General features: G+C 43.2%; 2 protein-coding genes and 1 long non-coding RNA gene across 8 annotated transcripts in view; all 3 read right to left on the reverse strand.

The window, feature by feature from the left end:
* Positions 1-1,029: 1,029 nt before the first annotated feature.
* LOC139547256 (uncharacterized) lies at positions 1,030-5,508 on the reverse strand. Of its 2 annotated transcripts, XR_011669425.1 has the most exons (5): positions 5,185-5,508; positions 4,207-4,374; positions 3,936-4,103; positions 3,689-3,795; positions 1,030-3,526 (listed from the first exon to the last, which is right to left on the reverse strand). It is a non-coding gene; the product is annotated as an uncharacterized lncRNA (long non-coding RNA). The 2 variants fall into 2 exon arrangements; XR_011669375.1 differs by having other exon boundaries at positions 3,689-4,103.
* A 10,189-nt stretch (positions 5,509-15,697) lies between these two features.
* Positions 15,698-85,393, reverse strand: LOC139546861 (transient receptor potential cation channel subfamily M member 4-like). Its single transcript, XM_071355793.1, has 27 exons — positions 85,063-85,393; positions 75,906-75,967; positions 75,503-75,680; positions 66,805-66,988; positions 55,538-55,707; positions 54,796-54,973; positions 53,848-53,912; positions 53,388-53,627; positions 52,652-52,754; positions 47,447-47,565; positions 46,844-47,143; positions 39,430-39,531; positions 38,396-38,524; positions 36,403-36,532; positions 35,930-36,075; positions 35,479-35,591; positions 31,826-31,936; positions 31,462-31,738; positions 24,322-24,437; positions 22,504-22,636; positions 21,370-21,544; positions 20,720-20,888; positions 19,722-19,903; positions 18,821-18,953; positions 18,503-18,575; positions 18,145-18,238; positions 15,698-16,354 (listed from the first exon to the last, which is right to left on the reverse strand). The coding sequence occupies exons 1-27, from the start codon at positions 85,132-85,134 to the stop codon at positions 16,326-16,328; spliced, it is 3,783 nt and encodes a 1,260-aa protein (XP_071211894.1). The 5' UTR covers positions 85,135-85,393; the 3' UTR covers positions 15,698-16,325.
* A 7,876-nt stretch (positions 85,394-93,269) lies between these two features.
* The window catches only part of trpm4a (transient receptor potential cation channel, subfamily M, member 4a), a 70,317-nt gene continuing 19,407 nt past the window's right edge, over positions 93,270-144,179 (reverse strand). For 2 of the 5 annotated variants that reach the window (XM_071356693.1, XM_071356540.1), the window contains exons 2-27: positions 141,126-141,187; positions 140,792-140,969; positions 137,554-137,734; positions 130,976-131,145; positions 130,210-130,387; positions 120,656-120,720; positions 120,204-120,443; positions 119,203-119,311; positions 118,896-119,014; positions 118,236-118,544; positions 116,560-116,661; positions 115,819-115,947; positions 115,047-115,176; positions 114,657-114,802; positions 112,541-112,653; positions 112,061-112,168; positions 111,653-111,926; positions 111,368-111,483; positions 110,248-110,380; positions 109,568-109,742; positions 107,718-107,886; positions 105,438-105,619; positions 105,098-105,230; positions 102,516-102,588; positions 101,945-102,038; positions 93,270-93,658 (exon numbers count right to left, since the gene is read on the reverse strand). In XM_071356693.1, coding sequence (XP_071212794.1) covers positions 93,630-93,658; positions 101,945-102,038; positions 102,516-102,588; positions 105,098-105,230; positions 105,438-105,619; positions 107,718-107,886; positions 109,568-109,742; positions 110,248-110,380; positions 111,368-111,483; positions 111,653-111,926; positions 112,061-112,168; positions 112,541-112,653; positions 114,657-114,802; positions 115,047-115,176; positions 115,819-115,947; positions 116,560-116,661; positions 118,236-118,544; positions 118,896-119,014; positions 119,203-119,311; positions 120,204-120,443; positions 120,656-120,720; positions 130,210-130,387; positions 130,976-131,145; positions 137,554-137,734; positions 140,792-140,969; positions 141,126-141,187 — 3,717 coding nt within the window. In that variant the 3' untranslated portion in view covers positions 93,270-93,629. Of the gene's footprint in view, positions 93,659-101,944; positions 102,039-102,515; positions 102,589-105,097; positions 105,231-105,437; positions 105,620-107,717; positions 107,887-109,567; positions 109,743-110,247; positions 110,381-111,367; positions 111,484-111,652; positions 111,927-112,060; positions 112,169-112,540; positions 112,654-114,656; positions 114,803-115,046; positions 115,177-115,818; positions 115,948-116,559; positions 116,662-118,235; positions 118,545-118,895; positions 119,015-119,202; positions 119,312-120,203; positions 120,444-120,655; positions 120,721-130,209; positions 130,434-130,975; positions 131,146-135,163; positions 135,663-137,553; positions 137,735-140,791; positions 140,970-141,125; positions 141,188-144,179 lie in introns of those variants that run through there. The other 3 variants (XM_071356617.1, XM_071356774.1, XM_071356854.1) reach the window with 3 other exon arrangements.

Below are 144,179 nucleotides of genomic sequence, written 5' to 3' on the forward strand. Positions count from 1 at the left end.
AGCAGTGTAAATGCAAGGAAGAAACCAGGGGAAATAGTGTCTCCCTCTGCGTCAGAATGGGATTCGATAAACTATTAGCGCCCATTGCTATATCAACGGTGTGGTGACCTAATGATTCGACAATGTCACGGTTTAAACAAGTTTTGTTTAGCTAATCAAATGAAAACAACTACTTTTGGGTACCTTGTTAACATTACAACATGATATCCATGTCTTAAACGTTGCTACGCTTCAGAAATGGCAAAGTAAACGTATAATCTGTTTGACACATTAAAGTTACTTACCTTACAGATCACAAAGTTAATTTCCACTCCATTCATATGCGAATCCATTTGATTCATACACTGGCTTGTCTGGCTGTTGTCTTTTTAATTTAACCTGCCCTTCCCTTATCTACAGTGAAATAATATCCTTTCAGTAGTCCTCTATTATGATTTATTTTTTATTTATTCTATCTTGCATAGCTCATTAGTACATCCTTGTGGTTGAATACACGGTTCATTCTGCAAATATGGGAACTTTTGGATGTTAAATGTTTTGGAAAATGAAACCTCTGGAAACTGCTTTTTATCTATCAAAATATTTTCTTCACTCTGTCTGGAAACAATATCTAATAGAGGCTGAGACCATATTATTTAGAATATAACGATTTTTATCAGTCCCCCAAATACCCGAGGGGAAATGTCATTTCCACCACGTCATAAAATTTGCTATTTTTGTTGATAATGAAATTACAGAAATTGTGCAAATAGTATTTTATATAACATTTCACATTCACTGTATTTTTTAAATGTTATTTATTTACTATTTGGACATGTTCTTAATTATATGTATTCATCATTGTCATGTCTAAATGTCCAAATACAGTGGGGAGAACAAGTATTTGATTCACTGCCGATTTTGCAGGTTTTCCTACTTACAAAGCATGTAGAGGTCTGTAATTTTTATCATAGGTACACTTCAACTGTGAGAGACGGAATCTAAAACAAAAATCAAGAAAATCTCATTGTATGATTTTTAAGTAATTAATTTGCATTTTATTGCATGACATACTGTATGCCTTGATGATATTCAGAAAAATGTATTTACAACATCAAAATCTTAATATTTTACATTCCATTAGAAATGATCTTAAGAGCAAGCATATAGGGTTCACATATGGGGAAAATCATCAATATCAATTGTAATTTAATGCACCTTTGCCTCAAAAATATGTACCGTGATGGTAATGACTTAGTGTTGTGGTAATGACAGAGTGTGGTGGAAATTACATTTCATATAAAACAACTGATGAAAAATACCATTAAACATTTTAATGTCACAGTTGTACATATTAAATTTGATTGAAGATATGGAACAGACCATTGGTTCCAATTCATCCCAAAGGTGTTCGATGGGGTTGAGATCAGGGCTCTGTGCAGTCCAGTCAAGTTCTTCCACACCGATTTCAACAAACCATTTCTGTATGGACCTTGCTTTGTGCATGGGGGCATTGTCATGCTGAAACAGGAAAGGGCCTTCCCCAAAACTGTTGTCACAAAGTTGGAAGCTAGAATGTCATTGTATGCTGTAGCGTTAAGATTTCCCTTCACTGGAACTAAGGGGCCTAGCCCAAACCATGAAAAACAGCCCCAGATCATTATTCCTCCTCCACCAAACTTGACAGTTTGCACTCTGCATTGGGGCAGGTAGCATTCTCCTGGCATCCTCCAAACCCAAATTTGTCCGTCGGACTGCTAGATGATGAAGCGTGATTCATCACTCCAAAGAACACATTTCCACTGCTCCAGAGTCCAATGGCGGCTAGCTTTAACACCACTCCAGCTTGGTATTGTGCATTGTGATCTTATGCTTGTGTGCGGCTGCTCGGCCATGGAAACCCATTTCATGAGGCTCCCGACAAACAGTTATTTTGCTCACGTTGCTTCCAGAGGCAGTTTGGAACTCGGTAGTGAGTGTTACAACGTAGGACAGATGATTTTTACGCGCTACACATCTGCGGGACAAGTACAAGATGGCAAGAACAACTGCCCGAGTTACACCAGGAACACACAATCCCTCCATCAGTGCTCAACCTGTCCGCAATAGGCTGAAAGAGGCTGGACTGAGGGCTTGTAGGCCTGTTGTAAGGCAGGTCCTCACCAGACATCACCGGCAACAACGTCGCCTATGGGAACAAACCCACCGTCGCTGGACCAGACAGGACTGGAAAAAAGCGCTCTTCACGAGTCGCGGTTTTGTCTCATCAGGGGTGATTGTCGGATTTGTGTTTATCGTGAATGAGCTTTACACCGAGGCCTGTACTCTGGAGCGGGATTGGTTTGAGGTGGAGGGTTCGTCATGGTCTGGGGCGGTGTGTCACAGCATCATCGAACTGAGCTTGTTGTCATTGCAGGCAATCTCAACACTGTGCGTTACAGGGAAGACATCCTCCTCCTTCATGTGGTACCCTTCCTGCAGTCTCATCCTGACATGACCCTCCAGCATGACAATGCCACCAGCCATACTGCTCGTTCTGTGCGTGATTTCTTGCAAGACAGGAATGTCAGTGTTCTGCCATGGCCAGCGAAGAGCCCAGATCTCAATCCCATTGAGCACGTCTGGGACCTGTTGGATCGGAGGGTGAGGGCTAGGGCCATTCCCCCCAGAAATGTCCGGGAACTTGCAGATGCCTTGGTGGAAGAGTAGGGTAACATCTCACAGCAAGAACTGGCAAATCTGGTGGAGTCCATGAGGAGGAGGTGCACTGTAGTACTTCATGCAGCTGATGGCCACACCAGACACTGACTGTTACTTTTGATTTTGACCCCCCCCCCCTTTGTTCAGGGAAACATTTTTTCATTTCTGTTAGTCACATGTCTGTGGAACTTGTTCAGTTTATGTCTCAGTTGTTGAATCTTGTTATGTTCATACAAATATAAGTTTGCTGAAAACAAATGCAGTTGATGTTTCTTTTTTTTCTGAGTTAGTGTATCTATTGTAGGTCCTAAAATACAACAATGAATAATGTGGAACAAATAAATACCATCAAATGATACCTTACAACTTACAATAATGAACACCTTGTGACACAGCTATGAAAACCAACCTGGCAATATTTAAATACATAAACTTTGATCGTTTTTAGTACAGTTGTGTCATTCATTGTTTTTGTACACTCACATGGCAATCATAGACTAAAATACTGAATTCTGGTGTGTGGAATATAGAGGAGGTGCTTGCTGTGCGGGTGGGAGGTTCTGCCTGTCACTTGTTCTCAACAGGCAGCCAGTCTTGGAAGGGGGACTTGAAGAGGGAGTCTGCAAAGAGCAGGCACTGCTGCTCTCTTTGTTCTGAGTGTTTCTAGTGCTAGTGTTTTTAGTTCATCTATGTATCTCACATATGTGCCCAGTATGATAGAGCAAGAAAACTTTCTTAGCAGATAATGACAACAACAGTAACTGTAGATGATGTAACGAAAAATTGTAGAATGGTTGGCAATGGAGGACATCAGGTGGATCCACGTCTGGGTGTTGGGCCCTAGGTCCTGGAGAACAGGAGCAGGAGTTAAAGGGAACAGGGTAGGAGATAGAGATGTAAGTAAGCAAACACACAGGTTACACTTTACTGTGAGAAAATTTGATGGATTAGTGCAGTGTTATAAATGGGAGATATGTACTTTTCAACAATTTTGGAATGTATAGCCTACCTCAAGCTGGTCCCCCTCCGACTCAGAGCACAGAGAATCCGACTGATTCAAACTCACTGGTTCTGGTGGATGCCAAACCTCCTGAGAGTCTCGGACTGTCGATGGTCCTAAAGTCATTTGGAGAGGTAAATTGAAGAGGTACATTTTTATATGCTCAGCATTGGGCTTCACTGAAGTCAGTGCTTTAGGTGGTCGACCATCCAACTGTAGAAGATTGTTGGCTTCCACCAAGATTTTTTATATTCACTTTATCAGTTGGTGACCCCAGCTAGGAGCGAAAGAGCTGCGAGGTTTCCCAGGTCTCGCCTTCCTTTTGTCCATTTGCCCATATGTCGAAGCACTTTTTCCCCTTCTTGATTCTGCTCCAGTAGCTCTCCTTCTGTTTCTCCTGCTCCTTGTCCATGTTCAGTCTAACCTTGATTGATAACAGGAATAAATGCTATTATATTTCATATTACATTTCTTACATATCTCTTGGAGGGCAAGAAAATAAATTAACAGTGGACAATCATTTTTACCTGGTCAAAAACCTCCACATCCTGTGCCTGAAGGTGGTCCTTGAAGGCGTTCTGATCTGGTTCGACAACTTCCACCTCTGACAATTTATTTTCCTCTGACACTGCCTAGTATATAGGTCCTGGATGGCAGGAAGCTTGGCCCCAGTGATGTACTGGGTCGTTCTCGATCTAAACCATAGAGATAGATAGAGGACTCTAGTGCCCAACATCCCATTTTAGCATGGCCAGCGCCATTAAGGACTTTCACCACTGTTCAGTAGTCAATTGGGTGGGACTTCCTATTGGTTAAGGAAGGATCACATGATTCCATGCAGGTCATCAGAACTGATCAGTCAATTAATTATACTCTTGAGCATAACTTCCATAACTGCAGGTGGCAGTAACTCGCAAACATTGGCTTTATACCTGTTCAAACAACACACTCTAGGTGGCTGTAGGCACCCTTAGAGACGTCCTTCTCCCTTATTCTTTCTGATCGGGTGGGGCCTACTTATTGCCCCCACCCCGTGGAGGGAGTGGCCCAGAGACGATAACCAGTGAGATGTTGGGGCAGGGCAGGTGGGGCGAGCCGTGCGGGGAGGGGATACTAAGTAGACCAAAGTCAGCAGTTCACTCTCGCGTGTGATCATGCCAGAGATTATGGAGGAACTGTGAGCTCTCGCGGGATAGCATTCTCAGGTGAGAGCGGGAACACCTACTTACACAGACAGGAACCTTGAAAAATTCAATGGTGTATGGCTTGAGTCGTTCATCTAAATTTATCCACCATCTTTGGCACCCTTTCAGTTTGTCTGCCAACTCATAGAAGTAGTATAATAAAATTGACTACTTCAAAATGAAGATGGCCTCAATGGCACGGTACATGCTCTCACAGTCGTCATAAGGAGACAGAATCAACGACACAATGTTTATCTAAGTCTATTACTTAGACACACTGCAGTGCACAGGGTTTTCTCTTTCTTTTTGGAAAGCACTCACCATTTTTTCAACAATGATTATCTTGGGTCCCAGCTGTTTGTGGATGGCGAAGATGTGGATGAGACGGAGGGTAAACACCATGTAGTCCACAGCCAATACAGCACGGCCAAACTCATAGGACCACAGGACCATTCTAGAACACACAAGAAACGCCTTGGTTACAGTCACAGGGACACACACACACACAATCCATTTATTTATTTATTAGGATACCCATTAGCAGCTGGAACTCGTCCTGGGGTCCACATACAAAACATAACATAATACAGAACATTAATAGACAAGAACAGCTCAAGGACAGAACTACATACATTTAAAATAGTAATAGAAATAAGAACACCTTGTTTACATCGACACAGAGACACACATAAACACGTGTACATATACATCTAAATACACACAAATGCAGCACATGCCCAGCGCAAAGAGTGAGATGGCCGTGATTTCACATGTACTCGATGTAAAGCTTCATTCTCTGATATAAAGTGGGGCTGCCCCTGAAGAACGTCTGATAAAGAGAGAGAAAGAGAGCGAAAGAGAGAGAGAGGGAGGAAGTGTGTGTGTGTGTGTGTGTGTGTGTGTGTGTGTGTGTGTGTGTGTGTGTGTGTGTGTGTGTGTGTGTGTGTGTGTGTGTGTGTGTGTGTGTGTGTGTGTGTGTGTGTGTGTGTGTGTGTGTGTGTGTGTGTGTGTGTGTGAGAGAGAGAGAGAGAGAGAGAGAGAGAGAGAGAGAGAAGATGATCATTAATATATATCTACAGTCACCTCCAAAATTATTGGTACCCTTGATAAAGAAGAGTAAAAAAGACTGTATAAAATAAATAAGACAAATACTGAGCTATGTTGTATGCTAACAAAATAGGAATATTATATTGTATTATACTAATACAATTGCTTAGAGAAAGAGATTTGTTTAACAAGTAATACAACAAAATCTCAAAAAGATGATTGGCACGTGTCCCTGTTTTCAATACTTTGTGCACCCTCCCTTGCGAGGATAACGGCTGTAGTGGCTAAATTGTCCAATATAATTGTCCTTTTACCATTTAAAAAAAATCCTAATCCTTTAGCCACAATGGAGAGTGCAACATTTTTTTTGTCTTGAAGCATACAAATCTAATGTCCAGAGTTCGATTCAAGTTGAAAAATCTCTTTTTTTTTTATTTGTGGGAGTAGCTGGGAACTCATTTTTAGATGAATTCCTGGTGATTTTACAGTTGTTGTTTTTTTTTATCCAGAAGTCCCCACCACACACACTTTGGAGGGAACACATATTGCTGCCAATCTTTTAACTGTGTTCCCCTTCAGCCTGTAGAGGGGAGTACACACACTTCACAGAAGATTAGTGGCAATCACAAATATACAGGGCCTTCAGAAAGTATGACAAATTTAAAAAAATTTTTTTGAAATTTTAGCACATTTGTTGAGAATGAAGTACAGAAATATTTCATTTACATAAGTATTCACACCCCTAAATCAATACTTTGTATTAGCACCTTTGTTGGTGATTACAGCTTTGAGTCATCTTGAGTATATCTGTATCAGGTCTGCACACCTGGATTTTGGGATTTTCTCCATTTTTCCTTGCATATTTTCTCAAGCTCTGTTAAGTTAGATGGGAGGTGGTGCTGAACAGCATTCTTCAAGTCTTTCCACAGATTTTTAGTGGGATTCAAGTAGGAGCTTTGGCTTGGCCACTCAAGGAAATTCTTGTTTTGAAGCCATTCCAGCATTTCCTTGCCTGTACAGTGCATTCGGAAAGTATTCAGACCCCTTGACTTATCCACATTTTGTTACGTTACAGCCTTATTCTAAAGCTGATTAAATAAAAAATGTCCTCATCAAGCTACACAAAATACCCAATAATGACAAAGTGAAAATGGGTTTTTGGAAATGTTTGCAAATGTATTAAAAACAAAAAACAGAAATATCTTATTTACATAGTAAGTATTCACACCCTTTGCTATGAGACTCGAAATTGAGTTCAGGTGCAACCTGTTTCCAGTGATCATCCTAGAGATGTTTCTACAACTTGATTGGAGTCCACCTGTGGTAAATTCAATTGATTGGACATAATTAGGAAAGGCACACACCTGTCTATGTAAGGTCTCACAGTTGACAATGCATTTCAGAGAAAAAAACCAAGCCATGAGGTTGAAGGAATTGTGCGTAGAGATGCGAGACAGGATTGTGTCGAGGCACAGATCTGCAGCATTGAAAGTCTCCAAGAACCCAGTGGCCTCCATCATTCTTAAAGGGAAGAAGTTTGGAATCACCAAGACTCTTATTAGAGTTGGTCACCCGGCAAAACTGAGCAATCGAGGGAGAAGGGCCTTGGTCAGGAAGGTGACCAAGAACTCGATGGTCACTCTGACAAAGCTCCTTTATGGTAGAGTGGCCAGACGGAGGCCACTCATCAGTAAAAAGACAGCCCGCTTGGAGCTTGCCAAAAGGCACCTAAACAACTCTCAGACCATGAGATACAAGATTCTCTAGTTTGGTGAAACCAAGATTGAACTCTTTGGCCTGAATGCCAAGCGTCAAGTCTGGAGGAAACCTGGCACCATCCCTATGGTGAAGCATGGTGGTGGCAGCATTATGCTGCGGGATGCTTTTAGCAGCAGGAACTGGGAGACTAGTCAGGAATTAGGTAAAGATGAACAGAGCAAAGTATACGGAGATCCTTGATGAAAACCTGCTCCAGAGCACTCAGGAGTGAAGGTTTACCTTCCAACAGGACAATGACCCTACGAACACAGTCAAGATAATGCAAGAGTGGCTTTGGGACAAGTCTCTAAATGTTCTTGAGTGGACCAGCTAGAGCCCGGACTTGAACCCGATTGAACATCTCTGGAGAGGACTGAAAATAGCTTTGCAGCAATGCTCCCCATCCAACCTGACAGAGCTTGAGAGGATCTGCAGAGAAGAATAGAAGAAATGCCCTACATACAGGTGTGCCAAGCTTGTAACGTCATACCCAAGAAGACTCAAGGCTGTAATTGCTGTCAAAAGGTGCTTCCACAAAGTACTGAGTAAAGGGTCTGAATACTTATGCAAATGTGATATATATATTTTCCTTTTTTAATAAATTTGCTAACATTTCTAAAAAACGTTTTTTGCTTTGTCATTATACGGTATTGTGTGTAGATTAATTGTTACAGCCTTATTCTAAGACATTTTTGAATAAAGCTGTAACGTAACAAAATGTGGAAAAAGTCAAGGGGTTTGAATACTTTCTGAAAGCACTGTAGTTTCTGCTCTGACATGCACTGTCAGCTGTGGGACCTTATATAGACAGGTGTGTTTCTTTCTAAATCATATCCAAACTATTGAATTGGCCACAGGTGGACTCCAATGAATTTGTAGTGACATCTCAAAGATGATCAAAGGATATTGGATGTACCGGAGATCAATTTGGACTGTCATAGAAAGGGGCGTGAAATCTTATGTAAATGAGGTGTTTCTGTAATATATTTGAACACATTTGCTAAAATTTCTAAAAACATATTTGCACTGTCATTATGGGATATTGTGTGTTGATGGGTGAGAACAAATATATGTAATCCATGTTGAATTCAGGCTATAACACAACAAAATGTGGAATAACTCAATTGGTTAGGATGTTGGCAATGGAAAGTGTCATTACAACGGCAAAGGGAAGCACAGAAAGTGTCTGTATGTCCAGATATGTTTTTGCTGTATATTAAAATCTCTTATATGTAAAGACCCTGTTTAGGGGACCTGCGTGGTTCTGGTACTGGTTCCGGACAACATATTTGCTTATAAATCGATCTGTGGTCACCGCAAGCCATTGCACATATTTTTTGCACCTGTTTGACATAGGATCTGAAATTTGAAACAACTTGAAACTGAGATGTCCCTCCTACCATTAATCTAAAAATAATTAATAGATTTTAAACAAAACAAAACGTTATGTTTGTCATAGGAGGACAATATATAATATGGGATGAAAGGTGAGTACCTAACGAGTTCAGGAAGGCAAGCTAGAGCTCTGTGTGATGTTCACAGAGGTGGGGGCAGAGGTTTTGATCAAGAGAAATCTTTAGAAAATATGTACATTTTCTCCAACACTAAACATACAAACATGTATTTTACAGTTATAAGGAAGGTGAAATATTTTAGTTAGTCATTTTATAATTTGATTATACTTTATTTAGAAAACATATTAGTAATCTCAAGCCTTATTCATACAGTTTTGTTGAATAGGAAATACGTTATATAAGATTTCATATTTTCATCATATTTGCACTGTGTACTTGAGCTTTGTCCTCAAAGTGACTACACCTCAGTAATTTATAACTATTTTTACCAGAAAGGTGAGATTTTAACCTTTCTTGGTATATGCAGCATTACCCGTTATTGTTTATGGTCCTCTTCATGATAAATAATTACTGTAGTGGATTACGTAAATTACATTTTAGATGACATGTAGTTACATTTAAGATAATCTATTAGCATTTCTAAGTATGTGAAGAGGCACAGTCAAGTCTCAGTTCCTGGTAAAGTAAGGCTAGTTGCTGTGGAATTAGGGCAGGGAGAGATGTGGAGTTCAACGTTGAAGTGAGGACAACAGCTGAAGAAAGAAGAAACCCCTGGTAGGGAGGCTAGAGGGGCACATCCCAACACTACTCCAACTGTAGTCTCATTTCTCACACACACACACACACACACACACACACACACACACACACACACACACACACACACACACACACACACACACACACACACACACACACACACACACACACACACACACACACACACACACACACACACACACACACACACATCCCTGCCTATGAAGGTTCTGAACTCAGGTGTGTCAAATAGTCTCCAACAAGTGCCTTCAGAAAGTATTCATACCTCTTGACTTATTCCACATTTTGTTGTGTTATAGCCTGAATTCAACATGGATTACATATATTTGTTCTCATCCATCAACACACAATACACCATAATGACAGTGCAAATATGTTCTTAGAAATTTTAGCAAATGTGTTCAAAATTTATTACAGAAACACCTAATTTACATAAGAATTCACGCCCCTTTCTAACTTTCTGTCCAAAAATGATGCAGAAAAATGATTCCATGCTTTTGTCACTTCTAGGTTAGACTACTGCAATGCTCTACTTTCCGGCTACCCGGATAAAGCACTAAATAAACTTCAGTTAGTGCTAAACACGGCTGCTAGAATCTTGACTCGAACCTAAAAAATTTGATCATATTACTCCAGTGCTAGCCTCTCTACACTGGCTTCCTGTTAAGGCAAGGGCTGCTTTCAAGGTTTTACTGCTAACCTACAAAGCATTACATCGGCTTGCTCCTATCTATCTTTCCGATTTGGTCTTGCCGTACATACCTACACATATGCTATGGTCACAAGACGCAGGCCTCCTTTATGTCCCTAGAATTTCTAAGCAAACAGCTGGAGGCAGGGCTTTCTCCTATAGAGCTCCATTTTTATGGAATGGTCTGCCTATCCATGTGAGAGACGCAGACTCGATCTCAACCTTTAAGTCTTTATTGAAGACTCGTCTCTTCAGTAGGTCCTATGATTGAGTGTAGTCTGGCCTAGGAGTGTGAAGGTGAACGGAAAGGCACTGGAGCAACGAACCGCACTTGCTGTCTCTGCCTGGCCGGTTCCCCTCTCTCCACTGGGATTCTCTGCCTCTAACCATATTACAGGGGCTGAATCACTGGCTTACTGGTGCTCTTCCATGCCGTCCCTAGGAGGGGTGCGTCACTTGAGTGGGTTGAGTCACTGACGTGATCTTCCTGTCCGGGTTGGCGCCCCCCCTTGGGTTGTGCCGTGGGGGAGATCTTTGTGGGCTATACTCGGCCTTGTCTCAGGATGGTAAGTTGGTGGTTGAAGATATCCCTCTAGTGGTGTGGGGGCTGTGCTTTGACAAAGTGGGTGGGGTTATATCCTGCCTGTTTGGCCCTGTCCGGGGGTATCGTCGGATGGGGCCACAGTGTCTCCTGACCCCTCTTGTCTCAGCCTCCAGTATTTATGCTGCAGTAGTTTATGTGTCAGGGGGCTAGGGTCAGTCTGTTATATCTGGAGTATTTCTCCTGTCTTATCCGGTGTCCTGTGTGAATTTAAGTATGCTCTCTCTAATTCTCTCTCTTTCTCTCTTTTTCTCTCTTTCTGTCTTTCTCTCTTTCTTTCTTACTTTTCTTTCTTTCTCTCTCTCGGAGGACCTGAGCCCTAGGACCATGCCTCAGGAAAACCTGGCATGATGACTCCTTGCTGTCCCCAGTCCACCTGGCCGTGCTGCTGCTCCAGTTTCAACTGTTCTGCCTGCGGCTATGGTACCCTGACCTGTTCACCGGACGTGCTACCTTGTCCCATACCTGCTGTTTTCAACTCTCTAGAGACAGCAGGAGCGGTAGAGATACTCTGAATGACCGGCTATGAAAAGACAACTGACATTTACTTCTGAGGTGCTGACCTGTTGCACCCTCGACAACCACTGTGATTATTGTTATTTGACCATGCTGGTCATCTATGAACATTTGAACATCTTGGCCATGTTCTGTTATAATCTCCACCTGGCACAGCCAGAAGAGGACTGGCCACCCCTCATAGCCTGGTTCCTCTCTAGGTTTCTTCCTAGGTTCTGGCCTTTCTATGGAGTTTTTCCTAGCGACTGTGCTTCCACAGCTGCATTGCTTGCTGTTTGGGGTTTTAGGCTGGGTTTCTGTACAGCACTTTGTGACATCAGCTGATGTAAGAAGGGTTTTATGAATCATTTTGATTGAAATTGAATTGAATATACGGATATCCAAGGGACAACAGTGCCACCAGGTAGCAGAGAAGAATATGCAGGGAGACTCGGAGTAAACATCAGATTTACTGCACCGGGAGGTAAGACACTCTGGGTTGGGACGGGTAATCGAGGGGGAAAAATATAGCATGAACTTAACTTGATAGACTATAAGCCTACCCATAATGGACGCTAAGTAGCCCTATATGGGGAGAGACTTGAGAAATGGGATGGAGCACACAGAGTACACTGTTAGGCATGTTGTTGTTTTTTCTTCACAATAAAATTAAGCAGAAATGTGAACGACTGTCTCGATTCAGTGTTACGTAGCAAAATTTGAATTTTTATTTTATTTTTTACATTGGATAAAAGTAGAGACTCAGACCTACAAAATCGTATATCATACACTGCAGGAAAGTAATTCTGCTTTGAAAGTTGATAAACTTGTAACCCCACTTTTGAGAAAATGGCCCTTGAAAGTTTTGGTACACCTACTGGAGAGCTCTTCTTTGTCTACACCTATTCAGCATCTTTCACCCCCTCTTAAGCCTTAGCCCCACCCATCTCTTTAAGGATTTCAAGACTAAAAGTGGTGAAAGAAGTAGCCTACAATAAGGATAAACTCCAGGTAAAAATACACTTGGCCTATATCCTGATATGACTTTGGTGCAGGTCATGTTGTTCTTCACATTACCGTCTCACTATATCAAATGATATAGTCATGTCAGAATGACCATTGAGTTCTTGGTCACCTCCCTGACCACGGCCCTTCTCCCCCGTGTGGTTCCAGTCTTGGTGGTTCCACAGTTCCATTTAAGAATGACGGAGGCCACTGTGTTCTTGGTGACCTTCAATGCTGCAGAAATGTTTTGGTACCCTTCCCCTCGACACAATCCTGTCAACCTTATCATGAATCCCACGTTAGATTCTCAACGCAACATAAAACACAAGGCAGAGAAGGCCGCAGCGACACTAAGAATGGCAGACTCAGAGGTGGGTCTGATAGACGTATGGAGAACTGTATATCCCAACGAAAAGGACTATACATACTATTTGACAGCACATAACAAATACTCAAGATTATACTATGTCTTCATGTTTAAAACGAATGTAGGCATTAACTGACACATCAGAGTAATTGAAAAATCGGATCATGCTATGCTAAATATGAAAATAAATATCGGACTAGAGCAAGGCTCCACAGTTTGGAGATTAAATAATTCACTTTTACATGACATTGAATTTAAGAATGGAATAAGGGCAACACTGAAACAATATTTGGAGATGAATGATGATGGAGAGTTCTCCCCAACAATGATATGGGAAGGGACCAAAGCAATGCTTCGAGATGAGCTAATTTCATATGCTTCTTAAATAAAACATTTAAAAACTTTTTATAAAGTACCTTGGATAGGCTTCAAAGTAAACATAAAACGAATGGCAACCAACTGATTCTACACAACAACAAAAACGCCTAGAACAAATATAGAATATAATTGTGAAAGAACGCTTACTTCACTGAGAATGTATGTACATTTGAAATGTGCCCATAATATGATAAAAATATATATTTTTTAGAACTTTCTGTCAGAACTGAAAATTCACCAGATTTCAACGTATTGAAAATTAGTCTTATCAACTTTCCTTCAGGAACGAAAATGGTTCCGACAGTGGAAATATATATAAAATAAAGGAAAATCAAAATTTTTACTGCACTGGGGCTTTAAAATATATAGAAGGCATTACATTTTGTTAGTACAGATTTTTTAAAAGCCATTCAACATGCATACATACATCTTGGAGAAAACTCCTCAGTAGTAGCAACTCCTTATCTTATCTACAGTTGAAGTCGGAAGTTTACATACACCTTAGCCAAATACATTTAAACTCAGTTTTTCACAATTCCTAACATTTAATCCTAGTAAAAATTCCCTGTCTTAGGCCAGTTAGGATCACCACTTTATTTTAAGAATGTGAAATGTCAGAATAATAGTAGAGAGAAATATTTATTTCAGCTTTAATTTCTTTCATCACATTCCCAGTGGGTCAGAAGTTTACATACACTCAATTAGTATTTGGTAGCATTGCCTTTAAATTGTTTAACTTGGGTCAAACGTTTCGGTTAGTCTTCCACAAGCTTCCCACAATAAGTTGGGTGAATTTTGGCCCTTGCTCGCAAACGCTTTTTCAGTTCTGCCCACACATTTTCTATAGGATTGAGGTCAGGGCTTTGTGATGGCCACTCCAATACCTTTACTTTGTTGTCCTTAAGCCATTTTGCCACAACTTTGGAAGTATGCTTGGGGTCATTGACCATTTGGAAGACCAATTTGCGGCCAAGCTTTAACTTCCTGACTGATGTCTTTAGATGTTGCATACCAGTTTCGGGGTTTGCTCTCTTTCACCCCCTGCTCGCACCCATCGTCTCTCGTATTCCTCTTGTGGCATTATATACGCGACAGAAAACAGTTATCTTGTACACTAAGGACCCGGGGAAGAGAATAATGTGCCTATTTGAAAGCTAGAAAAAAACGAGTAGCTCGCAAAAAGGTTGGAGACCCCTAGTGTACGCTACATAGAAATAATGAAACTTAAATAGAAAATAATAACAAATTAATGAGGAATTATCAGCCTAATCAAGGTGGAAATTACAACACACATTCCAGTGTTCGAACTTGTGACAACAAGGCTGCATGCAATTATTACTAATGTGACTCCAAAGTCAATGTCCGCGATTGGTATAATGCCGGGAGCCATTTTCTGAAATGACAGCTCCAACGCAGTTACACCTCCGACATCGCCAAAATAAAAACAATGAAACCGCTATGCAGTTGCCGGTTATTGCGGGTTGAGGCAGAACCGATTGAAAGCCCTTAAACTTTTACTGCAGCGGCTAAATCAGGGTCACACAGAGTGATTATGGTAGTCTTAAACAGATCTACTTTGAAACAAAAGTATACACCTCACACACATGGTTATGGGCTTAAAAAAATAAGACACCTGTACCATGTCACATATACAGTTGAAATGTATAGAATGTTGAGTTTGCATTCCAATATTGCACTTTATATACATCACAGAAGACTGAAATATAACAAAACTTTAACACCAGATTTTTGTTGTATGTTTTAATCTTTATTAATTATGAAATTATGAAAAATATTAATACCATGCGCACAAAGAGAGCGCTTTTGGTCATTGACTGCAAACCAAAAAGTAACATTTTTGTGATTGCGTCAGGTTGAATGCACCTTTTAAAAATTACATTAAGAACAGATTGTCCTGTTGTCCTGTGATTCTATAACCCACAGGAACAAGATTTCTGAGAACATAGGAACAACAAAGTATAACATAAAAGAGTCACAATGGTCCACATACTAAATGACAGTAGTTCAAATGATCAACGCTTAAAAAACGACATTGAAAGGATGGATGAAAGAGCATCGAGTCCGTGTTTGGCATTGCTTGACATTCCTTGGCCCTGAGCAGTGGTGGAAAAAGTACCCAATTGTCATACTTGAGTAAAAGTAAAGATACCTTAACACAAAATGATTCAAGTAAAAGTGAAAGTCCCCCAGTAAAATACTACTTGAGTAAAAGTCTAAAAGTATTTGGTTTGAAATATACTTAAGTATCAAAAGTAAATGTAATTGCTAAAATATACTTAAGTATCAAAAGTAAAAGTATAAATCATTTCAAATTCCTTATATTAAGCACCCCAGACGGCATCATTTTCCTGTTTATTTAAATTTTACAGATAGCCAGGGGCACGCTCCAACACTCAAGACATTATTTACAAACAAAGCATGTGTTTAGTGAGTCCGACAGAATAGAGGCAGTAGGGATGACCAGGGATGTTCTCTTGATAAGTGTGTGAATTTGACCATTTTCCTGTCCTGCTAAGCATTCAAACTGTAACGAGTACTTTTGGGTGTCAGGGAAATGTATTGAGTAAAAAGTATAGCATTTTCTTTAGGAATGCAGTGAAGTAAAAGTAAAAGAAGCCAAAAATATAAATAGTAAAGTACAGTACAGATACCCCAAAAAACTACTTTAGTAGTACTTTCAAGTATTTTTTACTTAAGTACTTCACACTACTGGCCCTGGGTGACAGTGATTGTAGGTGTGTGTGTGTGTGTGTGTGTGTGTGTGTGTGTGTGTGTGTGTGTGTGTGTGTGTGTGTGTGTGTGTGTGTGTGTGTGTGTGTGGTGTGTGGTGTGTGGTGTGTGTGTGTGTGTGTGAAGCAATACCCCCAATCCACAAGAGGAAAATTTGTCATCATCGACTTCGAGGGACAGCTAAGAGGTCGTTTGTGCGCGTCCAGATTTCACTATTCTCCATCAGACAGTTTGTCAGCTAGTTGGAGAGAGAGAGGTCAGATCTGAAAGTAAAATCGTAACAGAAAATGGAATTATTATTACATATAATTATTACATATTATTACATATGTAAGTCAGAGGTTACATACACTTAGGTTGGAGTCAATAAAACTAGTTTTTCAACCACTCTACAAATGTCTTGTTAACAAACTATAGTTTTGGCAAGTAGGTTAGGACATCTACTTTGTGCATGACACAAGTAACTTTTCCAACAATTGTTTACAGACAGATTATTTCACATATAATTCACTGTATCACAATTCCAGTGGGTCAGAAGTTTACATACACTAAGTTGACTGTGCCTTTAAACAGCTTGGAAAATTCCAGAAAATGATGTAATGGCCTTAGAAGCTTCTGATAGGCTAATTGACATCATTTGAGTCAATTGGAGGTGTACCTGTGGATGTATTTAAAGGCCTACCTTCAAACTCAATCCCTCTTTGCTTGACATCATGGGAAAATCAAAAGAAATCAGCCAAGACCTCAGAAAAAAATTGTAGACCTCCACAAGTTTGGTTCATCCTTGGGAGCAATTTCCAAACGCCTGAAGGTACCACGTTCATCTGTACAAACAATAGTACGCAAGTATAAACACCATGGAACCACGCAGCCGTCTTACCGCTCAGGAAGGAGACGCATTCTGTCTCCTAGAGATGAACGTACTTTGGTGCGAAAAATGCAAATCAATCCCAGAACAACAGCAAAGGACCTTGTGAAGATGCTGGAGGAAACAGGTACAAAAGTATCTATATCCACAGTAAAACGAGTCTATATCGACATAACCTGAAGGGAACGCTCAGCAAGGAAGAAGCCACTACTCCAAAACCGCCATAAAAAAGCCAGACAACGGTTTGCAACTGCACATGGGGACAAAGATCGTACTTTTTGGAGAAATGTCCTCTGTCTGATGAAACAAAAATAGAACTGTTTGGCCATAATGACCATCGTTATGTTAAGAGGAAAAAGGGGGAGGTTTGCAAGCCGAAGAACACCATCCCAACTGTGATGCACGGGGGTGGCAGCATCATGTTGTGGGGGTGCTTTGCTGCAGGAGGGACGGATGCACTTCACAAAATAGATGGCATCGTGAGGTAGGAAAATGATGTGGATATATTGAAGCAACATCTCAAGACATCAGTCAGGAAGTTAAAGATTGGTCGCAAATGGGTCTTCCAAATGGACAATGACTCCAAGCATACTTCCAAAGTTGTGGCAAAATGACCTAAGGACAACAAAGTCAAGTACAAACCATCACAAAGCTCTGACCTCAATCCCATAGAGAATTTGTGGACAGAACTGAAAAAGCGTGTGCAAGCAAGGCCTACAAACCTGACTCAGTTACACCAGCTCTGTCAGTAGGAATGGGCAAAAATTCACCCAACTTATTGTGGGAGGCTTGTGGAAGGCTACCCGAAACGTTTGATCCAAGTTAAACAATTTAAAGGCAATGCGACCAAATATGAGTGTATGTAAACTTCTGACCCACTGGGAATGTGATGAATGAATGACATTTCACATTCTTCAAATAAAGTGGTGATCCTAACTGGTCTAAGACAGGGAATCTTTACTAGGATTAAATGTCAGGAATTGTGAAAAATTGAGTTTAAATGTATTTGGCTAAGGTGTATGCAAACTTGCGACTTCAACTGTAAGTCCAAGTAATAAAATGTACTGGGGATCAATACATTATAATAATTTACATGTTATATTCTGTGACTGTAGGAGGCAACCTTCCATATAAATAGATCATACATGTAACCTATATCATAAGGTATACTGTATGCAACCTTACCTCTGAGAGCGGGCGGAGGACGTGTGGTCTTTACCAAGTTACTCTGAGAGAGAGCCTCCGTCATCCAGGAGAGGGCACTAGAACAGTACTCCAACTGGGAATGTGAGAGGGACGGAGGGAGAACGAGAGAGAAAGAGAACCATGACGGATGTGGTCTGTTCAGTGCTGAGCAGGCAGATGCAACAGCTGCAGTCCAAATGCAGACACACGCATTCTTACGATTACACACTAACGGACACACGTGCGTGCACAGACACACACACACACCCACTAAACCATCCCGCCCATTAAGGAGCACTGAAACTTCTGGCACGTGTGTCTGGTTGCCACTGGGCAGATAAAGCAGGGTGACACTAACCTCAGTCTCCAACGTTCTCAGCCTGCGGTCGTGGTCCCGAATCTCTGCCATCTGCTTTAATACACTGTCCACCCTTCAAACATGACCACAACACAGAACCACAACAAAGGTTAGGGGTCAATTCACTTCTCAGTCCATTCAGGAAGTGAATTTGAAGTTCGATTCATGAATTTAAAATGTTATTGATCCGATTCCTAACACAGGAGTACCCATCAGCTACAGCATATCAACCATTTGATTCGTAGGCCAGATAGAAGCCGAGCTGTTAACTGAAGCTGTTAAATGAATCTGGCATTTGGTCCATGTGACATGTCTCACTTGACGGAGGTACGTTTGAGTCTCTCTGAGTCTTTCTCTCTCTCTCGTTTGTTCTGGGCAAACAGTATATTCTCCTTCTGGATGGCCTCCCACGTGTTCAGTCTACTGGCCTCCCTACCGTGGATCTCCAGAACTGAAGGAGGGATAGAGGAGGAGGGGAAGAACAAAGAAATTGGGAAGAAGAGAAAATGAGAAAAATACTCTTGAAGGAAAATGGAAGTGGACTTCTAAAATAGTTGAAGTTCAATACTTGAAGTGAATTATCTGGACAAGGGTCTTCCCACAGGGCCGGCGTTATGATCATTTATTTGACCGAGATGTGCGCAGACAGAAAGATGCATCAATCTCAGATAAAGCATCTGAGAGAGTGAAACAGCGCCCCCCGTCTCAGTAAGTGTAGCCCATGTATCTGATGCTGTCTGGACAAAAATAGTATGACATGTCATACTCATACTCTTTTTTGTCGAGACAGCATCAGATGTATGAGCTGTATAGTAAGACAGAGGGGCGCTCACTCTGATGCATTCTCCGGGGAGATAGTTCCAGCCAGTTGCGAATTGAAGGAAAGTTGGTGGGTGCACAGTGTACTGTTCAGATGCTGGAATAATTTTTGGGACTAATGTGCGAAGATAACCTACTTTTTGAAGTGATCTGTTTGACAACCAAATGAAAACATAACTGGTTGTGTTGATGGCACATTAAAAGGTAATACATTTTTACAGTTAAATGACATGTCTTTTTTTTATACATAGGAGGTCCCATGAAAAAACGTGCCACACTGTAGAAATCAAATGCCTTTCCAATTGATTTGTTCTGGCACCGGCACTGTTTTCCTCCCTTTCCCTCCCTCCTCACGCTCTCCCTCTCATTCCCTCTCCCTCCGTCTCCCTTCCTCTCTCACCAAAGTGTTTGATCTTCGTGGAGGGGATCTTGCGGATGTGTCTCTTGATGATGAGGTGGATGTGGGAGATGAGGATGAAGGGTGGTGCCAGGCAGGGTCTGGAGTGGTACTCCACGATCAGATTATAACGCTGAAACTTCCAGTAGTTGTCGCTGTGTTCCTGCACTTTGGAGAACGTGTGACTGGAGGAAAGGCAGAGAGAGGAAGACACAGTGAAAAGGCTGAATATCAGGAAATAATAAAGATTGGTTTTATTATATTTTTTAGTTCATGACATTTTGAGCCCCAATGACACACAGATAAAGCTGAGCCAGAAAAACATTCCATTAGGACAACACTCAAATAAAATAAGTTGATTAAATTAAATTAAATCCAACAACACTATTCCAAGACACTCTGAGGAACTAGATAAAATATGAGGAATTCAACCCACGGATTGGAGGGGCCTATTGAATGAGTGACGATCTGTCGAGGGGAACACAAGGACAGTGAAACAGGGATATGGAGGGGGGTGCTAGATGGGAAAGAAGGACAGAGAGCTTATTCTCATTGAAGAGAGTTGAAGTAGAGATATCGGGACGAAATGTCGCTGGGCCAATTGTACAATGCCCTATGGGACTCCCAATCACGGCTGGTTGTGATACAGCCTGGATTCAAACCAGGGTGTCTGTAGTGACGCCTCTAGCACTGAGATGCAGTGCCTTAGACCAATGCGCCACTCGGGAGCCCTCTAATAAAAATCAGAGAACGATTCAAACTGTTTTGGCTATACAACATTCTGCAGATCTCCAAGGGAAGCGTGGCAACAAACGTGATTTGGAGGTAGGGCTACGTTTGATTAATATTACAGTAATGTCTCGAGAATGAATACATCTCTAAGTTATCTCTCGATAATCTCATCAACACTCGTCAATGTGAAGAGCTAGAGAGAGTGAAAGGTAGACGGAGAGTGGAAGAGGGAGAGAAAGTAAAAGAGGGACAGACAGAGGGTCCATTACCTGAACATGGCGATGAGCAAGTTGACCAGGAGGATGTTGGTGACCAGCAGGAAGATGACCAATAAGATGATCACCAGCCAATTGTGTTCGGTACTCATGCAGGGCTCTGCCCCCGCCTCAACCAGGGTGACGTTATTGGTGCACTCTATCCCCTCGTCCAGTTTATCAGCTACCGACAGAGAGGCAGGGAGACGAGGGCAGGAGGCAGTGAGAGGGGGAGAGTTTGAAAGGATGGGAAGAAACAGAAGGAGGGGTGTGAAAATACATATTTAAAATGGTAGGGCAAAGAGGGTAGATTGGGTAGGGGTTGAAAAGAGTTTGAAAGGATGGGAAGAAGCAGAAGGAGGGGTGTGAAAATAAATATTTAAAATGGTAGGGCAAAGAGGGTAGATTGGGTAGGGGTTGAAGTAAGGGATTGATAGGGGATGCAGAGAGAGAGAGGAGTGAAAGAACAGAGAAAGAGAGAGAAAAAGAGAGAGAGAAACCAGTAATATATATATATATATATTTGTTTTTATTTAGCAGACTCTATTCCAGAGCGATTAAAAGTTAGTGCATTCATTTTGAAATATCTAGGTGAGATTATACTATGTTAAATACACATTATATTATACTATGCTAACCACATTCATACACAAACATCAACGCACCATCCATTTCGTGTATGGGGATCTGTCCAAATATGTGGAGGTATGGCCTGTAGAACACTCTGCGAAATATCCAACCGGGACGGGGGTCGTAGGAGTAGAGCAGCGCCTGATTGGCTACGCCGTAGGCCAGGAGCCACACCGCCAGGAAGAACAGGAAGAAGAAGATGTCTTTCATCTGCCAATCAGGAGGGGAACAGATATTCATCGGGGAAAATGGCATCACCTGTTTTTTCTAGTGTGCAGTTTTGATACTAGTTGTTACTGCCAAAACCAGCACCTGGATCTAGACCATAGAGATAGATAGAGGACTCTAGTGCCCAAAAGCCCATTTTAGCATGGCCAGCGCCATTATGAACTTCCACAATTTTTAAGTAGTCAACTGGGTGGGACATCCTATGGGTTAAGGAAGGATCACATGATTCAATGCGGGTCATCAGGAGGGATCAGCCAATTATAATTGTGAGCAAACATTCCATAACTGCAGGTGGCAATACATCGCAAACATTGGCTTCATACCTGTTCTAACAATACACTCTAGGTGGCATTATGCACCTTCAGAGACAGTAGATGAAGCGAGACATCCCACTCCCTTATTTTTTCTGATCGAGGCGGGGCTGCTTTGGTCTACTTATTGCCCACGCCCTGCGGGGGGGTGCCCCAGAGACAGTAGAGAAAAGAGACATCTCACTGCCCAGAAATGTGCCAGTGATATGTTGGGGCAGGGCGGGTGGGGCGAGCCGAGCGGGGAGGGGACAATATGTAGACCAAATCCAGCTGTTTCCTCTCTTATGTGAGCATCCCAGCGATTATAGAGGAAACGTGCGCTCATGTAGGAAAGCATTCTCACACGAGAGAGGGAACGCCCACTTACACAGACAGGAACCTTGAAAAAAAAAATGAAATGGTGAAGTCGTGGAGTCATTCATCTTAATTTATCCACCATCTTTGGCACCCTTTCAGTTTGTCTGCCAACTCAATAAAATGGACTACTTTAAAATGGAGATGGCCACAATGGCGCTGTCCATGCTCCCATGTCCTCATAATGAGACAGATACAATGACGCAATGTCTAAGTCCACTATTTAGACACACTGCAGTGCAGAGGGTTTTCTCTTTCTTTTTGGAAAGCACTCACCATTTTTTCAACAATGATTATCTTGGGTCCCAGCTGTTTGTGGATGGCGAAGATGTGGATGAGACGGAGGGTAAACACCATGTAGTCCACAGCCAACACAGCACGGCCAAACTCATAGGACCACGGGAACATTCTAGAACACACAACAAACTTATTGGTTACAGTCACAGACACACACACACACACACACACAATCGAAGGCATCCTGTCGGGCTGTATCACCGCCTGGTACGGCAACTGCTCCGCCCACAACCGTAAGGCTCTCCAGAGGGTAGTGAGGTCTGCACAACGCATCCCCGGGGGCAAACTACCTGCCCTCCAGGACACCTACACCACCCGATGTCACAGGAAGGCCATAAAGATCATCAAGGACAACAACCACCCAAGCCACTGCCTGTTCAATCCGCTATCATCCAGAAGGCGAGAACAGTACAGGTGCATCAAAGCAGGGACCGAGAGACTGAAAAACAGCTTCTATCTCAAGGCCATCAGACTGTTAAACAGCCACCACTAACATTTAGTGGCCGCTGCCAACATACTGACTCAACTCCAGCCACTTTAATAATGGGAATTGATGGAAATTATGTAAAAATGTACCACTAGCCACTTTAAACAATGCCACTTAATATAATGTTTACATACCCTACATTACTCATCTCATATGTATATGTATATACTGTACTCTATATCATCTACTGCATCTTGCCATGATGTAATACATGTATCACTAGCCACTTTAAACTATGCCACTTTATGTTTACATACCCTACACTACTCATCTCATATGTATATACTGTACTCTATACCATCTACTGCATCTTGCCTATGCCGTTCTGTACCATCACTCATTCATATATCTTTATGTACATATTCTTTATCCCTTTACACTTGTGTGTATAAGGTAGTAGTTGTGGAATTGTTAGGTTAGATTACTTGTTGGTTATTACTGCATTGTCGGAACTAGAAGCACAAGCATTTCGCTACACTCGCATTAACATCTGCTAACCATGTGTATGTGACAAATAAAATTTGATTTGATTTGATTTGACAATCCATATATTTATCCATTGATTTATTAGGATACCCATTAGCTGTTGCTGATGCAGCTGCTACTCTTCCTGGGGTCCATATACAAAACATAAAATATGACAAATTACATTACATTAATAGACAAGAACAGCTCAAGGACAGAACTACATACATTTAAAATAATAATATAACATTCGATTACATCGAAACACAGAAACATAAACACATTACACTGAGAACACCTTCCTAATATTGAGTTGCACCTCTCCCCCCCTTTGCCCCCAGAACAGCCTCAATTCGTAGGGGCATGGACTCTACAAGGTGTCGAAAGCATGCCACAGGGATGCTGACACATATTGACTCCAATGCTTCCCACAGTTGTGTCAAGTTGGCTGGATGTCCTTTGGGTGGTGAATCGTGTGTGTTCTGCTCTCTCTCCACAGCAACGTGCCCTTAATACACCACCCAGTAGCGTTGCAGTTCTTGACACAAACAAGTGTGCCTGGCACATAATACCATACCCCGTTCAAAGGCACTTACATTTTGTGTCTTGCCCATTCACCATCTGAATGACACGCAATCATGTCTCAATTGTCTCAAGACTTAAAAACACTTCTTTAACCTGTCCTCTTCCCCTTCATCTATACTGATTGAAGTGGATTTAACAAGTGACATCAATAAGGGACCATAGCGTTCACCTGGATTCATTCACCTGATCAGACTGTCATGGAAAGAGCTTAATGTTTTGTATACTCAGTATCTTCTTGTATCTACTGCAAATACACACACCTGCAGCACATTCCCAGTGCGAAGAGTGAGATGGCTGTGATGTCACACTTATTCCACATGTCCTCGATGTAGAGCTTCATTCTCTGATATAAAGTGGTGCTGCCCCTGAAGAATGTCTGATGAAGAGAGAGAGCGAAAGAGAGAGAGAGGGAGGAAGTGTGTGTGTGAGAGAGAGTAGATGGTCATTAATATATATCTACAGTCACCTACAAAATGATTGGTTCCCTTGATAAAGATGAGCAAAAAAGACTGTATAAAACAAATAATACAAACACTGAGCTATATTGTAATAATAATGTTATTGTATTATAGTAATCCCTGATCAAAAGGTATTATTAGTATAATAGGATTCTGATTGGGGTGACAAAATCCTATAGGATCCAATCGGATTACTTTTCTATTTCCAATAGGAAAAAAAGTAGTCCAATAGGATTCTGATAGAGGTGATACAAAATCATATTGGATTGCGAAAATCATATAGGGTCCAATAATATTACTTTTTATTTCCAATATGAAAAAATGTGTCCAATAGGAGTCTCATAATTTTAATATCACTGGTTAGCAAAATCCTATAGGACTGTGAGAATCTTATAGGATCCAAAATGATTACTTTTTATTTCCAATAGGAAAAAAGTAGTCCAATAGAATCCTATAGGATTCTCACAATCCTATAGGATTTTGTGTCACCTCTATCAGAATCCTATTGGAATCCTACTGGACACTCTTTAGAGGACAACCTGCTGAAGACAACCAGCTTCATGTCGGAGTGATGCAAACGTTTGGGATGTATGCACTGTTTACACAAACACTGTTCAAAGGCCACACTGAATCTGAGAATAATTTTAATATCACTGGTTAGAAGAGAATTTGCTGAAGACAGTGATCTAAATTCTAGAACATCACATGGAAGTTTTGGGAAGCTGCCGAAACAGGGAACAGGGAAGGAACAGGGAACAGGGAAGGAAACAAATCAGTCAAATCAGTTTGTTATTTATTTTCAACATCTCACGACCAGGGACAGGATATCAACAGTGACAACGGTTGGCTGTTATTTGAGCGATAGTTTGTCTCTCAAATCCATGTATACAGTAGGTGTAAGGACAGAAATTTTTCCCTGCCATTTCAGTTTGAAAATTATAGTAGAATTCTAAGTCCTAAGACCACCAGCACCTTTGACACAATCCACAGTACAAAACCAATTGTCACGCCCTGACCTTAGAGAGCTTTTTATGTCTCTATTTTGGTTTGGTCAGGGTGTGATTTGGGTGGGCATTCTATGTTCATTTTTTTTTGTTGCATTTCTTTGTTTTTGGCTGGGTATGGTTCTCAATCAGGGACAGCTGTCTATCGTTGTCTCTGATTGGGAACCATACTTAGGTAGCATTTTCCCACCTGTGTTTTGTGGGTAGTTATTTTCTGTTTAGTGTTTTCTGCACCTGACAGGACTGTTTCGGTTTCGTTTCTCACTTTGTTGTTTTGTTCTAGTGTTCAGTATTAATAAATATCATGAACACTTACCACGCTGCGCTTTGGTCCAATCCTTCCTCATGCAACGATGACCGTGACACCAATGATATTGATCTGTTTTTAAGCAATCGATATTGTCATTGTCATTGGTTGTAACCTCACGTTTTGACCACATTGAATTGAGGGTACTTGCACATCCTTTTTACCTCAGATTAGTGATGTTATCATAAATGTTTATACTACTGCATTAACACATACTGTCCACGTACAGGAAATTAGCGAAATTTAAAATAATGGAATATGTAAAAATAAATCAATATTTTCATTTAGGCTGATAGAATTACACATATCACTAGTTTAACCATTTACTGAGTAAAACAATGATCTTTTGCACAATTTGACCGGGCACTCTAGAAAGATCTACCATAGCAACTGTGCAGCAGCCCGTTTCTTTGACCTGCATACTTATTATAACCTGTCAAGCCATAGTACTGATATAATTCTATTCATTGTTATTTCAGACCACATTGTATGGACAACACAATTGGATAAACACAGCTTTATTGGACATCTCAGAGCTAAATATGGGACAGAAACCTGAACACATACGTTAAACTGCAATCAAGGTTGAACTGAGAAACAGCCTCCCTCCGATGTCTCCAGAGCACAATCTTCATATCTTTGTCTACACCAGTGATAATTCCCTGAGGTTCTCAACCTCTTCAACACACCATCACAATATGGGAGTGATTCAAGGCTGCATGTTCATTTGGAGTATGACTAATGGAAAGTTTCAAAATCTGATAGGATTTTCTATTGTATTTTTTGGTGGAATCCTACAGGATTTTTTGACTAGGGATACAATTGCTCTGAGGGAGAGATTTTGTTTAACAAGTAATAAAACAAAACCTCAAAACGATAGGTGTGAAATGATTGGCACGGGTCCCTGTTTTCAATACTTTGTGAACCCTACCCTAGCGAGGATAACGGCTGTAGTGACTAAATTGTCCAATAGAACAGTACCAATACAATTTTCATCCAAATCCTTTAGCCACAATGGAGAGTGGTAAAATATTAGTCTTGACACATACAAATCCAATGTCCAGAGTTCGATTTAAGTAGAAAAATAATATCTATGTATTTGTTATTAATTTGTTGGAATACTTCAACAAATTTTTGGGTGAATTTCTGGTTATTTTACAGTCTTTTTGGACCCTGTCCTGTTGCCAACACCTGCTGTAGGCCTTTGAACTGTATTCCCCTTCAGCCAGTAGGGGGGGTACACACACTTCACAGAAGATTAGTGGCAATCACTCACATACAGTGCCTTCAGAACAAATTCATACCCCTTGACGTATTCCACATTTTGTTGTTACAGCCTGAATTTAAAATTGATTAAATATATTATTATTCCTCACACATCTACACACAATACCCCAGAATGACAAAGTCAAAACATGTTTTTAGAATCTTTTGCAAATTTATTGAAAATAAAATACAGAAATATAATAGAAATTCCCTGTCTTAGGTCAGTTAGGATCACAACTTTATTTTAAGAATGTAAAAATAATAGTAGAGAGAATTATTTATTTCAGCTTTTACTTCTTTCATCACATTCCCAGTGGGTCAGAAGTTTACATACACTCAATTAGTATTTGGTAGCATTGCCTTTAAATTGTTTAACTTGGGTCAAACGTTTCGGGTAGCCTTCCACAAGCTTCCCACAATAAGTTGGGTGGATTTTGGTTCATTCTTCCTGACAGAGCTGGTGTAACTGAGTCAGGTTTGTAGGCCTCCTTGCTCGCACACGCTTTTTCAGTTCTGCCCACAAATGTTCTATAGGGTTGAGTTCAGGGCTTTGTGATGGCCACTCCAATACCTTGACTTTGTTGTCCTTAAGCCATTTTGCCACAACTTTGGAAGTTGTAGGCTGGCTTTTTTATGGCAGTTTTGGAGCAGTGGCTTCTTCTTTGCTGAGCGGCCTTTCAGGTTATGTCGATATAGGACTCGTTTTACTGTGGATATAGATACTTTTGTACCTGTTTTCTCCAGCATCTTCACAAGGTCCTTTGCTGTTGTTCTGAGATTGATTTGCACTTTTCGCACCAAAGTTCGTTCATCTCTAGGAGACAGAACGCGTCTCCTTCCTGAGCGGTATGACGGCTGCATGGTCCCATGGTGTCTATACTTGCGTGCTATTGTTTGTACAGATGAACGTGGTACCTTCAGGCATTTGGAAATTGCTCCCAAGGATGAAACAGACTTGTGGAGGTCTACAATTCTTTTCTGAGGTCTTGGCTGATTTCTTTTGATTTTCCCATGATGTCAAGCAAAGAGGCACTGAGTTTGAAGGTAGGCCTTGAAATACATCCACAGGTACACTTCCAATTGACTCAAATGATGTCAATTAACCTATCAGAAGCTTCTAAAGCCATGACATCATTTTCTGGAATTTTCCAAGCTGTTTAAAGGCGCAGTCAACTTAGTGTATGTAAACTTCTGACCCACTGGAATTGTGATACAGTGAATTATTAGTGAAAAATTACTTGTGTCATGCACAAAGTAGATGTCCTAACCGACTTGCCAAAACTATAGTTTGTTAACAAGACATTTGTGGAGTGGTTGAAAAACGAGTTTTAATGACTCCAACCTAAGTGTATGTAAACTTCCGAGTTCAACTGTAAGTATTTACACCCAGGTCAATACTTTGTAGAAGCTCCTTTGGCGGCGGATTCAAGTCTGGGCTCTGGCTGGGCCACTCACGGACTTTCACATTCTTGTTCTGAAGTCATCCCAGCGTTGCTTTGGCTGTGTGCTTAGTGTCATTGTCCTGTTGGAACGTAAATCTTCGCCCCCCCAGTCTAAGTTTGTTTGCCCTCTGAAGCAGGTTATCATAAAGGATTTGCCTGTATTTGGCTCGAGCATTAGAAGTCTCCCTACCGCTGAAAAGTATCCCATTGCATTATGTTGCCACCACGGTAGGGATGGTGTTAGACGGGTGATAAGCAGTGTGTGGTTTTCTCCAGACAGCACTTTGCATTCAGGCCAAAGAGTGTTTCAATATATATTTTAATTGTAACCTTTATTTAACTAGGCAAGTCAGTTAAGAACAAATTACTATTTACAATGACGGCCTACACCGGCCGTAAACATATTGAAATGGTACTCCTGCGTCCCGCTTGGTTATTTTGTGTTGTAAAAGTTAATCAACAAACACAACAATGGAGAATCCTCCTGGTTTATCGACCCCCCCCCCCCCTCGGCATCGTACAGAACTAATTCCCGGTTGCGCCTCACAAATGCGCCAATTAAGATTTGAATGTTGATTATAATGTATGCATAGGCTGTAGTTGTTTTAACAGAATAGCCTGAAATGGTTTTTTTCAGCTCAGGTTTACTCAAGAGGCATACAACACATCGTAGGCATAGCCTATAGTCCTAGTGTTTTCATTTTTTAATGTATTTATTTGGGTTCATAGTGTGGACCGAACCGAGGTCCCCGTACCGAACTGTTCAGTATGAATATGTGTAGGCCTACCGTCACAACCCTAAATTCTACAAATTTTGCCATGGGGCAGATTGAAAAATGTGCCGTTTTACAGCTAATTTCATGCAATTCTACACATTTAGCCATATGGTGGAGTTATCTGATGATCGGGGGGCCCCCGGTCGGTAATTTGACCATTGTTACTACAAGTTTAGATAGCTGGCCAAGGAGATTAATTTACCTTCTAAAAAATGTTTGTTGACATGGGCTAATTGAGTGACTATCAGTGACTGACCGAAGAGAAAAACTGCTGATGCACAATCAAATTTCGTACTCTACTACTCTAACCCTCAACAGTAAGTTGAGACCCTAACTTATTTTTGCGGGGGAAATTGATCCGTGGGCCTACAAAAGGGCTGCCATTTGCCCATCCCTGCTCTAGATGGTATTTTAACTTGAGCAGCAGCCTTTGTTACTACTGCTGCTCTTTCAGCTTGAATTCAGGCTGAGGATGTGGAGGATAAACCTGACCGTGAACTCCTGTTAGACTTGTGGCTGGACGTTTGGGCCACACTGTCAGTAAGTTTAACGTCATCCTTCTCATCAGTGCATTCATCAGGTTTCTCTGGGTCTGGGGATGCATCTGAAATCCATTTGTTTGATACCGTTCCATTAATTCCATTCCAGCTATTACAATGAGCCCATCCTACTATAGCTCCTCCCACCAGCCTCTACTGCTGCAGTGGTAGAATTCACTTCAGCCATATTTCATAGGCCATCACAATAATATCTACGTTTCCCAATCCTCCCCATTTCAACATGCATCAATAAGCGTTCTGGAGCACAGAGCTATGCTCCTTTAACAGTCTCGTTATATATATCCAGGCTATACCACAACCGGCCGTGATTGGGAGTCCCATAGAGCGGCATACAATTGGCCCAGCGTCGTCTGGGTTTGGCCGGGGTAGGCCGTCATTGTAAATAAGGATTTGTTGTTAACTGACTTGCCTAGTTAAATAAAGGTGTGTAATTGACCTTTTTTAACCTTTTTTTGTATTATTATTATTATTTCTCGCTAATATATGAAAGATATGTCCTTTTGCATTCATACAAGGTGTCCGGTAAATTGCCACAGTAGATTTGCCGTGGTAAGCAAGGATATACCTTGTTTCAGTTGTACGGAATGATAGTCAAATAGATAAATTACCTTTAGTCAGGTAAAATTGCAGGATCAAAATTGTTCGATGATAATACCCAACCGGGGGGGGAAATTGTCTTAAAATGTTGGTTCCAACGAGGACTAAAAGATAAGCCGACATCCGCGTTAGGGAGCAGGCATATCGGTGGCCAATGCTGGTTGCAATTGAGATCAGCGTTGAGGTGATTTTAGCCTATATGGATGGTTTAACAAGAAATCAGCTGTAGATAATCTGATGGCTTTCGGTGGTTACAATTTTTCGGTTGAATGCACTCAGTGACTACGTATCCCCTTTCTCTTCTCCATGTGTTTACACTTGTTGGTTGCTCTTAATAAAGCCTTTTTTCTATGGCAACCTTCACGAGATGCGACCAAGTTCTGTAATTCTCCAACTGTGGCCCTTGGACTTTTCTTTACCTGCTGAACATCTTCCTCACTGTGCGTGAGGAAAAGATACACTTGGGTCCTCTACCAGGCAAGTTAACCACTGTTCCAGTGGTTTTAAACTTCTTAATTGTTGCCCTAATAGTCGTAAGTAGTATATTTTGTTTTTCAGTAGTTTCTTGTACCCATTGCCTAATTTAAGAAAGTCAACAACCGTGTCTCTTTTCATTTGTGAGTTCTCTGCCTAATTGCTTCTGTAAGTCGCTCTGGATAAGAGTGTCTGCTAAATGACTAAAATATAATGTAAATGTAAACACATTTTGTATAATTTTAATAATTTTGACTCCTATCCGTTTTAGATTATAAAACAAAATAAAATGTTCTGATAAATGTTATTAGTATAAAATAATAGATTTTTCAAATGTTTTGACCTTCCAATATATCTGGGTTTTCTACTATTTTTTTTGCTCATCTTTATCACTGGTGCCAATACATTTAGAGGTGAATGTATAGGTTTTTGCCTGTACATTTTCTGTACTTGTCTGTGTGTATTTGTGTGTGTGTTCACGTGTTTGTGTTTTTGTTTACATGTGATGCGTCCTACCTGTCGAATCTCCTCACAGACCATGGTGAAGACCCAGAAGTAGAGAACAAACTCTAAGGTGGACGGGCCGTGAGGCGGCGGGGGCTTGAAGTCCAACAATAGGATATAAGCAAACAGGATGAGGAACAGGAAGTACATCAACACGTTGCCTAGGAACGAGGTGACGGGCGCAAACCAGAACTCCCTCCAGCGCAGCAATATGAAGGGCCTCTTGGGATTGGAGGGGGCACTTTTCAGATTGGACCTTAGAGCAGCATATTCCTCGACATCCTCTTCCCTGAGAGGATAAGAACGGGAAAAATTACTTAGTGTGTGTGCATGGATGAGTGTGTGCGTGCGTGCGTGTGTGTGTGCGTGTGTTTACGTTTGCATGATGTCGGAGAGGGAGAGCATAGTGGCATTTGCTCCGTCCAGACTCTCTGTGTCTCGACCATGAGGTGCCTCCTCCTCCGACTTCACCTCTTCCTCATGTTCCCTGAGAGAGAGAGAGAGAGAGAGAGAGAGAGAGAGAGAGAGAGAGAGAGAGAGAGAGAGAGAGAGAGAGAGAGAGAGAGAGAGAGAGAGAGAGAGAGAGAGAGAGAGAGAGAGAGAGAGAGAGAGAGAGAGAGAGAGAGAGAGAGAGAGAGAGAGAGAAATAAATAAATTATAGACTGACAAGACAGTTTCACCACCAGCTTCCAATTTCTCAAATTCACCCCATATGAGGAAAATAAGGAACGCTCCACGTATAAAAAATGTGAATGATAGAGAGAAGATAGCCTGTAGTGAAAGGGAAGCAAAGATGAAAATAAGTCCGCATTGCAAATTGCAGATTTGAACGATATTGTAAGATAGGTGGTGAAGGAAAAGTTTATTTATTTTCACAGGAGAGGCATTTAAACGTATTATTTGTTTGGTTGTTGATCAAAATGCCTTCTGGAACAAGTGAACTTTCAAGTGCCTTAATAACAAACTTGTATGCCATCTGTAAATACGAATACAATTGTTAAATTATGAGCCTAATTGGTTTAGCCACAGAAAAAGTCAGGAACCTTCCCGCTAGCCATGATTGGCTGAGATAATGGATGGGCTGGACATGCCGAGAGATGAGTTCAGATTGCTCTGACATGTAGTATGCATCAGACTATAACATGAGCTGCTCATTATGTGTAGATAATCCTAGCTACCACTGATTTTTTAAAGATATAACGTTAGCCATAGAGAACTGCAAAAGTGTTGCTCGTGCTCTCAACAACATTGCTGCCCTGAATTTAGTAGACAAAGATCAGTAGGAAAAAGTTGTGATGGACCACTTTCTGCACATGGTCAGAGTAAACAGGAGTGACTTAACACAACATGGCCCAAACAAGCTCTACAAACAAAACGGAAATTACACAAGACTTCTTACTGAAAAGGGGTTCCAGTCTGCAGTGAAGCGTTCATCCATGTACAGTACATGGGTAGGAGTCTAGATACACTTTCAGATGTTATACGTTTATAATTTTATCAAAGTTGTTTTCATTGCAAGTTAAAGCATACTGGTAGATAGCTAGCAAATGTTAGCTTGCTGTCTCGCTAGCTAATGTTATGTGCATGATCTGTGTAGTAATATTATTAGTATCTCAGAAATCCATTTGCATTGCTAGTTATAGCCTAATGTTAGCTAGCTAACATGAAACCTAGTTGGTTAGCTTTAGCTGCCTGCAGATTCATACTACAGCATTTCATGCATGGTGGCTAGCTATGATAATCTGTTTGTAATGCTAGTAGTATGGGTTGGGATTGTGGTTTAGCTAGCTACAAATCTAAACAAAAGACTCTACTCCGCCAGATGATTACGTGACCCATCAAGTTAGCCAGGTGTGTCTGGGGGTGACTACGGCCATCTATTGTATTTCATGAACATGTGTACATTTCTAGACAATAACATATGTACACGTCTAGATCTAGACAAAAGTGACCACTCCACTTAGCTAGATGTGGCTGAGGGGTGGTTATAATTTAGACAAGTGTGTCTGGGTAAGCATCATCTAATAATACTTTTTTTTTAATTATCTGGACACTTTCTATTTTTGATATTACTACTATGCAAATATGCAAGTAACCATTTCACTTGACCATTTACACCTTCTGTATCCTGTGCATGTGACAAAAAAACATAGATTTTTATTTTATATAGTGTGTGTTTACCAGAGATGGTAATATGAAGAACAAAATGACCTGCACCAAAGTCAGATTAGGATATAGGCCAAGGACTAGATAAAGTGTATTTTTACCTGGAGTTTTTCCTTATTGTAGTCTACTACTTTCATCACTTTTAGTCTTGAAATCTTTGGTTGTTTACTACACTACCTTATTCACTCTGTTTATCACATGGCCTCACATGTGAATCCTTAATGAGATGGGCGGGGCTAAGGCTTAAGAAGGTGTGAAAGATGCTGAATAAGTTTAGACAAAGAGCTCTCCAGTAGGTGTACCAAACATTCAAGGGCCATTTTCTCAAAAGTGAGGTTACAAGTTTATCATCTTTCAAAGCAGAATTACTTTCCTGTTGTTCCTCAACTGCAGTGTATGATATACCATATTTTTTTTTGCCCTGAGTCTATACTTTTGTCCAATGTAAAAAAAAAAAACACAATTTCTAATTTTGCAACATAAGACCGAATCGAGGTTCTCGGGTCAAATACACTACATGACCAAAAATATGTGGACACCTGCTCGTCGAACATCTCATTCCAAAATTAAGGGCATTAACATGGAGTTGGTCTCCCAAACTGTTGTCACAAAGTTGGAAGCACAGAATAGTCTAGAATGTCATTGTATGTTAAGATTTTCCTTCACTGGCACTAAGTGGCCTAGCTCAAACAGCTTCAGCACTCGGCGGTCCCGAGTGAGCTTGTGTGGCCTACCACTTCGCGGCTGAGCCATTGTTGCTCCTAGGCGTTTGCACTTCACAATAACAACTCTTACAGTTGACCGGGGCAGCTCTAGCAGGGCATAAATCTGACGAACTGACTTGTTGGAAAGGTGGCATCCTATGACGGTGCCACGTTGAAAGTCACTGAGCTCTTCAGTAAGGCCATTCTACTGCTAATGTTTGTCTAGGGAGATTGCATGGCTGTGCTCAATTTTATAAACCTGTCAGGAACGGGTGTGGCTGAACTAGCCGAATCCACTAATTTGAAGGGGTGTCCACATCATTTTGTATATATTGTGTATGAACACATAAATACTGGACATTTTGAACTGTTATTATGGTGACATTTGACAATTACAATCATGGTCTTGAACTCACATTTTTCCAATCTCGGCCTTGACTATAGCGCTTTTGCAGATATAACTGTGGTATACTATAGTATTTTTTTATATATTAAATTGTTTTATTAACCATTATTTAACTAGGCAAGTCAGTTCTTATTTACAATGACGGCCTAGGAACAGTGGGTTAACTGCCTTATTCTGGGGCAGAACGACAGATTTTTACCTTGTCAGCTTGGGGATTCGATCTAGCAACCTTTCGGTTACTGGCCCAACGCTGTAACCACTAGGCTACCTGCCACCCCATTTGCAGTTTACTATAGTATAAATACTGTAGTAAAATGTTTTTGTATATACTATAGTAATTACTGTAGTGTTTTTGCAGACTGTATTATACTGTAGTGTTTTTATTTTATTATCTTTGTTTTTGCAGACTGTGCTTTTGTTGTTTGAGGACAGTACTGTAGTATTTACTATAGTAGTCTACAAAACTATATAGTAAACATGATCAAGGGATACTATTTAACTTATTTAACTTTCATTTAACTTTCCGTTTTGTACTCCAGCTGAAAATACTATATTTTTGGTTAATTCAAATATATTCCACAGCAGTTTAGATGGTACAATGATTCTCTACACTATACATTGCTTGTTTTGTCACATAAACTGAAATTAGGCTAAGTATTAGAATTCCTGCAACCAGAAAATGGTGGCGTGACTTCTGCATATTGCACCTTTAATGGATTGGAAATTGTCAGACAGCCACAGGTAGCCACTAACCTGAAAGTGATGAGGTTGGTGTAGATGAGGGGGGGTAAGAAGAAGGAGAGGACCAGTTTCCAGACCTTCGTGCTCCTCTTCATGTCTCCCCACCAGATCTGAGACAGCAGAGACTGCCAGAAGAAGAGGTAGTAGCAGAGTTGGTAGAGAAACTTCAATTAACCCCCTCCATGTTCTAACACACACACTTTGGAAATCTAAGGGGCTGGTTAGTTTTATAAAATTAATGTGAACACAGATCACACACACAGATTATTACATGTTATATCTTTAACTCTTCATCTTGTTGGAAAAGGACCCATAAGTAAGCATTTCACTGTTAGTCTACACCGGCTGTTTACGAAGCATGTGATACATTTGATTTGATTAAAGATTGACACACGTATGCACGCACACACACAAAGCACGCACACAGACACCTTGAACTCTAACCCCTGAGTTTAGTGCAGACCTGCACGCCATCGTGGCTGAAGAAGTGGCGGGCGTCGGCTGAGGTGGCCATCTGTAGACAGGTAGCTTTGCCCCACACCGGAGACTGCCTTATAAGGAGGGTGAAAGAGCGGCTCTCACTGCTCTGGTAGCACTCACTGAACACGTCTAGAGAGATGATTAAATGGTTAACACTCACTCACTGAAGACTTCTAAAGAGAGAAGAAACGGGTCACAGGTTTTCACATTAGGAGTTCAGATTGGTTTGCTTCAGTCCTCATCTTGAAGACATTGAGTGCGAAAGCAGACTTTCAGAACAGGTGGTCCCTTGCGGTCTGATGCGGACTCGCTACTATTACTATTACTACTACTACTTATGGGGTAACCTTCACTCAACAAAATAGAAGCTGCTCACATGTATGCATAACAGAGTTGAGAACTACTACATTGACATCCTCACAGTACAAACACACAGCCAGGATAAGGCTAACCCACCAAGGGCCAAGTTCTCAAACTTCTGGGCCAGCTCCTTCATAGAGAGCTTGGTCTCCGTCTCACTCTCCAGCTTAGACAGCTCCCTCAGAATCTTACATCCTGCCAAAGCACTGTGGACAGACTCCCCTGCCTGGAAGAGAGAGGGAGAGGGGGGAGAGAGAGGCAGAGAGATTGAAGAGAGAACGAGGGGGAGAGGGAAGTGGATATAAAAAGGGGAGAGATCAATGCTACAATTAGTCTGTGCATTCGTAAATTAATGAATTTTTCTACAGATTAGTTTAACTTCAAGTATTTACATTGACATTTTAGTCATTTAGCAGACACTGATCCAGAGCGACTTACAGTTAGTGCGTTCATCTTAACATAGATAGATGGGACAAAGTGTATTTAAGATACACTTTGAAGAGGTCGGGTTTCAGATGTTTTCGGAAAGATGGATAGGGTTCCACAATTGGGGTGCCAAGACAGAGAAGAGCTTGGAATGGGCTGAGCGGGAGCTGCCCTCCCATAGGGATGAGAGGGCCAAGTTACCAGAGGTGGCAGAACGGAGTGCTCGGTTTGGTGTTGGGTTTGAGCATAGCCTGAAGGTAGGGAAGGGCAGTTCCTCTTGCTGCTCCATAGGCAAGTACCATGGTATTGTAGTGGATGCGGGCTTCAACTGGAAGCCAGTGAAGTGTGCGGAGGAGTAGAGTGAAATGGGAGAACTTGGGAAGGTTCAACACCAGGCGGGCTGGTGTTCACGCAAGTTCCTCTACGTACACATCACTGAATATCTGAAATGGTCCACTCACACAGACAGTGTGGTGAAGAAGGCGTAACAGCGCCTCTTCAACCTCAGGAGGCTGAAGAAATTTGACTTAGCCCCTAAGACCCTCACAAACTTTTACAGATGCACAATTGAGAGCATCCTGTCGAGCTGCATCACCGCCTGGTACGGCAACTGTACCGCCCGCAACCTCAGGGCTCTCCAGAGGGTGGTGCGTTCTGCCCAATGCATCACAGGGAGCATACTGCCTAACCTCCAAGACACCTACAACACCCGATGTCACAGGAAGGCCAAAAAGATCATCAAGGACATCAACCACACGAGCCACGGCCTGTTCACCCCGCTACCATACAGAAGGCGAGGTCAGTACAGGTGCATCAAAGCTGGGGCCAAGAGACTGAAAAGCAGCTTCTATCTCAAGGCCATCAGACTGCTAAATAGCCATCACTAGCCGTTTATCACCCGATTACTCAATCCTGCATACTCAACTCTGCACCTTAGAAGCTGCTGCCCCATGTACATAGACATGGAATCACTGGTCACTTTAATAATGGAACACTAGTCACTTTAATAATGTTTACACACTGCTTTACTCATTTCATATGTATATACTGTATTCTATTCTACTGTATTTTAGTCATTGCCACTCCAACATTGCTCGTCCTAATATTTATATATTTCTTAATTCCATTCTTTTAGTTTTAGATTTGTGTGTGTTGTTGTGAATTGTTAGATACTACCGCACTGTTGGAGCTAGGAGCTCAATCATTTCACTACAGCCGCAATAACATCTGCTAAATATGTGTATGTGACCAATACCATTAGATTTGATTTGAACAATCATCTTCAGGTTTTTTATTTTATTTTTTTATTTCACCTTTATTTAACCAGATAGGCAAGTTGAGAACAAGTTCTCATTTACAATTGCGACCTGGATTAATAGCAGTCAGCAGTTCACACACCAAGTAGGCTACTGGGAAGAAAGGCAGCAATTAAAGTAGATGGCCCTAGCTTGCAAAAAGACAGTGCTAGGCAACAGATAAAGACGAACATGATACGTATCACTCCTGGAGATATTCTATAGCCAGGAGTCCTCTGGCTATAGAAAGAAGAACCCATTAGAGAGTCATTGTTACCATTGTCATTACAGCTGCCTGTTCCCATACATCCGTAACTGACTCACCTGGTCAGATAAAGGTTAAATAAAATAATGAATAAATAAATTACCATCTCCCAGAAGTAGACGGCCATCTCGCTGCGGTTCTGCAGCACAGCCCAGATGAACAGAGAGGCCCACGGATAGAGACAGCTCTGCTCCCTGTACGAACAATCCCCCTGCAACAACTTATTCACTTGCTGGGAGTGGCGAGAGATATAAAGAGTGAGAGATCGAGAGAGATGAATACAGCTTGGTTAGCACAGCACAGCAGTCACAGTTACATTCTATGGCAAGTTAAGCAGTGGTATAACTTTAGCAGTGTTGATACTGTAATTCAACTATATTGGTGGAGTGGAGTCTACTCTATAACATGAATAAGTAGGCCTAGTACACATCAATGGACCTTGTCATTGAGAACAGATGCATTTGTAATCCTGGTCAAAAGTAGTGCACTACACACTTAGAATAGTTATTTGCGGAGGGATTGGGTTCTACAAGTCCTCAACTAGCAGCTTCATTAAATAGTACCCGCAAAACACCAGTCTCAATGTCAACAGTGAAGAGGCGACTCTGGGATGCTGGCCCATCTTAATCTTTTCTTCTAATTGGCCTTTTTCTTGGCTTTCTCTTTGTAACTCTGCCTAGAAGGCCAGCATCCTGGAGTCGCCTCTTCGCTGTTGACGTTGAGACTGGTGTTTTGCGGGTACTATTTAATGAAGATGCCAGTTGAGGACTTGTGAGGCGACTCCAGGATATAGGTTCTAAGAATAACCCTTCATAGAGAGCTCTACCTTTGCTCCAAAAAGTGTTACCTTATGGAGACAAGCCGAAGAACCCTATATGGATCTATTTAGCACCTTTTTATCTAAGTGTATAGGGCAGGGGTTTTCAACTCTTACCCTACGAGGTCCGGAGCCTGCTGGTTTTCTGTTCTACCAATAGAAAATTGTTCTACCTGATAATTTGTTGCACCCACCTGGTGTCCCAGGTCTAAATCAGTCCCTGATTAGAGGGGAACAATTTTTTAAAAGCAGTGGATCTAGCTTCGAGGTCCACTACTTGGATAGAGTGCCATTTGGAATGCAGCTATGGCAGACACTACCTTCAGTGCTCTCCTGGTGCTGGAGCTCTGGTCCAAACCGAGAAGACTGTAGTAGAAGGGCTCACACACATCTCCCAGGATGTCCCATAGAAGCCGTGACACCTGGAGGGAGAGGCGAGAGGAAGTCACATAGAACTGAGTTGACTAAATAGTTAAAGCATTAAAGCAGATTATCAAACAAAACACCTAAATTCGATCAACTGCGTTTTAACTCCACACACAGTGAATGACGCCATTCCTTCCCTTTGACCCCTCCTATTTGATCAATTCACTGTAACGGGTGTTCTCCTCCTCTTCATCCGAAGAGGAGGAGCAAGGATTCGACCAAAATGCAGCGTTGGAATAGGACATAATGAATTTATTTAACAAGACAAAAAACGAACTAACTTGAATAACTAACAAAATAACAAAACGGAGTAGACAGACCTGGACATGCGAACTACATAAAACGAAGAACTCACGAACAGGAAAAATGACTACACAAAAGAACGAACTGACAAACAAACCGAAACAGTCCCGTGTGGCGCGACAAACACAGACACAGGAGACAACCACCCACGACAAACAATGTGAAACCACCTACCTTAATATGGTTCTCAATCAGAGGAGATGAAAACCACCTGCCTCTAATTGAGAACCATATCAGGTCACCCATTACCAACATAGAAACACATAACATAGACTACCCACCCAAACTCACGCCCTGACCGTCAAACACATACAAAATAACAGAAAACCGGTCAGGAACGTGACATAACCCCCCCCTCAAGGTGCGTACTCCGAACGCACCACCAAAAGTCTAGGGGAGGGTCTGGGTGGGCGTCTGACCACGGTGGTGGCTCAGGCTCTGGGCGAGGTCCCCACCCCACCATAGTCAATCCCAGCTTACGTCTCCCCCTTCGAATGACCACCCTCATATTACACCCACTTAATTTAAATGGTAACCTTAAGATAAGGGGCAGCACCGGGACAAGGGGCAGCACCGGGATAAGGTAGTTCAGGACAGAGAGATAGCTCAGGTCAGAGAGGTAGGTCAGGATAGAGAGGTAGCTCAGGATAGAGGGGCAACTCCGGACTGAAGGGCAGCTCCGGACAGAGAGACAGCTCTGGACTGAGGGGGAGTTCTGGATAAATGGCAGCTCTGGGCTGAGGGGCAGCTCATGGCTGGCTGACGGCTCTGGACGCTCATGGCTAGCTGACGGCTCTGGACGCTCATGGCTGGCTGACGGCTCTGGACGCTCATTGCTGGCTGACGGCTCTGGACGCTCATGGCTGGCTGACGGCTCTGGACGCTCATGGCTCGCTGACGGCTCTGGACGCTCATGGCTCGCTGACGGCTCTGGACGCTCATGGCTCGCTGACGGCTCTGGACGCTCATGGCTCGCTGGCGGCTCTGGCAGATCCTGTCTGGTTGGCGGCTCTGGCAGATCCTGTCTGGTTGGCGGCTCTGGCAGATCCTGTCTGGTTGGCGGCTCTGGCAGATCCTGTCTGGTTGGCGGCTCTGGCAGATCCTGTCTGGTTGGCGGCTCTGGCAGATCCTGTCTGGTTGGCGGCTCTGGCAGATCCTGTCTGGTTGGCGGCTCTGGCAGATCCTGTCTGGTTGGCGGCTCTGGCAGATCCTGACTGACGAATGGCTCTAGCGGCTCCTGACTGACTAACGACTCTGACGGCTCGGGACAGACGGGCGGCTCTAATGGCTCGGGACAGACGGATGGCTCAGACGGCACTGGGCAGACGGATGGCTCAGACGGCGCTGGGGAGACGGATGGCTCAGATGGCGCTGGGGAGACGGATGGCTCAGATGGCGCTGGGGAGACGGATGGCTCAGATGGCGCTGGGGAGACGGATGGCTCAGATGGCGCTGGGGAGACGGATGGCTCAGATGGCGCTGGGGAGACTGATGGCTCAGATGGCACTGGGCAGACTGATGGCTCTGGCCGGATGAGGCGCACTGTAGGCCTGGTGCGTGGTGCCGGAACTGGAGGCACCGGGCTAAGGACACGCACCTTCAGGCTAGTGCGGGGAACAGGGACAGGGCACACTGGACTCTCAAAACGCACTATGGACCTGGTGCGTGGTACCGGCACTGGTGGCACCGGGCTGAGGGCACGCACATCAGGACGAGTACGGCGAGAAGGAACAGTGTGTACAGGGCTCTGGAGACGCACAGGTGGCTTAGTGCGTGGTGCCGGAACTGGAGGCACTGGGCTGGAGACACGCACCATAGGGAGAGTGCGTGGAGGAGGAACAGGGCTCTGGAAACGCACTGGAAGCCTGGTGCGTGGAGTAGGCACTGGTGGTACTGGGCTGGGGCGGGGAGGTGGCGCCGGAAATACCGGACCGTGCAGGCGTACTGGCTCCCTTGAGCATTGAGCCTGCCCAACCTTACCTGGTTGAATGCTCCCCGTCGCCCGACCAGTGCGGGGAGGTGGAATAACCCGCACCGGGCTATGTAGGCGAACCGCGGACACCATGCGTAAGGCTGGTGCCATGTATGCCGGCCCGAGGAGACGCACTGGAGACCAGACGCGTTGAGCCGGCTTCATGACACCTGGCTCAATGCCCAATCTAGCCCTACCAGTGCGGGGAGGTGGAATAACCCGCACCGGGCTATGAACACGTACAGGAGACACCGTGCGCTCTACTGCGTAACACGGTGTCTGCCTGTACTCCCGCTCTCCACGGTTAACCTGGGAAGTGGGCGCAGGTCTCCTACCTGCCCTTGGCCCACTACCTCTTAGCCCCCCCCCAAGACATTTTGGGGGTTTCTTCGCGGGCTTCCAGCCACGTCTCCTTGCTGCCTCCTCATACCACCGCTCCTGGGCTCTCGCTGCTTCCATCTCCTCACGAGCGCGGCGATATTCCCCAATATGAGCCCAGTGTCCTTTTCCCTCCAATACTTCCTCCCAAGTCCACGAGTCCTGATTACTTGGCCGCTGCTCGAACTCACACTGCTTGGTCCTGGTTCGGTGGGTGGTTCTGTAACGGGTGTTCTCCTCCTCTTCATCGGAGAGGAAGAGCAAGGATTCGACCAAAATGCAGCGTTGGAATAGGACATAATGAATTTATTTAACAAGACAAAAAACGAACTAACTTGAATAACTAACAAAATAACAAAACGGAGTAGACAGACCTGGACATGCGAACTACATAAAACGAAGAACTCACGAACAGGAAAAATGACTACACAAAAGAACGAACTGACAAACAAACCGAAACAGTCCCGTGTGGCGCGACAAACACAGACACAGGAGACAACCACCCACGACAAACAATGTGAAACCACCTACCTTAATATGGTTCTCAATCAGAGGAGATGAAAACCACCTGCCTCTAATTGAGAACCATATCAGGTCACCCATTACCAACATAGAAACACATAACATAGACTACCCACCCAAACTCACGCCCTGACCGTCAAACACATACAAAATAACAGAAAACCGGTCAGGAACGTGACATTCACCATGTAATTTCTCAATAAATACCTAGTAATTACTGTAACATAAAATAAAGTGCAACCCCTCCTAGGGCTGTGGCGGTCATGAAATTTCGTCAGCCGGTGATTGTCAAGCAAATAACTGTCGGTCTCACGGTAATTGACCGTTAATTAAATAACACATTTAGCATCTCCAGGCTTCCACACATAGCCTACAAGCCACTGATGCAGACCTTTGGAACATCTACATTTTAAAAAGTTTAATAAATCCATGTAATATAGCCTACACTTCCACAATAAATCCATTATTTATTTTAGACAGGTCTAAAGAAACATAAAATTAAGAAAATGTAGTCGATTTCAGAAGAACAGAATTGCTTACTCTGAATTGTCCTGAGGTTAGGTCCTGATCTGGCTATGCCATATGGCTGTGGGCTACACTAGTTCATTTAGCAGACAAGATTTGGTTAGAATTCCGTGGCATTATTTTATAGCATGAAGAATACAATTGAACAAAGCTGAATAAAATAGAAAGGATATTTTCTCCAAACGATTTGAGGGAGTACCCACACATGCGGCTATTCTGTGTTGAGCGGTTAACAAAGAAATAGGTACTCCTGTATGCTTAATTTAGAGTTATTAATGTAACTTTAGTTGGGCTATATGTTTACATTTTTAATACATTGTAAGGCTGCATGATATGACTCTAATGATGATTTGAAAAAAGTAGCTTGAAAGGCATGAGCTCTGCTTTGTTTATTGCGCAAGCTGTACACACGTCATTAGTCTCTCATTCACAATTTGACAAGCACTTGATAATGCCTCGAATTTCCTGGCGGCATCCCCTTTGTGTGGTCGTAATGCACCCTAAAATAATCCATTACTTTTGCGGCCTGTGGCCTTTTCGTCAGCCAACAAGATGAGTAAGCCTAACAAACAGCAAAAGCACTAGCCTAAGTCAATCTACTATCCCCCATAGTACAAAAGTTGACCTATTCTGTGCGAGAAATAAATATTCCAAACATAGTCTGGGACAGTTGTGGGATGCGATAGAACCAAATGAATACAACCACTAGAATCAAAAAAAGAAATTTATGCAATGAGGCTGACGCAACAGATCAGAACATTTAGCTTAAAATGTGATACAACATTAGGCTATTTCTTCACATTATAAGCGCAGCAATGTGCACACTGCAGTAGGCTATAAGCGTGAATGTTCCATTAGTGGAAACAACCATTATCAAAAGTGACTGCAAATGTGATTATGCATGTAACGCTTTAATTATAAAGGTGCATTGTTATGGTGAAAATTATCTTCCCCAAACTTGAAACTCACGCGCTGCTTATGTATGCCAGTTAGGCTCTACACTACTCGTAAAGCAAATTAATGTGCTTAATTTTAAGAAGTTATTTGGCCACATATAGGCCTATGGGCTAGGCTACATGAGATGTGCGACTATGATTTGAAAAAGTCGCAAAAAAAGGCATTGTTTCTTGCCTTAAGCTGGGCATCATTCACAAGTGATAATATATCATTCACAAGTGATAGGCTAATATTGCCACCCATCAGACTATTCTATTTAACTTCTTGCAACTATAGGGGGTGCTGTTCCGCATTAGCATTTTTTGGTCTCCAAATTAAACTGCCTCGTGCTCAATTCTTGATCGTACAATATGCATATTATTGTTATTATTGGATAGAAAACACTTTCTAGTTTCTATAGCCGTTGGAATTTTGTCTCTGAGTGGTACAGAACTACTTCTACAGCACTTTTCCTGACAGGGAGTCAGATTTCAGAAATTTTGACCCCTGATCTGGGGTCGGTTTTAAGGTGCCTGTAAATGCTATGGAGAAACCGACACTGCCTACGTCTTCCTCTGGGTGTCAGTACGTCATCACGCTTTGAATGGAGTCGATTGCACAATCAGAGCCACTATAAAACAAGAAAACGTGGAAGTACCGTCCTTTCCCTTCGCGCGTCTTACGCAAGATGGACATCGGACTTGCCTCTTTCCAAATGGTTGTTTAGCCAGTGATATTTCTCCGGTCATGTTTTTAGTCGTTATAGTTGTTAAAAACATCATAATGTAGTTCATTTGAACCGTTTTATAGCAATTTATATCCGTTTAGTGCGATTTTGAGGAATTTCTTTGTCGTGCACTTTGAAGCTTTGGTCACGTTTCGGGGTCTCGGTCGATGTTAGTGGACATTTCGAAGGACAGAGGACATCTATCGACCAAAAGAAGATTAGACCCAAGAAAGGATACATTGCCCAAGAATCTGATGGAAAATCACCTCATAGTAAGAAATATTTAATATGATAAATCGTTGTTCTGTCGAAATATTTTAAACGCATAATCCGCCATTTTGTTTGTTATCGCTTCACTTGGCGAACCCTGTATTGCACAGTAAGGATAATTTTAGAAATGTAAATCAGCGGTTGCATTAAGAACTAATTTGTCTTTCGATTCCTGTCAACCCTGTATTTTTTAGTCAAGTATATGATTAGCTTTCGATTAAACTAGATCACTCTGAAAGATGACGTCCGACATTTTGAGGCTTGATTTGCTAGTATTTTCATTGTATAACCACGGTTTTGTATGGCTAAATATGCACATTTTCGAACAAACTCTATATGTATGTTGTAAAATGATGTTACAGGAGTGTCATCGGAAGAATTCTGAGAAGGTTAGTGAAAAAATTAATATATTTTGGCGATGATTACGTTATAGCTCTCTTTGGCTTGAATCGATGCTCTGGTAACGTTTGCACATGTGGTATGCTAACTTATCGATTTATTGTGTTTTCGCTGTAAAACGCTTAGAAAATCTGAAATATTGTCTGAAATCACAAGATCTGGGTCTTTCCATTGCTATGCTTTGTCTATTCTTATGAAATGTTTTATGATGAGTAAATTGGTCATACACGTTGCTCTCTATAGTAATTCTAGTCGAGTTGTGATGGTCGGTGCAATTGTAAACTGTGATTTCTACCTGAAATATGCACTTTTTTCTAACAAAACCTATCCTATACCATAAATATGTTATCAGACTGTCATCTGATGAGGTTTTTTATTGGTTATTGGCTATCAATATCTTAGTTTAGCCGAATTGGTGATAGCTACTGGTGGAGAGAAAAAATGGTGGACAAAGAAATTGTGTATTTTGCTAACGTGTTTAGCTAATAGATTTACATATTGTGTCTTCCCTGTAAAACATTTTAAAAATCTGAAACGGTGGCTTTATTCACAAGATCTGTATCTTTCATCTGGTGTCTTGGACTTGTGATTTAATGATATTTAGATGCTACTATCTACTTGTGAAGCTATGCTAGCTATGCTAATCAGTGTGTGGGGGGGGTGGGGGGTGATCCCGGACCCGGGGTAGAGGCTCGTGAAAGGTTAATCTCGTCTTTACATATACTAAATAATATATGTGTGAAATTTGTTTTGATTGAGAATGGACCATTATCATGCACCTGTCTCGAAACACGGGTAGGGAAAAAATACATTTCATCTATTCACTTAAATAGCGAATGGAGGACGCTTTTCCCGTGGTTATTTTCATACCAGCCAGGTAGGCTATACTCCTGTTGTAAAGACAAGCAATGTGCTTAATATTAGGAAAGTTAAGAAATAAATATAGTCGGTCTAGCCTAGCCTATAGAAAGCTGATGGGATCCTCCTCTTTTTAATAGAGGCCCACTCTGTTTTCTTTCATAATTGCATAGCCTATATAAATGTTGCGCAACATGAAGTGTTTAATTACATTTTTGATTACATTTGCATTGATGTCAGAGTGATTAGAGGGACAATAGAGTTAGCAAGTTTGGTAGGCTACTAATGACCATCAGCAGCATCAGAGCTTGGAGAAACCTAATTACTGTGACTAAACGGTCACGTGGAAGCCTTCATGACTTGTGACCGCCGGTGTGGCGGTAATATAGTCACCGCAACAGCCTTAACCCCTCCTCACCTCATACAAGCTGAGATCTTTGACAGAGGAGGGTCCTGATAGGGGGCTCATGGGGTTCTGGGGGCTCTTGAGGGCTAAGGCCTCTTTCGGAGAGCATACGGCCAGGCCCTTTCTCTCTGTGAGAAGCCGCTGGAGCAGAGTGAAGGCCAGAGAACTGTCGGACAGCGAGCGGTACAGGACCTCCAGATGCCTGTAGGTTAGGTAGTCCAGGATGTTGAGGCCGTTCTCGTTGAAGAGACGTATGAACTGGGGCTTGTCGTTGATCAGCGCATCCGTCATGGAGTCCTCTAGGTCCTCGTACTGCGGGAGGATAGAAGGGTGTTTTTTATAAACATGTATATCTGTCGATCTGTCTGTCAAAGTTGAAACAATACTATTGAGAAAATTAAGGAACGCTTCACGAATTGAATCGATTTCCAACTTCCCTTCTCCACCAGCCTATTTTCTCTATATTGCTAAATTTCCAATTTGTGAAGCGGATTGCCTGTCTGTCTGTCTGTTCTGCCTGCCTGTTTTGAATATAATAAATTCCTTGTCAACCTAATAACATAAAATCAAATAAATGGTGTTAAACAGGGGCATTAGAAGTGAGGAGCAGTTCACCTTCCATTGGATGTCCCCATTGAAGAGTTCACTCTTAGCGATGTCCACCCTGTTCCAGGCTACTGCTAGCTTCAGCTCCTCTGTGTACTCACTGGCATCGCTTGACACACGTCTACTGGCTGACAGAACAATACATAGAACGAATGATTAATGTGAGAGAAATTACAAGATTATGTTATAAATACTGTTATTGCATCAAATGGTTGTTTTATGCAACAGAATAGGGGGTTCTTAGAACACTCTCATCTGTGTGTGTTCTACTGAGAATGGGCCTCTGGGGGCCTAATGTTGACAGTAGATGTACGATGCCTTAGGCCACATTCCATTCATGGGAGGGAGTTTGCTCTGGTTCGACTGGAAGGTACCAGGGAGAAATGGCTTGGGGCCAGACCCTGGTTTCTACACAATGAGAAAAGTCTTTACAGCAGATACTGTCTGAAGTGAATTATTATATAAAAAAGGTTTTGTATTCTTTATCGTGGGGCTCTCAACGTCGACTAGCCATCATTATCGTAGAGCACTCAATCGATTCACTTTATATGTGTGTGTTGTATTGACCTGCTCCCTTATTAATAAGTGAATAAAGATTTAGTTTAAGGATAACTCTGACTTGTGTGATAAGTTTGTCTCTCCTCATTTGATAGTAAAGAAATTAACCACCACATTTGGCGACGGGGATGGGGATGTGAATCTTCACTTGGTGACCGCTCCTGACGACCTGGGTAAATCGTGCACGAGGGATCCCTCAAACACTTCGGGAATGGAGCAGATGGACCCACCTATAATCTGAGAGGCAGCCAAACCCGGACGACGCCGGGCCAATTGTGTGCCGCCCTGTGGGACTCCCAATCCCGGCCGGATGTGATTCAGCCTGGATTTGAACCAGGGACTGTAGTAATGCCTCTTGCTCTGAGATGCAGTGCCTTAGACCGCTGTGCCACTCTGGAGCCCAAATTGAAATTTGTTGCATGAGATAACATAATTCTCTTTCAGGTAAAGGCGCAAGATCTGTTTCCGAATCAATGAATGCCGATTTAACTCGTTAACTGCTAATCTATTCCTTTTGCGCATGTGAGAATCTCTGCGGAGAAATGCTTGGACCTTTAATTAAGGCTCTTTTCTGGGAATTGTGCCGTTATTATGTGCCTGATGTTACGACTACAGACCATTGTAATTGGATTTTTGCGGGATTTCTTCGTCATTTCAATAGCATTGGGTCTATGGTATTGACTAAAATCTGGGTTTCTGATTGTAACTCAACTATTGGTATGTTTTGCCTAGACAGATACTGCCACCAGTGTTTGTTTTAAGTTGTTAAATTGAACATTTTAACAGCATACTTAGTTCATATTGGAAGGCTAATTTATTCAACATAAATTTTGAGGTAATACGTTTTTGTGGCCTAAATGGTTATTAGTGGTTTTTGGACAGACTACTAATGCCATGTTTTAGTCCGCTGGTGAAAGCGAGTCGTGCTCGCTGGGCTATATCGGGCTGTAAGGGATGCAGTGAGACATTTGCAGTAGAGGTCTGAATAGTTGAATCGGGAAACATTCTTTGATAATTTCTGATTACTGTTGCTCGGTTTTATAGTTTAGGTAACACCAGTGTCACGTTCGTCGAAATAACATTTGGACCAAGGGGCAGCGTGATATGGGTTCCACATCTTTTTATTCGTGAAACGCACAAAACATTTTAAAAAACAGCAAACGATACGTGAAGCTATGGAGTGCTCACAGGAAACTACACATAAACAAGATCCCACAAAACACAGTGGGGAAATGGCTGCCTTAATATGATCCCCAATCAGAGACAACGATAAACAGCTGCCTCTGATTGGGAACCATACCAGGCCAACATAGAAAAAAACTACCTAGATTACACACCCTAGTCACACCCCGACCTAACCAACATAGAGAATAAAAAGGTTCTCTATGGTCAGGGCGTGACAACCAGTGAATATGACCAGGAAGTTAATGTATTTTAACATTAAATTATGTTTCCATTACGGGGAACAGTGTCCGGTCATTAAAGTGGATTGAGTTTGAGTTTGAGTTATTTTTACAGGGACAGGGCACATTAATCAAAGTTTCAGTAAAAGTTCCGGTTTTAGCCAGCTGGCAAATTTTCAACCGCAGTCCCTGGGCAGGTTATTAAATAAATTACAATAACAATACAGACAATCAATGAGCACTGAGCACAATGTGAGGGCATTTTCTGTTAAACCTTACTAATGCTTGTGTACTAAAATATCCTTCTTTAAGCCTAGGCATTGGGCTAAAGAAACTAACCAATATAAGAAAGAAAAGTGTGTGCCAATTAATAAGAGGCCTGTTCTAACTGTTCTGTGTGTGTAGCATGACCCCGTGATGTCTGGGCACTCAGCCAAGAGCTGACAGAAACTAACTGATTTCTCTTAGCTTAACAGGAGACAGAGAACAGTGTTACAGTTGAAGTCGGAAGTTTACATACACCTTAGCCAAAAAACATTTCAATTCTGTTTTTCCACAATTCCTGACTTTTAATCCGAGTAAAGATTCCTTGTCTAAGGTCAGTTAGGATCACCACTTTATTTTAAGAATGTGAAAAGTCAGAATAACAGTAGAGAGAATTATTTATTTCAGCTTTTATTTATTTCATCACATTCCCAGTGGGTCAGAAGTTTACACACACTCAATTAGTATTTGGTAGCATTGCCTTTAAATTGTTTAACGTGGGTCAAACGTTTTGGGTAGCCTTCCACAAGCTTCCCACAATAAGTTGGGTGAATTTTGGCCCTTTCCTTCTGACAGAGCTGGTGTAACTGAGTCAGGTTTGTAGGCCTCCTTGCTCACACACGCTTTTTCAGTTCCGCCCACACATTTTCTATAGGCTTGAGGTCAGGGCTTTGTGATGGCCACTCCAATACCTTGACTTTGTTGTCCTTAAGCCATTTTGCCACAACTTTGGAAGTATGCTTGGGGTCATTGTCCATTTGGAAGACCCATTTGCGAGCAATCTTTAACTTCCTGACTGATGTCTTGAGATGTTGCTTCAATATATCCACAAAATTTTCCTACCTCATGATGCCATCTATTTTGTGAAGTGCATCAGTCCTTCCAGCAGCAAAGCACCCCCACAACATGATGCTGCCACCCCCGTGCTTCACGGTTGGGATGATGTTCTTCGGCTTGCAAGCCTCCCCCTTTTTCCTCCAAACACAACGATGGTCATTATGGCCAAACAGTTATGTATTTGTTTCATCAGACCAGAAGGACATTTCTCCAAAAATAACGATCTTTGTCCCCATGTGCAGTTGCAAACCGTAGTTTGGCTTTTTTATGGCGGTTTTGGAGCAGTGACTTCTTCCTTGTGTAACGGATGTGAAATGGCTAGCTAGTTAGCGGTGGTGCGCGCTAGCAGCCTTTCAGTCGGTTACGTCACTTGCTCTGAAACCTAGAAGTAGTGGTTCCCCTTGCTCTGCAAGGGCCGTGGCTTTTGTGGAGCGATGGGTAACGATACTTCGTGGGTGACTGTTGTTGATGTGTGCAGAGGGTCCCTGGTTCGCGCCCGTGTCGGGGCGAGGGGACGGTCTAAAGTTAAACTGTTACACTTGCTGAGCGGCCTTTCAGGTTATGTCAATATAGGACTCGTTTTACTGTGGATATAGATACTTTTGTACCTGTTTTCTCCAGCATCTTCACAAGGTCCTTTGCTGTTGTTCTGGGATTGATTTGCACTTCTCGCACCAAAGTACGTTCACCTCTAGGAGACAGAACGCGTCTCCTTCCTGAACAGTATGAAGGCTGTGTTGTCCCATGGTGTCTATACTTGCGTGCTATTGTTTGTACAGATGAACGTGGTACCTTCAGCCGTTTGGAAATTGGTCCAAGGATACCAGGCTTGTGGAGGTCTACAATTTTTTTCTGAAGTCTTGGCTGATTTCTTTTGATTTTCCCATGATGTCAAGCAAAGAGGGATTGAGTTTGAAGGTAGGCCTTGAAATACATCCGCAGGTACACCTCCAATTGACTCAAATGATGTCAATTAGCCTATCAGAAGCTTCTAATGCCATGACATAGTTTAAAGGCACAGTCAACTTAGTGTATGTAAACCTCTGACCCACTGGAATTGTGATACAGTGAATTCTAAGTAAAATAATCTGTCTGTAAACAATTGTTGGAAAAATGACTTGTGTCATGCACAAAGTATGTGTCCTAACCGACTTGCCAAAACTATAGTTTGTTAACAAGAAATTTGTGGAGTGGTTGAAAAATAAGTTTTAATGACTCCAACCTAAGTGTATGTAAACTTCCGACTTCAACTGTATATTCTGCACACCAGTGATAGAGCTCTTGTTCTGTTTGGAGCCTGTTTGTGGGCGAAAGGTTCATGTTTTGTGTGTGTGTGTGTGTGTGTGTGTGTGTGTGTGTGTGTGTGTGTGTGTGTGTGTGTGTGTGTGTGTGTGTGTGTGTGTGTGTGTGTGTGTGTGTGTGTGTGTGTGTGTGTGTGTGTGTGTGTGTGTGTGTGTGTGTAGGGGTAGGACATACATAATTTGGGCTGACAGTCAAAGGTGCTTGCTTGCCGAACTTGGGGGAACCGTTGAGCTACTGTTAGAGGAAGTATGTCTGTAGTGACTTCCTGTCACTTTGGCACCTATTCTCCTGACTCAGTTGCGACGAACTGAGACAACCTTTTCATTATAGTCTGTACCCCGTAACCCAGTTTCGTCTCTCCTTCTGTACACACATACACATACATAAGGTCACGTGTTTTACAGATGCTTGCATGAGATAGCTTGAATACAGTCTGATGTGAATTATTAGTATTTTTCATACAAATCTTAACCTTGTGACCCATTCCATACATCTGTTGTTTGTCATGAACATTCAGGAGGATGTACTTACTTTGCTATAAAAAGGTGTTGTATTCTTTGTCTCTGGGCTCTCAACGAAATATCTGAGGGTGATTCATCAACCACCCATCATTATCGCAGAGCACTCAATCGATTCACTTTATATGTGTGTGTTGTATTGACCTGCTCCCTTATTAATAAGTGAATATAGATTTAGTTTAAGTATAACTCTGACTTGCGTGATAAGTATCTCTCCCCATTTGATAGTAAAGAAATTAACCACCACATTAGTTTGACCAGGATCATGTTCAACAAATCTCTCAACAGATAGCAAATGCACACACTCCATACACACACACACGCACCCCTACCTCTGACGAGAGCCTTCAGTAGCACTGTGTCAAAATCATCAGGACTCTCCTGCTCCCCGTGGAACACTGTGATCAGATCTCTGTTTTTATAGATACTCAGAGCCTTGGGGGGAGGGAGAGAAAAAGAAAGAGCTGAGCAGTATGACAGTCACTTAATCACTTATTTACTCAAACTCGCTTTCTCTTTCACACACCAACACCCATAGACAGGCATGTGGATGCTTGTACATGTATACACACTTTTATAAACTGGGTGGTTTGAGCCCAGAATGCTGATTGGCTGAAAGCCGTGCTATATCAGACCGTATACCATGGGTATGACAAAACATTTATTTGTACTCCTCTAATAATGTTAGTAACCAGTTTATAATAGCAATAAGGCACCTCGGGGGTTTGTGATATATGGCCAATATACCACAGCTAGGGGCTGTGTCCTAGAACTCCGTGTTGGGTCGTGCTTAAAGAACAGCCCTTAGCCGTGGTATTTTGGTCATATACCACACACCCCCAGGCCTTTTTGCTTAAATACAGACACACACACATACACACACAAACACACACATTACTATGCATACTATCTCTTCTATTACTTGTTTTTGTTTTACTTCTTATTATTGATTATTATACTGCAATGTTGTGGGAGCCAGCGAACAAGCATTTCACTGTACCTTTTATACCTGCTGTAAACTGTGCACGTGACAAATAAAATAACACACACACACACACACTCACTCACCCTGTCCACCAGCTTCTCCACGTCTGCCTTGGCAGGGAAGTGTCTCCGGACCCTCTCACGGGCTCTGTCGCGCAGCTCCGCACTGGGCTTCTCGCTCCCCTCACCCTCTGGCTGGGGAGAGGGGGGGCTCATGGGCCCGGCTGACAGTACATCCAGCAGCTCACAGATGAGATCCGCCGCTGGACCAGAACCATTCAACACCAGCCAGGGAGTAGCCTTCTTCAGAGAGAGATCCACCCTCTGAGGGAGAGAGGGCGGGAGGGCGAAAAGCAGAAAAGAGAGTGAGAGAAAGTGAAAGAAGGAGAGATAAGAGGGAAAAGGAAATTCAAAAGGGACGGAGAGAGAGAAAGAGGGGATAACGGGAATGTTCTGGTCATGCACAGTAATGTACTATAGGCCTAGTGATGTCATGAAAAGTAAAGTACGTCATAGTGATGATAGTGATGTTGCCATAGCTTACCTCCAGCATGGCAGCGTCCCCTGAGATGAGCATACACAATACAGGGACATCTATACTGCCACTACCTGGAAAACAACAGGTACAGGGAAGGGGTGTAGGACAAATGGGAGAAGTCCATAAAATCAAGGTTTTAGTCATGAGTCATTGATCAGATGTCATGATTTACTACATGATTTACTACTCATAAGAATATTTATAAGAATATTTATTTTTCAACAAGCATCATGGGTTTGGAACAGTGAATTAAGTGTATTTCCTAAAAATAAAAAAAGGGACGCTACACAAAAGAGAGGAGGAGATTGCCTTGTATAGTCATGATGTCAACAGAAACAAAATAAACTCCTATGGGTTGTTCGCCAGATGAGTTCAACTTTGGATGAACTTGTTAGTCTTTCTTCCTGAAATATATAAATCACCCACCGAATACAAGCAATACAAAAGAGTTACACGAGCATCACAGAGTATTAAAGGCTATATCATATCGCAAAGGACGTTGGTACATGTGAAAACTCATACTCGAACGTTATGAGAATGAAATCAAGTTTTGCAAATATTTCTGCAATAGGATATGGGCGTTATCGCATCTAGCTATCAACATGGCTGTGGTTCTACTGATTGAATTACATCTAGTCGCATTTTCCAACTGCAAGCAAGGCGTCATCGTTCAGTGGTCCTCTGTAATGCTTATTACGGCTTAGCCTCAAGCTTTAGCTTAACACTTGCATGCTGAAATGTAGGTACTGGAAACATGATTGCTGATAAGAAAAGTAATATTGTTGATCTGAACATACAGTAGTACACATTAAATGGGTGGCTTAAACATACTGCACGCCACCTGTACACCTGGGGGCTAGTCTTACAAGTGTGGGTGTGTGTATCTATGCGCATGTGTGCGTGTATCTATGCGCATGTGTGCGTGCATGCGCGTATGTAACTACTGAGTCTCACCCCAGATGCCGGTGCGCTGGTGGGAGATGTAGTCCTCCATCTTGGCCCGGAAGGCCGTTTCCCCTCCCCGCCGGCTTACACTCCCATCATCCACCAACAGGAAGGCCTGGTAGTTACTATCCAGGCAGCACGAGTCATGGGACGTGTTCTGGACATAATACCGTGCTGGAAAACTACCCTGAGAGAGGAAGAGGAGGAGGGTAGAGAGTGAGAGAGAGAAAGAGAGAGAGAGCAGAGGTAGAGAAGGGGATCAGAGGAGGAGAGAAGGATAAAGGCAGAGGGGGAGTGAGTTTGGGGAAGTAAAAGGAGGGTAGAGAGAGAGAGAGAGAGAGAGAGAGAGAGAGAGAGAGAGAGAGAGAGAGAGAGAGAGAGAGAGAGAGAGAGAGAGAGAGAGAGAGAGAGAGAGAGAGAGAGCATTGTGATTACCTTCCCGTGTGTAATACAATTTCCTTGTTATTGTTATTTATTTGATTTCCTGTGGCTTTGCTTTGCTGAGTGAGAAAGGGTGAGAAGTAGAGGGGAGCTACTGTATGAGTGTATGTGTCTGTGCATGTTTAATTCTATATACATTGAACAGTGTGTGTGTGTGTATGTGTATGTGTGCCTGTGTGGTCACGCCATGTGTGTGTGTATGTGTATGTGTGCCTGTGTGCCTGTGTGGTCACGCCATGTGTGTGTGCATTTGTGTGTGTGTGCATGTGTGTGCATGTGTGTCTGCGTGTACACATATGTGTGCGTGTACCTCAGAGTTGATGAGCTGCTGTCTGTTGTGCACGAGGCCCCAGGGGGCCACGCCCACAGCGATGACTTTCTTCTGGGACAGGGAGGAGGCCGCCGCCGCATGATCCCTCACTGCTTCCCCAACACAACGTCCCACCCCCTCCCTCAGCCCCCCCGTCACTATCCACGCCCCTGGGAGAGAGGAGCGAGAAATGTTTATGACACAATAATAATATGCGAGCAGACGCCTTTATTTAAAGCGACTTGCAGTACAGTGAGTGCATACATTTTCTTTTTTTGTGTATTTTTTTTTATGTGTATGTGACACCTGTGGGAATTGAACCCAAAACCTTGGAATAGCAAGCACACTTTCTTACCAACAGCGTAACACATGATCATAGACAATGGACAGTAAACAATAGACAGATAAGGAGCTTGTCGGTTATGAGTCAAGGGAACTGTGCAAATACGTACTCTACACATCCTTCCTTTCCTAATATATAAATATAATATGCCATTTACATTTACATTTACATTTAAGTCATTTAGCAGACGCTCTTATCCAGAGCGACTTACAAATTGGTGCATTCACCTTATGATATCCAGTGGAACAACCACTTTACAATAGTGCATCTAACTCTTTTAAGGGGGGGGGGGTTAGAAGGATTACTTTATCCTATCCTAGGTATTCCTTAAAGAGGTGGGGTTTCAGGTGTCTCCGGAAGGTGGTGATTGACTCCGCTGACCTGGCGTCGTGAGGGAGTTTGTTCCACCATTTAGCAGACACTTTCATCCAAAGCAACTTACAGTCATGCATGCATACATTTTATGTATAGGCGTGGTCCCAGGAATCAAACCCACTATCTTGGCATTGCAAGCGCTATGCTCTACCAACTGAGCTGCAGAGGACCACAGGTGCTACAGATGACTTTCCTCCCTCTTTCCTTCAAAAGTCATTTTGTCCATTTAATGGCAGTGAAAGATGCCACCATGTATTGGAATCAGGCCCAGAAATGTTTTCTTTCAAATACTCAATTTGATTGCTCACTTACGCACTTCTATTCCTTCTCTGGATCAGCTCTCATCTGACCTACTGGTTTGCCTCATACGACTGCTGTGTCTACAAACGTTATAATGCTTTATGGCTGAACTTGCTTATTTCCCTGCCTTGCTTTAACGAACAACTGTCTGGCCTAGATGGTCTTGTGTTTTGTGAACTTCGAACCAGTACAGCCAGAGGAGGACAAGGAGGAGACTCAGAGACAGAGATGGAAGACGAAGCAAGACACCCCACTAGCTGGATTAATCTTTTTTATATGGTTCAATGAAAATGAATTAACTAAGTAGACCAGACTCAGCTGCTATTACACTGGTGTCTATGGGAGACACCCAGTTAAGCAGACCAGATAAAAAAAAAAAAATCCAATGGTAAACGGCTTATCCACCATTTATCCACCGTCTGTCTGAGCTTCAAAATGGTATATACACTGTAGATGTAGGAAACATGGGACAGTTATTCTGCTTTGAAAGTTGATGAACTTGTTAACCCACTAGGAGACAAGTAGAAGAAAAAGCCTCTGAAAGCCTCTTTGTTTACGCCTATTCAGCATTGTTCACTTTAGCTCACCCCACCCACGCAACTTAGCCCCACCCAGAGTCACCATGTGAGTCATCGTGGCATTTTTTTATTTCACCTTTATTTAACCAGGTAGGCCAGTTGAGAACAAGTTCTCATTTACAACTGCGACCTGGCCAAGATAAACCAAAGCAGTGCGACAAAAAACAACACAGAGTTACACATGGGATAAACAAAAGTACAGCCAATAACAATAGAAAAATCTATATACAGTGTGTGCAAATGGAGTAAGGAGGTAAGCCAATAAATAGGCCATAGTAGCGAAGTAATTATAATTTAGCAAATTAACACTGGAGTGATAGATGTGCAGATGATGATGTGCAAGTAGAAACACTGGTGTGCAAAAGAGCAAAAAAAGTAAAAAAAGAAATAAATAAAAAATGGGGATGAGGTAGGTAGTTGGATGAGCTGTTTACAGCTGCAGCGATCGGTGAGCTGCTCAGATAGCTAACGCTTAAAGTTAGTGAGGGCATATAAGTCTCCAACTTCAGCGATTTTTGCAATTCGTTCCAGTCATTGGCAGCAGAGAACTGGAAGGAAAGGCGGCCAAATGAGGTGTTGGCTTTGGGGATGACCAGTGAGATATACCTGCTGGAGCGCGTGCTATGGGTGGGTGTTGTTATGGTGACCAGTGAGCTGAGATAAGGCGGAGCTTTACCTAGCAAAGACTTATAGATGACCTGGAGCCAGTGTGTCTGGCAACGAATATGTAGCGAGGGCCAGCCGATGAGAGCATACAGGTCGCAGTGGTGGGTGGTATATGGGGCTTTGGTGACAAAGCGGATGGCACTATGATAGACTGCATCCAGTTTGCTGAGTAGAGTGTTGGAGGCTATTTTGTAAATGACATCGCCGAAGTCGAGGATCGGTAGGATAGTCAGTTTTACGAGGATATGTTCGGCAGCGTGAGTGAAGGAGGCTTTTTTTGGGGATTTGAGATGCTTAATACAAGTCTGGAATGAGAGTTTACAGTCTAGCCAGACTGTCATGTTTTGTCTTTGATCTTCATGTCTTGTCCCTGTGCTTCCCTCTGCTGGTCTTATTAGGTTCTTTCCCTCTTTCTCTCTCTCTCTCTCCTCCTCCCTCTCTCCCTCTCCCGCTCTCTCTCTCTATCGTTCCGTTCCTGCTCCCAGCTGTTTCTCATTCTCCTAACGACCTCATTTACTCTTTCACACCTGTCCCCTATTTTGCCCTCTGATTAGAGTCCCTATTTCTCCCTCTGTTTTCCGCTTCTGCCTGGTCGGATTCTTGTTTGATGTTTGCTGTTCCTGTGTCCTTGTTCCGCCCTGTCGTGTTTTTGCCTTCTTCAGATGCTGCGTGTGAGCAGGTGTCTATGTCAGCTACGGCCTGTGCCTTCCTGAAGCGACCTGCAGTCTGTGGTCGCGTCTCCTGTCGTTCCTCTCTACTGACGAGAGGATTTCAGTTTCCTGTTTTGGATTTACCTTTGATATATCCAGGAGAATCATTGTTTGTTTGATACTGGAATAAAGACTCTGTTACTATTACGTCGCTGTTGGGTCCTCATTCATCAGCATAACAGAAGAATCCGACCAAGATGGACCCAGCGACTATGGATTCTCTCAACACTGCCGTCGAGTTCCAGGGAGCAATGCTCGGCAGACACGAGCAGGAATTGTTTGCTGCTCGTCATGCCGTTGAGACCCTGGCCGCTCAGGTCTCCGATCTCTCTGGACAGTTTCAGAGTCTTCATCTCGTGCCACCAGCTACTTCCTGGTCTTCCGAGTCTCCGGAACCTAGGGTTAATAACCCACCATGTTACTCTGGGCAGCCCACTGAGTGTCGCTCCTTTCTCACCCAGTGTGATATTGTGTTCTCTCTCCAGCCCAACACGTACTCAAGAGAGAGAGCTCGGATCGCTTACGTCATATCACTCCTTACTGGTCGGGCTCGGGAGTGGGGCACAGCTATCTGGGAGGCAAGGGCTGAGTGTTCTAACGATTATCAGAACTTTAAAGAGGAGATGATACGGGTTTTTGATCGTTCAGTTTTTGGGAAGGAGGCTTCCAGGGCCCTGGCTTCCCTATGTCAAGGTGATCGATCCATAACGGATTACTCTATAGAGTTTCGCACTCTTGCTGCCTCCAGTGACTGGAACGAGCCGGCGTTGCTCGCTCGTTTTCTGGAGGGACTTCACGCTGAGGTTAAGGATGAGATTCTCTCCCGGGAGGTTCCTTCCAGCGTGGACTCTTTGATTGCACTCGCCATCCGCATAGAACGACGGGTAGATCTTCGTCACCGAGCTCGTGGAAGAGAGCTCGCGTTAACGGTGTTTCCCCTCTCCGCATCTCAACCATCTCCTCCCACCGGCTCAGAGACTGAGCCCATGCAGCTGGGAGGTATTCGCATCTCGACTAAGGAGAGGGAACGGAGAATCACCAACCGCCTTTGCCTCTATTGCGGTTCTGCTGGACATTTTGTCATGTCATGTCCAGTAAAAGCCAGAGCTCATCAGTAAGCGGAGGGCTACTGGTGAGCGCTACTACTCAGGTCTCTCCATCAAGATCCTGTACTACCTTGTCGGTCCATCTACGCTGGACCGGTTCAGCTGCTTCCTGCAGTGCCTTGATAGACTCTGGGGCTGAGGGTTGTTTTATGGACGAAGCATGGGCTCGGAAACATGACATTCCTCTCAGACAGTTAGGGAAGCCCACGCCCATGTTCGCCTTAGATGGTAGTCTTCTCCCCAGTATCAGATGTGAGACACTACCTTTAACCCTCACAGTATCTGGTAACCACAGTGAGACCATTTCCTTTTTGATTTTTCGTTCACCTTTTACACCTGTTGTTTTGGGTCATCCCTGGCTAGTATGTCATAATCCTTCTATTAATTGGTCTAGTAATTCTATCCTATCCTGGAACGTTTCTTGTCATGTGAAGTGTTTAATGTCTGCTATCCCTCCTGTGTCTTCTGTCCCCTCTACTCAGGAGGAACCTGGTGATTTGACAGGAGTGCCGGAGGAATATCATGATCTGCGCACGGTCTTCAGTCGGTCCAGAGCCAGCTCCCTTCCTCCTCACCGGTCGTATGATTGTTGTATTGATCTCCTTCCGGGGACCACTCCCCCTCGGGGTAGACTATACTCTCTGTCGGCTCCCGAACGTAAGGCTCTCGAGGATTATCTGTCTGTTTCTCTCGACGCCGGTACCGTGGTGCCTTCTTCCTCTCCCGCCGGAGCGGGATTTTTCTTTGTTAAGAAGAAGGACGGTACTCTGCGCCCCTGCGTGGATTATCGAGGGCTGAATGACATAACGGTTAAGAATCGTTATCCGCTTCCCCTTATGTCGTCAGCCTTCGAGATTTTGCAGGGAGCCAGGTTCTTTACTAAGTTGGACCTTCGTAACGCTTACCATCTCGTACGCATCAGAGAGGGGGACGAGTGGAAAACGGCGTTTAACACTCCGTTAGGGCATTTTGAATACCGGGTTCTGCCGTTCGGTCTCGCTAATGCTCCAGCTGTCTTTCAGGCATTAGTTAATGATGTACTGAGAGACATGCTGAACATTTTTGTTTTCGTTTACCTTGACGATATCCTGATTTTTTCACCGTCACTCGAGATTCATGTTCAGCACGTTCGACGTGTACTCCAGCGCCTTTTAGAGAATTGTCTCTACGTGAAGGCTGAGAAGTGCGCCTTTCATGTCTCCTCTGTCACATTTCTCGGTTCTGTTATTTCCGCTGAAGGCATTCAGATGGATCCCGCTAAGGTCCAGGCTGTCAGCGATTGGCCCGTTCCTAAGTCACGTGTCGAGTTGCAGCGCTTTCTCGGTTTCGCTAATTTCTATCGGCGTTTCATTCGTAATTTCGGTCAAGTGGCTGCCCCTCTCACAGCTCTGACTTCTGTCAAGACTTGCTTTAAGTGGTCCGGTTCCGCCCAGGGAGCTTTTGATCTCCTCAAGAAGCGTTTTACATCCGCCCCTATCCTTGTTACTCCTGACGTCACTAAACAATTCATTGTCGAGGTTGACGCTTCAGAGGTGGGCGTGGGAGCCATTCTGTCTCAGCGCTTCCAGTCTGACGATAAGGTCCATCCTTGCGCTTACTTTTCTCATCGCCTGTCGCCATCGGAACACAACTATGATGTGGGTAACCGCGAACTGCTCGCCATCCGCTTAGCCATAGGCGAATGGCGACAGTGGTTGGAGGGGGCGACCGTTCCTTTTGTCGTTTGGACTGACCATAAGAACCTTGAGTACATCCGTTCTGCCAAACGACTTAATGCACGTCAGGCTCGTTGGGCGTTGTTTTTCGCTCGTTTCGAGTTCGTGATTTCCTATCGTCCGGGAAATAAGAACACCAAGCCTGATGCCTTATCCCGTCTCTTTAGTTCTTCTGTGGCTTCTACCGACCCCGAGGGGATTCTCCCTGAAGGGCGTGTTGTCGGGTTGACTGTCTGGGGAATTGAGAGACAGGTAAAGCAAGCACTCACTCACACTGCGTCGCCGCGCGCTTGTCCTAGTAACCTTCTGTTCGTTCCTGTCTCTACTCGTCTGGCTGTTCTTCAGTGGGCTCACTCTGCCAAGTTAGCTGGCCATCCCGGCGTTCGGGGTACGCTTGCTTCTATTCGCCAGCGGTTTTGGTGGCCTACTCAGGAGCGGGACACGCGCCGTTTCGTGGCTGCTTGTTCGGACTGCGCGCAGACTAAGTCAGGTAACTCTCCTCCTGCCGGTCGTCTCAGACCGCTTCCCATTCCTTCTCGACCATGGTCTCACATCGCCTTAGACTTTATTACCGGTCTGCCTTCGTCTGCGGGGAAGACTGTGATTCTTACGGTTATCGATAGGTTCTCTAAGGCGGCACATTTCATTCCCCTCGCTAAGCTTCCTTCCGCTAAGGAGACGGCACAAATCATCATTGAGAATGTGTTCAGAATTCATGGCCTCCCGTTAGACGCCGTTTCAGACAGAGGTCCGCAATTCACGTCACAGTTTTGGAGGGAGTTCTGTCGTTTGATTGGTGCTTCCGTCAGTCTCTCTTCCGGGTTTCATCCCCAGTCTAACGGTCAAGCAGAAAGGGCCAATCAGTCGATTGGTCGCATATTACGCAGCCTTTCGTTTCGAAACCCTGCGTCTTGGGCAGAACAGCTCCCCTGGGCTGAGTACGCTCACAACTCGCTTCCTTCGTCTGCTACCGGGCTATCTCCGTTTCAGAGTAGTCTTGGGTACCAGCCTCCTCTGTTCTCGTCCCAGCTCGCCGAGTCCAGCGTTCCCTCCGCTCAGGCTTTTGTCCAACGTTGTGAGCGCACCTGGAGGAGGGTCAGGTCTGCACTTTGCCGTTACAGGGCGCAGACTGTGAGAGCCGCCAATAAACGTAGGATTAGGAGTCCTAGGTATTGTCGCGGTCAGAGAGTGTGGCTTTCCACTCGTAACCTTCCCCTTACGACAGCTTCTCGCAAGTTGACTCCGCGGTTCATTGGTCCGTTCCGTGTCTCTCAGGTCGTCAATCCTGTCGCTGTGCGACTGCTTCTTCCGCGACATCTTCGTCGCGTCCACCCTGTCTTCCATGTCTCTTGTGTCAAGCCTTTTCTTCGCGCCCCCGTTCGTCTTCCCTCCCCCCCCCCCGTCCTTGTCGAGGGCGCTCCTATTTACAAGGTACGAAAGATCATGGACATGCGTTCTCGGGGACGTGGTCACCAGTACTTAGTGGATTGGGAGGGTTACGGTCCTGAGGAGAGGAGTTGGGTTCCATCTCGGGACGTGCTGGACCGTTCGTTGATTGATGATTTCCTTCGTTGCCGCCAGGGTTCCTCCTCGAGTGCGCCAGGAGGCGCTCGGTGAGTGGGGGGGTACTGTCATGTTTTGTCTTTGATCTTCATGTCTTGTCCCTGTGCTTCCCTCTGCTGGTCTTATTAGGTTCTTTCCCTCTTTCTCTCTCTCTCTCTCCTCCTCCCTCTCTCCCTCTCCCGCTCTCTCTCTCTATCGTTCCGTTCCTGCTCCCAGCTGTTTCTCATTCTCCTAACGACCTCATTTACTCTTTCACACCTGTCCCCTATTTTGCCCTCTGATTAGAGTCCCTATTTCTCCCTCTGTTTTCCGCTTCTGCCTGGTCGGATTCTTGTTTGATGTTTGCTGTTCCTGTGTCCTTGTTCCGCCCTGTCGTGTTTTTGCCTTCTTCAGATGCTGCGTGTGAGCAGGTGTCTATGTCAGCTACGGCCTGTGCCTTCCTGAAGCGACCTGCAGTCTGTGGTCGCGTCTCCTGTCGTTCCTCTCTACTGACGAGAGGATTTCAGTTTCCTGTTTTGGATTTACCTTTGATATATCCAGGAGAATCATTGTTTGTTTGATACTGGAATAAAGACTCTGTTACTATTACGTCGCTGTTGGGTCCTCATTCATCAGCATAACACAGACACCTAAGTATTTGTAGTTGTTCACATATTCTAAGTCAGAACTGTCCAGAGTAGTGATGCTAGTCGGGCGGGTGCGGGCAGCGATCGGTTGAAGAGCATGCATTTAGTTTTACTAGCATTTAAGAGCAGTTGGAGGCCACGGAAGGAGAGTTGTATGGCATTGAAGCTCGTTTGGAGGTTTGTTAACACAGTGTCCAAAGAAAGGCCAGATGTATACAGAATGGGGTCGTCTGCGTAGAGGTGGATCAAGGAATCCCCCGCAGCAAGAGCGACATCATTAATATATACAGAGAAAAGGGTCGGCCCGAGAATTGAACCTTGTGGTGCCCCCATAGAGACTGCCAGAGGTCCAGACAACAGGCCCTCCGATTTGACACACTGAACTCTATCTGAGACTTAGTTGGTGAACCAGGCAAGGCAGTCATTTGAGAAACCAAGGCTGTTGAGTCTGCCGATAAGAATACGATGATTGACAGAGTCGAAAGCCTTGGCCAGGTCGATGAAGACGGCTGCACAGTACTGTATTTTATCGATGGCGGTTATGATATCGTTTAATATCTTGAGTGTGGCTGAGGTGCACCCATGACCAGCTCGGAAACCGGATTGCACAGCGGAGAAGGTACGGTGGGATTCGAAATGGTCAGTAATATGTTTGTTAATTTGGCTTTCAAAGACGTTGGAAAGGCAGGGCAGGATGGATATAGGTCTGTAACAGTTTGGGTCCAGGTGGAAAGCATGGCCAGCCATAGAGTAATGCTTATTGAAATTCTCAATTTTCGTGGATTTATCGGTGGTGACAGTGTTTCCTAGCCTCAGTGCAGTGGGCAGCTGGGAGGAGGTGCTCTTATTCTCCATGGACTTTACAGTGTCCCAGAACTTTTTGGAGTTAGAGCTGCAGGGTGCAAATTTCTGTTTGAAAAAGCTAGCCTTTGCTTTCCTAATTGACTGTGTGTATTGGTTCCTGACTTCCCTGAAAAGTTGCATATTGCGGCGACTATTCGATGCTAGTGCAGTACGCCACAGGCGTCCTCCAGAAACTAACCTCTCCAGTTCCTACTCCAGTTTAATTGGTGGGTCTTTACTCTTTTGTTCTCTATTGCTCCTCTATTGTTTTTTAAGCAAGGGGGCAGGCCGATGACATCAGAGGGCACCATCAGACCAACTCCTTGAATGGCCTACTCCATGAAGTTTGCACATGTGTCTAAAATACATTATTTTGCTCAAAACATTCTTTTGATCCAGCTTCAAAGAGCAGGAAAAATACAACATTTTTGGTTATGGAAAATATATTTCACAGCGGTTAAGATGGTACAATGAATCTCTACACAATGACTTGTTTTGTCACAAAAACTGAAATTAGGCTAACTATTAGAATTTTAGCAACCAGGAAATGGCGGAGCGATTTATTAAATACATTACTGTATTTATACTGTACGTGGGATATTGTTTTTCAACATGAAAAGTTAAACTTTCTACCACTGAGCTTTGTCGATAGCGCCAGATAAATTCAGGGCAGCAATATTTTTGAGAGCTGTAGCAACACTTTTGCAGTTGTCCAAACAATCGGCAGTAACAAAGATTATCTACATACAGGTATGTTCTGTTTGCTTCAACGTTTTCTACGTTGCATGATGGTTTGTAATGAACGACACGTTTCCTTTGAGGTACGTTTGCTCCCGTTTGTTAGGTGTGGCCTGGCCAATATGAGTTTGAGCATCTGAAACTTGTGCAACACACCATATGGAAGCTGCCCTCTGGGCCACTATAATCGCAAAATTTTTCAACTGGTCTTTCAGTACAGTACCGTTTCCGTTGTATTCAACTTTGCACACCATTCTGTCGTACTGAACGCAACCCTGGAAGCCTCCAATCTGTTATAGACAGAAGCCTGTGACATGAAAGACCAATCAGGACTCATCTCTCGGCATGTCCAGCCACTCCATTAGCTCAGCCAATCAGGGCAAGCCAGGAAGGATCCTGTCTTTCTCCCTGGCTGCATTCAGTACGAAATAAACGGTGAGCAACATTCAGTTAAACGGCCAGTTGAACGGCCAGTAGAAAAACGGGGAGGAGTTGGGTTGTGGGTTGAAAAGTGAGGGGATTCTATCAATGACCCAGGCATGCACTGGGTGAAGCGAGTTAACGTTGATTGCATTCAATTTTGAATCGGGCCGCCTCCTGGGCATGAGCAAACGGCCCCGTTTTGACCGACGACGAAGTCGGCTGAAAACAAAAGTGACATAGGTTAAGCACATAAGTAAGATTCTTTGTTTCCACATGCAAAAGTGATTACTTTTGATAAAAAAGGCTTTTTCTGCCTTCCAGATGAAAACTAGTTTGACGATTGGAACATAAATGTATTTTATGGAAAAGAGAGTTTCTGAATGATGCATCATGCTGACTTGTTGACAACATGACCGGGCGGCGCAGATTACTGTTTTTTTTTAGATGGGCGCTCTTCCCTCACCGCTTTTGTTACAGAATGGCTCAATTACGCTTTACAAATTATGAATATGCTTGAGAATACGTCGCTCATTGCTTCAAGCCACAACCGTCAAATAAGAGCAAACGTACCTCAAAGTCTGTTAAAAAACATTGAAGAACATTTTGGAGAAATCTGTCATGTAGTACAAACGGTCACACATTGTAGTAAACATTTAAACGATACTGAATGCACCCCCTATATAGCTTAGTGCTTTCTCCTTAGCTAAACTAGGCTTGTAATTTTTTTACATATCATTACAGTGCCAGTCAAAAGTTAGGACACACCTACTCATTCCAGGGTTTTTCTTTCTTTATTTATTTATCTACTATTTTCTACATTGTAGAATAATTGTGAAGATATCAAAAAAATAACACAAATGGAATCACATTGTCACGAAAAAAGTGGTTACCTAATAAAAATAACAGCCCTACTGTGAAGTAGGAACTAGCACCAGCTTCCTTAATCCCATCACAAATGGTTACTAAACAACTCAAGACATCAAAAGGGGTTCTTAGATACTTATGACAATGTGTATAATGCATTATAACCATATCATGAATCATTATTCCTGTATGTTAAAGAGACTGGACCCATTCATCTCAATATGAATTATTGATATTTTAAACAAATAGGTTAAACAGTGGGCGTTGTCCTCACCTGTGCTCTGTGCCATCCTGACCAGCCTCTGACCCAGGACACCAGGGTGTGTGTGTGTGTGTGTGTGTGTGTGTGTGTGTGTGTGTGTGTGTGTGTGTGTGTGTGTGTGTGTGTGTGTGTGTGTGTGTGTGTGTGTGTCTCACCTGTGCTCTGTGCCGCCCTGACCAGCCCCTGTCTCAGCACCTCCCTGACCCAGGGCTTGACCTTCTCGCGACCACCCCCCCCCCCCACCACAGAAACCACCAGGTTGGGGGAGGGCACCCCCCAATGGGCCGTCATCAGGCCGTACATGATATGAGGTGGGGTGTCGCATGACAAACGCAGGAACTGACCAATAGGAAGAGAAGAGGGGAAGAAATGGACAATTAGTATCGCCACACAATAAAGTTATGATGATCAAGCGGCTGTGGTGGTTTGTGAATACCTATGCTACATAAAGTGCTCCTAGCTAGTTGCTTGTTTTGCCTATGGTGTAGCTATTCAGAGGCGAAGAGATATCGGTCCAGGTGAGAACATTCCGTCTGACTGAGCCAATGTTGTGAGGCCTGGCAGCACTGCTAGAACACGGACTTCTCTGCTATGGTTCCGTAAAATAACAGACAGACGTTCTGCTGTGACAGCCTCATACAGTATCTCACCACTGTTAAATCATGTGACACATGGGAAAAAAGTGTTTTCTTAACGTTTAAACTACTTTTTTTTCTTGTTAAAGCGGTAAGAAAGATTAATAAAATTCCACGTGAATTCACAATGCAGAATATCAATTCCGAGCCTAACCCGGTATCTGACATCAGGACTGATTTTTCTCCACAACCTGATCCACCCACATTTTTCGGAGAGCTGATTCGTGACAATTTATTTAATTTCATGTGAAGCTGTCTTATGTCCATTGTTGGGGGCCTGCACTGCTGCCAGCAACGGTTTGGGTCTCATGGAGCGTCTCTTTCAGATGGTTAAGAATTGCACCTTTACTACCGTTACTGTATCTCAATTCCACCTCGCAAAGTTTGCATTTCACCACCTTCTGAAATAACTTCTCAAAGTATTGCCATACAGGACTTCGTGCTGTCGCTTGCAGTTTCCTTTCCTTCCTTTCATTTTCCAATTGTTAACAACAATGACGTGTGGAGTGCTTTATATCCATGGCAAATCATTTGAAAGATGCATATCGCTTTGTTACTGTTCAAAATATGAATACATGTCAACCTATTTTGTGGTTCTAGTCCTAACATGTAATTGATGGTTATATTAGAGCAATGTATATTATGTAATTGTGCACTTGATTAAAAACCCAAGACTTCTCAAAGACCAGGCAAGAAAGCTAGATCTAAATGTTTTGTAATGCCAGTACTAAATTGCTCCCTCCGCTACTCCTAAATCGCTCCCTCCCCCTTGGCCCCAATCCTTCGATGTTTGCAGATCTGTAGGGTCTGGGCAGGTAGGTTATAAGCAGTGCAATGATGGATCTCACACCTTACAGATGGTTAGGGCCAAGGGAAGAGGTAGGGAGCGGTTTAAGACCGGATGTAAATGTTGAGGAGACTTTCCCAATCACACCGAGTTTCCCTAACGCCTCGATCTGCACTCAAACCTGTTTCATTATGTAATCCAACATGTTTATGGGATACGTGTGCAAAAAAACATTCACCATTTTCCTACTATTTATGTTAAGTCTACACATACAATTTGATGCATACGTTGGATTTTATCACGGAATCTTCTGGAACTGTCATTACGCACACCTGGTCCCTATTCCCAGTGATTAGTAATTGTATAAGTGTGCCCTTTGTTCACCATAGTCCTGTCGATAATTGTTCCAATGTCCGTTGGTTGTGTGAGTACCGTTGTGCTGTGTGTTTTGGCTTTCATGCCATTGTGGATTGCGCAGATGATTACGGATCTCGTCCCGTGTGATAATCATTGTGCCATTGCGAATTTATTCGAGGTACTCCTGGCTCTTTTGTTTGGGTCTCAACCTTGTGTTTTGTATACATTTTACATTACATTTAAGTCATTTAGCAGACGCTCTTATCCAGAGCGACTTACAAATTGGTGCATTCACCTTATGATATCCAGTGGAACAACCTCTTTACAATAGTGCATCTAACTCTTTTAAGGGGGGGGGGGGGGTTAGAAGGATTACTTTATCCTATCCTAGGTATTCCTTAAAGAGGTGGGGTTTCAGGTGTCTCCGGAAGGTGGTGATTGACTCCGCTGACCTGGCGTCGTGAGGGAGTTTGTTCCACCATTGGGGTGCCAGAGCAGCGAACAGTTTTGAGTGGGCTGAGCGGGAACTGTACTTCCTCAGAGGTAGGGAGGCGAGCAGGCCAGAGGTGGATGAACGCAGTGCCCTTGTTTGGGTGTAGGGCCTGATCAGAGCCTGAAGGTACGGAGGTGCCGTTCCCCTCACAGCTCCGTAGGCAAGCACCATGGTCTTGTAGCGGATGCGAGCTTCAACTGGAAGCCAGTGGAGAGAGCGGAGGAGCGGGGTGATTATACGTGTTTGTTTGGTCTCCGTCCCCATGCCTTTACATGGCACGCTGTAATTTGGGTAAATAAAAAACGCTATTACGCATTCCTGCGCCTGTCTCCCGATCATTATACCAACGTGACAGATGTATACAATGTATGCACCATGCAGAACGCAATGCAACTGCCTCTGCAACGCAATGCTGCAAGGCAAACGCAGCGTTCCGTTCTAAATGAATGTTCTTCTGGTGTACCAAAACGCAATGACGCTGTCGGTCTGATCGAGGCGTAATGGTTATCTCTCTGTCCTCTCCCTCTAGATGAAAAGACACTTAACTCTGCATGTCTAGCAGATTGGATGTTAACCTAACACCTCAAGCAAGATAATCTGCTCTTCCTCCCTGGAAAGGCTTGCCTGCTCCAAGACCTCGACCGTGGTTAACAACTATATTGTGTCCCCCTACCAGACTGTGTAAAACTCCTTCCCACTCTCCACTAGCTCCCATCAGCAGTATGCATCAAATTCAAGTCCCTGTTGCTTGCCGATAGGGTAGCAATGGGAATCGACCCTCTCCAATCTTTATCAGCACTGCCAAACTTATATTCCTTCATATTGCCATTATACACTGTGCGAACAAAACATTAACAACACCCCCCCCCCCCTTTTCCTAGCCTGATGGGTAGGAGCGTTGGGCCAGTAACCGAATCCCCGAGCTGACAAGGTAAAAAACCTGTCGTTCTGCCCCTGAGCAAGGCATTTAACCCAATGTTCCCCGGGTGCCGATGACGTGAATTTCGATTAAGGCAGCCCTAGCTGTTGCATATCTTTGTCCTATCACACCTGATTCAACTAATCAATTGCTTGAAGAGGGATGTCCAGGGGGATATACATGTTTTGTCTAGAACAGATATAATTATCTGCCAAGTAGAATAAGGAAATTGTAATAACTCTATTCATTACATTTGCACTTGCAATGTTCTGTACATTTCACCTGAGATGTCACTGACTATACCTCAGTCGTACTTCTGTTGGAATTGAACAGAAATGACTGGGGGGTCCCAAAGAACGTATTAAATTAAATACTGTTTCACAAGCCCTTTTGAGATCATAGCGCATGACAAGTTAAGCAATCCTCCAGGACTGTTTCCAGGTATGGGCGTTTAGATTCGTGTTTAGTGGACATATTCTCCACAAAGTGGAGTGGTCGTTCGCAATGATGTGATGTGCCATTTCTGTTCAAGGTGGAAGCAGATTTTGATTGGGGTTGGCTTTAATGAAGCGTTTAACCTTTTTCTTCGCAACCTTTGTATCAGAGTCTATAGACAAAGCCCATGGGCTTGTTTCTTGATCAAGTGGGCCCTGGATAGGGTCTCGAGTGAGAGCGGGAGAAATTTGAATTTTAACGTCCTTGCTATGGGTGTTAATTCCTGTGGACCTGATGTCCGGTAATTACCTGTCTAGTCCTTGTGACTTATCTTTTACCTTTTTCTCAAAATGTTCACGCTTTAGTTCCTCACGTAGTGGAACTTCTGGAGAACATTGGTCTACATTTTGATCATCCTTCAACCCTTTGTTACCCTTGTGCTCTGACACTTTGTGTGGGTTGGGTGCAGGAATGTAGCGAACAGGTCGATTGTAGCGGTAGTCATTTTGATGGCGACATACTTTACAGTTATTTAGACCGCGGAGGTCATTGGAATCGTGGTTTTGTGGTAGAAACCGTTGTTGTGCGTCATCTCTCAACGCTCCAATACCTGATAATGCACCCTCTAACTGGAGTGAGTGCTCCTGGTCAAACTTCAAAACCGAGTGGTCGGGGCTCTTAGCGTTGTGAACTTTGAATGCCTCAAAAGCTGTGCTTGCAAGCTCTATGAGCTGTAAGATACGCAAGCCAACGTGGGCTGCAGGGCTCAAGTAGGTAATTGAGGTGGGACACATGTTCGACAGAAATATTTGTTTGAATGGTAACAGCTCTTCCATTCCTGTTTCAGTGAGTAGGCCAAAGTAAGCTGAACGAAGTCTATGCTTGTGGGTGTTCGTTCCAAGCTTGTTTGACGGTGTTAGCCAGTGAGCTATCGTGTTTGCGAGTCGCAGAACCACTGAATTCTCATTTCAAAGCTGTGGCAAGTTTAGCATAGTCATTTAGCACATGTTGCTGTTGTAGACAAATTAACCTCTTCACATGTCTATTCGACATTTGCTTCAACAGGTAAACCCTGTCAGAACCCGTAGCGTTCGGGTAGCCATCCAATGCGTCCTCTATGTCAGCTAGGAACGTCTCAGTATCGCTTGGCTCACCTGGAACGGGGTCAAAGGTGGGGAAATTCTTGACGAGTTTGTCAAGATATTCCGTGCCAAGCGGGCGGAGAGGGTTGGTTTCATCCTGTGGGGAAATTGGGGCCGAAAGGCAAAGAGGAGAAGCCAAGCTTTGGCTTTGTTGTCCAAGAGGCACCATATTACTCAGTGTTGAATGGCCAAGAGGAGAAGACTGAGGGACAGTCTGAAACCTATCGTCTTTACTCCTTTGAGTACAGGGCTCTGGTTGCTTGGATGGGTATTTACAGTGTAGCGCGTGATCGTTCTGGAATTCCACCAGATTGTACCTTAGGGTGCTATTCTGCTGCATTGCAGAGTCCACTTGAGCACTTAGAGTACTGATTTTGGACACGTGAGTGTCGCATTTGCTCCTTTTGGTCTCAAACTTATCTGTCATGGTTTGCAGATAGAGGTCTTGAGTACGGAGCGAGAGATTCAGTGATGAGATTTCCTCAGCTTGCTAAGAAATCAATATTTCCATCTTCATCACCTGAGTTCTCTCATCATTCATTTGGTCGGCAACTTAAATGAGTTCTGCTGATTTGTCATCCAACTTAGTTATTGTGTTCATTAACTGATCGACTTTGGTCTGCAGCATTTGGCGTAGAACCGTGTTACTTTGAGTAGCGTTCAACAAAACTACATGCATGTTATCAAGTTGAGCGCGCCTGTTTGAAGATAACTCGTCAGACTTATCTAGTTTGCCCTGGACATCATGGTATTTCGTTTTGGCTAAATCGAGTTGTTCCTATAGCATATGATTTTGAATCCTGTGGAAGACAATTTTGTTAAAGAGTTTATGCTTGTTCATCGTCATAGGTTTTTGCAATTGCATTTAATTGTTCAGTTTTCAAACGCAGTTCCATTGCTAGCAGAATTTTTCCCTTTTCTGCATTTGTCATTGGTTTCCCAGTTCTCTCCACCTGCACCTTTATGTCTACCGTTACCTGCTCGTGATTCAGCTGTGCAATGCGGTATTGGACCGATGCCAATCTAGACTGGAGAGAACCTTTACGAGGCCTGCATCCGATGTTTGATTTTGGAGAGCTTGTTCGTAATTTCTGCTGTTTTTCCATTAGGGTTGGTATCGCTGCTGAGGTCAGAGATCAATCCATTTATGGTTTGAGGTTCACTAAGACGGACGCGGGACTTCCGTCAGTACTGGGGTTTACTAAATGTGCTTTGCAAAAGCAGATTTTACTGATTGATCTATTTTAATGATAAATCAAACCTGTATAGGCTATTTGGGAATTAAACTTTAAATTATCCTGAACCTTGTTGATCTAGGTTAATGTGAAACGTTTAAATTGTCACATTGTAGAAAACCAATCAATTTGGATATTATTTAAAGGATCCACTTGAAAGGTAAATCTGGCAATATCACTTGTTAGTTAAATTGAATGAGACATCGATATCCAGTTAATTGCGAATGGCTGGATATCATAACGTGATCCACGTTAGGGTCCATTCTTTTTCAAGAGATGTACTGCCAATTCTTCACCACCAGTGATCGCAGAAAGCTGAAATCAAACGGACGTACAAAGGGCGGGACTTCCGTCGCGCAAGGCAGAAGTATTTCAACGGGACACAGGAAAAATAAAATACTGTTTCCCTTTGTTAGCTTAGCATCTCGGGCAAGCTAATCCTACTTTGTAAAATAAATCTCACTTCCAAGCACAAAATAGGGTCCCCTTCACCATGGAAAGGGAGGTTTACAAATGACGTCTCACATTAACCCATTCGGCATACTATGCTTGCATTATGTTGACCGGAGCGACACGGTACATAAATACAGATACGCCTGTGGCCTAACCACACTGGCTTAGCGCGGTAGGCGGACGGCTCAGTCACCGAAGAGATCTATCTTATTTATAACCTTACTGGCTCTATGCCCTTGCTCTAGAAATTAGACAGAAATTGTACCGTTTGGCCTAACGGACTAAATCTGGAATTTACAACTCATTACCCTAACTATCGACACACGACCGGAGGCACTCTCCTTAGCTTGTTCAAATGGAAATACACACAACCAATATCATTCTCTATTTGCATGCAACAGTCTGTTTGCACAATTGATATATATAATTCAACAGCAAAGTCCAATTCTATCTTAGATTCCTCGCACGGGGCGTCATAATATGTCGTGTCTTTGGCATTAAAGTGAAGACTGCTATTTTATCAAATCAATTCTCTGTAATTATTATTACGTGATTAAACTAATCATGTAAATGTAATTAACTAGGAAGTCGGGGCACAAAGGAAAATCTTCAGAATACAAAGTTATAATTTTCCTAATATAACTCTTCAGATATTTTAATCAGTCTTCTAATTAATGAATTATTCTTCACCTCACGTTAGTCTCATTCCAAACGTCGCAAATTGTTGGTTATCTGCACGAACCCAGCCTTTACTATGAATCATCCATACATCAATTGTCTTAATCATTTATTTACTAACTAACTAAATAATCACAAAAATGCATAAACAAACAACACAGTAGATATGGTTACAAGAAAATGATAGGGGAGGTTCCCTAGTGGGCTAAGTCGATATGATGGCTTGGTGGATAAAGGGAAGTGGGTGTGGACTGAGAAGGGCGGGAAAGACAAAAAGAGTCACTACACAGTTGATAATTATATTAATTGAAATGCTAATCCTTTGCACATGAACGCTCACTCATTCGGGAATAATTTCAGTCAATATATATTTACGACCCAGTGTGTCGTCGTGATCTCTGTTGGAATTGTCAATCCTTCTGTTGGAAAGTTCATCCGAACGTCTCTCTCTGCTTCACTGAAGTCTTTCGTGGTTAGGATGGATACTTCAGAGTACCATTCAGAAATGTTCTCATAGAATAGAACGGCGGTTGTCGGTCTTCGCATCCCAGGTTGACATAATTTCTAGCTGCAAACTAGTAATTAGTATCTAAGATTTGCTCTTATTCTGTCGGGATCGATAGTCTCAGAGTTGAACCATTTCCATCCGTGTAGCCAATGCTCCACGTGGTATGGTTAGGAATTCAACAACCATTACAACCTTAGCTTATACTGAGGTTTTGTGGTCTAAACTCAACCTGTGCCCACTCGCTGTCCATCAAGGTACATGTGGTCTGAAGAGGATTTCTTCATGAGGGGATTTTATTTGTAACAGTAGAAAAGGACTGTTCCATGACGCCAGATCATGTCTGTGCTCACGGGGGCGGGCCAATGACTTAGTTAAACTCTACAATTCTTTCACATTAAAGGTTTAACATCATATTACATCATTTCATAAATAGTAACATTTTTACTCATTCATTTTATACAAGAATTAGATGCAAACCCCATAATTGAGAAATGTACATATTCAGAGATATAGTCATGTGTGTTTCCTGTCCTCTATGAGGTCACCAAATGAAACACACTCGTCATACCCGTCCCTTAAGTGTCCATGGACCATTCCTAGCTCCTCACAAGTGGGCATTTTGTATCAAATCCCTATTTTGGGGATTTAGGAGTTTGCCATGTGAAATCCTTTGTTCTCTCTATGTGTCTCTTTCTACATGGCCAGGGCGAGATAGTCTCCTCCAGGAATTTACGACCTGAGATAACAGATCCTGGGTGTAGGAGAGAGAGAGAGAGAGAGGGGGAAGCGACTAGCTATACCCAAAAAGGGCCACGTCATGACAATAATATATTTTTTAGGTGATCATTGCTTATTTATTCACGTTTACAGTGTCAACTTCAATCAGGCACTGACGTTATCCACCTGAGAAACACTGATAACCCGGAAACAGAAATGAAGCAGTAACACAAGCAATTGACCACTGAGAATTCTCAAGCTGTGAGCTTTTCAAACTTTGATGTCACAATCACTACCAATCATAATCTTAAAAATGCTCACAATAATAATCGATTGTGAGTTATTTTACTCTGTGAGCTTTTTTACAAGACACCGGGCACTAAGCCAGCTACCTAATTAATGCCAAAATACTGACAGAGATGTGTGTGCGTGTGTGTATGCACATGTGTTGATATGTGCATGCGCATACATGTGTGTGAGTGTGTGTTACCCACATGGCTGTGTCTCCTGCCGGCCCCTGCGAACTCCAACTCTCCGAAGGCGTCGGTGGGGTACTCTGAGGAGTGCTGAGAGCTGTCCCACTGGCTGACGATGGCCGCCCCGAAAAAGTCTCCTGTAGCGATGGAGCCGTGTGTCTCCCGCACACCACCACACTGACACAATACCCCATTGCTGACAGGGAGAAAGACATACACATGAATACACACAGACACACACACACACACAACCAGCCATTAACAGTCAACAGATAACACATAGACACACACACACTGACATCATTTGTTTTGCATGGACTAGATACATTTTGCATCGGGTAACTGTGTTGTAACTACAGTATATTGTAACTGTATTGTGTCAGACAGATGGACCACTCAGTGACCCAGAGAGAGGCTGTACCTTGATAAGTCCTCTACGAACGTGGTGCAAACTCTCATTTTGATGATCTTGGGGATCCAGCTCTGTAAGGGAAAGAGATTGTCACTATAAGATACTCTTACTGAACTCTCTAACGTTATTTAACAGGCTACAGCCTACAGATGTTGAATTGTACGTGAAACAGGGTGATTTGGTAGCAATTAGTAAATAGCCAAGTCAACATACACGTTGTGACTCTCAGAAAAAAAGGGTATTCTTGTTTTTCAATGATCTCTAACAAAATACTCTGTAATGTTAAAGTGTAAGAAAAATTCTTACATTTGTAAAAACAAATAGGAAAAATAAAACAAATATATCTTAGATAAGTATTCAACCCCCTGAGCGTTCCACACCTGGATTGTGCAACATTTGCCCATTCTTCTTTTCAAAATTCTTCAAGCTCTGTGAAATTGGTTGTTGCCATAGATTTTCAAGCAGATTTAAGTCAAAACTGTAACTCGGCCACTCAGGAACATTCACCATCTTCTTGGTAAGCAGCTCCAGTGTAGATTTGGCCTTGTATTTTAGGTTATTGTCCTGCTAAATTCAAAAGGAACTCGCACATCTGAGCTATCTTTTTTGCAGGTGCATGGTAACAGTTGAGTAAAATTTGAAAAAAGAAGGAACCCTGCTCTTTAATAAGCTTTACGTATCGGCCTTCGTCAGAGCTTTGAGGCCGATACATAAAGCTTATTAAAGAGCAGGGATACTATCAAGAGCAGTGTGCGGGTTCCTTCTTTTTTTCTAATTTCCCCTTTTTTCTCAGGTTATTGTCCTCCTGCAAGGTTAATTCATCTCCCAGTGTCAGGTGGAAAGCAGACTGAACCAGGTCTTCCTCTAGGATTTTGCCTGTGCTTAGCTCCATTCCATTTATTTCTTATCCTGAAAAACTCCCCTGTCCTTAACGATTACAAGCATACCCATAAAACATGATGCAGCCACCACTATGCTCGAAAATATTGAGAGTGGTACTCAGTAATGCGTTGTATTGGATTTCCCCAAAACATAACACTTTGTATTGAGGACAAAAAGTTAATTACTTTGCCACATTTTTTGCTGTATTTCTTTAGTGCCTGGTTGCAAACAGGATGTTTTAGAATATTTGTATTATGTACAGGCTTCCTTATTTTCACTCTGTCAATTAGGTTAGTATGGTGGAGTAACTACAATATTGTTGATCCTTCCTCGGTTTTCTCCTATCACAGCTAGGGCTGTTACAGTGACCGTATTACCACCACACCGGCGGTCACGAGTCATGAAGGCAGTCAAATACCATGTGACCGTTTAGTCACCGTAATTAATTAGGCTTCTCCAAGCTCTGATTCTGCTGATGGTCATTAGTAGCCTACCAAACTTGAAAATCAAACACTTCATGAGAGCCCATGAGCTCATGTTGCACAACATTTCTATAGGCGATGCAACTGTGTGAGAAAAAAGTGTGATGGCCTCTATTAAAAAGAGGAGAATCCCATCAGCTCTTTATACACTATACCTACATCATATATTACTCAACTTTCTTAATATTAAGCACATTGCTTCTCTTTACTATTAAGCACATTGCTTATCTTTACAACAGGAGTATAGCCTACCTGGCTGGCACGAAATTAACCACGGGAAAGCGTCCTCCATTCGCTATTTACAGTCCATTCGGAAAGTATTCAGACCCCTTGCCTTTTTCCACAATTGTTTTTCCCCCCTCATCAATCTACACATAATACACCATTATGACAAAGCAACAAAAAAAATACATTTTCGCAAATGTATTAACAATAAAAAACTGATATCACATTTACATAAGTATTCAGACCATTTACTCAGTACCTTTGGCAGCAATTAAAGCCTTGAGTATGCTTGGGTATGACGCTACAAGCTTGGCACACCTGTATTTGGGGAGCTTCTCCCATTCTTCTCTGCAGGTCCTCTCAAGCTCTGTCAGGTTGGATGGGGAGCGTTGCTGCAAAGGTATTTTCAGGTCTCTCCAGAGATGTTCGATCGGGTTCGAGTCTGGGATCTGGCTGGACCACGCAAGGACATTCAGAGACTTGTCCTGAAGCCACTTATGCGTTGCCTTGGCTGTGTGCTTAGGGGTCGTTGTCCTGTTGGAAGGTGAACCTTCACCCCAGTCTGAGGTCCTGAGTGCTCTGGAGCAGGGTTATATCAAGGATCTCTCTGTACTTAGCACCGTTCATCTTTACCTCGATCCTGACTAGTTTCCCAGTCCCTGCCGCTGAAAAACATCTCCACCGCATGATGCTGCAGGTTTCTTCCAGACGTGACGCTTGGCATTGTTGTGGAAAATTATATAATTAGTCATGCTATCCAGTGTTTAACTGCTTAAAGAATAGTCTCTTGTTATATGCTAGTGCTTTTTCTAATCTGATATAAACTTGTCTTTGTGTGACTTAGTCAGAAGACTGGGCGTATAGCTAAGATCCGTTTAGGTGCAACAGTAGCATGTGAGACATCCCATGAGTTTACTATCTGCAGGAAGTCAGCTGTAAAAAAACTTGTTTTTGTACTTTTTCTATAAAAGCTAAGAGCCAACTATGTTCGTTGGGCCTTAACTATGCACTGTTGCAGTGCATGGTTAACTGCTCCATTTTTGCTAATCTACAGTCTCTCTCTTCTTTAGAATTTCCCCCAAAATTTCAGGCCAAAGAGTTCAATCTTGGCTTCATCAGACCAGAGAATCTTGTTTCTCATGGTCTGAGAGTCCTTTTGGCAAACTCCAAACGGGCCTTTTACTGAGGAATGTCTTCCGTCTGGCCATTCTACCATAAAGGCTTGATTGGTGGAGTGCTGCAGAGATGGTTGTCCTTCTGGAAGGTTCTCCCATCTCAACAGAGGAACTCTGAAGCTCTGTTAGAGTGACCATCGGGTTCTTGGTCACCACCCTGACCAAGGCCCTTCTCCTCTGATTGCTCAGTTTGGCCGGGCGGCCAGCTCTAGGAAGAGTCTTGGTGGTTACAAACTTCTTCCATTTAAGAATTAATGGGGCCCCAGATAGCATATGATAGAAAAATTGCAGGAAATTTGCTGTAAAACTGGACCATTTTTTCTCAGCCTTATGACAAAATGTGAACAAAAGCATGAGATGGCCCACTGGACACACACTGGTTGAATCACCATTGTTTCAACATTGAACCAACTTGGAATAGACGTTGAATTGAAGTCTGTGCCCAATGGAGTCCTATAAAACAGCAAAAGCGTAGAATTGCAGGAAATTTGCATTTTCTCTTCCACAACAGATGTAGGATTTTTTTCAAATGTAATCCCCTTTTAGATGACATTTTAAGACAGCAAAATGTGTGAGGACCACCAAAATCAAAGTGAGAACTACCACAGTCAAGGACCTCCAATATGCAGACAACTGGGCAATTATCGCTCGCTCCAAAGCAGACCCCCTAAACTGCCCTCAAAAGCATCTCCGAAGCATACAAGAGTCTGGGACTGAGCCTGAACTTACAGAAAACAAAAAGGTGCTCCACCAACCTGCCCAAGGACAACCACCAAATCTGATAGTAACTCACGTTGGAAGTGAACCACTTGACAACGTGGAACACTTTGCTTACCTTGGCAGTCACCTCTCACAACGAGTCACCATTGAGGAAGTAATACAGATCAGGAAATGCTGCGCCAGCACAGCCTTTGGAAAACGGACAAATCACGCGTCCAAAAACCACAACCTCAGAACCAACACGAAACTCATAGTGTACATGGCTGTCATAATCCCAACCCTCTCTATGGCTGTGAGACGTGGGTGACATACAAAAGGCACATTCAAAAACTGGAGCGTCGGCAGCAACTGTTCTTGAGGAAAATACTGAACATCAGGAGGGAGGATCGACGGACCTGCGTCCTGACCTAGGCCAACATCTCAAGCATAGAATCCCAAATCAACTCCGATGGACAGGACACTGCCCAAACAACTGCTGTACTGGCATCTGGCAGGGGTGAACGCAAGGGGACAAAATAAATAAGGTACAGACATCCATTAAAACCAACCTCAAAAAATAAACACAACAAACTTTGAACTCTACACTTAACAGAGCCACATGACAACAATTTACACACCAAGCTACATTAGACTATGAGGACATCCGCACAACTCTGGCCAATGAAAAACGACACTTCCCTCTAACCTCACTTGCAGCGTCTGTAGACGGGTCTGTGGCTCCAGGATTGTCCTGCTCAGCCACAGCAGGACCCACAACAAGCAAACCACCTAAAAAAAAACTGTGAAAAAAATTTATCCTCCACCTCGAGGGATTGCTAATGACTGAATAAAACACATTTGATAACAAACAACAGCCACACATGAATCATTATGTCACCAGAATAAGATCGTCAATATTTATTGGAATGGAGCATCAAACTCATCACCGTGTACTTTTGCCAAGTTCATAACTTATTTCGTCTGTAGCCTAATAAAAAAAATAAAAAGTGCAACTTATAATTAAATTATAAAAAATAATTAGCTCCTATAAAGCAAATGGCAGGTAATTATATAGATTGTGGGCCTGTCTCACACTTAAATCTTCCCTTTGTGCTAGATTGGGTTTAAACGCCTTCCATTTAATTTTTTCTGTATTTATTTATCCGGATTTAATTGGATAATTTTTTACTGCCCTAGGGTTATAATTATTGCTCGGATAACCTTATTTACTATTATGTATTGATATCTTTTTCACTCTATGCGGTGCGCACTGTACATGCTTTCCCAAGTCATAGTGGGAGGACCACACAACATATCATCGCGTGACTCCAAGTTAACTTCAATATGATGCTTATTAAATCAATATTGGCGCATAAAAGGCGTTTTCTACCGCCATTTCGCACATAATACATTTTACCCATACAAAAAGATCCCACCATGTCAAACAAACAAATTGTCTGTTGACATTTATGAAATTGTCCCTACATTTCCTGTTTCCATCAACCCGGTCATTACTTTTTTTAATGCGTCAGGTACAGCAATTCACCCGGATGAAATGGTTGAATGGAAACCTGGTTAGTGTCTCTTTATTTGCTCTCTTGAAGATGTCCAGCCTTCAATTGCTTGTCTCTCCTTTGTTTATTTTTTTGGGGATCAATGACTTTCATGCATAGTACCATATATACCAGCATGTGGGCTATCATGTCTTATCTTCACAAGTTTAGTTTGTGAGAGGCTGCATACAGACAGAATGTATGGGTCAACTGTTACTCATAACCTACATTTATGGTCTGTAAGTGAATGAATGGACATTTTATTTTGATTCACAGACATTTCAATGATTCACAGCGATAATTCTTCCGATTTTCTGTGCAGTGCGCACCGCATAAAGAGTGAAAAAGATATCAATACATAATAGTAAATAAGGTTATCCGAGCAATAATTATAGCCCTACGGCAGTAAAAAATTATCCAATTAAATCCGGATAAATAAATACAGAAAAAATGAAATGGAAGGCGTTTAAACCCAATCTATCACAACGGGAAGATTTAAGTGTGAGACAGGCCCACAATCTATATAAATACCTGCCATTTGCTTTATATGAGCTAATTATTTTTATAATTTAATTATAGGTTGCACTTTTTATTTATTTTATTACAGGCTTTATCTAAAAATTTCCACAAACGGAAATAGACAGAATAACTTTTCAGTTTCTACTCATCACTCACCACACAATGCCAGAGTATATCTGGTGGGCTTTCAGGAATAAGGACATGGGTATATCGTGGTAGAAAGGGCAATAGATGCTCAAATCTATTTCATTCTCTATTTCTTTGAGGTCACAAAAGTTACATAGTCTTTCCTCTTCCATTTCACAATTACACCGACCTGTTTCAATATGCAGGAGCAATATCCCTGATCTTACCTGTTTCAATACGCAGGAGCAATATCCCTGATCTTACCTGTTTCAATACGCAGGAGCAATATCCCTGATCTTACCTGTGCACATAGCAATCTCTTGCTTTTAGGTGGTTGTACATAATATCGCTCACACACAAATGCAACCTGAATGAAACAAAAGGTTCTCAATTTGGGTTTATGATTAATCCACCCATTTCTTTCCGTATTGCATCATTAGTTGTTTTTTTAAACAGCATCTGTGTCTCTCTTAATTTGGTTTTCATACAACTGTTCACAGTCCAACTGTTGGAAAAGGTCAGACATTTCAGGTGCCCATGCTCCCCCTATGTAGATCCCAGCTGGCTATTCTGGCAATTGGCATATCCAACAGTCTATTCCAAAGTCTCACCATACACACCTTCCATCTCACCTCACAGGGTTCCCAGCCCATGTCCCCAGTTATTGCAAGTATAGGTGCAAACTTGTGTATACTTACACTGAACAAAAATGTGCAACGTGCAACAATTTCAAAGATTTGACCGAGATACAGTTCATATAAGGAAATCAGTCAATTGAAATGAATTCATTAGGCCCTAATCTATGGATTTCACATGACTGGGAATGCAGATATGCATCTGTATTCCCAGTAGGGGCGTGGATCAGAAAACCAGTCAGTATCTGTTTTGATCACCATTTGCTTCATGCAACGCAACACTTCTCCTTCACGTCAGGCTGCTGATTGTGGCCTGTGGAATGTTGTCCCACTCCTCTTCAATGGCTGTGCGAAGTTGTTGGATATTGGTGGAAACTGGAACAGGCTGTTGTACACGTCGATCCAGAGCATCCCAAACATGTTCAATGGGTGACATGTCTGGTGAGTGTGCAAGCCACGGAAGAACTGGGACATTTTCAGCTTCCAGGAATTGTGTACAAATCCTTGTGACATGGGGCCTGCATTATCATACTGAAACATGAGGTGATGGCAGCAGATGAATGGCATGACAATGGGCCTCAGGATCTCAATGCATTCAAATTGCCATTGATAAAATACAATTGTGTTTGTTGTCCGTAGCTTATGCCTGCCCATACCATAACCCCCCCATGGGGCACTTTGTTCACAATGTTGACATAAGCAAACCGCTCGCCTACACTGCCATCTGCCCAGTACAGTTGAAACCGGTATTCATCCGTGAAGAGCACACTTCTCCAGCATGCCAGTGGCCCTCGAAGGTGGGCATTTGCCTGTCAGTTACCACGCCAAACTGCAGTCAAGTCAAGACTTTGGTGAGGACAACGAACAAGCAGATGAGCTTCCCTGAGTCCGTTTCTGAAATTCTTCAGTTGTGCAAACCCACAGTTTCATCAGCTGTCTGAGTGGCTGGTCTCAGATGATCCTGCAGGTGAAGAAGCCGGATGTGGAGGTTCTGGGCTCGTGTGGTTAGACATGGTCTGCGGTTGTGAGGCCGGTTGAACATACTGCCAAATTGGCTTATGGTAGAGAAATTTACATTCAATTATCTGGCAACAGCTCTGGTGGACATTCCTGCAGTCAGCATTCCAATTGCACGCTCAAAACTTGAGACATCGATGACATTGTGCTGTTTGACAAAACAGTGGCATTTTATTGTCCTCAAAGTGGCATTTTATTGTCCCCAACACAAGGTGCAACTGTGTAATGATCATGCTGTTTAATCAGCTTCTTGATATGTCACACCTGTCAGGTGGATGGATTATCTTGGCAAAAGAGAAATGCTCACTAACAGGGATGTAAACATTTGTGCACAACATGTGAGAGAAATAAGGTTTTTGTGCATATGGAAAATGACGGTGATCTTTTATTTAAGCTCATGAAACATGTGACCAACACTTTACATGTTGCATTTATATTTTTGTTCAGTGTAAAAGATAACATACGGCTCTGTTATTGACATGTTCATTTTTGAGATACCTCTTAGCACCCCAAACTCCTGCTGAATAGTCATTGTCAATAAGTAATTGTCACAAAGGTTGAAAATGAAGTTATTCTTGTATCCACGTCACCACAGGAATTCTGTGCCATTTATGATCAATTTACAGTTGTGCAGATTTTTTTTATTTATTTGCCAAACACAATGGCCTTACGCTATAGCCCTGAGTCGGTAGATTTTTGGCAATGAATGTAAAGCTACTGGCATAGACGAATGTAGGCTATATCAAGATTAGGTTACAACAGGTTTGGTGGAACTGTACAATCAAGATTAAGTTACAAAAAGTTTAGTGGTGCTTGTAAGCACTTCTAGACTACTGAATTTCAGTCATTGGTTGAAGCGATTGAGGGAATTATATTTAAATGACAACCACAAGTCTGAACTCCCATTGAGGTGACGTGGTCACAGACTATTTACTGCAATTTACCTCTGGTTGAAGAGTTAAGGCACACTACCCTACCAAGCAAAAGACCAGTAACTGCTCATAGAGTGAAACTGAGAAAAAGTACTTCAACGTTTTTTTATTGTAGGCATATCATTGGAGATGTGGTTATCTGTTGTCTTACTATGAGATTAGACATGACCTTTGACCCTAGACTGCAGTTACTGCCTTCTTGCTTGGTACACCCACTGGAATACGTTTCCATGACGATTTTATTTGTTTACACAAACTTGTTTTCATATATTTATTTGCATGTGGCTGTCAGTGTCATGTAGTTCGATACTTGTATCAGCAAAGAACAATAAATAATACCAAGGTAAACAGTAGACACTGCAGCCCAACGCTCAGTGAAACCAAGGTAGAAGGCAGTTACTGGCATTTTTGGGTTCACTGTAACCTTTTGCAGTTACTGCAAACATGACTCCCATTTTCTCCATAACACAACACAATGGAGGCAGGTTATGTGTCCACATTATAAAGCATGTATTTGATGTATACAAATTTAAATAACTAATGTTTGACTAAATGTGCATCTACTGCTGTTTTGCTTGCTAGGGCAGTATAGGATGTTTTGCGTGTCTGTTTTGACAATTGACGGGCGTCAATTTTTTACATATATCTGCGTAATCCCACTTGGGTCAAACTCCCGGAGTACTGCAATTTGACCCCTAAATTACATCCGAGTAAAATGTATATTTTGGAATAAACGTTTTATTTATTATATGATAAATCTGTTAACGCTATACTTGTTGCATTCAGCGAAACATTTAACAAATAAACAGAATCACATGGTGCATAACATATTGTAGCGTAATTTACGCACGATTTTGCCATGCGTATACCCAAAGTTTATTTAATGTTCGAAATTGCTCAGTTTATAATAGTAAACCAAACCTGATCTTTCTCAGATTTTTCTGTTCCCGTTCTCCTTCCGCCTCCTTCATGCCGTTTATCCGTATCCTTCATTATGCACTCTATACCCCTCCCTCTCGCCGCTTCTCTGGCAAGGGAATAAAACAAATGTTCGAATAGGTCCGAAACCCAAAAACAAATAGTTTGAAGTTGACCGCTGGAAGTGCACTGGTTCTGTATGGGGTGGACACAGCGATGTAAAACTATTCGGAATGGTCAACTCGAGCTGCGCTCCGCCCACAACCAGTCTCACCGAGCAACCTCAAGATGTTTACAGAGCGCGATGTACAGTTGCTCTGTGTAGTATAGTATAGCCGAGCCCACGACAGGTATGTTGCAGGCACGGTGTAGAAATGGGAGGATTCCAAAGGGATGTTTGGGAAGGGAGGGCAGGAAAGAATGTCCGGTGCATCTCGAGTGCATTCAATTACATCGCAGTATCAGTGTTTCCCCATCTTTGGACCAACAATCGTGAACGAATGAAACCTTTGCACTAGCATGTTTAACATTGTTTGTGGTGTTACTGTTCAATCAGGGCGCAAATTCTCATTCAAACGCAAACGCGCATCATCAAAGAGAGTGGGACCCGCTCTGACTCTGATAGTCAAAACAGAAAAACGGAAGGGTGGTGGCGAAAAAGTTAGAGAAACCAAAAAAGAGCTCTTGAGGCCGTCAATGCTAAATGTGGGAAATTAATAATTTTTTGCTAAAGGTTCTGGTTCTGCTGGTCCGAGTGTGTCTGTGAGAAATTACAGATAATTTGCTCTGGAAAAAAAACAGAAAAACACAGTCACGCACACAAACACAGATCATGTACTGCCAGTTAGGCCTAATATTTTTGCTGTATATTGTATGACATATATTTCATACCTACTATAGTAGGCTAATTATGGAAGGTGCATTCGGAGGAACATTTGGACACTAGGCTACTTGCAATATAGCCTAACGACTCGTTCGATTGGCTTTTATAACACATAGGTAAGGCAATGGCCATCTTCTACACATTTATACTGTGCTTTTAACAAAAGCACCGACAGTCCACGATCAATTCGTGGACTGTCGGTGTGTTTTAATTGTTTGATCAGTTTATTCGCTTCTGAATCTGTCTCTTGAGCCCAGCGAGTGAGTTTATGAGCTGGAGTAGCAAGTGACTCTGGTGTCGGATTACATTACATAGTCACAGCACTGAAGGCTGGAATGTCCCACCTAACTTCCGCTTATTTCATTTGTTGAAAGGCCTGTCACGACTTGGCAGAAATATACACATAAACGCAAGGCACTGTCAAACGAAGCACACAACGCTGGAAATCTATCCGCATCCACATGAACTAGTCCCGACATCGTTCTTTGACAAACACTGAAGGTTGTATATTAGATGAAAGAAAAGAAAAGAGAGGGGGAGAGAGATACAGCCAAAACATTAAGGAACTGGAAGTCTAGCAGCCAAAACATTAAGGAACTGGAAGTCTGGCAGCCAAAACATTAAGGAACTTGAAGTCTGGCAGCCCAAACATTAAGGAGCTGGAATTCTGGAAGCCCAAATATTAAGGAACTCTCGTTTTTCGGTAAATGGTTTATTACGGACCCTTAAAGTGTTACTCAAAGTGTTAAAGTAGTTGGGAATGAATAAACACATATTAGACAAATGAGAAAAATCACTGAATAAATGCCATTGGCTCATATAATACATTATAACAGCCTAACTAGATATTTCAAATTGGTGTATTTCATGTGTTCCCCCCTGCCCACTTTAGATAAGTGTTTAAATATTAGGTACATGTAATTCAATAGAAGAAATCAGGAGAACACTTTATTTTAAAGGTCTGAAATAAACCATTTATAAATTGTGTGGTCACCATTTATTAATCATTGAGCCCACATCAATTAACCATTTACTAATCATTAGTAAAGTCTTTTTGCAGCTATTTATACTTCATAAATACTAAATAAATGTTTTGAGTGACCAGTGTAATTTCTCACAAAAAGATGGGCCTGGCATTGGTAGACTTTCCTGCTCTACCTGGTAAAAGAACAAGCGCACAACATAGGATGTTTAAGGAAATATACAGTGCATTCGGGATGTATTCAGACCCCTTGACTTTTTCCAAGTGTTGTTACCTTACAGCCTTATTCTAAAATGGATTAAATATGTTTTCTCCTCATTCATCTACACACAAAACCCTATAATGACAAAGCAAAAATAGGTTTTTAGAAATGTTTGCAAATGTATAAAAAAAAATGTTTTTAAATATCACATTTACGTAAGTATTCAGACCCTTTACTCTGTACTTTGTTGAAGCACCTTACAGCCTTGAGTCTTCTTGGGTATGACGCTACAAGCTTTGCACACCTGTATCATCCGGTGTCCTGTGTGAATTTAAGTATTCTCTCTAATTCTCTCTTTCTTTCTCGCTCTCGGAGGACCTGAGCCCTAGGACCATGCCTCACACTACCTGGCATGATGACTCCTTGTTGTCCCCAGTCCACCTGGCCGTGCTGCTGCTCCAGTTTCAACTGTTCTGCCTGCGGCTATGGAACCCTGACCTGTTCACTGTGATTATTATTATTTGACCATGCTGGTCATTTATGAACATTTGAACATCTTGGCCATGTTCTGTTATAATCTCCACCCGGCACAGCCAGAAGAGGACTGGCCACCCCTCATAGCCTGGTTCCTCTCTGGGTTTCTTCCTAGGTTTTGGCCTTTCTAGGGAGTTTTTCCTAGCCACCGTGCTTCTACACCTGCATTGCTTGCTGTTTGGGGTTTTAGGCTGGGTTTCTGTACTGCACTTTGAGATATCAGCTGATGTACGAAGAGCTATATAAATACATTTGATTTGATTTGATATTTGGGGAGTTTCTCCCATTCTTCTCTGCAGATCCTCTCATGCTCTCTCAGGTTGGATGGGGAGCGTCGCTGCACAGGTCTCTCCAGAGATGTTCGTTCGGGTTTAAGTCTGGGCTCTGGCTTGGCCACTCAAGGACATTCAGAGACTTGTCCCAAAGCCACTCCTGCGTTGTCTTAGCTGTGTGCTTAGGGTTGTTGTCCTGTTGGAAGGTGAAGCTTCGCCCCAGTCTGAGGTCCTGAGCGCTCTGGAGCAGTTTTTCATCAAGGATCTCTCTGTAGTTTTCTCCGTTCATCTTTCCCTCGATTCTCACTAGTCTCCAAGTCCCTCCAACTGAAAAGCATCCCCACAGCATGATGCTGCCACCACCATGCTTCACCGTAGGGATGGTGCCAGGTTTCCTCCAGACGTGACACTTAGCATTCAGGCCAAAGAGTTCAATCTTGGTTTCATCAGACCAGAGAATCTTGTTTCTCATTGTCTGACAGTCCTTTAGCTGCCTTTTGGCAAACTCCAAGCGGGCTGTCGTACCTTTTACTGAGGATTGGCTTCCGTCTGGCCACTCTACCATAAAGGAATGATTGGTGGAGTGCTATAGAGATGGTTGTCCTTCTGGAAGGTTTTCCTATGTCTACAAAATAACTCTGGAGCTCTGTCAGAGTGACCATCGGGTTCTTGGTCACCTCCCTAACCAAGGCCCTTTCCCCCAATTGCTCAGTTTGGCAGGCTGGCCAGCTCTAGGAAGAGTCTTGGTGGTTCCAAACTTCTTCCATTTAAGAATGATGGATGCCACTGTGTTCTTGGGGACCTTTAATGCTGCAGAATTTTTTTGGTACCCTTCCCCAAATCTGTGCCTGACCACAATCCTGTTTTGGAGCGGACAATTCCTTCAACCTCATGGCTTGGTTTTTGCTCTGACATGCACTGTCAACTGTGGGACCTTATATAGACAGGTGTGTGCCTTTCCAAATAATGTTCTAACAATTGAATTTACCACAGGTGGACTTCAATCAAGTTGTAGAAACATCTCAAGGATGATCAATGGAAACAGGATCCACCTGAGCTCAATTTCGAGTCTCATAGCAAAGGGTCTGAATACTTATGTAAATAAGGTATTCGTTTTTTTTTTTTATACATTTGCAAAAAGTATGGAGTATTGCATGTAGATTGATGAGGAAAACAATTATTTGAATACATTTCAAATCAAAAATTCTAATCAAATTTTATTTGTCACATACACATGGTTAGCAGATGTTAATGCGAGCGTATCGAAATGCTTGTGCTTCTAGTTCTGACCATGCAGTAATATCTAACAAGTAATCTGACAATTTCACAACAACTACATTATACACACAAGTGTAAAGGAATGAATAAGAATATGTACATAAAAATATATGGATGAGCGATGACTGAACGGCATAGGCAAGATGCAGTAGATGGTATAGAGTACAGTATATACATATGAGATGAGTAATGTAGGGTATGTAAACATTATATAAAGTGGCATTGTTTAAAGTGGCTAGTGATACATTTCTTACATCCAATTTTTAATTATTAAAGTGGCTAGAGATGAGTCAGTATGTTGGCAGCAGCCACTCAATGTTAGTGATGGCTGTTTAACAGTCTGATGGCCTTGAGATAGAAGCTGTTTTTCAGTCTCATTTTAGAACAAGGCTGTAACGTAACAAAATGTGGAAAAAGTAAAGGGGTATGAATACTTTCCGAATGCACTGTATATACATGTGTGAATAACTAGTTTACAAACATTTACAAATGTGGGAGTAATGATTAATAAATGGTGAGCAAACAGTTTGTAAATGCCTTATAAATGCTTTATAAATGGTTTAGTAAGGACTAGGGCTGTTACAGTGACCTTATTACCTTCACACCGGCGTTAATGAGTCATGATCACAGTCAAATTCCACATGACCGTTTAGTCATGGTAACTAGGCTTCTCCTGCTAAAAGTGATGCTGCTAATAGTCATTAGTAGCCTACCAAACTTTAACTGCCTGTTATTCAGCACTCTGTTGTCCCTCTAATCACTCTGACGTCAATGCAAAATAATCGAATATCTAATCAAACACTTGAGAGCCCATGAGCTTAAGTTGCGCAACATTTCTATAGGCTATGCAATTGTGAGAGAAAATAGTGATGGCCTCTATTAAAAAGTGGAGGTTCCATAAGCTTTCTATAGACTAGGCCTACTATATATTTATTTATTTATGAACTTTCCGAATATTAAGAACAATGTTTCACTTTACAACAGGAGTAAAGCCTACCTGGCTGGCATGAAAATGAAAATGAACCATGGGAAAAGCCATTTGCTATTTAAGTGCATAGATTACATCCATTTTCCCCCCCTGCTCCTGTTTCGCAGATGCATGATAATGGTCTATTCTGAATCAAAACAAAGTTCACACATACATTAGTATATGTAAAGGCAAGATTAAATCAATAATAGTCTGATGGGTGACAATATTAGCTTATCACTTATATTATATTATCATTTGTGATTGATGCCCAGCTTGTGTGAAATAAGGCAAGAAACAGTGCATGCCTTTTATTTGCGACTTTTTCAAAATATAGTCGCACACCTCATGTAGCCTAGCCTAGCGTGGTATAGCGCACATGTTTTGATAAGGTTTGTATCACAACTAAAGTGGCCAAATAACTTCTTAAAATGAAGCACATACATCTGCTTTACAACCGGTGTAGAGCCTAACTGGCATGCGTGAGTTTGAAGTTTAGGGAAGATCATTTTCACCATAAAAATGCACCTTTATAATAAAGCAATACATGCATAAATCGCATTGGCGGTCACTTTTGGGAATGGTGTTTTCCCCCTAATTGATTGTATTTTGGAACATTCGTGCTTTTAGCCTACTGCCATGTGGGCTTTGCTGCACTTATAATGTGAATAAAATTGCTTGATAGTTTATCAACATTTTAAGCTAAACGTTCTGATCTGTTGCATCAGCCTCATTGCTTTTAAACATTTACAAAAAAATGGGATCTATCGCATCCCACAACTGTCCCAGACTATGTTTGGAATATTTATTTCTCACAAAGAATGACATGTTGACCAATAGAATATGTGAACTTTTGTACAATGGGGATAGTAGATTGACATAGGCTAGGGCTTTTGTTGTCCATTAGGCCTACTCATCTTGATGGCTGATGAAAAGTAAATGTGGACAGTTTTTAAAACATCTCCAATATGCGCCTCGGAATTCGATAAGGACACTCGCAGTTGTCCCCCGATGTGTCTGTCTTCATTTGTAGCCTGTGAGAAGAACCTGAGATGCCTGTGAGAAGGACCCGATCACGTGATGGGCATTGGCTAATAAGAATTGAGATACCTGGCCACAAAAGGTATGGATTTTTTTTAGGGTGCATTGTCTGCTAAATGAACTAGTGTAGCCCACAGCCATAATGGCATAGCCAGATCATGGCCTGACATAAGGACAACTCAGAGTATGCTATTCTGTTCTTTTAAACTAATAGACTACATTTTCTTCATATCATGTTTTTTTAGACCGGTCTAAAATAAAGAATGGATTTATCGTGATAGTGTAGGCTATATTAAATGGATTTATTAGACTTTTTAAAATGTAGATGTTCTAAAGGTCTGCATCAGTGGCTTGTAGGCTATGTGTGGAAGCCAGGAGATGCTAAATGTGTTTATGTTAATTGACGGTAAATTACCGTGAGACTGGCAATTATTTGCTTGACAATCACCGGCTAACAAAATGTAATAACCACCACAGCCCTAGTAAGGACCCTTAAAATAAAGTGTTACCCTAAGGGAAAAGGATTTGCTTGGCCCAGCACAGGCAGTGTAGTCCCCTGGTCTTCTGGTCCCAGTGATGCCATGTGTAGTGGGCATAGGGAGAAAACAGAGAGAGAGACACACACTGATACATTTACTGCCATTTTGGCTCTATATTATACACCACCATCAGCCTGTACCGTTGACACCAGGAAGGATGGGGCCATTGACTCATGCAGCCAACACCAAATCCTGACTCTGCCATCAGCATGATGCAAAAGGCACAAGTATTCGTCGGACCAGGCAATGTTTTTCCACTCCTCAGTTGTCCAGTGTTGGTGATCTCGTACCCACCGGAGCCGCTTCTTCTTGTTTGTAGCTGATAGGAGTGGAACCCGGTGTGGTCGTCGTCTTCTGCAATAGCCTATCCGTGACAAGTACCGACGAGTTGTGTGTTCCGAGATGCCGTTCTGCACAACACTATTGTACTGCACCATTATTTGCCTGTTTGTGGTCTGCCTGTTAGGTTGCACAATTCTTTCCATTCTCCTTCGACCTCTCTTATCAACAAGCTTTTTTTGGCTCACAGGACTGCCGCTGACTGAATGTTTTTTGTTTGTCGCACCCTTCTCGGTAAACCCAAGACACTGTTGTGCGTGAAAATCCCAGGAGGACGGCCGTTTCTGAGATACTGGAACTGCTGCTCCTAGAACCAACAATCATACCACGCTATAAGTCACGTAGGTCACTCATTTTGCCCATTCTAAAGGGGGGCTGGTGTGGCTGAAATGCTAGGGCCGATTTTTATATATTTTTTTGTCAGCCCCTGAGTTAAATCCATTTATGATTATCATCAAGCATCACTTGTGTCCCAATCTTCATATTATTTTCACTTTGGTCTTCCAACAACATGCTGGGGAAACAGCGCAATAGCCGATTAACTGCTACGTGAATCGCCTGTATCCAGTAGCCTATATCCCTGGTATAGCCCCATCTCCCCTAATCTGCATCGGATGCGCTCATAAGTGCACTGCTACTCAGAACATCTCAAGTTATGATGCTACTTGCATTTCATCAAATGTTCGCAGTCAAACAACCAATAATAGTGCAAGACTCTGGTTATTTTCCTGTGTTTGGTCTGGACTGCATTCTCACCTGCAGAGAAACGCACCACGGTACGAATTGAATCTGACTACCCTTTTTAAACGAACCATGGTGCGTTGTTTGCAGATAGTGTTCACACCAGTCCAAGCTAACCAAACTAAGGGGGAAAATGCACCAGAGTTCGGAAAAACCGCACCAATCCAATTTGGTGTGATAACTCCCTCAGTAACACTCAGGTTCAAACAAACAAACTAGCCTAGCACATTATCTTGTTAAACTAATTAAACTAGCGTCATAGAGAAAGCAACAAAGCCCTATGCCTGACATGTCCATCAACGGTGACTCGAGTCAGGAACATTTGAAATGCTCTGTGGAGCAATTAAACAGAATTAGAGCTCTTTGGCAATACAGATCAGTGCTGTGTTTACTGACAACCAAATTAAGCATTCAATGAAAATAACCAAAAAGCAACATACAACAAAAAGTTTAATGTGTTTGTACTTGGTCATGTCAAATAATAATATTTTACCTTTACAATGTCTGTACATATTACATTAGGAACATATTGTCCGTCCATTCTATAACCCACAGGAACAAGATTTATTGAACATAGGAATAACAAAGTGTAACATAGAAGAGCAACAATGGTACACATACAAAATGGCAGCAGTTGAAATTATCAAAGTTTAAAAACGACATTGAAATGATTGATGAATGAGCATCGAGTCCGTCTTTGGCATTTCTTGACATTCTTTGGCACTGAGTGACAGGGATTGTAGGTGTGTGTGCACGTGTGTCTATATTTCACTATTCTCCATCAGACATGGGTCAGTTAGTTGGAGAAAGAGGGGTCAGATCTGAAAGAGAAAACACAATGGAAACTGGAGTACATAAAACCAAGTAATAACATTTACTGGGGATCAATAAAGTTAATTTGAAAATTGTTATATTAAAAGACTGGAAAGGTCTCTGATGTAGATGGAAGCAGCCTTAAATAGAAATGGAACATACAGTTGAAGTCGGAAATTTACATACACCTTAGCCAAATACATTTAAACTCAGTTTTTCCCAATTCCGGACATTTAATCCTAATAAAAATTCCCTGTCTTTGGTCAGTTATGATCACCACTTTATTTTAAGAACGTGAAATGTCAGAATAATAGTAGAGAGAATGATTTATTTCAGCTTTTATTTCTTTCATCACATTCCAAGTGGGTCAGAAGTTTACATACGCTCAATTAGTATTTGGTAGCATTGCCTTTAAATTGTTTAACTTGGGTCTAAACGTTTCGGTAGCATTCTACAAGCTTCCCACAATAAGTTGGGTGATTTTTGGCCCATTCCTCCTGACAGAGCTGATGTAACTGAGTCAGGTTTGTAGGCCTCCTTGCTCGCACACACTTTTTCAGTTCTGCCCACAAATTGTCTATAGGATTGAGGTCAAGGCTTTGTGATGGCGACTCCAATACCTTGACTTTGTTGTCCTTAAGCCATTTTGCCACAACTTTGGAAGTATGCTTGGTGTCATTGTCCATTTGGAAGACCCATTTGCGACAAGCTTTAACTTCCTGACTGATGTTTTGAGATGTTGCTTCAATATAGCCACATAATTTTCCTACCTCATGACACCATCTATTTTGTGAAGTGCACCAGTCCCTCCGGCAGCAAAGCACTCCCACAACATGATGCTGCCACCCCGCGCTTCACGGTTGGGATGGTGTTCTTTGGCTTGCAAGCCTCCCCCTTTTTCCTCCAAACACAACGATCGTCATTATGGCCAAACAGTTATATTTTTATTTCATCAGACCAGAGGACATTTCTCCAAAAATTACGATCTTTGTCCTCATGTGCAGTTGCAAACCGTAGTCTGGCTTTTTTATGGCGGTTTTGGAGCAGTGGCTTCTTCCTTGCTGAGCGGCCTTTCAGGTTATGTCGATATAGGACTTGTTTACTGTGGATATAGATACTTTTGTACCTGTTTCCTCCAGCATCTTCACAAGGTCCTTTGCTGTTGTTCTGAGATTGATTTGCACTTTTCGCACCAAAGTTCGTTCATCTCTAGGAGACAGAACGCGTCTCCTTCCTGAGCGGTATGACGGCTGCGTGGTCCCATGGTGTCTATACTTGCGTACTATTGTTTGTACAGATGAACGTTGTACCTTCAGGCATTTGGAAAATGCTCCCAAGGATGAACCAAACTTGTGGAGGTCTACAATTATTCTTCTGAGGCCTTGGCTGATTTCTTTTGATTCTCCCATGATGTCAAGCAAAGAGGCACTGAGTTTGAAGGTAGGCCTTGAAATACATCCACAGGTACACCTCCAATTGACTCAAATGATGTCAATTAGCCTATCAGAAGCGTCTAATGCCATGACATAATTTTCTGGAATTTTCCAAGCTGTTGAAAGGCACAGTCAACTTAGTGTATGTAAACTTCTGACCCACTGGAATTGTGATTAAGTGAAATAATCTGTCTGTAAACAATTGTTGGAAAAATTACTTGTGTCATGCACAAAGTAGATGTCCTAACCGACTTGCCAAAACTATAGTTTGTTAACAAGAAATTTGTGAAGTGGTTGAAAAACAAGTTTTAATGACTCCAGCCTAAGTGTATGCAAACTTCCGACTTCAACTGCATGCAACAGTGTCTTCAGAAAGTATCACACCCCTTGACTTTTTCTACATTTGCCTATTGTTCTTTTCGAAGCTCTTCAAGCTCTGTCAAATTGGTTGTTGATCATTGCTAGACAACCATTTTCAGGTATTGCCATATATTTTTGCAGTATTACTTTAGTGCCTTGTTGCAAACAGGAATAGAATATGTTTTTGAATTTTTTTATTCTGTATACTGTAGGCTTCCTTCTTTTTACTCTGTCAATTAGGTTACTATTGTGGAGTAACTACAATGTTGTTGATCCATCCTCAGTTTTCTCCCATCACAGCCATTAAACTTTGGAGCTGTTTTAAAGTCACCATTGACTTCCATTGCCTCAGCTACCGGGTATGCCTCAGCTAGCTCGTCAGGCTTCCATGCCTCGGCTGGCTCGTCGGGCTCCCATGCCTCAGCCGGCTCGTCGGGCTCCCATGCCTCAGCCGGCTCGTCGGGCTCCCATGCCTCAGCCGGCTCGTCGGGCTCCCATGCCTCAGCCGGCTCGTCGGGCTCCCATGCCTCAGCTGGCTCGTCGGGCTTCCATGCCTCGACAGGTTCCCGCGCCAGGTTCCCAACTGCCCTTCTTTGCAAGGATTTGGAAAACCTCCCTTGTCTTTGTGGTTGAATCTGTATTTGAAATTCACTGCTCGACTGAGGAATTTCGGAAATTTACATACACCTTAGCCAAATACATTTAAACTCAGTTTTTCCCAATTCCGGACATTTAATCCTAATAAAAATTCCCTGTCTTTGGTCAGTTATGCCCAAAGACCAAAGACTTCTAAGCAAACCCTCAAATCAGCGAGCTAACTTGGAATGAATTAAATAGTGCAGTCAAATTTAACATGGTAAATTCATAAGCTCGAATAAGAATTATATAGAAAGGGCTATTTTTTGGTTTCAATGTAGATGTGGATTATAATATACAACATTTCCATATAAACAAATAGTTCTATAAAAGTGTAACATAGGATTGAAATAAATGTCATCCTCCTTCTTCCCTGACTTTTTCTAAATAGGTGTATTTACATTGCTCAGTTGTGAGAATTTTTTAAATCGGGGTTGTTACATTTCTAATCGCTTTGTCTATAATTAGATACATGCAGCTACTCTTCTGTCATTATGTGTTGCTTTAGAAGATCAAATAAACACTTGCTCAACAGAATGCATGCTTCAATCTAGTTGACATCCATATAGTTTCTTGTCATTTCTGCTTCTTTCACGTACAATCAGCACCTTCACACTCGGTCGCTAATCGCGCATTCACATTCTCTCAAGATGCTGAAAGAAAGAAATAATTTCTCCACTCCTGTTCCCAGGTCAAATTGGTATATAATTTCACCCCAAAACGTGGTTTTGGAACACTTAAAATGTAAAAACATGGTTTTGGATGTTGTAAGAGGATGTTGTAAGTGTTTTACCAGTTGTCAGCACGTCACAATGGTCCCAGGTGGTCTTACACCATCCCACACCATTTTAAGTAAAGTAATGAAATGGTGTGGTGGTTTTAAAGTTAGTGGTACACTGTTCAGCTAAAGTATGACCCCACCTGGCATTTGAACACATAACCTTTGGATTTGAGATGCACTGATCTTTCTGCAGCGCCACAAAGTCTAACATTCCTATACATATTCATGACCTATAATACATCTCTGCACTTTGCAAAATAGTTCCATCTGTGCTGCTATTTTAGTTATCAGTTTATCTGACTATTCTCTCATCATTGATTCCATTGACATATTTCAGTAATTTGAGGGTTTTCTGTATAGTTGTCTAATGTTGGTGAGGCATATTATTCTGTTTTAATGTTACTCCTGAATAACTAGGATAAATATAATAGTTTTAATAGTTTATTTTAAGAATAGGAATACAGGTGTAGGAATACAGGTGAATTCAGTTATTAACACAGGTGTGGTGGCGTAGCAGAAAGATCGGAATGCCGTGAACCAAGAGTTAGAGTGTTCAAATCCCAGGTGAGGACAAGTTCAATCATTTCTGTATAAAAAAAACATACACAATGTAAGCTAAAAGCACTAAAGTCACTGTGAGAATCATAATGACAAATTTTTGTTTTCACGTGAAATCTCACATGTGAAGTGTTCCAAAACCACATGATTTCACATGTGAGGGTGTACAGCAAGAAATGGTTAATTCTGCAGGAATTAATATTATATGTGGTGGATCGACTAACTTTTCCCCAAAAGCATTTGGCGATTGACATGTAGGCCTACTTAGAGCGCGGACAGTTAGGCCCTAAAGCTCAGGCTTATGCAGAAATGGCAGATACACATAATGAAAGAAAACCTCAGTGTAGCCTATAGATATAAATGGCACAAGAATTGTACATTTATGGATCTTTTATGCATTGTTTTCTCTTTATTCAACCCGCCCGCAACCCACCCAAATTTCAAGTAGCCTAATGGGGGCGAGTTATGACAACTCAGCTCATCCACTCAGCCAGGAAAACACAAACAGTGTTACACGGAACCCAAACCGGCTGCGCGCGTGCGCCATCGTGCATAAATGTATTTTGTCCCCCCACACCAAACGCAATCACGACACGCAGGTTAAAATATCAAAACAAACTCTGAATGAATTATATTAATTTTGGGACAGGTTGAAAAACATGAAACATTTATGGCAATTTAAGCTAGCTAATTTGTCCTTTTTAGCTAGCTTGCTGTTGCTAGCTAATTTGTCCTGGGATATAAACATTTAGTTTTTATTTTACCTGAAAGGTCCTCTACTCCGCCAATTAATCCACACATAAAAGGTCAACCGAATAATTTCTAGTCATCTCTCCTCCTTCCAGGCTTTTCTTCTCTTGACTTTATATTGCCATTGGTAACTTTCATAAATTAGGTGCATTACCACCACTGACTTTGTTCGTCTTTCAGTCACCAATGTGGGTATAACCAATGAGGAGATGGCAAATGGGTACCTGCTTCTATAAACCAATGAGGAGATAGGAGAGGCAGGACTTGCAGCGCGATCTGCATCAGAAATAGAACTGACTTCTATTTTAGCCCTTGGCAACGCAGACGCTCGTTGGCGCGCGCGAGCAGTGTGAGCGCAATAATTGAATAACATAGATTTCTAAATTTATTTTGCGACGCGAGCGGTGTAGTCAGCCTGTTATTGTTTTTCACACTTTACATTAGTGTGACAAAGGATACATACAGGGCATTCGGAAAGTATTCAGACCCCTTCACTTTGTCCAAGGGGTCTGTTTTGTTACGTTACAGCCTCATTCTAAAATTGATTAAATAAAACATTTTCCTCAATCTACACAAAATACCCCATAATGACAAAGCGAAAATGTGTGAATTTTTGAACATTTCTAAAATAAAGAAAAAACTGAAATCTCACATCGATAGGGTTCACTTAAGGACATTCAGAGACTTGTCCCGAAGCCACCCCTGCGTTGTCTTGGCTGTGTGCTTAGGGTCGTTGTCCTGTTGGAAGGTGAACCTTTGCCCCAGTCTGAGGTCCTGAGCAGGTTTTCATCAAGGATCTCTCTGGGCTTTGCTCCGTTCATCTTTCCCTCGATCCTGACTAGACTCCCAGTCCCTGCCGCTGAAAAACATCCCCACAGCATGATGCTGCTGCCACCACCATGCTTCACCGTAGGGATGGTGTCAGGTTTCCTCCAGATGTGACACTTGGCATTCAGGCCAAAGAGTTCAATCTTGGTTCATATGACCAGACAATCTTGTTTCATGGTCTGAGAGTCCTTTAGGTGCCTTTTGGCAAACTCCAAGTCGGCTGTCATGTGCCTTTTACTGACGAGTGGTTTCCATCTGGCCACACTACCATAAACGCTTGATTGATGGAGTGCTGCAGAAATGTTGTCCTTCTTGAAGGTTCTCCCATCTCCACAGAGGTCACCCCCCTGACCAAGCCCCTTCTCTCCCCGATTGCTCAGTTTGGCCGGGCGGCCTGCTCTAGGAAGAGTCTTGGTGGTTCAAACTACCATTTAAGAATGAGGGAGGCCACTGTGTTCTTGGGGACCTTCAATGCTGCAGACATTTTTTGGTACCCTTCCCCAGATCTGTGCCGACGCAACCCTGTCTCGGAGCTCTACGGACAATTCCTTCGACCTCATGGCTTGGTTTCTGCTCTGACATGCACTGTCAACTGTGGGACCTTATATAGACAGTTGTGTGCCTTTCAAAATCATGTCCAAACATTTGAATTTACCACAGGTGGACTCCAAGTTGTAGAAACATCTCAAAGATGATCAATGGAAACAAGATGCACCTGAGCTCAATTTCGAGTCTCATAGCAAAGCGTCTGAATACTTATGTAAATAAGGTATATGTTTGTCATATTTAATACATTTGCAAAAAAATATATTTATGTTTTCGCTTTGTCATTATGGGGTATTGTGTGTAGACTTGATGAGGATTTTTTATTTTTTTTAAATACATTTTAGAATAAGGCTGTAACGTAACAATGTGGAAAAAGTCAAGGGGTCTGAACACTTTCCGAATACGCTGTATGCCTCATCACAAATCTCGGAGATCTATGGACAGTTCCTTGGACTTCATGGTATAGTTTCTGCTCTGACATGCACTGTCAACTGTGGGACCTTATATACTGTAGAGAGGTAAGTTTGTTTATAAATCATGTCCAAACAATTTAATTGGCCACTGGTGGACTCCAATCAAGTTGTAGTGACATCTCAAGGATGATCAAAGGAAATTGGATGCACCTGAGCTCAATTTGGAGTGTCCTAGAAAAGGGTTGTGAATACTTATGTAAATGTAGATATTTCTGTGTTTCAATTGCAATAAACTTGCAAGAATTTCTAAAAATATGTTTTTATTTAAACTAAAGGTATTTTGGTTTCGGTGCATAAAACAGTACATAGCCTATCAATGTGTAGGCCTACTGTGTAATAAAATTGATAATTGTGTATTAACAACATAACTATATGTTTGCAGTGCATACAACCATGCCAACAGCCAACTGAAGATCAGTGGACAAGGAGCTGGACAACAGGTCCCGTTGGTTCCCAAGAAAGCAGTGAGTTTTTCTAGATTCATGGAATGTGTTTGTGTATGTAGAATTTGTGTGGAAAAGTCACATGTGATTGTTTAGTTTGAGCAAGCTAATTTATCTACTGTTTCTAGGCCACTGTAATGAGTGGGGGTTTAAACAAGTTCCCCGGCCAGCACACTAAAATCACAATGTTTCCATTTCTATAGTCATGTTACAAAGAACGTTTTTTAATTGAAGCGACCAAATGTCAGCCTTTAACCATCCGAATATTTTATACAATATTCTGCCTATATTTCTATGGAATGTTTTAGGTAGGCTATACATAGGCTACTGTTAAATGCATTTTTGCTTTTCTTGGAATAGAAACACCATAATATGAATCAATTTAATCAAGCTACTGTTAGAAATAAATGGTAAATAATAAAGGCCAGTATCAACTTCTTTTCATAAAGAAAAGGGAATACATCATCTCAAACTGCAGCGGTCAAATGATTTGTACAGAGAAGCAAGCACCAACAAGCTGGAGAATGGAATATATTTGATTGGCAAATTGCATATTATTACAAACCTTGACATCAACAAAATCATAACATCTGGTCTGCATGTGACTGAACGAGTTACATTTGTACAGTAGGAAGTATTCGTTGCTTTTCTTGCCCGGGTATAGTCATTGCCATTGTACTGTATGTAGCCTACTCCTGCCCAGTTCTTAATTCACAATTTGAAGATTATAATATTTGATAGCCTAATAATAATAATAATAATATAAAATACAATTCAATTTAAATTATGAAGTGTATTCACAATTGCATGGCATGATGACCTCTGCTCAGCTTCAAATGCCCTGATTAGTAACTGGAGTATATTTTCTCAAACATGCCCTCTGGTGGTTTGGACAAGCATTAACGGCAAGCACTGTAACGCACCATAACAAACCATACCGTGAAGCAACTTTTGATTGAAGAACCACCGAGGGTAGAAAACATAAGGAACAAAGACTGAACAGGTGAAAGCTGACCAGGTTAATCCCTTATTGATGTCACCTACACTTCAGTCAGTGTAGATGAAGGGGAAGAGACAGGTTAAAGAAGGATGCTTAAGCCTTGAGACAATTGAGACATGTATTGTGCCATTCAGAGGAAAGACAAAATATGTAAATGCCTTTGAACGGGGTATGGTAGTAGGTGCCAGTTGCACCGGTTTGAGTGTGTCAAGAACTGCAACGCTGCTGGGTTTTTCATGCTCAACAGTTTCCCGTGTTTATCAAGAATGGTCCACCACCCAAAGGACATCCAGCCAAATTGACACAACTGTGGGAAGCATTTGAGTCAACATGGGCCAGCATGCCTGTGGTAATCTTTTGACACCTTGTAGAGTCCATGCCCCGACAAATTGAGGCTATTTTGAGGGCAAAAGGGGCTGCAACTCAATATTAGGAATTTGTTCCTAATGTTTTGTACACTCAGTGTATGTCTGTATGCAACCTTACCTCTGAGAATGGGCGGAGGACGTGTGGGTTTTATCAAGTTACTCTGAGAGAGAGCGTCCACCATCCAGGAGAGGGCACTAGAACAATATTCCAACTTGGAACAAGAGAGAGGGGATGGGGGTGAGAAGGAGAGAGAAGTTATTTTCCCTAACCCCTAAATCTAAAACTATACCTAACCCTAACCTTAATTCTAACCCTAAACCTTACCCCTAAGCCTAAAATAGTATTTCTCCTCGTGGGGACCGGCAAAATGTCCACACTTGTCCGAATTTTCCTTGTTTTACTATCCTTGTGAGGACTTCTGGTACCCACAAGGAAAGTTAAACCAAAACGGATGGTGACCGGGGATTCGACCGAGGTGGCGGACCTAGATGCACAGGCGTCATGGGGTAAGGACTCAATAGCTCCGCTCCTCAACACACACAAAGCCACCCCCCCCCCATTAAGGACCACTGAAACTTCAGACCACTGAAACTCGTTGCCACTGGGCATATAAGTCTGTGTGTGTGTATGCGTGTGCGTGTGTGTGTGTATGCTGTGACCAGTGGCAGCGGCCCAGGCTGACACTGACCTTGGTCTCTAGCATTCTCAGCCTGCGGTCGTGGTCCTGGATCTTTACCATCTGCTTTAGGACACTGTTCACCCTTCAACACAGGACCACAAGACAGGTTAGAGGTCAATTCAGGAATTGAACTGAAGTCCTATTCATGAAAAGATAACTGAATTGAACCAATCCCTAACACAGGAGGACCAATCTCTTTGGTGCAATTTTCAGAAGAATGTGGTACATTTTCACAACACTTAGTACAAAACTCAAAACAGATCATCAAAAAGGCATTCGTTTCAAAACTAAGCACATTTTCAATGGCTAAGTACACTCAAAATCATAGTCACTTTTTCACCAAACTTAGTCAGTGTTTCATCTAAAAATACACATTGCAATACATGTTCATATAAAGTCATTGCTGGCCTTCTAGGCAGAGTTGCAAAGAAAAAGCTATATCTCAGACTGGCCAATAAAAATAAAAGACACAGACACTGGACAGAGGAACTCTGACTAGAAGGCCAGCATCCCGGAGTTGCCTCTTCACTGTTTATGTTGAGACTGGTGTTTTGCGGGTACTATTTAATGAAGCTGCCAGTTGAGGACTTGTGAGGCGTCTATTTCTCAAACTAGACACTCTAATGTGCTTGTCCTCTTGCTCAGCTGTGCACCGGGGCCTCCCACTCCCCTTTCTATTGTGGTTAGAGCCAGTTTGCGCTGTTCTGTGAAGGGAGTAGTACACAGCGTTGTACGAAATCTTCAGTTTCTTGGCAATATCTCGCATGGAATAGCCTTCATTTCTCAGAACAAGAATAGGCTGACGAGTTTCAGAAGAAAGTTCTTTGTTTCTGGCAATTTTGAGCCTGTAATCGAACCCACAAATGCTGATGCTCCAGATACAAGAAGGCCAGTTTTATTGCTTCTTTAATCTGGGACAACAGTTTTCAGCTGTGCTAACATAATTGCAAAAGGGTTTTCTAATGATCAATTAGCCTTTTAAAATGATAAACTTGGATTAGCTAACACAACGTGCCATTGTAACACAGGAGTGACGGTTGCTGATAATGGGCCTCTGTATTCCTACATTCCATAACAAATATGCCGTTTCAAGCTACAATGGTCATTAACAATGTCTCCACTGTATTTCTGATCAATTTGATGACAGAAAATGTGCTTTTCTTTAAAAAACAAGGACATTTCTAAGTGACCCCAAACTTTGAAACGGTAGTGTATGTATGGAAATAAATTATTGATATATTATGAATTATTTGCCTGTATGGATTAATTTACTTTTTTGGAGGACTTTTTTTGTCAACAATGTGGCCTCATTAACCTATTAACCTGGGTAGTGGCCAGGAAAAAAAAACTTCCTCCCCATTTCCTTTGCAACTTTGAAGCTTACAGCAGATTTTGCTGCTGCTGAACCAACCTGCTAAAGCAAGACAGAATGAGAGCGATGAGCTAAGCATCCCACCACAGCAGTTTGTTTTTCGGAGGGGGTTGGGGGGCCTCATGTGGAGCATGGGGGGGGCCTCAAGCGGATAAATTCTTATTTTTTAAAGATTACGAGGCCTCTTGTTGATGTGAGGCCTGAGGCAATTGCCTCTTCTGCCTAATGGTAAGTCTGTCACTGAAAGTGACAACAGTTAAAGTCCACACATTTTTGTATGTGTCCCCAGTGGGAATCAAACCCACTGTGGTACTCTGATGTAGCTATACGTAGCAAGCCATGCTCTTATTAACTGAGTCATACAGGACCACTACAATACATAAGTACGACACAATACTGTAAATACAATACATGATTACAATACAGGTGGAGGAGGAGGGTGTATGATTGCCATCCCCATGATGAAGCCGTGGATGAGGCATCAATCCAGATCTATGTCAGGCTTGGATTCGCCATGCCAAACGTTTTTACCCCGGGTGCATGAACAATGAGGACAATTACTGTGATGTCAATAAGAACCTATGGCCACATGCTCAAGACAGGCTTGATGCAAACTAGTGCCTGGTTAATGTTGTTTCTTTCATTCATTTAATTTGATTACAGTACACCTACAGGGTAATTATATATGAACAACACATACAGTTTTTTGTATCAATGATTGTGAAATATGTCTTTGATGATCACACCTTTGACCACACATGGGATAGAAATGATGGAAATTCAGTTTTGATGGGTAGTGCAAGTGTATTGCGTAATGTGAGAACAGTATAATGTACTGTAATTTACAGTACTGAAACATACTACATTCAAAAGGCAATTTTGAAACATTGGATAAACTGGTTAGCTGTGTCATTATGTTGTGTTTTGATGGTTAAATCAATATTCTCATGGAATATCACAGTTAACTTATATTTTGGATCAAAGGTTGTGTGGTGAAAGATCTCTCCAAACAAAATTAATGCACAAATAAAGGTTTTAAATATAAGACTTGCTGCATTACAAGTGTTACCAGTTTGGAGAGTTGTACTAAGAGTTTTGAAAATTCACCACATACTTTTGAAAATAGCACCAAAGCAAAACGAACTAAAGCTGTTAAATCTGGCGTTTAGTATATGGCATAAATAGGTGACTGAGGGGGAGAGGTGGAGAGATGTCTCACTTGACGGAGGTGCGTTTAAGTCTCTCTGAGTCTTTCTCTCTCTCTCGTTTGTTCTGGGCAGACAGTATATTCTCCTTCTGGATGGCCTCCCACATGTTCAGTTTACTGGCCTGCCTACCATAGATCTCAAGAACTGAAGGAGAGATAGAGGAGAGGAAAAGAGGGGGATTTGGAAGAAGAGAAAATAAAAATAAAAATATTCAGATGAAATTTTGGACGACAACGGGAGTGGACTTCTAAAATGCTAGTAATTTAGCAATATACAACTGTGAGCATTTCCATTTCACAATACATCACATCTCTAGTGGCTCTCCTCCCCTCCGTCTCCATCTCCTCTCACCAAAGTGTTTGATCTTGACGGAGGGGATCCTGCGGATGCGCCTCTTGATGAAGAGGTGGAGGTGGGAGATGATGATGAAGGGTGGCGCAAGGCAGGGTCTGGAATGGTACTCCAAGATAAGCTTGTAGCGCTGAAACTTCCAGTAAGTGTCGCTGTGCTCCTGCACTTTTGAGAACGTATGACTGCAGTGACGAGAGAGAGAGCCAGCCACAGTGAAATGTTACCAGCCAGAATATCAGCGAATACATTGCATTCGGAAAGCATTCTGACCCCTTGACTTTTTCCACATTTTGTTACTTTACAGCTTTAATGCAAAATAGATTTTTTTTTTATGTCCTTATCAATCTACACACAATAACCCATAATGACAAAGCAAAAACAGTTTTTTAGAAGAAAAAAGATTTAAAAAAAAAAATGATATCTCACATTTACATAAGTATTCAGACCCTTCACTCAGTACTTTGTTGAAGCACCTTGGTAGCGATTAAAGCCTTGAGTCTTCTTGCATATGACGCTACAAGCTTGGCAGACCTGTATTTGGGGAGTTTCACCCATTCTTCTCTGCAGATCCTCTCAAGCTCTGTCAGGTTGGACGGGGAGCGTTACTGCACAACTATTTTCAGGTCTCTCCAGAGATGTTTGATCGGGTTCAAGTCCGGGCCACTCAAGGACATTCAGAGAATTGTCCCGAAGCCACTCCTGCGTAGTCTTGGCTGTGTGCTTAGGGTTGTTGTCCTGTTGGAAGGTGAACCTTTGCCCCAGTTTCAGGTCCTGATCGCCTGGAGCAGGTTTTCATCAAGGATCTCTCTACTTGGCTCCGTTCATCTTTCCCGCGATCCTGACTGGTCTCCCAGTCCCTGCCGCTGAAAAACATCCCCAAAACATGATGCTGCCACCACCATGCTTCACCGTAGGGATGGTGCCAGGTTTCCTCCAGATGTGACGCTTGGCATTCAGGCCAAAGAGTTCAATCTTGGGTTCATCAGACCAGAGAATCTTGTTTCTCATGGTCTGAGAGTCTTTAGGTGCCTTTTGACAAACTCCAAGCGGGCTGTCATACATTTTACTGAGGAGTGGTTTCCGTCTGACCACTCTACCATAAAGGCCTGATTGGTGGAGTGCTGCAGAGATGGTTGTCCTTCTGGAAGGTTCTCCCATCTCCACAGAGGAACTCTAGAGTGCTGTCAGAGTGACCATCTGTTTCTTGGTCAACTCCCTGACCAAGGCCCTTCTCCCCTGATTGCTCAGTTTGGCCTGGTGGCCAGTTCTCGGAAGATTCTTGGTGGTTTCAAACTTCTTCCATTTAAGAATGAGGGAGGCCACTGTGTTCAATGCTGTAGAACATTTTTGGTAACCTTCCCTTGATCTGTGCCTCCACACAATCCTATCTTGGAGCTCTACAGACAATTCCTTCGACCTCATGGCTTGGTTTTTGCTTTGGCATGCACTGTCCACTGTGGGACCTTATATGGACAGGTGTGTGCCTTTCAAAATCATGTCCAATCAATTGAATTTACTACAGGTGGACTGCAATCAAGTTGTAGAAACATGAAGGATAATCAATGGAAACTGGATGCAGCTGAGTTTAATTTCAAGTCTAATAGCAAAGGGTCTGAATACTTATGTAAATAAGGTACGTGTTTTATTTTTTATACATTTGCAAACATTTCTAAAAACCTCTTTTCGCTTTGTCATTATTGGGATTTGTGTGTAGATTGCGGACTCTTTTTAAAATATTTAATCCATTTTAGAATAAGGCTGTAATGTAAGAAAATGTTGAAAAAGTCAAGGGGTCGGAATACTTTCCAAAGGGACTGTGTATTGGTTTTATTATATTTTTTGGTTATTGACGTTTTGGGCACAAATAAAAGCAGAGTCAGAAAAACATTTGGCATTTTGATAACACGCAATGATAGTGTCAAATAAGACAATTAAAAATTCAATCAAGTTGATTGAATTAAATCGAATTAGCTATAATTTATCACATCAGATCAGTGGTTCTGAGACAATAAACAACACTAGTCAAGACACAGTGAGGAACTAGATAAGAGGAAATCAGCCCACGGATTAGAGGGGCCTATTGAATAAGTGATGATCTGTCGAGGGGAACACAAAGAGAGTGAAACAGGGATATGGAGGGGGGTGCTAGATGGGAAAGAGGGACAGAAAGTGAAACCGGGACAGAGAGTGAGTAAAAGAGAGACAGCGAGAAAAAGAAGAACAGAGGGTGAAAGAAGGACAGAGAGGGTGAAAGAGGGACAGAGCGAGAAGGTACGTTACCTGAACATGGCGATGAGCAGATTGACCAGGAGGATGTTGGTGACCAACAGGTAGATGACCAGTAGGATGACCACCAGCCAGTTGGCGTAGGTACTCATGCAGGGCTCTGCCCCCGCCCCGATCAGGGTTGCGTTATTGGTGCACTGTATCCCCTCCTCCAGTTTATCAGCTACGGACAGAGAGACAGGGAGAAAAGGGGGGATGGAGGGAGAGAAGGGGGGGGATGTAGAGAGAGTGAGGATTCAAAATATAATGAACAAAAATATAAACTTAACATGCAACAATTTCAATGATTTTACTGAGTTACAGTTCATATAAGGAAATCAGTCAATTGAAATGAATTCATTAGGCCCTAATCTATGGATTTCAGATGACTGGGCAGGGGCGCAGTCATGAGTGGGCCTCGGGCAGCATAGGCCCACCAATTTTGGAGACTGGCCCACCCACTTGGGAGCAAGGCCCAGCCAATCAAAGTGAGCCACAAAATGGCTTTATTACAGACAGAAATACCCCTCCGTTTCATCAGCTGTCTGGGTGGCTGGTCTCAGACGATTCCGCAGGTGAAGAAGCCAGATGTGGAGGTCCTGGGGTGGTGTAGTTACATGTGGTCTGCGGTTTGTGAGGCCGGTTGGACGTAATGCCAAATTCTCTAAAAAGACGTTGGAGGCGGCTTATGGTAATTAAATTAACATTTAATTCTCTGGCAGCTCTGGTAGACATTCCTGCAGTCAGCATGCCAATTGCACACTCCCTCAAAACTTGAGACATCGGTGGCATTGTGTGGTGTGACAAAAACTGCACATTTCAGAGTGGCCTTTAATTGTCCCCATCACAAGGTGCACCTGTGTAATGATCATGCTGTTTAAAACCTCTTCGATTATTTACGTTTTAAAATACCTAAAGTAGGATTAGGAAAGTTGATTGAAATGTTTGGACAAAGTTTACAGGTAACTTATTAGATATTTTGTGGTCATTTTGGGCAAGTTGGAACAGGTGTTTTTCTGAATCAAACGCACCAAATAAATGGACATTTTGGAGATATAACGACGGAATTAATCGAACAAAAGGACCATTTGTGATGTTTATGGGACATATTGGAGTGCCAACAGAAGAAGCTCTTCAAAGGTAAGGCATGGATTATATCGTTATTTCTGAGTTTTGTGTCGCGCCTGGCGGGTTGAAATATGATTGTCATGTGTTTGTTTGATGGGGGGCTGTCCTCAGATAATCGCATGGTTTGCTTTCGCCGTAAAGCCTTTTTTAAATCTGACACGGTGGCTGGATTAACAAGAAGTAAAGCTTTAATTTGGTGTATTGCACTTGTGATTGTATGAAAGTTAAATATTTCTAATAATTTATTTTGAATTTCGCGCTCTGCAATTTCACCGGATGTTGTCGAAACTTTTCGCTAGCGGAACCCCCAGGCGTAACAGGTTAATCAGCTTCTTGATATGCTACACCTGTTAGGTGGATGGATTATCTTGGCAAAGGAGAAATGCTCACTAACAGGGATGTAAACAAATTGTGGAAAAAAATTGAACATTTCGGGGATCATTTAATTCAGCTCATGAAACATGGGACCAATATTTTACATGTTGTGTTTATATTTTTGTTCAGTATAAATGGCATAAACCAGAGGGAGGGATGTGAAGAGAAAATTCAACATTTGAAATGGATAGGCAAAGAGGGTAGATTGGCCAGTGGTTGGGGTAAGAGTTTAGGAGGGGATACAAAAGGAAGAGGGGTGAAAGAACAGAGAGAGACAGTTATATACTATTGCTGTAGGTTTCAAATACACACACAGACACCTTCACATGAAAAAACACATTCGTACACAAACATTGACGCACCATCCATTTCGTGTATGGGGATCTGTCCAAATATGTGTAGGTATGGCCTGTAGAATACTCTGCGAAAGATCCAATTGGGACGGGGGTCATAGGAGTAGAGCAGCGCCTGATTGGCTACGCCGTAGGCCATGAGCCAAACCGCCAGGAAGAAGAGGAAGAAGAAGATGTCCTTCATCTACCAATCAGGAAGAAGAACAGAGGATTAGGAAAAGTATTGGTAACATTGAAATAACACTAAAGGACGTTTTCACAGACCTAAATGATGTCGACTCATAGATTTTAATACAGACTCTCCTTTTAAAATACTTCAAAAGGAGTAGATATCGTCAGTCGTTAGCTTACCTTACCACACAACACGAGTGTGTTTATACACACAGTGGACAAAACATTATGAACACCTGCTCTTTCCATGACATACACTGACCAGGTGAAAGCTATGATCCCTTATTGATGTCACCTGTTAAATCCACTTCAATCAGTGTAGATGAAGGGGAGGAGGCAGGTTAAAGAAGGATTTTTGAGCCTTGAGGGTGCAACTCGATATTAGGCAGGTATTCTTAATGTTTTGTACACTCCGTACAGCCAGCATTTGAAATGTTTACACAGTCTTCATCACAAGATCATGTTTCAGTCGACAAAGACCTTCATCATCATCACAAATACTTAAAAGAATCACTCACCATGTTGCCGACAATGATGATCTTGGGTCCCAGCTGTTTGTGGATGGCGAAGATGTGGATGAGACGAAGGGTAAACACCATGTAGTCCACAGCAAACACAGCACGGCCAAACTCATAGGACCAAGGGAACATTCTAGAACACACAACAAACACCTGGTTATAGTCACAGGGTCACACACTCACAAAGATAGACATACACACACTCATATACAGTCAGTGGCCCGTTTATTAGGTACACAAAAATGGATCACTCCTACAGACAGCAAGTCACGTGGCCGTGGCTTGCTATATAAAGCAGGCAGACAGGCATTGAGGCATTCAGTTACTGTTCGATTGAACATTAGAATGGGGAAAACGAGTGACCTAAGCGACTATGAGCTGGGCATGACTGCCGGTGCCAGGCGCGCCGGATCCAGTATCTCAGAAACGGCCGGCCTCCTGGGCTTTTCACTGTTTACTGAGAATGGTGCGACAAACAAAAAAAATCCAGTCAGCGGCAGTCCTGTGGGCGACAACAGCTCATTGATGAGAGAGCTCGAAGGAGAATCGTGCAAGCTAGCAGGTAGGCCACAAACAGACAAATAACGGGGCAGAACAACAGTGGTGTGCAGAATGGCATCTCGGAATGCACAACTCGTCGATACTTGTCACAAAGAGACTATTACAGCAGACGACCACACCGCGTTTCACTCCTATCAGCTAAAAACAAGAAGAAACGGCTCTAGTGGGCACACAATCACCAACACTGGACAATTGAGGAGTGGAAAAACATTGCCTGAACTGACAAATCCTGGTTCCTGTTGCGTCTTGCTGATGGCAGAGTCAGGATTTGGAGTAAGCAGCATTAGTTCATGGCCCAATCTTGCCTGGTGTCAGCGGTACAGGCTGGTGGCGGCGGTGTACTGGTGTGGCGAATGTTTTTCTGGCACACGTTACATCCCTTGATGCCAACTGAGCAATGATTGAACGCCATGCCCTGAATAATTCAGGTTGTCTAAGGCAAAAGGGGGTGCGACCCGATACTAGATGGGTGTAACCTAATAAACTGGCCACTGAGTGTACAGTCCATATACATCAACACACAGACACATATACACATATAAATATGAAATATACACACCTGCAGCACATGCCCAGGGCAAAGAGTGAGATAGCCAAGATGTCACACTTATTCCACATGTCCTGGATGTAGAGACTCATCCTCTGATATATAGTGTTGCTGCCCACAAAGAACGTCTGCGAGAGAGGATGGTCATTAATATGAATTTATATGTTCTTACCTGTCAATTGTGTGTGTGTGTGTGTGTGTGTGTGTGTGTGTGTGTGTGTGTGTGTGTGTGTGTGTGTGTGTGTGTGTGTGTGTGTGTGTGTGTGTGTGTGTGTGTGTTCGTATGATGCGTCCTACCTGTCGAATCTCCTCACAGACCATGGTGAAGACCCAGAAGTAGAGAACAAACTCTAAGGTGGACGGGCCGTGAGGGGGCGGGGGCTTGAAGTCCACCAATAGGATGTAAGCAAACAGGGAGAGGAACAGGAAGTACATCAGCACGTTGCCCAGGAACGAGGTGACGGGCGCAAACCAGAACTCCCTCCAGCGCAGCAGTATGAAGGGCCTCTTGGGATTGGAGGCACCTTTCAGTTTGGCCCTTAAAGCAGCATATTCCTCAGCATCCTCTTCCCTGTGAGGAAAATAATGAGAATAATTAGTGTGTGTGTGTGTGTGTGTGTGTGTGTGTGTGTGTGTGTGTGTGTGTGTGTGTGTGTGTGTGTGTGTGTGGTGTGTGTGTGCGTGCATGCGTGCGCGCATGTTTACGTTTGCATGATGTCGGCGAGAGAAAACACAGTGGCATCTCCTCCATCCAGACTGTCTGTGTTCCGACCATGAGTCACCTCCTCCGACTTCCCCTCCTCCTCCTGTTCCCTGAAAGAGAGAGAGAGAGAGACCTGACCGACTGACAGACAGAGGCGCAGAGTGAGGACACTTTCCTTCATCACCATCTTCTCTGTATCCTTCCAATTTCTCTAACATTCCACATATTGAAAATTGGATTGATACAAGAGAAGATTGGCTGATAGTGAAAAAGCAGAAATTTAGAATGATACTATCGTACCGAGTGAAGAAAATAAGCAGCGCATCACGTATTGGACATTTTCCCGAATCAACTTTTTTCCCTTCAGCGCCGGTCAATCTTTTCCGTATTATTCCAATTATTTCTATGTACGCACTGCATAAGGAACATAAGGAAAGCTTAATGGATTGGAAATTGTCAGACAGACACAGGTAGCCACTAACCTGAAAGTGATGAGGTTGGTGTAGATGAGGGGGGGTAAGAAGAAAGCGAGGACCAGTTTCCAGACCTTCGTGCTCCTCTCCATGTCTCCCCACCATATCTGAGACAGCAGAGACTGCCAGAGGAAGAGGTAGAAGCAGAGTTAAGGCTCTGCAAACTAGGTTCAGTTTCCTCTTAGCAGAACTTGGCTAGGCAAAGCGAACGTCTGTGCTTCACATACTGCCTTAAAAGACCTTCGCTTGAAAATTTTGAAAAAATAGGCAATATTACTGTTTGTCCCTCTTGAGACGCCATAGCAACAGCATTGCCACTTCCTAAAATACAGTTCCTCTCAGATAAAGCTCTGACAGAGCTCTAGAGTTCCTCTGTAGAGATGGGAGAACCTTCAAGAAGGGCAACCATCTCTGCAGCACTCCACCAATTAGGCCTTTATGGTAGAGTGGCCAGACGGAAACCACTCCTCAGTAAAAGGCACATGACAGCCCACTTGGAGTTTGCCAAAATGCACCTAAAGGACTCTCAGACCATGAGAAACGAGATTCTCTTGCAAGGTGATGTAACATTTCTATTGGAATCCAGCCAATGTGGGGATAGCCAATATCTGGCATTTTTAATCACCCGCAACCTGTATTCAGAATGACTGCAAAGGTAAGGAAGACTAAGCTATGAGACAACCTAAAGCATCTAAATTGGAACAACCAATTTCAGTAATGGGTGCAATAAGTCCAAGTAACATATGGTATTAATTTAGAAAATGTAATTTATATTTCAGTAGCATAAGATTAATTAATTACTCAATAAATCAATGTACAAGCACAAACATACACTACCGTTCAAAAGTCTGGGGTCACTTAGAAATGTCCTTGAAGAGGCGACTCCAGGATGCTGGCCTTCTAGGCAGAGTTCCTCTGTCCAGTGTCTGTGTTCTTTTGCCCATCTTAATATTTTATTTTTATTGGCCAGTCTGAGATATGGCTTTTTCTTTGCAACTCTGCCTTGAAGGCCAGCATCCCGGAGTCACCTCTTCACTGTTGACGTTGAGACTGGTGTTTTGCGGGTACTATTTAATGAAGCTGCCAGTTGAGGACTTGTGAAGCGTTTATTTCTAAAACTATACACTCTAATGCACTTGTCCTCTTGCTGAGTTGTGCACCTGGGCCTCCCACTCCTCTTTCTAATCTGGTTAGAGCCAGCTTGCTCTGTTCTGTGAAGGGAGTAGTACACAGCGTTGTACCATATCTTCAGTTTCTTGGCAATTTCTCGCAAGAAATAGCCTTCATTTCTCAGAACAAGAATAGACTGACGAGTTTCAGAAGTTCTTTGTTTCTAGCCATTATGAGCCTGTAATCAAACACACAAATGATGATGCTCCAGATACTCAACTAGTCTAAAAAAGGCCAGTTTTATTGCTTCTTTAATTAGCACAACAGTTTTCAGCTGTGCTAACATAATTGCAAAAGGGTTTTCTAATGATCAATTAGCCTTTTAAAATTATAAACTTGGATTAGGTAACACAACGTGTCATTGGAACACAGGAGTGATGGTTGCTGATAATGGGCCTCTGTACACCTATGTAGATATTACATAAAAAATCAGCCGTTTCCAGCTACAATAGTAATTTACAACATTAACAATGTCTACACTGTATTTCTGATCAATTTGATGTTATTTTAATGGACCCAAAATTGTATTTCCTTTCAAAAACAAGGACATTTCTAAGTGACCCCAAACTTTTGAACGGTAGTTTACATATTGAAACAAACAATTCTAAAAATCAACCTGCACAGAGGATGCTGGGAAATGTGATAATGACAGGTGTGGTTTTGGTTCAAAGTGATGTGTATGAGTTTCAGGCCCCTAAATTAGTGTAAAACTAGGCCCTCAAAATAAGGCCTACTTTATGATAACATATTCGATTAGGATCTCACTTGGTGAAGTCCATAGAACTGAAAATGAATGAATGCAACAACTAAGCCTCTTTTTTTTACTGAAGAATTTGCTGTGTGCATATGGAGGAGGCGTGTGTGAATGCGCAAATGGAAGACAGAGGGGCGAGGGGAAGGGATTCAGCTACACACGCACACACCTTGACCCCTGACCCCTGGGTTTAGTACGGACCTGCACGCCGTCATGGCTGAAGAAGAGGCGAGCGTCAGCTGCAGTAGCCATCTGCAGACAGGTAGCTCCGCCCCACACCGGAGACTTCCTTATAAGGAGGGTGAAGGAGCGTCTTTCACTGCTCTGGTAGCACTCACTGAACACGTCTAGAGAGATGATTAAAGGGTTAAAGGTGTGAAAGTATTGCAAATGGTCCCAGACTGGGATGCCATCCAGCAGACTTTCAGAACAGGTGGTCCCTTGTGGTCTGATGCGGAACTGCTACAAGGCATTTTGGGGTAACCTTCACTCAGAAAATACAAGCTGCTAACGGTATGCATAACAGAGTTGATAACCACTACATTGACATCCTCACAGTACAAACACACAGCCAGGATAAGGCTCACCCACCAAGGGCCAAGTTCTCAAACTTCTGGGCCAACACCTTCATAGAGAGCTTGGTCTCCGTCTCACTCTCCAGCTTAGACAGCTCCCTCAGCATCTTACAGCCTGCCAGAGCACTGAGGACAGACTCCCCTGTCTGGAGGGGAGGAGGGAAGGGAGAGAGAGAGAGAGAGAGAAAGAGAGAGAAGCATTGTACATTGGTAAATTAAAGGTAGACTCAGCGAGATGACGCAGATGCACAAGGTAAGTAGCAGTAGTGGGTCAATTTCCACAACAACTAAGAGCGATGAAGCGCGAGGCTAAACCACTCCACTGTTTCGGTCCGGTAGCTACCATGAAGCAGCATGAAGCGAACCCCTGCACACGCACAGATACTCTGTGTGACTGTGTGAGAAGTTTTGCATCATGCTTATCGGAATATCTGCGGTGCTGCTCATGGCAACGTCATTTCACCGAGTCTCCCTTTATGTTATTTTCTACAGATTAGATTGTTGAGTGCGCACATTGTTTATCACTGTCATTACAGCTGCCTGGTCCCATATATTCTTAACTGACTCACCTGGTCAGACCACTCCCGAGTGGCCTAAGGCACTGCATCTCAGTGCTAGAGGCGTCACACAGACCCTGGTTCGATTCCAGGCTGTGTCACAACCGGCCGTGATTGGGAGTCCCATAGGGCAGCGTCGTCTGGGTTAGGGTTTGGCCGGGGTAGGCCGTCATTGTAACTAAGAATTTGTTCTTAACCGAGGTTAAATTAAATAATGATTTAATAAATTACCATCTCCCAGAAGTAGACGGCCATCTCGCTGCGGTTCTGCAGCACGGCCCAGATGAACAGAGAGGCCCAGGGAGAGAGACAGCGCTGCTCCTTGTACGGACACTCCTCCAGCAACAACTTATTCATGTGCTGAGAGGGAGGAGAGAGGGAGAATAGGGATATAAAGAGGGGGACGGGGTGAACGAGAGGGAGAGAGTGATGTAGTCACAGTTACATTCTATGGCCAGTAATGCAGTGGTATCACCATAGTAGCATTGATAATTAAACTATATTGGTGGAGTCTACACTATCACTGCATCACTGTGCCGTATCATTGAGAACAAAGGCATTTGTAATTCATGTCTATGTAGAACAGAGGTGTGAGGCGACACTACTACAAACACTAGCTGCCTCCTAAATGGCACATATCCCCTATATAGTGCACTACTGGGCAGGTACCCTAGTACTTAAGAGCGTTGGGCCAATAACCGAAAGGTTGCTGGTTTGAATCCCTGAGCCAACAAAGTGGAAAAATCTACTGATGAGCAAGGCAGTTAACCCCCAACAACAACTGCAGCCCCACACAGCTCTCTGATTTAGAGGGGTTGGGTTAAATGCGCAAGACACATTTTAGTTGAATGCATTCAGTTGTGAGTATCTGACTAGGTATCCCCTTCCCCTTTCCCTACTTCTGACCAGGGCCCTGGTCAAAAGTAGTGCACTATATAGGGGAGAGAGTGTCATTTGGAATGCAACCACTACCTTCAGTGCTCTCCTGGTGCTGGTGCTCTGGTCCAAACCGAGAAGACTGTAGTAGAAGGGCAGACACACATCTCCCAGGATGTCCCATAGAAGCCTTGACATCTGAAGGGAGAGACGAGAGGAAGTCACATAGAACTGAGATGACTACCCACATGAGAAAATACTATAGAATACTACAATACTTACGATAGAATGATGTAGTATACTGTAGTATACTATACTACACACTGTAGAAATCCTCAATCATGTGTAGCACACGGTAGTATACTGTAGAATATTTACAACAGTAATGTCTGCTAAAACCCTATGGTCCGCAAAAACACTACACTTTTTTAACTATAGTAAATATTACCGTATTTAATTAGCATATACCCTGCCCATTCCCCTCCACCATATCTCAATTTGTGCCAACCATAAGTGAGAAACCAAATGCCAAGTATAGACAATATATTGTGTTCCCTACCGGTTATAGAAAATAGCAGAAGCGCTGAACTATCTGTTCAGATTATGGAAAATTTGCTCTTTTAGGTTATGGAAAACATGCTATTTTAGTATTTCTCCACTAGGTTTCCTCAAGGAGAAAGCCTCCACTTCTATGTCAAAGTTAATAAAACTAAAACACTACAGTATATACTACAGTACAGTATACTACAATCAGCGAAAAACACTACATGAATTACTATAGTACAGTGCATTCGGAAACTATTCAGATCCCTTCCCTTTTTCCACATTTTGTTACGTTACAGCCTTATTCTAAAATGTATTACATGTTTTTTTCTCATCAATCTACACACAATACCCCATAATGACAAAGCAAAACCAGACACTACAGTGAATACTATAGTATTTATACCATAGTATACTATAGTATTTTTTCATGTGTTGAAAAACGTTTGATCAAATGCTCCTCAACTCCACACAGTGAGTGACCCCATACATCCCCTTTCCCCCTCCCTATTTTATCAATTTACCATTTAATTTCTCCACAAATACCTAATCACATCCTTACTTTAAAAAAAGTATGTGGCTGTATATCCGACTGACCTCTTTTTCTCCCTACTAAAGATTAGGAAGTTTCTGTGCATGTGTGGATCACGTTCTGCACGTATTTCTTGACCTCTACTTTACCCACACATTTTGTGGTCTCCTTCCCTTCACATTTCTCACTGTCAATCATGAATGATCATTTTTCAAGTTTTACCGGTGAAACATCCATGCTGTATCTGCATACCAATAATTTGATCTCAAACAGTTTCATTGGGATATGTACAGTAGCATAGCCTACCTGTGTATTTTGCCTAGTGGTGCACGCTGTTTAGTCTTGGCCACATGAGAGAAAATGCTGTGGTGTTTTTGTCTTACAGTAACATAATACCATGCCATTATATTAGGTTCTGTTGCGTAGAATACTATCATTATGTGATCTTGCAGACTTTGATTCAGCTATGATTTAACTTTATTAAACAAGCACCATTTGCCAGAGTAGCCTGTTCTCTATGAGTAGAGCAGAGACTGTGCGTAAAGTAGAGAATAAACATGTGCGCAGAACGTGATCCACACATGCGCAGAACGTGATCCACACATGCGCAGAAGCTTCTTTAGTCTGGAGACGAAAAGGTCTGGTAAAAGTCACATCCGCAGCCACTACGATAAAATAAAGTGCAACCCCTCCTCACCTCATACAAGCTGAGCTCTTTGGCCGACCAGGGTTCTGATATGGGGCTCATGGGGCTCTTGAAGAGCGAGGCCCCGTCCAGAGAGCAGGGGACGGTGGGCAGGGACCCGGCCAAGCCCTGCCTCTCTGTGAGGCGGCGCTGGAGCAGCGTGTAGGCCAGAGAGCTGTCGGAAAGCGAGCGGTACAGGCCCTCCAGACGCCGGTATGTCAGGTAGTCCAGGATGTTGAGACCATTCTCGGTGAAGAGACGCACGAACTGGGGCTTGTCGTTGATCAGCGCGTCCGTCATGGAATCCTCTAGGTCCTCGTACTGCAGGAGGATGTTTTTCAAAACATATCCATTTGTCAATCTATCTAAAATAAATGTGTGTCTCTGTCTCTCTATCCGTCTGTCTGTCAAAATTGAAATCACTATCGTACCGAGTGATAAAAATAAGAAACGCTCCACAAATTGAACATTTCCTAAATTGTTCTGATTTCCAACTCCCTTTCACCAGCAGCCTATCTTCTCTGTATTGTTCATTATTTTCCTAATATTATCCGATACAGAGATATTGGAAACATACAGTCTGATAAATGCCCTGTCAACTAAATAACATAACATTAAAAAAAAAATGCTGTTTAACAATGGTGATAGTGGTGATCGTGAGGAGCAGCTCACCTGCCATTGGATGTCTCCATTGAAGAGTTCACTCTTAGCGATGTCCACCCTGTTCCAGGCTACTGCTAGCTTCAGCTCCTCTGTGTACTCCCTGGCATCGCTGGACACACGTTTACTGGCTGACAGACAAATACATAGAACGAATGAGTAGTTTGACCAGGATCATGTTGAACATATCTGTCAACAGATAGCAAACGCACACACACACACACACACACCATACACACACGCGCACAGACACAAATAGACATGCAGACGGAAGAATGCATGCACGCACGCGCATACACACACACACACACACACGCACCCCTACCTCTGACGAGAGCCTTCAGTAGCACTGTGTCAAAATCATCAGGACTCTCCTGCTCCCCGTGGAACACTGTGATCAGATCTCTGTTCTGGTAGATACTCAGAGCCTGGTGAGAGAGAGGAGGGAGGTATAGAGAGAGAAGGGTAAAGAAGAAAGAAAAGGAGTAAGGTTATGTGCTCACTTACATAAACTTGCTTTCTCTCTCACACACACACGTAGCAGTACTTCCGTCCCTCTCCTTATCCAAACCAGGCTTGAACCATGGACCCTCTGAACTCATCACCAACTGCCACCCCAGAAGCATCGTTACCTATCGCTCCACAAAAGTCAACGGAAACAACTACTTCTATGTCTCTGAGCGGGTGATATCACCAATTGAACGCTATTAGCGCATCGCTAACTAGCTGGCCATTTCACATCGGCCAGACACACACACAAACACATGTATACACACCCATCCACACACCAGCAAGCTCTCACAGTCGCACTGCAGAATTAAACATTTATTCAAGTGTTTTTGACACCCTGGTTTGCTCCTATTGCTCTGTATCATTCCATTTCTCCAGAAGTCACATTTCTAAGTTAATGGTTAAGTTTAGACACTCATTCCGAATGGTTATGGTAAGGGTTAAGGTTTGGGATTGTGTTAAAACAGAAACAGTGCCTACCACTGGGATCGACACACAACCTTCTGATCCACAGTCATGGGATTATTTCCATCTGCTATCCCAGGATTATGCACATCTGCTATCCCCGGCCACAATGCCCTAAAAAAACTCAAGACTACTTGATGGTAATAGTGCTCACTGTTGCCCCTACTGGCCGGTTTTGAAGGCATTTCCTGACGCCCTCAGTGCATAGATATACCTCCAATTTCGAAGTCAATCTTGAAGGATCTCCCTGACACACACACACACACACACACCTCCCCACCCACACACACACACCCGTCCACACACACACACACACACATCCCAGCCCACCCTGCCCCCACTCACCCTGTCCACCAGCTTCTCCAGGTCTGCCTCGGCAGTGAAGTGCCTCCGGACCCTCTCACGGGCTCTGTCGCGCAGCTCCGCACTGGGGCTCTTGCTCCCCTCAGCCTCTGGCGGGGGAGAGGGGGGGCTCATGGGCATGGCTGACAGTGCATCCAGCAGCTCACAGATAAGGTCCGCCGCTGGACCAGAACCATTCAACACCAGCCAGGGAGTAGCCTTCTTCAGAGAGAGATCCACCCTCTGAGGGAGAGAGGGCGAAAAGCAGAAAAGAGAGTGTGAGAAAGTGAAAGAAGGAGAGATAAGAGGGAAAGGGAAATTCAAAAGGGACGGAGAGAGAGAAAGAGGGGATAACGGGAATGTTCTGGTCATGCACAGTAATGTACTATAGGCCTAGTGATGTCATGAAAAGTAAAGTACGTCATAGTGATGATAGTGATGTTGCCATAGCTTACCTCCAGCATGGCAGCGTCCCCTGAGATGAGCATACACAATACAGGGACATCTATACTGCCACTACCTGGAAAACAACAGGTACAGGGAAGGGGTGTAGGACAAATGGGAGAAGTCCATAAAATCAAGTTTTTAAGTCATGAATCATTGATCAGATGTCATAGTCAATGTCCATCAATGTTTCATGATTTACTACTTATAAGAATATTTATAAGAATATGTATTTCCACAAGCATCATGGAAGAATGCGAATGTATCAAATTATTGTCAAGTTTTTTGTAATGAGTCATTCAGTAAGGTTACATACACATACACAATAATATGATTATTGTGAATAGTCAGATTAATAATAGTTTGAGTTGACATTTACATGCCTTGCAAGAAGAACGATCTCCCTTATAATCCTGTTTACACCGACACATTTGAAATCAGGCTACCTGACGGGACTTAGAAAAAATGCAAAACATCTGCAATCAAATTAAATGTTCTACCGCAGCAACAACCATGTTATTTTTGTGAAGCATATTTGATTCTGAGTTCGGACATATGAAGTTTGTATGTAAAAACTATTTCTAAGATGCATACTTTCAATATTTCCGAACTCCCTTCACTCGTGCAAAATAATTCAATTTGAGCTGCTCGTGCTAGCACATGCACAGATCAAATACATCGCTATAACTCTGAGTGAGGCATTTCCATATCCCCAATAATTCTAAAGATTGCTCAGAGAACCAGACGTATCGGTTTATGCTTACTTTGATTATGACCGTACGCCGAATAAGATAAGCAGAGTAAGGAGTTTACAGGACTAATGCCATACTCGACCTAATGCCATTATCAGTTTAATATCTAATTATTAGTGTGCATGTAAACGTGATCAGATTGTGAATGTCATTGATCTCATTGTGAATGTCCATCATACTAATGTCAATGTGTGAATATTTCATGATTTACTACTCATATAAGAATATTTTTTATTTTATTTAAACTTTATTTAACTAGGCAAGTCAGTTTAAGAACAAATTCTTATTTACAATGACGGCCTACCCCGGCCAAATCCGGACGACGCTGAGCCAGTTGTGCGCCGCCCTATGGGACTCCCAATCACGGCCGGATGTGATGCAGAATGGATTCGAACCAATATAAGACTATGTATTTTCCTTACAAAAAAATACAAACACAATTGAACACTTCACGATAAGTCATCCTTTGGATTAATTGTTATACATTGATAATGTTAGTCTTTCTTACTGAAATATATAAATAACCCACCAAATATTAGCGATACAAAAAAATTACACAAGCGTCACTGAATTACATTAACCTAGTCGTATTTACTTGGCCAGGTCGCAGTTGTAAATGAGAACTTGTTCTCAACTAGCCTACCTGGTTAAATAAAGGTGAAAAAAAAAAAACGCTAGCAAAGGCGGGCCCTCCTTGCCCATCAAAATAAAATATTAAAATATTGATAGTTGAAGGTGCCGTGTCTAGTTGATAACCGCCTTGGTAATTGCTTCGAAACTGAACCTAAACTATACCGAAACTAATTTCACACTTTTAACAACAGATTATATAAATGTAAAGCATGATGGGGAGAAAGGGAGAGAATGGGTGAGTTGCTGCCTGCCATAAAATGAGGGACACTGTCTGACAGACCAATCAACCTGCACATGTCCTCTACTGTATTTTTTTATTTTTTTTTTTTAATTTTTTTTTTAACCTTTATTTAACCAGGTAGGCAAATTGAGAACACGTTCTCATTTACAATTGCGACCTGGCCAAGATAAAGCAAAGCAGTTCGACACATACAACAACACATAGTTACACATGGAGTAAAACAAACATATAGTCAATAATACAGTGAAAAAAAAATAAGTCTATATACAATGTGAGCAAGTGAGGTGAGATAAGGGAGGTGAAGGCAAACAAATATATGTATAAATAAATAAAAATATAAAAGGCCATGGAGGCGAAGTGAGTACAACACAGCAAGTAAAATAAAAACTAAAAAAACAATGGAATGGTTGGTTTGCAGTGGAAGAAAGTGCAAAGTAGAGACAGAAATAATGGGGTGCAAAGGAGCAAAATAAATTAATAAATAAATACAGTAGGTAAAGAGGTAGTTGTTTGGCCTAAATTGTAGATGGGTTATATACAGGTGCAGTAATCTATGAGCTGCTCTGACAGCTGGTGCTTAAAGCTAGTGAGGGAGATAGGTGTTTCCAGTTTCAGAGATTTTTGTAGTTCGTTCCAGTCATTGGCAGCAGAGAACTGGAAGGAGAGGCGTCCAAAGGAAGAATTGGTTTTGGGGGTGACTAGAGAGATATACCTGCTGGAGCGCGTGCTACAGGTAGGTGCTGCTATGGTGACCAGCGAGCTGAGATAAGGGGGGACTTTACCTAGCAGGGTCTTGTAGATGACCTGGAACCAGTGGGTTTGGCGACGAGTATGAAGCGAGGGCCAGCCAACGAGAGTGTACAGGTCGCAGTGGTGGGTAGTATATGGGGCTTTGGTGACAAAACGGATGGCACTGTGATAGACTGCATCCAATTTATTGAGTAGGGTTTTGGAGGCTATTTTGTAAATGACATCACCGAAGTCGAGGATTGGTAGGATGGTCAGTTTTACAAGGGTATGTTTGGCAGCATGAGTAAAGGATGCTTTGTTGCGGAATAGGAAGCCAATTCTAGATTTGACTTTGGATTGGAGATGTTTGATGTGAGTCTGGAAGGAGAGTTTACAGTCTAACCAGACACCTAGGTATTTGTAGGTGTCCACATATTCTAAGTCAGAGCCGTCCAAAGTAGTGATGTTGGACAGGCGGGCAGGAGCAGGCAGCGATCGGTTGAAGAGCATGCATTTGGTTTTACTTGTATTTAAGAGCAGTTGGAGGCCACGGAAGGAGAGTTGTATGGCATTGAAGCTCGCCTGGAGGGTTGTTAACACAGTGTCAAAAGAAGGGCCAGAAGTATACAGAATAGTGTCGTCTGCGTAGAGGTGGATCAGAGAATCACCAGCAGCAAGAGCGACATCATTGATGTAAACAGAGAAGAGAGTCGGTCCAAGAATTGAACCCTGTGGCACCCCCATAGAGACTGCCAGAGGCCCGGACAACAGACCCTCCGATTTGACACACTGAACTCGATCAGAGAAGTAGTTGGTGAACCAGGCGAGGCAATCATTAGAGAAACCAAGGCTGTCGAGTCTGCCAATGAGGATGTGGTGATTGACAGAGTCAAAGGCCTTGGCCAGGTCAATGAATACGGCTGCACAGTATTGTTTCCTATCGATGGCGGTTACGATATCGTTTATGACCTTGAGCGTGGCTGAGGTGCACCCATGACCAGCTCTGAAACCAGATTGCATTGCGGAGAAGGTGTGGTGGGATTCGAAATGGTCGGTAATCTGTTTGTTGACTTGGCTTTCGAAGACCTTAGAAAGGCAGGGTAGGATAGATATAGGTCTGTAGCAGTTAGGGTCAAGGGTGTCCCCCCCTTTGAAGAGGGGGATAACCGCAGCTGCTTTCCAATCTTTGGGGATCTCAGACGACACGAAAGAGAGGTTGAAGAGGCTAGTAATAGGGGTGGCAACAATTTCAGCAGATAGTTTTAGAAAGAAAGGGTCCAGATTATCTAGCCCGGCTGATTTGTAAGGGTCCAGATTTTGCAGCTCATTTAGAACATCAGCTGACTGTATTTGGGAGAAAGAGAAATGGGGAAGGCTTGGGCGAGTAGCAGAGGGGAGGGCAGTGCTGTTGTCCGGGGTGGGGGTAGCCAGGTGGAAAGCATGGCCAGCCGTAGAAAAATGCTTATTGAAATTCTCAATTATAGTGGATTTGTCGGTGGTGACAGTGTTTCCTATCTTCAGAGCGGTTGGAAGCTGGGAGGAGGTGTTCTTATTCTCCATGGACTTTACGGTGTCCCAGAACGTTTTTGAATTTGTGTTGCAGGAAGCAAATTTCTGTTTGAAATAGCTAGCCTTGGCTGTTCTAACTGCCTGTGTATATTGGTTTCTGGCTTCCCTGAAAGGTTGCATATCACGGGGGCTGTTCGATGCTAATGCAGAACGCCATAGGATGTTTTTCTGTTGGTTAAGGGCAGTCAGGTCAGGAGAGAACCAAGGGCTATATCTGTTCCTGGTTCTAAATTTCTTGAATGGGGCATGCTTATTCAAGATGGTGAGGAAGGCATTTTTAAAAAATGACCAGGCATCCTCTACTGACGGGATGAGATCAATATCCTTCCAGGATACCCCGGCCAGGTCGATTAGAAAGGCCTGCTCGCTGAAGTGTTTCAGGGAGCGTTTGACAGTGATGAGTGGAGGTCGCTTGACCGCTGACCCATTACGGATGCAGGCAATGAGGCAGTGATCGCTGAGATCTTGGTTGAAAACAGCAGAGGTGTATTTGGAGGGCAAGTTTGTTAGGATGATATCTATGAGGGTACCCGTGTTTACGGAATTGGGGTGGTACCTGGTAGGTTCATTTATAATTTGTGTGAGATTGAGGGCATCAAGCTTAGATTGTAGGGTGGCTGGGGTGTTGAGCATGTTCAAATTTAGGTCGCCTAGCAGCACGAGCTCTGAAGATAGATGGGGGGCAATCAGTTCACATATAGTGTCCAGAGCACAGCTGGGGGCAGAGGGTGGTCTATAGCAGGCGGCAACGGTGAGAGACTTGTTTTTAGAGAGGTGGATTTTTAAAAGTAGAAGTTCAAATTGTTTGGGAACAGACCTGGATAGTATAACAGAACTCTGCAGGCAGTCTTTGCAGTAGATTGCAACACCGCCCCCTTTGGCCGTTCTATCTTGTCTGAAAATCTTGTAATTGGGGATGAAAATGTCTGAATTTTTGGTGGTCTTTCTAAGCCAGGATTCAGACACGGCTAAAACATCCGGGTTGGCAGAGTGGGCTAAAGCAGTGAACAAAACAAACTTAGGGAGGAGGCTTCTAATGTTAACATGCATGAAGCCAAGGCTATTACGGTTACAGAAGTCATCAAAAGAGAGCGCCTGGGGAATAGGAGTGGAGCCAGGTACTGCAGGGCCTGGATTCACCTCTACATCACCAGAGGAACAGAGGATGAGTAGGATAAGGGTACGGCTAAAAGCTATGAGAATTGGTCGCCTAGAGCTACTAGAGCAGAGAGTAAAAGGAGGTTTCTGGGGGCGATAAAATAGTTTAAAGGAATAATGTACAGACAAAGGTATGGTAGGATGTGAATACAGTGGAGGTAAACCTAGGTATTGAGTGATGATGAGAGAGATATTGTCTCTAGAAACATCATTGAAACCAGGTGATGTCATCGCATATGTGGGTGGTGGAACTGAGAGGTTGGATATGGTATAGAGAGCAGGGCTAGAGTCTCTACAGTGAAATAAGCCAATAAACACTAACCAGAACAGCAATGGACAAGGCATATTTACATTAAGGAGAGGCATGCTAATCGAGTGATCAATAAGGGTCCAGTGAGTAGAGGTTGGTTGGGGTCGTGGCGATCCAGACAGCTGGCCGGGTATATGGCTATCGGTAGCAGCATAGGATGGAGGTCTGTTTGTAGATACCTCGTGCGTTTCCGTCGGTAGGTTAGTGGGGTTCCGTGTAGTGGGGTTCCGTGTGGTAGAGGGGATCAATCCAAATTGGCAAAATAGATATAGTGACCCAAGGAAAAAATAAAATAAATAAATAATAATAATAATAATAGTTGTCCAATATACTTGTTCAAATAGCAGCCGATAAGACAGCTAACGATTAGCGGGCCTCAGATGAGCGTTCAGGTAACGTCGGGACGGAGGTGCCAGTTGGATAAATCCCTCGGGCAGATAACGTCGGCAGTCAGTCGCGGCAGTCAGTCGTGAAGGCCCGGTGGGGTTCCGTATCTGCAGCAGCAACAAAAGAAACGGGTCCGGATGGTGATGGAACTCCTCAGCTGGCTAGCTCCAGAATGATTAGAGTTTGCTCCGGGGTCGACGTAAGCCAATAGTCACACGGTTTGCAGCTAGCTAGCTGCGAAATCAAGGTACAAGTGTCCAGAGCCTGCGGCTGGAATCCGGGGAAACTGAGAGAAAAAAAAAGAGTCCCGGAATGCTCCGGTCCGAGTCGCGTTGCACAAAAGTGCCGGTAGATTATCGAGCTAAAGGAATAGCTGATGACCACTAAACGTGGGCAGCTGAAACACCAACGCTAGCCAGCAAACCGGCTAATTTCGGGGCAGCTACAGATTAGCTTCTGGCTAGCTATCGGAGTAGCTTCTGGTTAAGCTTTCAGGCTAGCTTCTGAATTAGCCCCTGGCTAGCTTCCACGATGGATTTTCAGATTGAGGTAAGTAATACTTTTTGTAATTGGTGAAGCGGGTTGCAGGAAAGCTTTTGCAGGAAAGCTTTTGTAGTTGAGTTCTTGGATAATAAAATAGATAAAAGATATGCGAAGAAAGGTGTAAATATATATATATACAGGACACGAACAATACGGAACAGAAAAAGACGTCTGAACTGCTAAGCCACCTTGGATGTATGCTTATTGCTTTTGTTCAATGTATGGTTATTTTGACCCTTGGTTATTGTTGTTACTGTTGTCAACTTTGATTCTTATTATTTTCATGTTGTAAATATCCAAAGTAAGCTTTGGCAATATGTACATTGTTACGTCATGCCAATAAAGCAAATTGAATTGAATTGAATTGAGTTGATGAGCGAGGGGAAGCGAAATACGCATTATTATGTAGGGTAGGGCCATTCTATTGTATTGATTTATTCTATTATAATCTCAAAATTATATGTAGCCTCCAAACAGTTTTATAGTCTACTCTGGCCTACTTGGAGTACACAGTGAGAACGTGCATCATTTGCAATGGTAAGAAGACCAAGACGAATGGATGCACATGCTGCGTTAGCGTTGCGACAAAATCTGAATGAAAATGACTCAGATGGTGGGGAAGAAATAAATCATGATGACATCTCTGATGATTATTCTTCTGATTCTGAGCCTCAGCTTGAACCTACAGCTCCGAGGCCTAACCGCAAAAAATGACAGAATGGTGCGCACTGAGCAGGTGCTTGCACCACCACCAAATGAAAGGAAAACACTGTTTGGATAAAACATGCTGGTGACAATGCTACAGACCGATTATCAGCACAAAATGTCATCAGTGAGAGAGCAGGCCCTACATCTCAAGTAAAAAACTAAATCAGCAACGCAATCACCAGCTTTCGTTGTTTATGTGACATGGGCTTGCTCCAACTGAGAATTGACTATTTTTGACTGCTGTCATATTGATGTGTATATTCATTATAATGCCATTATTGCTTGTGTGCTGATTTTCCCTATTTATCAAGCACACTTGGCATATCTCATTTACATAAGTATTCACTCCCCTGAGTCAATACTTTGTAGAAGCACCTTACAGCTATGAGTAGCGATTACAGCTGTGATTCTTTCTGGGTAAGTCTCTAAGAGCTTTCCACACCAGGATTGTGCAACATTTGTCCATTATTCTTTTCAAAGTTCTTCAAGCTCTGTCAAATTGGTTGTTGATCATTGCTAGATAACCATTTTCAGGTAGATTTAAGTCAAAACTGTAACTCGGCCCCTCAGGAACATTCATTGTCTTCTTGGTAAGCCTTGTCCTTGTGTTTTAGGTTATTCTCCTGCTGAAAGGTGAATTCATCTTCAAGTGTCTGGTAGAAAGCCGACTGAGCCAGGTTTTCCTCTAGGATTTTGCCTGTAATTAGCTGTATTTCATAAATGTTTTTATCCTGAAAAACTCCCCAGTCCTTAATGATTACAAGAATACCCATACCATGATGTAGCCACCACTATGCTTGAACATGCTGTGTTGTATTGGATTTGCCCCAAACAGACACATTTTTTGCAGTATTACTTTAGTGCCTTGTTGCAAACAGGATGGGTGTTTTGGAATATTTGTATCTGTACAGGCTTCCTTTTCACTCTGTCAATTAGGTTAGTATTGTGGAGTAACTAGAATGTTGATGATCTATCCTGTTTTCTCCTATCACGGTCATTAATAAACTCTGTAACTCTTTTAAAGTCACCATTGGCCTCATGGTAAAATCCCTGAGCAGTTTCCTTCCTCTCCAGCAATTTAAGTTAGGAAGGACACCTGTATCTAGTGACTGGATATTTAATGTGTGCTTTTTATTTTTTTACCCATCTACCAATAGGTGCCCTTCTTTGCGAGGCATTCCAAACCTCCCTGGTCTATGTGGTTGAATCTGTGTTTGAAATTCACTGCTCGACAGGGACCTTACACATAATTGTATGTGTGGGGTACAGAGATCAGGTAGTCATTGAAAAATCATGTTAAACAATATTATTGCACACACAGCTATCACATTTGGTTCCTTGGGAACGTATGTTTTTTAGTTTCACATTGGTTGTGGGAACGAAGCCATAGGTTTCTGACCGCCAAAACGTGTTTTAAACATTCCGAGAACAGAAGTGACAATTTAGCCTGTTCTGGGAACGTTTATTTTTAGGTTGTAGGGAGGTTCTGAGAACATTTTCTTGGGAGGTTTTATTAACGCTCTGTGAATGGAAATTATAGGTTATTTGGAGGTTTTTGAACAACTTCCTTAAAATTATGACTGAATGTTTCAATAAGAGATAGATTTTTTGGGATTAACTTTTTTAAACTCCAAGAACAGATAAGAAACATGGAAATTAATTTCCGTAGGCATTAATCATGCAACCATTTTTTTTATTGAGACAGAGCATCAGTGAAATTCAAACCTATGATCTTTTGTTCTCTAGCCATGGAATTAGACGACTGCAGCACTAGGATGGAGCTAGCATGCTATGTTTTTTTACGCATACAAAGCTGTTAATTTTAGTCTGTTCAAACAGACCCCATTTCAAAGGAAAGAAACACTCATTAAGATCGGGTGTTGCTAATTAATGGGCCAAAACACCAACAAACCTGAACACATTTAACAAGATAGAGGATATAGAGAGTATTCCCAGAATATTGCCAAGAACCTTACATTCTCTGAACGTTCTGAAAACATTTTTTCCAGAATATAGTAAAAATATTACATTAAATAGAACCACATAGGCACTTGTGTGGAATGTTCTGTGGAAGTACTGCAATTCCCACAGAAAAACTTTTTTCTTAACGTTATCGGAACAATTTGAGAACATGTCTTTAATGTCTTTAATCCAAACCATGAGAAAACCTGTAGGAAACTTTATGCTGAAGTACTGAAATTCCCACAGAAGAACATTGTTTCTTAACATTCTTTGAACTATTCGAGAACTTTCACAATGTAAAACCAGTTGGAGAACGTTCCTAGAATTGAAATTAAATGTAATCATGTTTGAGCTTTTAGGAAACATTCTGATGAAGCAATGAAATACCAAGAAAATAAAGATTTTTTGTCAAGTTCCTTAAATGTGCTGAAAGCCAAGTAACTATCCTGCACCATTCCCAGAAAGTTGTAGGAAGGTTGAATGCAAAATAACCATAGAACAACTACACTCTCACCAAGCTCTTAGAAACAGATGGTTCTCAGAACGTTATGTGCTAGCTGGGCTGTGTCTCACCCCAGATGCCTGTGCGTTGGTGGGAGATGTAGTCCTCCATCTTGGCCCTGAAGGCCATCTCCCCTCCCCGCCGGCCTACACTCCCATCATCCACCAGCAGGAAGGCCTGGTAGTTATTATCCAGGCAGCACGAGTCACGGGATGTGTTCTGGGCATAATACCGCGCTGGAAAACTACCCTGTGGAGGAGAGGCGTAGAGAAAGATAGATTGTGTGGGGGGAGGGTTAGAGAATGTGTGAGAGAGAGGGGGGTGTGCGAGAGAGATTATGGGTAGGGAATGGGATCAGAGGAGGAGAAAAGGGGTAAAGGAAGAGGGGAGAGAGATCAGGGTAGAGAAAGGAGGGTAGAGAGAGAGGGAGAGAAACAGAGAGAGAGACATAGTGAGAGAGAGAGAGAGAGAGAAGAAGACATTGTGATTCCCATCCCTTGTGAAATAAAAAGTCCTCGTTGTTATTAATTTGATTTCCTGTGGTTTTGAATTTCCCGATGTAAAAGGACATCTTATTGAAAGAGAGAAAGAAATAGAGTGAAAGAGAGAAGGGATAAAAAGGAGAAGGAAGGGGACAGAAATAAATTAGGAAAGTGAGTAATAGGCAGAGGGGAGAGATGAAAGTGAACAAAATTCTACAATTGTATATGGTGTCAGTGTACAGTAGCGTGTTCCAATGCATTCCTATGTGTGTGTGTCTTTCTATGTCTGTGTCACGTGCATGTTTAATTCTGTATACATTGAACATTGTGTGTGTGTGCATGTGCGTAAATGTACCTGTGCGTTGATGAGCTGCTGTCTGTTGTGCACCAACCCCCAGGGGGCCATGCCCACAGCGATGACTTTCTTCTGGGACAGGGAGGAGGCCGCCGCTGCATGATCCCTCACTGCTTCCCCAACACAATGACTCACTCCCTCCCTCAGCCCCCCAGTCACTATCCACGCCCCTGGGAGAGAGGGGGGAGGTAGAGGGAGAAGGAAGAGGGAATGAGTGGGAAAAAATAAAAAAGAGGGAGCGAGAGATATGGGGAGAAAGGGGGGAGGGGGAAGTGAGGGCGTGAGAGAGAGCATGAGAGAAATGTTTATGACACAACTATAATATGCCACTTAGCAGACGTCATTATTCAAAGCAACTTGTAGTACAGTGAGTGCATAAATGTGACCCCTGCAGGAATTGAACCCACAACCTTGGAATAGCAAACACCACATTCTTACCAACAGGATCATATACAACGGACAATAGACAGATAAGAAACATAAGCTTGTTGGTTATGAGTCAAGGGCACTGTGAAAATATGTAACTGGCAGTGAAAGATGACATCAAATAAATTATAATGTTTTGGAATCAGGCCCAGGAAGGATGTTTAAAATACTTAATTTGAATTCTGAACTACATGCACTTATTTACACTTACTCAAAGTATATCCTGTTCTACTGGTTGGCATCTTACCATTGCTGTGTCTGCTAACTTTATGCTCTATGGACAACCTGCTTATTGCCCTGCCTTGCTTTAATCAACAACTGTCTGGCCTAGATGGTCATGTGTCCTGTAAACTTTTAACCCATACAGCCAGAGGAGGAAGAGAAGGAAAAGGAAGAGGAGGAGGAGGAGAAGGAGGGTAAATTACAACAGCAATGCAACACTGATTGGTAGAACGGACATACTTTTAATTACACCTGATCCGCTCTGTCCCTACAATACGTCATGAAAGTAAATACCTCATGTATTGATGTCATAGGATCGTATATAAATATCGATAAAACAACCATGCTGTTTGTCCTCAGTGGATCATGGGGCTAGGTACAGTATTTCTGCCAGAAAATCATCAGTTCCGTGGTTCATCTTAATGGGATCACATATATGAATTCATGATATATTAAACAAATAGATGAAACGGAATGGGCGTTATTCTCACCTGTGCCCTGTTCCGCCCTGACCAACGTCAAACCCAGGACACCTGGGTGTGTGTGTGTCAAATCAAATCAATCAAAGTTTATTTGTCATGTATACAGATTTGCAGATGTTATCGCAAGTGCAGCGAAATGCTTGTGTTTCAGTGCAGTAATCCTAGCAATACAAAACAATACACTCATAATCCAAAAGGTAATAGAGTATCAAAGCGAGCAATGTCAGAGTCCTGGAATATATACAGTGGGGAGAACAAGTATTTGATACACTGACGATTTTGCAGGTTTTCCTACTTACAAAGCATGTAGAGGTCTGTAATTTTTATCATAGGTATACTTCAACTGTGAGAGAAGGAATCTAAAACAAAAATCCAGAAAATCACATTGTATGATTTTTAAGTAATTAATTTGCATTTTATTGCATGACATAAGTATTTGATACATCAGAAAAGCAGAACTTAATATTTGGTACAGAAACCTTAGTTTGCAATTACAGAGATCATACGTTTCCTGTAGTTCTTGACCAGGTTTGCACACACTGCAGCAGGGATTTTGGCCCACTCCTCCATACAGACCTTCTCCAGATCCTTCAGGTTTCGGGGCTGTCGCTGGGCAATACGGACTTTCGGCTCCCTCCAAAGATTTTCTATTGGGTTCAGGTCTGGAGACTGGCTAGGCCACTCCAGGACCTTGAGATGCTTCTTACGGAGCCACTCCTTAGTTGCCCTGGCTGTGTGTTTCGGGTCGTTGTCATGCTGGAAGACCCAGCCACGACCCATCTTCAATGCTCTTACTGAGGGAAGGAGGTTGTTGGTCAAGATCTCGCGATACATGGCCCCATCCATCCTCCCCTCAATACGGTCCAGTCGTCCTGTCCCCTTTGCAGAAAAGCATCCCCAAAGAATGATGTTTCCACCTCCATGCTTCACGGTTGGGATGGTGTTCTTGGGGTTGTACTCATCCTTTTTCTTCCTCCAAACACGGCGAGTGGAGTTTAGACCAAAAAGCTCTATTTTTGTCTCATCAGACCACATGACCTTCTCCCATTCCTCCTCTGGATCATCCAGATGGTCATTGGCAAACTTCAGACGGGCCTGGACATGCGCTGGCTTGAGCAGGGGGACCTTGCGTGCGCTGCAGGATTTTAATCCATGACGGCGTAGTGTGTTACTAATGGTTTTCTTTGAGACTGTGGTCCCAGCTCTCTTCAGGTCATTGACCAGGTCCTGCCGTGTAGTTCTGGGCTGATCCCTCACATTCCTCATGATCATTGATGCCCCACGAGGTGAGATCTTGCATGGAGCCCCAGACCGAGGGTGATTGACCGTCATCTTGAACTTCTTCCATTTTCTAATAATTGTGCCAACAGTTGTTGCCTTCTCACCAAGCTGCTTGCCTATTGTCCTGTAGCCCATCCCAGCCTTGTACAGGTCTACAATTTATCCCTGATGTCCTTACACAGCTCTCTGGTCTTGGCCATTGTGGAGAGGTTGGAGTCTGTTTGATTGAGTGTGTGGACAGGTGTCTTTTATACAGGTAACGAGTTCAAACAGGTGCAGTTAATACAGGTAATGAGTGGAGAACAGGAGGGCTTCTTAAAGAAAAACTAACAGGTCTGTGAGAGCCGGAATTCTTACTGGTTGGTAGGTGATCAAATACTTATGTCATGCAATAAAATGCAAATTAATTACTTAAAAATCATACAATGTGATTTTCTGGATTTTTGTTTTAGATTCCGTCTCTCACAGTTGAAGTGTACCTATGATAAAAATGACAGACCTCTACATGCTTTGTAAGTAGGAAAACCTGCAAAATCGGCAGTGTATCAAATACTTGTTCTCCCCACTGTATATATATACACATATATCAGAGGAGGAAGGGGAGGACCATCCTCCTCAGTTATTTTTGTAACGAATGTCGTCGGGAGAAGGAGAAGAAGACCAAGGTGCAGCGTGGTAAGTATTCATAATACTTTTAATAAATACGAACACTTGAACAAAAACAACAAAGCGACAAATGAACAGTTCTGCAAGGTGCAATACACAAAACAGAAAACTACTACCCACCAAATACAGGTGGGAATGAGGCTACCTAAGTATGGTTCTCAATCAGAGACAACGATAGACAGCTGCCTCTGATTGAGAACCACACCAGGCCAAACACCTAGAAATACAAAACATAGAACAAAACATAGAATGCCCACCCCAACTCACGCCCTGACCAAACCAAAATAGAGACATAAAAAAGGAACTTAGGTCAGGGCGTGACAGTACCCCCCCCCCCCTCGCCACCGACCCTAGCAGCGGGCCCCAGACAGGAGGGAGACTCTGGCTGCTCCGGACAGGAGGGAGACTCTGGCTGCTCCGGACAGGAGGGAGACTCTGGCTGCTCCGGACAGGAGGGAGACTCTGGCTGCTCCGGACAGGAGGGAGACTCTGGCTGCTCCGGACAGGAGGGAGACTCTGGCTGCTCCGGACAGGAGGGAGACTCTGGCTGCTCCGGACAGGAGGGAGACTCTGGCTGCTCCGGACAGGAGGGAGACTCTGGCAGCTCCGGACAGGAGGGAGACTCTGGCGGCTTCGTGCCATGTTTCACCACTGGAGGCCTCGTGCCATGGATCACCACCGGAGGCCTCGTGCCATGGATCACCACTGGAGGCCTCGTGCCATGGATCATCACTGGAGGCGTCTTGCCATGGATCATCACTGGAGGCTTTGTGCCATGGATCATCACTGGAGGCTTTGTGCCATGGATCATCACTGGAGGCGTCGTGCCATGGATCATCTCTGGAGGCGTCGTGCCATGGATCATCACTGGAGGCTTCATGCCATGGATCATCACTGGAGGCTTCGTGCCATGGATCATCACTGGTGGCTTCTTGCCATGGATCATCACTGGAGGTTTCGTGCCATGGATCATCACTGGAGGCTTCGTGCCATGGATCATCACTGGAGTGGAGAGACACACAGGAGGCCTGGCTCTGGGAGAAGGCACAGGACTCACCAGGCTGGGGAGACATATAGGAGGGTTAATTCTCGGCGCAGGCACAGGACTCACCAGGCTGGGGAGACATGCAGGAGGCCTTGTCCTTGGCCGAGGCACCGGATACACTGGGCCGTGGAGGCGCACTGACGGTCTCGAGCGCAGATCTGGCCCCACCCGTTCTGGCTGGATGCCAGCTTCCACCCGGCAAATGCGGGATGCTGGCACCGAGCACACCGGCCTGTGGATGCTCGGCCGAGACACAGTGCGCATCACCCCATAGCACGGGGCCTGACCAATCCCATGCTCGCCACGGTAAGCACGGGGAGTGGGCTCAGGTCTCCAACCTGACTCCGCCACACTCTCCGCCAAACATTTTTGGGGCTGCCTCTCGGGCTTCCTTGCCAGCCGTGTTCCCTCATACCGCTGGTTCTCAGCTCTCACTGCCTCCAGTTCTGATTTCGGGCGGCGATACTCCCCCGTTTTTGCCCAGGGTCCCTTGCCGTTCAAGATTTCCTCCCATGTCCAGGAGTCCATTCTTCCACGCTGCTTGGTCCTTTGGTGGTGGGTAGTTCTGTAATGAATGTTGTCGGGAGAAGGAGAAGAGGACCAAGGTGCAGCGTGGTAAGTATTCATAATACTTTTAATAAATACGAACACTTGAACAAAAACAACAAAGCGACAAACAAACAGTTCTGCAAGGTGAGATACACAAAACAGAAAACAACTACCCACCAAGTACAGGTGGGAATGAGGCTACCTAAGTATGGTTCTCAATCAGAGACAACGATAGACAGCTGCCTCTGATTGAGAACCACACCAGGCCAAACACCTAGAAATACAAAACATAGAACAAAACATAGAATGCCCACCCCAACCTGACCAAACCAAAATAGAGACATAAAAAAGGAACTAAGGTCAGGGCGTGACAATTTTGTCATTTTTTATATACAGCACCAGTCAAATGTTTGGACACACCTACTCATTCCAGGGTTTTTCTTTATTTTTACTATTATCTACCTTGTAGAATAATAGTGAAGACATCAAAGGTATGAAATAACACATAAGGAATCATGCAGTAACTAACAAAGTGTTAAACAAATCAAAATATATTTTATATATTTGAGATTCTTCAAATAGCCACCCTTTGCCTTGATGACAGCTTTGCACACTCTTGGCATTCTCTCAACCAACTTAATGAGGTAATCCCCTGGAATGTATTTTAATTAACAGGTGTGCCTTGTTAAAAGTTAATTTGTGGAATTTCTTTTCTTCTTAATGCGTTTGAGCCAATCAGTTGTGTTGTGACAAGGTAGGGGTGGTATACAGAAGATAGTCCTATTTGGTAAAAGACAAAGTCCATATTATGGCAAGAACAGCTCAAATAAGCAAAGAGAAACTACAGTCCATTATGACTTTAAGACATAAGGTCAGTCAATCGTAAAATGTCAAGAACTTTGATGCACGCTATGATACAACTGGCTCTCGTGAGGACCGCCACAGGAAAGGAAGACCCAGAGCTACCTCTGCTGCAGAGGATAAGTGTGCTCTTCACGGATGAATCCCAGGTTCAACTGTACCGGGCAGATAGCGTCGTGTAGGCGAGCACTATGCTGATGTCAACGTTGTGAACAGCATGCCCCATGGTGGAGGTGGGGTTATGGTATGGGCAGGCATAAGCTATGGACAACGAACACATTTGCATTTTTTCGATGGCAATTTGAATGCACAGAGATACCGTGACGAGATCCCGAGATCCATTATCGTGCCATTCATCCGCTGCCATCACCTCATGTTTCAGCATGATAATGCACGTACGTGCCCATGTCGCAAGAATCTGTACACAATTCCATGGCCTGCATACTCACCAGACATGTCCCCCATTGAGCTTGTTTGGGATGCTCTGGATCGACGTGTGTTCCAGTTCCCGCCAATATGTAGCAACTTTACACATCCATTGGAGAGGAGTGGAACAACATTCCTCAGGGCACAATCAACAACAGCCTGATCAACTCTATGCGAAGGTGATGTGTCACGCTGCGTGAGGAAAATGGTGGTCACACCAAATACTGACAGTTTATTTTATCCACGCCCCTACCTTTCTTTTAATTAAGGTATCTGTGACCAACATTTGCATATCTGTATTCCCAGTCATGAGAACTCTGTAGATTAGGGCCTAATTCATTTATTTCAATTGACTGACTTATATGAACTGTAACTTATTTTTTTGTTCAGTGTATATACTCTATATAATGGTGTGTATAGACAGTATGGACAGTATTTCAATATAAAAAGTGTGTATAGCACTGGTTACTGTATATAGGATGAGTAATAACTAGAATACAGTATATACATAGAAAGTGGGTAAAACAATGTGTAAACATTAAAGTGACCGGTGTTCAATGACTATGTTCACAGGGCTGCGGTCTCTAAGGTACAGAGTACTGTGTCTATGTGTGTCTCACCTGTGCTCTGTGCTGCCCTGACCAGCCCCTGTCTCAGCACCTCCCTGACCCAGGTCTTGACTTTCTCGCACCCCTCACCCCCCACCACAGAAACCACCAGGTTGGGGGAGGGTACCCCCCAGTGGGCTGTCATCAGGGTGTATACCATCTGAGGGGTGGTGTCGCACGACAGGCGCAGGAACTGACCAATAGGAAGAGAGAAGAATGGATGAGGTGGAGGAGGGGACAATGAGTATCGCAATAAACTGAGGATTATCAAGAAGCTGTGGTGAATTGGTGCGGCTACATAAAGTAATTGCTAATTGGTTCATCTGCCTATGACGTAGTTCATCAGTGGCAGAGAGATATCGGTACAGGTGAGAACATTCCGTCTGACTGATGTGAGGGCTGGCAGCACTGCTAGAACACGGACTCCTCTACCATTGTTCCATAGAATGCCAGACAGACGTTCTGCTGTGAAATGAATAAATATGACAGCCTCATACCTCACCTCTGCAATGTCAAAGCTCTCTCATTGTCTATATGAAAGACACTTCACTAGCAACTGGCGGAGCAACAAGGCCCGACGTAAACGAGCAAGAGGTTGAAATGAAATACGTTCACATTGTTGTCATTTAGTGTCAATGAATGCTTGAGTGACATATTAGTTTCATAACTTATAGCATCTTATAACATCATGAAATTAGGTAAGTAAGTAAGCCTTGGACAAATATGCTTTGTCTGAGCCAGAATGGCCCATAGGGCAGGAGCCTCCTGTTTCCTGAGCTTGCTCAGGAATGGCAGCAGGCAGGTGTGAGTGTATCTGCACACACAGTGAGGCGAAGACTTTTGGATGGCCTGGTGTCAAGAAGGGCAGCAAAGAAGCCACTTCTCTCCAGGAAAAACATCAGGGACAGACTGATATTCTGCAAAGGTACAGGGATTGGACTGCTGAGGACTGGGGTAATGTCATTTTCTCTGATGAATCCCCTTTCCGATAGTTTGGGGCATCCGGAAAAAAGCTTGTCTGGAGAAGACAAGGTGAGCGCTACCATCAGTCCTGTGTCATGACAACAGTAAAGCATCCTGAGACCATTCATGTGTGGGGTTGCTTCTCAGCCAAGGGAGTGGGCTCACTCACAATTTTGCCTAAGAACACAGCCATGAATAAAGAATGGTACCAACACATCCTCCGAGAGCAACTTCTCCCAACCATGCAGGAACAGTTTGGTGACGAACAATGCCTTTTCCAGCATGATGGACACCTTGCCATAAGGCAAAGTAATAACTAAGTGGCTCGGGGAACAAAACATCGATATTTTGGGCCAGGAAACTCCCCAGACCTTAATCCCATTGAGAACTTGAGGTCAATCCTCAAGAGGCGGGTGGACAAACAAAACCCCACAAATTCTGACAAACTCCAAGCATTGATTATGCAAGAATGGGCTGCCATCAGTCAGGATGTGGCCCAGAAGTTAATTGATGCCAGGGCGGATTGCAGAGGTCTTGAAAAAGAAGGGTCAACACTGCAAATATGGACTCTTTGCATCAACTTCATGTTATTGTCAATAAAAGCCTTTGACACTTATGAAATGCTTGTAATTATGCTTCACTATTCCATAGTAACATCTGACAAAAATATCTAAAGACACTCAAGCAGCAAACTTTGTGGAAATTAATATTTGTGTCATTCTCAAAACTTTTGGCCACGACTGTATAATATCGAGCACACAGCCATGCAATCTCCAAAAATTGGCAATAGAATGGCCTTACTGAAGAGCTCAGTTACTTTCAACGAGGGACCGTCATAGGATGCCACCTTTCCAACAAGTCAGTTTGTTAAATTTATGCCCTGCTGGAGCTGCCCTAGTCAACTGTAAGCGCTGATATTGGGAGGTGGAAACGTCTAGGAGCAACACCGGAACAGCCGTGAAGTGGTAGGTCACACAAGCTCACAGAACGGGACCACCGAGTGCTGAAGCACATAAAAATAGTCTGTCCTCGGTTGCATCACTCAATACCGAGTTCCAAATTGCCTCTGGAAGCAACGTCAGCACATGGCTGAGCAGCCATGGAAGCCTATGATCTCTATGCACAATGCCAAGTGTCGGCTGGAGTGGTGTAAAGCTCGCCGCCATTGGACTCCGGAGGGGTGGAAACGCGTTCTCTGGAGTGATGAATCACGCTTCCCCATCTGGAAATCCGACGGACGAATCTGGTTTTGGCGGATGCCAAGAGAACGCTACCTGCCCCAATGCATTATGCCAACTGTAAAGTTTGGGGGGGAGGGAATAATGGTCTGGGGCTTTTTCATGGTTCGGGCTAGGCCCCTTATTTCCAGTGAAGGGAAATTTTAACGCTACATCATACAATAGCATTCTAGACGATTCTGTGCTTCCAACTTTGTGGCAACAGTTTGGGGAAGGCCCTTTCCTGTTTCAGCATGACAATGCACCCATGCACAAAGCGGGGTCCATATAGAAATGGTTTGTCGAGATCGGTGTGGAAGAACTTGACTGGCCTTCACGGAGCTCTGACCTCAACCCCATCGAACACCTTTGGGATGAATTGGAACGCCGACTGAGAGCCTGGCCTAATCGCCCAACATCAGTGCCCGACCTCACTAGTGCTCTTGTGGCTGAATAGAAGCAAGTCCCCGCAGCAATGTTCCAACATCTAGTGGAAAGCCTTCCCAGAAGAGTGGAGGCTGTTATAGCAACAAAGAGGGGACTAACCCCATGATATTGGAATTAGATGTTTGACGAGAATGTGTCCACATCCTTTGGTCATATAGTATAGCTGAGTCACTTAATGGTTATGAGATGACGGGCAGTAAGCCAACTATCTAATTCATTAATCACCCACCCTCCCGCCACTGACAGAGCAGTGTGTGTGTCCTAGTGTTATTTATACTTTAGTAATACCCTGGGCTGATTGATTGAGCGCTGGACCAACTGAGCAAACATACACTATCCTCTATCAGGTCATCAACCTGGGACAGAGACCAATCCCATGTACAGTACCAGTCAAAAGTTTGGACACACCTACTCATTCAAGTGTTTTCTTTATTTTGACTATTTTCATGTAGTAAATCATGTAGTAACCAAAAGAGTGTTAAACAAATCTAAATACATTTTAGATTTTAGATTCTTCAAAGTAGCCACTCTTTGCCTTGACTAGTACTGTATGTCTTAGCATGTGTATTTCTTAGCATGCCCGTGCATGAGTGTATGCACACAGTTGAGTGTGTGTTACCCACATGGCTGTGTCTCCTGCCAGCCTCTGCGAACTCCAACTGTCCGAAGGCGTCAGTGGGGTACTCTGAGGAGTGCTGAGAGCTATCCCACTGGCTGACGATGGCTGCCCCGAAATAGTCTCCCGTAGCAATGGAGCCGTGTGTTTCACGCACACCCCCGCACTGGCACAGCGCCCCATTACTGACAGGGGCAGAGAGACAAAGACACACATGAATACACACACATATACACACACATACACACACACACACAGCCAGTCATTACAGTGAACAGACAATTCACAAAATCAAAAACACAGACCACAGACACACACGGCGACCCAGAGAGAGGCTGTACCTAAAACAGTCCTCTATGAATGTGGTGCACACTCTCTTCTTGATGATCTTGGGGATCCAACTCTGTGAGGGAAAGACATTGGGTAACTGTTAGTCGCTGTTACCTAACAAGCTACAGATGTTGAATTTTATGCTAAACTGGATGTACACTGTGTACATGAGCTGGGTAGCCATTTGATTATCTGTTCAGGAGTCTTATGGCTTGGTTGTAGAAGCTGTTTAGGAGCCTCTTGAACCTAAACTTGGTGCTGATGTGAGCCATGACCAGCCTTTCAAAGCATTTCATGGCTACAGACGTTTACATACACTTAGGTTGGAGTCATTAAAACTTGTTTTTCAACCACTCCACATATTTCTTGTTAACAAACTATAGTTTTGGCAAGTCGGTTAGGACATCTACTTTGTGCATGACACACGTCATTTTTCCAACAATTGTTTACAGACAGATTATTTCACTTATAATTCACTGTATCACAATTCCAGTGGGTCAGAAGTTTACATATAGTAAGTTGGCTGCGCCTTTAAACAGCTTGGAAAATTCCAGAAAATTATGTCATGGCTTTAGAAGCTTCTGATAGGCTAATTGTGTAACGGTGTTCCTCTCTCTCTTCATACGAAGAGGAGGAGTAGTGATTCGACCAAGGCGCAGCGGGTTGTGAATACATAATGATTTATTAGAACACGACGAAAAACAAACTATACTTGAATAAACTAACAAAACAAATAAACGATGCAGACAGACCTGAACACGAACTTACATATAACGTGAAGAACGCATGAACAGGAACAGACTACATAAAACTAACAAACCGAAAACAGTCCCGTGTGGTGCACAGACACAGACACGGAAGACAACCACCCACAAACAAACAGTGTGAAAACACCTACCTTAATATGACTCTCAATCAGAGGAAATGAAAAACACCTGCCTCTAATTGAGAGCCATATTAGGTCACCCTTTAAACCAACATAGAAACAGAAAACATAGAAATGCCCACCCACACTCACGCCCTGACCGACTAACACATACAAAACAACAGAAAATAGGTCAGGAACGTGACATAACCCCCCCCTCAAGGTGCGAACTCCGGGCGCACCAGCACAAAGTCTAGGGGAGGGTCTGGGTGGGCATCTGACCACGGTGGTGGCTCAGGCTCTGGACGAGGTCCCCACCCCACCATAGTCAATCCCAGCTTCCTTAGCCTCCTCAAAATGACCACCCTCTTATTTCCCCCACCTAATTTAAGGGGCAACCCCAAGATAAAGGACAGCTCCGGGACAAGGTAGCTCAGGACAGAGGGATAGCTCAGGACAGAGGGATAGCTCAGGATAGAGAGGTAGCTCAGGATAGAGAGGTAGCTCAGGATAGAGAGGTAGCTCAGGATAGAGAGGTAGCTCAGGATAGAGGGGCAACTCCGGACTGAAGGGCAGCTCCGGACAGAGAGACAGCTCTGGACTGAGAGGCAGTTCTGGATAAATAGCCGCTTCGGGCTGAGGGGCAGCTCATGGCTGACTGACGGCTCTAAACGCTCATGGCAGGCTGACGGCTCTGGACGCTCATGGCAGGCTGACGGCTCTGGACGCTCATGGCAGGCTGACGGCTCTAGACGCTCATGGCTCGCTGACGGCTCTGGCTGCTCATGGCAGGCTGACGGCTCTGGACGCTCATGGCAGGCTGACGGCTCTGGACGCTCATGGCTCGCTGACGGCTCTAGACGCTCATGGCTCGCTGACGGCTCTGGCTGCTCATGGCTCGCTGACGGCTCTGGCTGCTCATGGCTCACTAACGGCTCTGGACGCTCATGGCTCACTGGCGGCTCTGGCAGATCCCGTCTGGTTGGCGGCTCTGGCAGATCCCGTCTGGTTAGCGGCTCTGGCAGATCCCGTCTGGTTGGCGGCTCTGGCAGATCCCGTCTGGTTGGCGGCCCTGGCAGATCCCGTCTGGTTGGCGGCCCTGGCAGATCCCGTCTGGTTGGCGGCTCTGGCAGATCCCGTCTGGTTGGCGGCTCTGGCAGATCCCGTCTGGTTGGCGGCTCTGGCAGATCCCGTCTGGTTGGCGGCTCTGGCAGATCCCGTCTGGTTGGCGGCTCTGGCAGATCCCGTCTGGTTGGCGGCTCTGGCAGATCCTGTCTGGTTGGCGGCTCTGGCAGATCCTGTCTGGTTGGCGGCTCTGGCAGATCCTGTCTGACGAATGGCTCTAGCGGCTCCTGACTGACTATCGGCTCTGACGGCTAGGGACAGACGGGCGGCTCTAATGGCTCGGGACAGACGGATGGCTCAGATGGCGCTGGGGAGACGGATGGCTCAGATGGCGCTGGGGAGACGGATGGCTCAGATGGCGCTGGGGAGACGGATGGCTCAGATGGCGCTGGGGAGACGGATGGCTCAGATGGCGCTGGGGAGACGGATGGCTCAGATGGCGCTGGGGAGACGGATGGCTCAGATGGCGCTGGGGAGACGGATGGCTCAGATGGCGCTGGGGAGACGGATGGCTCAGATGGCGCTGGGGAGACGGATGGCTCAGATGGCGCTGCGGAGACGGATGGCTCTGGCTGATCCTGTCTGGCGGAAGGCTTTGGCTGCTCCTGTCTGGCGGAAGGCTCTAGCGGCTCCTGTCTGGCGGAAGGCTCTAGCGGCTCCTGTCTGGCGGAAGGCTCTGTAGGCTCATGGCAGACGGGCGGCTTTGCAGGCTCATGGCAGACGGGCGGCTTTGAAGGCTCAATACAGACGGGCAGTTCATGCGGCGCTTGGCAGACGGACAGTTCAGGCGCCGTTGGGCAGACGGCAGACTCTGGCCGGCTGAGACGCACTGTAGGCCTGGTACGTGGTGCCGGAACTGGAGGCACCGGACTGGAGACACGCACTTCAAGCCTAGTGCGGGGAGCAGGGACAGGGCACACTGACCTCTCGAAGCGCACTATAGGCCTGGTGCGTGGTACCGGCACTGGTGGCACCGGGCTGAGTGCACGCACATCAGGACGAGTACGGGGAGAAGGAACAGTGCGTACAGGGCTCTGGAGACGCACAGGAGGCTTAGTGCGTGGTGCCGGAACTG

This window comes from Salvelinus alpinus, chromosome 1 (genome assembly GCF_045679555.1).
Source record: "Salvelinus alpinus chromosome 1, SLU_Salpinus.1, whole genome shotgun sequence".
In the NCBI taxonomy this organism is placed as follows: Eukaryota; Metazoa; Chordata; class Actinopteri; order Salmoniformes; family Salmonidae; genus Salvelinus; species Salvelinus alpinus.

Bases quoted from the DNA above. Each gene is read 5' to 3' on its own strand.
- LOC139546861 (XM_071355793.1), bottom strand. From the start codon at position 85,134: ATGAAGGATACGGATAAACGGCATGAAGGAGGCGGAAGGAGAACGGGA. The intron at 75,681-75,905 runs GTACAGCCTCTC...TCTCCCTGTCAG, and splicing joins TTCGTAGAGGACTTATCAAG to CAATGGGGTATTGTGTCAGT. The intron at 18,954-19,721 runs GTGAGAGAGGAA...TCCCTCCTTCAG, and splicing joins CACGAAGATCAAACACTTTG to TTCTGGAGATCCACGGTAGG.